The following is a 143,353-nucleotide window of genomic DNA, read 5'->3' on the forward strand; positions in this document are numbered from 1 at the left end:
GGCTCTACCAGTTACCAGCTTGGTGACCTTGGGTAGGCAACCAACCTTTCCCAGCCTCGGTTTCTTCCATCTGTAAAGCAGGGATATCGTCTGTCCCATAGGGAGTTTGGGAAGATGAAATTGGAGGATGCATGTGCAGTGCTTAGCAACTGACCTACAGCAAGGGCTCAATGTTTGGAAGTTGTCTTGCTTTGCCCTTCCCTCCAGGATGACAAAAGCCCCCTTATCTGATGTGCTTGTGGGGTCTGGAGGGCTGGGAGGTGGGTCTGAGCCAGGCTTACCCCTGACAGTAATCGCACCGATAACCACAAGAGGAGCAGGAGAGGGAAAGGGAGGGATGTGAGTTACTGTCTCATGATTCCTCTCTGGGGGGCGTAGGGAGGAAGGCAGCAGAAGTATCTGCAAGTGGTTTTAGAAAAGGAATTGAAAGCCTGCGTGGAGGGAGGGGGCGCTGCAGCAGAGGAAGGGCGAGGCCTGGCCCCTGTCCTTGGGGACTCAGGACCACACCCAGGTTCCGGAGGGGCTCTGAGCGCAGAGTGGCGAGGGTGGGCTGGTCAGAAGAGGTCTCTGGTAGGAGGAGGACGAGGCTGTGCCTTGAATGATGGGGAGTCTGTGGATGGAAAGATGTCCACCCTCTATGCCTTGTTGCCCAAGGCAGGGGTCCAAGGACAAGTCAGCCTGTTCTCAGGGGCCTCGGTTTAGACCCCCTCCACCTCCCAACCCACATAGCCACACGCAGCTGCCATTCGTTGGTGCTTTGCTCAGAACAAGTGGTCCTGTCTATAGTGCTGCCAGGTGCCCACCCTTGGAACCGCTAACAGCAATAAAAAACATAGTTCTCATGCCCTGCAGCTAGGGGCAGCCGTGTGCTGGTCAGAGGCCTGAGCACACGTACACCCTCCTCAGGGGCCCGGTCCCTCCCTAGGCTTCAGGGGCAGAGGGAGTACATGGGGTCATGGGCTATAGTAACAGTGGCAAATTGTCACAGTGGGGGACTCTAACCCACCCCGCCATTCGTTTGACGTTGTTTCTGTAAGTGCTGACCCTGACTAATACGTGGCTTATAGATAAACAGCATGTTTGTGTAAGAATCCTAGACACTAACTTCAAAAGATACAGGCTCCAACCTTCAGGCATCCCAGCTCCAGGAGGTTTGTTGATCTCCAAACATAAGGTCAGGGTGACATGAAGCCGGGATGACTAGCCCGGGATGGCACGCACCAGACCGTCACCCGTCTTACGAAATGGACTGTGCTCGTCTGCACACAGAGAACTTTTCAACCCTCTTCCTTCGTCACTTTGTTCTGCTCCCCTCTCCCTCCTTATAAAAACCTCTGCCTCCAACGACAGGGGGAGATGGGCTCTGAGACGTGAGTCTCCCACGTTCCCAGGAGATGGGCTTTGTGACATAAGTCCCCCACCTTCCAGGTGGCCAGCATCCGAATTAAGCCACTTTCCTTTACATCAGCACTTGCCTCTGGAATATTGGCCGTGGGAGCGGCAGGCAGCCGGGCCTGCTTTCCGTTACACTGTGACCAGGGTTGCACCCCAGGACACCCAGGACACCTTCCCAACCCTGGAACCTCACTGGGGTGGCCACACTCATCCTAATGGCCCTGCTTCTATGTCCCCCCAGGGGCAGGGTCTCAGCCACAGGCTTTCCTCCCGCCTTTGGGACCACATACATCTTGACCTGGCCAATGTAACAGATCCTCTCTCATCCCAGTGGCAATTTGACAACTTAGACATATTCATATCTATCTCTCTTCTTATTGAATCTTCACTTTAACTATGCATTTAAATATCAAATGACTTAAATATATTTGAATAAGCAATTACTTACATCTCCTTCCAGTCTTCATCGGGTACCCATTTTCCCACAGTTGTGATCAGGGTGCATAGGATTTCTCCAGGGCATTTCACATGGCTTTCAACTTGTCATATTGATCTTATTGGTTATCGACTGTCGCATCACTGACCCTCCGCAGTCTATAACCGGTTGATGGGCATTTTCATTTGGTTACAATTGTTTTTTGCTGTGTTTAAAGTTATACCCTAAACTGTTCATAAAACAATTTTTCTTTTGAAGACTCCTTTAGGGATGTCCCCAGGAGCACAAAGATCCTCTGTGTGCTGATTACCCATCGTGGGCCCGAGGTGTTAGCGATGGTGTTCCACTCATCCGTGTGCCAGCCCAGCATGTTCATTCCAATGATTCCCATTTTACAGATGAGAAAATGGAGGTGGGTGCGGTGGGATGGACATTCTCTCAGAGCCGCCTGCGCCCTGTAGATCCGTTTCTCAGCATGTCCCCTCCCTCCAGGTCCACCATGGATGCAGCAGCAGCCCGGAGAGTCTTTACTCAGGGCAGTGAATGACAGATGGTCGAAATGCCCGATGGCGGCACGGAGATACTGTGGGGTGAGGAAAGCTGCTGCTTTAGCCTCTGAAACAAGCCCCGCAAATGGCCATCTCAGACCAAGCGCGAGGCTGCCCTCCCCGACCCCTCCAGGGGCCCTTTAAGCCAGGGAGGGCCTGCTTTTTGGGTGTCTAAGCCCCTTCGAAGATGTGAAAATGGGGGCAGGTCAGCCACATGAAGTGTCGGCTGCAACGTGTAAACACCACCTCAGGGCGCGGCTAATCTCCCAGGTCAGGCCCCGGCGCCGCCGGCTGCCCACTGCAGGTACTGAGACCCGGGCTCGCGCCGAGGGGCCGGCACGGCCTGTGTCAGTGGCAGGCTGTCCCTGGGCTCCCGGGGCCCAGCAGGGGGTCATTTGTCGGCACCCCTGTCCGCCCTGCGGTGGCCTGATTGTCCTGCCCGGCATCCTCTAGATGCAAAGCCGCGGCAGCTGCTGGGCCAGAGAGGCCCCGAGCTCACACAGGCATCCCCGGCCCCCAGTCGCGCCCCTGGGCGAGGTGCACGGGGCTAACCAGAAACACCTGTGTACATGGAATTTCCTGCCCTGGTTCAGCCTTCATTTCCTCCTCCAGTAAAAACCCAAGGCGTGTGAAGGTGAAAGAAACCAGCCAGTCAATCACCCAGACGACGGCCACCAGGGCCGCAGAGACAGGACTTTCTAAATTAAATTTTAATTCCCACCCGATGGCCTGGCCCGGACAGCCATGATTCAAACCGTGCCACCGGCCGCCTTGGCCAGGCCGATCCCTGGCCCCGTCCTTGCAGGAATTAACCTCTCCACTGGCCCAGCGGACGGTGGTGTCTGCCCTGCCCATCGGGCTGTGGAATGAGACCCTCAGAACAAGAGGGATCCCCTTTCCTCCCAATCTCGCCATGCAGCTGCGAGGGCTGCCCAGCTGATTAGCTGCTCACTACCCCCAGGCTGTTTGAATTATTAGGTGCTGGAGAGATCAGAGCCCACCAGTGACTCGGGGACATTTACCAACACAACATCAAAGCCGGGGGCGCCCAGGGCCAAAGTGTAGGATAATGGTCAGAGCTCTAGGGTCTGCACTCTGTCCTGGCCCAGCAGGTTCAGGTGAGGAGAGAGTCGTAAAAATGCCTCCGTTTTTCCAGATCATTTTTCCAGAGATTCCTGCTGGTTCGAGGAGGCGAGGCTTAGATCAAAAAGAAGAGAGATACTGAATTACCCACTTTCTGGTCAAACCAACTGAGGCATCGCCTGAGATAACGCTTGCTTGACCGCATAGCTGGCTGGAACTGGGTCAGCAGACTGAGCGCCTCTCTGGAGAGGGAGTCGTGACCCCAGCCTCTTCATCCCAGCCAGCGACGGGCGGGGCAGGGAGGTGGCCCTGAGAGGTGAGCCCGGGGTCACAGAGATCAGGGCTCCAAGCCCCGCTCGCGCCCTCCTGCAAGTTCACGCTCCCTCTCGTGGTGCCTAAAATGGGAAACAACGGAAGCCCCCCATCTCAGAAGGTTGTTACGAGAGTCTGTGGGGTGCGTTACACTGAGGAACGTGGCGACCAGGGCTCCTGAGGAGGCAGCCTCTGCAAGGACACTTCTATTTCTCTGTCCACCAGGGCACATCAGCGACAGTAGCCAGGGAACAACCCCCCTTCAAGAGAATCAAGAGGTGCGGCCCCTTGCCTCACGGGGGCCTGGCCCCACCTTGGACACCCACAGCCCCACTCCCTGTTCAGCAAGACGCACATGCTGCGTCCCCCCATCCTGCCTATGGGTGTCTTCGTTGACGGGCTCGAACACAAAGCCGCACCATGGGTGACCGCGGCGGGGGGCCAGGGAATGGTGGAATCAGCCCAAAGCCTTCCTAGTCCCCGAGAGGCACCTGAAAGAGGCCAAGCAACCTGGCTGGAGGCCAGGACCCGCTCCCCAGCCAGCGGGACTGCCGCACTCCCATCGGGAAATGGAAAGCGTCCGGGTTTTAACAGCTGCCATCTGCCGTCTTTTAAAAATAGCTTTATGATTTTAAAAATAATATATGCTCATTATAACATACTACAACTCCACACCATAACATGGATGAATCACACCAACAATGCTGAGGGGAAAAAAAGACAGAAAAGAGTTCACACGGCATGATTCTGTTTGTACCAAGTTTTAAAATAGGCAAATGGAATCCATGGTGTTTAAATCAGGAAGTGGAACATCCTTGGTGGGGGGTAATTGTAAAGGGGGGTGTAACATCACCAGGGAAACTTCCAGGAGGCCTGATGATGGTCTGTTTCTTGATCCGGGTGCTGGTTACCCAGGTATGTCTACGTGGTAAAAATCCTCTGATCGGTACACTTAAAATATCCGCTTTTCTGTATATAATGTTATGTTCAATAATACATTTTTTAAAGTAAATTTACACAACAATGCTGCACGTAAAAACAAATAAATATAAAACATTCATGGCCAGTGTAGAAAAATGTGTGTTTTAAAAAGAAAAGGTAGAAAATGGGAAACACGTCACTCATTTCACCATCCTGAGTTAATTCCTTTTATGTTTTAGCCTTTTTCCTCTCCACCTCTTTCCATGTGTGATACGTGTGGTTTTGATACACTTAGAATCATTCTTGTATGTAAAACTGCATGCGCAACTTATTTTCCTTAATATTATATTGTGAGGATTTGTGCACACATCCTTAATGACTCCAGAAAACTATCCTATGACTCTGTAATCTGACACCATATGGATATAAAATGCTTTAATCTAGTTCTTCTCAACCAGAGCCAGTTTTGCCCCTCCCTCGGGGCATTTTGCAATGTCTGGAGACACTTTTGGTTGTCACAATTTGCAGGGAGTGGTGACTACTGGCATCTGGTGGGTAGAGGCCAGGGATGCTGCTAAACACCCTGCCATGTCCGGGGCAGCCTCCACAACAAAGAAATCTCCTACCCCAAATGTCAGCAGTGCTGAGGCTGAGAATCCGTGTATAATCATATCCTTATTGCTCTGCCTGCAAGCTACTTCCAGCTTTTCCTATTAGTAATAAGGCACCAACAAGCCTCCTAGATAAAGCATTCTGCGCATCCCGATTCTCTCCTTAGCCTCAGTTTCTGCCAGCGAGCTCAATGTAAGGCCACTTTAAAGCTTTTTATTTATGGCTAGACTGTCTTCCAAAAAGTGGTCTGGGTGTCCCCTCACCATCTCTGGGCCTTCCCCCTCCTTCTCTAGTGACAGGCTCCGGCCCCTCAGTCTCTAGCGGCTCAAGGACCTCCATCTCCTGCAGAGAGCCCTCCTGGCCCGGCCTCCCCGCTCACTCCCACCTTCTCACATCCTGCTCCCCTCAGCCTCCTCCCGCCCATTGCTCCATTGCTTGGGGCACCACAGAAGGACCCCCGACGGCTCCAGTCCCCCTGCCCTCACCACAGACCCCAGAGCAAAACTTCAAGGCTGTTTTTCAATGCTCCATCTGCCCCCAGCCTCGTCTGCCGCAGGCAAGCTTCCCAACTCTCCTAGAAGGTTGCCGAAGTCCCCCGTGCCGCCACCTCTTGGGGATCGTCGCCGGAGGGTTGGACCCTACCCTTTTCTCACCCAGGAAAACGGAGATGATTTGAGCTCAGCCCACTTTTCTGAACTCCAGACTTGAGGGTCCGACTAAAACAATGCAACTTGGCCTCTCTCCCAAGCCAGGAGACTCGGGTCTTTGAAATTTCACCTTCTCTGGGTGCTCTTCCTGAAACAGAAGTCACAAATGCAACACCCAGGCTTGATTGAAATCCCAATTCATACAAATCGACCTTGAAGCAAATGCACTGGGGGATGACCAGGGAAATTTGAATATGAACGTGGTGTTAGAAGTTAAGAAATTACTGTTAATTATGTGAGGTGTGATAGCTAACGGTAGTATAGTTGTGTAAAAAACAGAATCCTTGTTTGTAAAGGACGGATCCTGAAGTTTTTAGAGGGGAATGATTAGGATGTCTAGATTTGCCTTAAAATGTTTTAGAGAAGCCTAAAAAATATATCAAACAAACCTGAAAAAACATTAATAATCATTTAATTGAATCACAGGGTCACAGCGGTTCACTTTTTAAAAAATTTTTAGGCATTCAAAACCCCCAACAAATGTGACTGTATCGCTCTTCTGCTGGGTCTCCTGCGGTATCCCCTACTGCCCAGACGATCCCGTCCGGACGTGTACACGTGTCCTACCCGCCCGAGGGCCTCCCAGGGCCAGGCACCAGCCACTCCCCAGCCTCCCCTCCCCCCACCTCCTCCCCGCCTCCTTCCACCATAGACCATCATCATAGCTCTGCCTGAGAAGCCAGGGAGCCTAACCCATCTTCTCTGCCTGCAAAAACCTTTCAAGAGTCTCTTCAAAGTTACCCTCATTTCTAGACTCTCCTCTGAGTTCTCCCATCTCTGAACCCTCAGACCAAGCCACCGACCCTCTCCCCACACCCCCGCCCTGCCCACTGTCAATGATTTTACTGTTGCCAGTTTTCATTTGTTCTGCACTCTCACCTCCCAGCCCACCCCTGACATACCCCACCCTGGACTGAGCTCCTGGCGGGCACAAGCTGTGTCCTGTTCCCTACTGCTTCCCAAGGGACTGGTGCAGATGTGGCACCTGGTTGAGATTCAGCAAAAACCAGTGAGATGAAAGAGCGAGGCTCCTTCCTTCCTTCCTCATCTTTCCCTTCTGAAGATGCGCAGTCCTCACATGCGGGTTTCCAGGCTGGGCTTTTTCCTACGCTTTACTCTGGATGGGGCCTATTTGAACAGGGTCTGAAAACGAGTCTTAAGGCATCAGGGTGGAGGTGTAAACCAAGCTCAAAAAATACCCGAGTTGCTAGGAAACAAAAGAACACGAGTGCAAATTCTCCAATATCAGTCCAGAGATGTTTTGTAATTGCACAGGGTCATTCTTCTGACTAGTAATTTGCTTACTTACCTACAAGGAAAGATGTATTCAAAAAAACACATGGCAGATTGTGTCAATCGTTGGAAGGATACCAGAAGTGAGATCAGGCGCCGCTGATGGAAGTGTGCAAACCTGACCCTGGCTCTGGGAATATTAGGGAGAAAGGAGACAGCGTGACCGACTCCAAGAAGTGGTCAGGACCCAAAGTCACCTCCTGCCTTCCGCGTTTGCTGGTCCCAGCCAAAGAGCCTGTCTGGGGAAGCGCAGGCTGGAGGAGAATGCAAGGCTGTGCTGATAGAGAGGGGGGTTGATGCCCCGCAAAAGCGCTGGATCTCAGGGCCGCAGGTTTGGTTGCGGTGTCCCTGCGAGTCCTCTGCTCCCCAGAGGCAGCCTGGGTAGACCAGCTATCCCGGCGCATGAAGCCGCGGAGCAGCCTACCTTACCTTGCCCCAAACTGCAAAGTGTGAGTGTCCTTTTAGGATAACCTCTGAAAAGCAGCAAGCATGCCTCTTTTTTGTTTTGTTTTGTTGTTTTTCACAGGAAGGCAGTTAGTATAGCTTATGCATGCCTGCAATTCTAAACTAGGCCTCTGGATTACCCACGTAAGAGACACTGGGGGAGCTGGTCAAAAAAAGCACTTCCGGGGCCCGCCCTGGGCTTATTGACTCAAGTCTGGGAGCAGATCCCAGGAACCTGCACCTCTGCAAGATCTTCAGGTAATTTTTAAAATTATGGCAAAATATATATAACATGAAATGTGCCATCTTAACTGTTTCAAAACTTACAATTCAGTGGCAAGCATGAATCACATCAACACTATTGTGCAAACCTCACCACAGTCTATTTTCAAAACTTCCCATCATCCCAAACAGTTAAGCAATAACCCCTGTTTCCCTCAGCCTCTGGGATCCTGTAATCTTCTTGCTGTCCCACAAAATTACCTATTCTAGCTACTCCGCATAAGTGGAATTCTACAATATATGCTCTTTTATGCCTGACTTCTTTCACTTAGCATAAATGTTTTCAGGGTTTGTCCATGTTGTATCATGTGTTAGAACTTTGTTCCTTTTCAAGGCTGAATGAGTTTGATCCCATTGCATGCGTGGCCGCACTTGGATAACCCATCCCTCTGTCGATGGGCACGGGCTTGATTCTATACCTTTGGCTGTTGTGAATGTGTTGCTGTGAACATGGGGGTATGAATATCTGCTCCAGTCCCTGTTTTCAGATTTTTGCTGTTTACACCTGGGAATGGGATTGCTGGGTCATGTGATACTTCTATGTTTTAACTTTTGAGGAGCACCAAAGTGTTTTCCGCCGGCTGCACCATTTTCTGTCCCCATGCACAAGGGCTCCATCCCCATCTTGCCAAGGCTTGTTTTTCCTATGTTTTCAATTATAACCAGCCTAATAGGGGTGAAGTGGGGACCCACTGTTGTTTCTTCAGGTAATTCTCATGCACACTAAAGTTGGAGACCTCTGCTATATGCAAAGGAGACAGAACATTCAACACAGAGAGATCGGGACTTGGGGTAAAGGGAAAGAGTTGTCACCGTTTTTCAAAGAATAAATTATTCTCCTCTTCCTCCTCCTTCTTCTCTTCCTCATCCTTCTCCTCCTAATAAGCACTGGTTCTTAGTGCTGAGTTCAGCAGTCCATCAAGAGCACCTCATAGTCCAAAGTGAATTTGACGAGTTTGGGAGCTGCAAGGGCCAGGTCGAGATCTGAGAATACTAGGCACATGAGTGTGACTGAACTGGGAACAGAGGCCCAGGGTTGGTGACAGTGAGGCATGGGAGCCTACAAGCAGGCAATCCATTCTCAGGAAGCTTTTGCCAGTGGAAGGATCACGTCCAAGCCTCTCCCCAGGGTCTAATGATTTTATGAGTTGGCTTCATAAGAAAACTTTGCCTTTCAGGAAGAGCTGTGATGAGAATGCACAGTAGGAAAACTTCCACCCAGCTTTTTAATAAAAATAATAACAATTTAAAAAACAAAAAACATACCAGCCAAGGGAGGAGGGAGTAACTTCTCTGCCTTCCCACCAGTAGGGTCTGCGGAACAGCCCTCAGTGGGCAAGGTCTCCGGCTCTGCACCCATCTTGACAGACATCCAGCCAGCGGGGTTTTCCTGCATTCCTGGACCTCAGCACAGGCTGCGCAAAACTCTCTGGAGGCAGGGGATGCCCCTCGTGACCCTCTTCCCCATGATTAAGAAGCAGCTCCCCCCTAGCTCTTGGGGTTCTGAGTGTCTGCAAAGGGTTGGGTGGGACCCAGAGCTGACCCTTGAGCCCTTGTAGAGGCTTCCCTCTCCCAAATGCCGAACTCCGCCCAAAGTAATACTCACTGCTTTAGGTGGAATTTCGCTTCTCCGGCTACACTGAGCCAATTAGCCAAGCAGAGCTCTGTGGGTAAGCACACTCTCAGTGGGACTTGTAGGAGCCACAGTCAAGAGATCAAATAACCTCCTTGCTCTCTATGCAACAGGCCTGGACTCCATCAGAGGGACATGCCCAGCCAGCCAAGACGTAACTTCGGTGCAGACAGCAGGGCAATGAGGCAAGCAATAAAAAGGCCTAATCTCTTAAGGCAACATGAATCGTTGGCGAGAACATAAGGGGAAAGCAACATGCGCCAAGGATCATTTTCCTCTTGTTATGGATGCCTGCTGACTGCTTGGAAAAAAACAAAGTGGGAAAAAAATCCTGCTAACACCGGTGGGCAGCAAGATGTAATTTACAGAACAGGTTTTCCCCCAAAGTTTAACAGCTAGCAGTTAGTCTTATGGTGACCATCAGTGACTACCATTGACTGAGTGCTTCTTCTATGACAGGAATCACAGCTTGCCTAATCCTCTGATCCTAAAAAATTAACAATATCGTCAGCCTGCATCCGTTAGGTTCAGCACAAGAAACAGAAGTCACTCTAGGTATTTCGAGCAAAAGGGGATTTTTGTATAGGGAATCAAATGCTTATAAGACTATGGTAGGGGCCGGAGGAGCATACACAAGGAGTGACAATGAGCTGTCGAATATAAGGACCCCATTACATAGCTGAGACATCAGGAAACCGCTGTCGCTGCCACCATAGCTACTGTCACAACCCCCTCTCCCACTGTGAAGCTGGTGACCATCTTTCTTGCCTGCCTCTTAACTCTTAACCAAAACCAAGCTTGCCTCTGCAGGAGGCAGGGGGCTCCCTCAGCTGCACCTTCCAAACATCCCATGAGCACCGTGGAGTAGTGGGAGTTTCTTCCCATCCAAAATTCTAGCTGCAGAAGAGTCTGCGGAGCTTTTCAGGATCCCCAAGGAAAGAGGGTGAAATTGACAATAAGAGTGCCCCACATCCCTATTTTTAAGTTGTGTCCAGAGAGGTTACATCGCTTGTACAAGGGCACACAGCTAGTGGGTTGGAGCCATTACTTGAGCCCAAGTTTGCAGGACTCTGAAGCCTGTCCCTACCTCCTGCTTTCAGAGGAATAAAGGAGAAAAAGCACTCTGCATATTCTAAGCATTCCTATTAATTATAATTACATTGGTGGTTATTATTAGATCTTTTACATTTAAAGGAGAAGATGTCATAGCCTAAACGATGTGTAGCAATTCAGTGCCCCTAGCGCGCCCTTCCTCATCGCCAAGGACCCCCAACTTGCCCTTGCTCATCGGCTTCTGAGAGAGTGGTAATGTTTTGTTTCTTGATCTGGGTAGTAGTCACATAGCTACACTGACCTTGTGAAAACTCCTTATGCTGATTCTTATGGGATCTTTTTTTTTTTATTTCTTTACATTATGTCAAACGTCAATATAATGCGTATTAACAATAATGTTGGCTAATTAGACTTCCCCCAGGACCAGAAAACTATTCCATCTTTTAACTGAAAGGTATTTTCCTTCTAGTCTTCAGAGGCTGAAAACACCATATCCAGCGATGCTGTCAACTCAGGGTTTGAGAAAACTAAGGAATAAAAGAGCCAAGAGGGTTTGGGGGCAACAGCCAAGTCATCTCTTTACTTCCTCTTCAGAAGGTAGAAACACACACACAAACACGAGACGCATGGCAGAGACGTGTAGCTGTTCACAAACTATTCGCCTTACATCTTCCTCCTAGGCAACCACTAGGCTACTCTCCCAGCCTCCCCTGCAGGTAGGCACAGCCGCGTGACCGGATTCTGGCCTGTGGAATGCCCAAAGTGGGTGGAAGAGATGGCTACAGTTTCCATGTCTGGCCCATAAACCTTCTCAGGTACAGCCTTTGATTACCGTTTGCCACCTACTGGCTAACGGGAGAGTTCCCTGAGAGCCTGGAATGGGGAGGAGCCGCAAGAAAGAAGGATCCTGGGTACCCTGACGTCCTGTGCAGGAGAGCCAGCAGGAGAGTTACCTGAGGAGGAAAACCTATGCGGGGACTTTGCACAAGAAAGAAAGAAACATCGTTGTGGAAAGCGTATCTGTTCCAGAAGTTAGCCTACCCTGGGTAGAGCCATTTTGAAATTAAGCAAATCCTGTTCTCTAAATCACTGCTACCTCCTCAACCTAGAGCCAGCCCCAAAGCATTTTTAAAAATCTGAAAAGCCAAAGTCACCCCTTGCCTGTTACCTACTGATTCTTACTTACGTTGTAACAGGTACACATCACCAGTTTCCTTGGTGAGTTAGGGCAAGAGATCTGGGGGAAACACTCATTGTTATAGGATGCGTGAGTTGTCGGTCTTTTTTTTTTTTAATTTTTTAAATTGTTTTTTCTCTTCCTTTGCTGACAAAGAGCTCAGAGCAGCTGTATCCTGGGCCCATTTAACACAGGGGCTAACTGTTCCATACCACCAGAGGGCAATACTATATAATAGCTGATGCACATAATACCTGAATCCTTGGGAAAGGGAGATATGGAGTCGGCATTTATGGAAAGGAGCAGGAGGCAGACACCGGAAGGATGGATAGGATGGAGGACAATGGGCAACGCATCTTTGAGATGCATGCCCCCGCCTCCCTCTCCCTTGCAATCGTTTCAATGGCTAAGTTGGCCTGTATTTTCCTTACCTATATAAAAATTCTCCAGCTGCATGAGGCAAGGAACAATTGTGCTGAAGCTACCTTCCACAAAAACATCCAAACATGTAGAGCTGTTAGAAAATGAGGACAATGGGAGAAAAAGAAAACAGAAAAAGAGAAGCGGTGCGAGGACAGAGCCCATTTTGTTCTCTGTAGTGCTGGGGGCCTACAGCTTCTCTAGCCATGCCCTGCGGTTTCCTATGAAAACCCAGGGTAGTAAGTTCTGCTTCCTGGAATGGGGAGCTAGTTTTTTTTTTCTACACCCAGGTTAGCTGAAAATAACTAAAATGGAAGACAAATGTGTCTTTATACTGTTTGATGGCATTAAAGAGCAACCACCCTTATGTGTATTATAGTAAAAAGATGATTTTGAGAGTTAACAAAATAAATAAATAAAGAGCAACCAAGAATTTCTAGAAGCAAGATCTCAGAGGGAAGGAGAACCCAGGAATCTGGGCCCAATCTTTGGCATTCCTTTTCTCCTTGAGATACTTGCCAGTTCAGACTTTTTAGTGGAATAGCTCATCAGAAAGTGTCAGCTGAGAAGCTGAGCAGAGCTTTTGACAACCTCTCACCAGGCTGCAGGAAAAGAAATTGGAGAATGAGGCCTACCAATCAGGAAAGGTTCTGATGAGCAGCTCAGGTTTCCAGTTCGAGTCTCAAGATCTATAACCTAGAATAAGAGAGCCTTAGCCCAGCCCTGGCAGGTAGCTCAGTTGGTTGAAGTGCTGTCTCTCATACCAAAAGGTTGAGGGTTCCATCCTGGCCGGGCGCATGTGAGAGGCAGATGATCAATGTTTACCTCTCACGTCAATGTTTCTCTCTCTCTCCCACCCCCCATTAATAAACATATCTCTGGATGAGAATTTTAAAAAAGAGAGGCTTAGTCCAGATTTCCTAGAAGCCAGATCCAGAGGCAAAAGCTTAGCGAGGCAGAACAGAAGGGAACACGTATGTGAGGGAGGGTCTGCTGAGCTCTGCAAAACATCGGTACTCCTCACGGCATTCCAGCTCATCAAAAACGAGGGAAATTTGTTGCTGCCACAGACCAGAGGAGGATGAGGCACAATGACTAAATACGAAGTGTTATCCTGGAACAGAAAAAGAACATTGGGGAAAAACTAATGAGCTCCAAATAGAGTATGGAGTTTAGTTTAGTTATGAAGCAAGTTGCTTCCTTAGTTGTTACAGATGTGCCATAGTGATGTAAGTGGTTACCAACAGGGGAAGTGGGTACCAGGTATAGAACTCTCTGCATACCTTTGCAACTTCTCTGCAAGCCTAAAACTATTCTAAAATAAAACATTTATTTTTAAAAAAGAATAAACAAGTAGTTAGAGCAAATGAATTTTCATCATTGTAAACAATAATAATGTATAGGGGGATCATAAATATCTATTTAGCATTACTTGCAATTAAAATTATATACATATTAAGCATTAATAATATAGACACAAATATAATTGTATTATGTACATAACTAAAAGGTACAATATCAATAGCACAAAAGGCAGGAAGAGGGGGTTAACCTGGGTTAAAAGTGTCCTAAAATCCTTATACTGCCCTGACCAGTGTGGCTCAGTGGATTGAGTATTGTCCCACAAAGCCAAAGGCTGCTGGTTCAATTCCCAGTCAGGACTCATGCCTGGGTTGCATGGCTGCTTCTCAGTTGGGGTACGTGTGAGAGGCAACCAATCGATGCTTCCCTCACATGTTGATGTTTCCCTCCCTATCTTTTTCCCTCCCTTCCCCTCTCTAAAATAAATAAATAAAATCTTTATTACAAAATCCTTATGTTGTCTGGGAATTTATAAAAATATTCATTTATATTAGATTTTAATAAACCAAAAATACACGTTTTAATCTCTAGGTTTATCTCTGGTAGCGTAGTAGCTGATTGGGTGATTAACCACTAAAAGAGAAGAAAAATAGAATACTAAAATACTTACTACAAAAGAGAGTAAGAAAGGAAATGGAACGTAAAAGAGGTGGGACATACATAAAATAAAGAGTAAGTTACAATGCTTAAAGCCAAATATTAGTTATAACATTAAAAATAAAGAAAATACTGCAGTTAAAAGTTTAAGTTAGAGTAGATTTAGAAACAACAGTGACAACATCAACCACCTCATCTTTAGATATATACTTTGACTATAAGGACACAAAATTATTTTTTAAATAATGGGATGAAAAAAGATACTCAATTCAGACAGTAACTAAAAGAAAGCCAGTGTGATAAGTAGACTTCAAGGCAAAGCATTAATACAGATAAAGGGACATAAGGCATATTGAAAAAGTCAATCCACCAGAAATATAACAATTCCAAATTTGTATGTACTTCATAACAGAGTATCAAATTATAACTAGTAAAATTTGACAGAACTAAAAGGGAAAATGACAAATCTATGACAATAGTAGGAGACTTTAATACATTTCTCTCATAACTAAAGAACAAGCAGCAAAAATCCATAAGAATGTAAAAGAACGGAACTATACAATTAAAAAGGTTGATGTAAATAACACCCATAGACCACCACCTTTCAAAAGTGAGAGAAAAAATATACTTTCTTTACAAGTACACGTGAACATTTGCCAAAATCGAACATATGTTGATCCATAAAGCAAATTTCAACGAGTTTCAAAGAAGTGAAATCTTACAGAAGATACTCTGATCACAGCTTAACTGGAATTAAGCTAGAAATCAGTGAACAATAAAATTACTAGAAAGCACTCAAATGTTTGGGAATTAAGCAATATGTTTCTAAATAAATCATAGGTCAAAGCAGAACTCACAATGGAGAGGAGAAACTAACGGAACAGTAATGAGCATGCAGCATGCTAAAACCGCATGCCATGGAACGGGTGCTCACGTCTCCCCAAAATTCATACACTGAAGCTCTAATACTTAGTGCAATGGATTTGGAGCTGGCGTCTTTGGGAGGTCCTTAGGGTTAGGTTAGGTAACGCAGGTGAGGCCCCCATGATGGGATTAGTGCCCTTATAGAAAGAAGGGAAAAGAGCCCCAGACCTAGAATCGGCCATTTCTCTGAGAAGTCCTTTGAGTAGGAAATGGGATTAAAAAACAAGATCTGGGTGCTAGATGTGCTTATTGCCACAGTGAGAACACTGGCTCCCAATAACATCAGCACATTGACTTACTTGCTAAAACCTACAATAAATCCAAAACTGTTTTAGAATTGATTTTCCCGTATCACTACAAAAAAAAAAAAAAAGGCTCAGAATTTGTTTGTAATTCTTCCCTGCCTTTCTCAGCATATGAAATTCTGTGTTCATATATAAAGGGATTACTTCTTTTTTTCCCCTTTACTAAGATTATGGTGTTTGTTTGAAATACAATTGGGTTCATTGGTTTCAGTTCGAGTTCAATTTTCTTCCTGCCCCTTCTTACAGACGCAACTTCAGCTTTTGAGAAACGCCACTATCTGCCTTTCTTTCTTTGCCCACTTTCTGCCTAGCTCCTAGGTAACTATCTTCATTGTTTTCTAGCTTATCTCGCCTGTGTTTCTATTTGTAGTGGTGTATGTATGTTATTTTTCCTTCTCTCTTGCACAAAATGTAGCCCACTATGCTCATTTGCACTTTGTCTTTTTCAGTTGACAATATCTCCTGGAAGTCACTCCATAATCGACTCATGAGATCATCATTCATTTTTTACAGCATAAAGTACTTATTGTGCATATGTATCATAGTTTATTCAACCAACCTCTTACGCTTAAATATTTAAGCATTTGCCAATATATTGCAATTGCAAAAAAAATGAAGCAATGAATAACCTTGTGGGCATGTATTTTCACATCACTGCAGGGTATTTTCAGGGTAAATTCTAAAAGCAGAATTGCTTGGTTATGGGTAAATGCAGAGAGAGTTTTGGTGAATATTGTGAAATTCCTCCCCACAGAGCTGCACCGGTGTGTGTGCCCCTACCAGAAACATGAGAGCCTGTTTCCTACAGCTTTGCCAGTGGAGTATTGTTTCCAGCTCCTGAGTTTTTGCCAGTCTGATAAGTTAGAAATGATATCCAGGTATGGTTTTATTTGTACTTTTCTTATGAGTGAAGTAGAACATCTGTTCATGTTTTAAGCACCATTTTTTAGATCCTTTTGTTGATCATATCTTTTGAGGTCTTTAAAAATAGGATTTTCAATCTATTCCCCTCAATTTTCAGGGCTATATATGTTCAATTTTCAGCACATATGTCCAGAAACAGAATATTTTGAAAATATACATACCCACTATGGACTGAATTGTGTCCCCCAAAATTCATGTTGAAGCCCTAACAACCAATGAGGTCCTAAGGATGGGGCCCAACCCAAGAAGATTAGTGTCCTTACAAGAAGAGACACCAGATAATGGTCTCTCTCCCTCTTTATCTTTCTCTCTCTCTACACACACACACACACACACACACACACAGGAAAGGTCACATGAGGACAACCGGTCACGTGCTCTGGAAGTGAGCTTTCACCAGAGAGTGAACTGTACCAGGACCTTGATCTTCAACTACCCAGCCTCCAGTACTGTGACAAAATTTTATTATTTAAGCCTCCCAGTGTATGGTGTTTTGTTATGGCAGCCCCAGCAGATTAAGACAGGGACAATAGCTTCTATCTGTGTTATATTTTGCCAATATTTTCTTCCAGTCTGTCATTTGACTTTCTTACAGTGGCTTTTTCTCATGCAAAAGTTTTGTTTTGTTTTAAGTGTAGTCAAGGTAGGAACATTACAACAACCTTTGCAGATAATTGTGGATATTGTTCTCCGATTCTACACAGTCCACGTAAGAAATATCCAAACAAATCGAGATTTTTTTTGTAAGAGTTTATTTAAGCCAAACTGATGACATTGCCAGGGAACAAGATCTCAAATGCTCTGAAGAACATTTTTGCGGCTTCTTCCCTGTGTTTGACATTAAGGAGGGAATGCAAGGAAGATTACGTGGAGGTGGGGGAAAGAAAGACGAGGATTGGATTACAGGATGGCTAACAAGACTGTGCTCTCCGCTCTCCGGAGGGTGGTTATTTCAAAGGTTTGTTAACCTAGATGCACAGAAACAATGGATGGGGCTTGCTGAAGGCAACGATAAACCTTTTACTAAAAAAGTTACGTGCTTGAGGTGTGACTTCTCACCATGACCTGTCCTGCTAGGAATTTATGATCAGCTCATCCTGCGAGGCTCCTTTCCAAAGAACCCTTTTGTTCGTCCACAGCACTGAAACTTGACAAGAGTTAATTTCTTAAATATTAGTAGTTATGCAGAATATTAAAATATATCTCTGAGCTTTTCACATTCTGTGGCATTAAATCCATTGGTTTATCTTGCACTTTGAATGGATTTTTTAAACCTATGCATGACACTGTAGCATCATACATTAGTCATTTGGAAAACACTGGTTCAAAAAGTAATACTATCATGTGTATAACTTTGACATGTAATATCTTTCCAAATGTTGACAGATTTTATTACACAACATCAAAAAATCACAGGAGTTAAAACTACCACCAAATGTCATCAAGAAAGTTTTCTTTTGTTTGTTTGTTTTGGTTTTAAGTATCAGGAAGTTGTCGAGCTCACGGTGGCAGATCTAACCTTTCAAAAATTTAAAAATCTGCCCTGGCCAGTGTGGCTCAGTTGGTTGGAGTGTTGTCCCCTAGACCCAAAGGTCGTGGGTTCGATTCCCGGTAGAGGCACAAGCCCAGGTTGAGGGGTCCACACCCCTCCCCCATCGGGACGCAAATGAGATAGCAACTGATCATGTCTCTATCTCTCACATCAATGTTCCTCTCCTTCTGTCTCTCACTCTTCCTCTCTCCCTAAAAGCAATGGAAAAAAATCCTCAGGTGAGGATTTAAAAAACTTAAATTAAAACATTTAAAAATCTGCTTCATTAAGGACAGTTTTAAAATTCTTATGTGTGTGTGCACGTGTATGTGCATGTGTGTTTTACCATTTTATCCTCCAGGGCAAATGTCAACACAGTGAAAAAGGGAAATAGGTGTTCATATTATGATGATGATGATGATGATGAAAGTGGTTTAGACCCACAAGCCCCATGAAAGGATCTTGACGGTGTCACAGTGGCACGCAGAGTTCCACTGCTCTGCAGACAGCCTCAGTCCCCCAACTGCCTTTTCCTCTCCGCTCTAACTTGAGGCGGAAAAATACTGAAATCTAGAGATGCCTCGAGGACTGAAGATCGTAAAACAGCCCTCCTTCTTCCTACAGGCACCCCGGGATGGTTTTCCTTGGCTCCTTTGTTATTCCTAATTAAGGGTAAATAATCACCCGTACTTCTCAGAGAAGGGCATTAACTGCTTAACAAAGACGGATGGGGTTGAGGGGTGGTGTTGAATGAGGGAAAGTGTCGGGTGTCAGAGGTTGTGGCCAATTGGAGATCAAAGAGAGAGAACTTATCTCTGAAGTAATCAAGTCTGGAAGAGAGGCCGCACCTTCAGAGAAGGCCAAGCATCTGTCCCATGCAAAAGAGCACATCTGTTGGTTTGTGGGGGCAGAGGATGGTAGGGAGAGCTTTGCCAGGGGCTTCCTTCCTGGGCTCCCGCGCTCCCTCGCACACACTCGCTCCTCTTGGTTTGATGTGTATTGATCAAAATCTTAGGAACTAAGTGGAGACCCGCTCCCTGCCCTTCCACAAACAAGGTCAGGCTAAACCGGGGGGCATGGTGACAGCCCACTGTCTGACTCTCAGATCATCAAGGTCTTGGAAACACTTAGGGTGGACAAAGAGGTGCTGGGAGGACGCAGGGCTACGGGCCTGCCCCGCCCGCTGGCCTCGTGCTGCCCGGGCTTCTCCGGGGGCCACTGGACTGCCCGTGTTAAAGCCACAGCAGCTCCACTGCTAGGCACTTATCCTCAACATTCAGATGTGCACAGATGTGCAACTCTAAGGATATTCACCAGGTCTTTATAATAGAATTGGAAACAGCCTGAACACAGACAAACAAACAAGGAGCTGGATAAGTAAATAATGGTAGAGTCCCAGGTGTTTGAAACAATAGTTCCCAAAAATGGGATCTGCGGACCCTCTAAGGTCACTGAGTCCCTTTCTGGGGACCCACATGGCTCAAAATTTTCATACTAATGCCAACACATGACTTAGCTTTTTCACTGTCTTGCTCTTTGCACCAATGGTGCAAAAGCAAAAGTGGGCAAAACTGCTGGTGAATTGACACAGATCGTCACTGGCACCAAACTGCACTAATAATGATCTTATTCTTTACTGCCAAACACTCGCAGAATACGTTTCTTCGCAGAAGAAAACCCCTAACAGTTTCACTTAAGAATGTCTTTGATGAGGCAATAGAAAGTATTAACTTTATGGAATCTTGACCCTTCAGGACACATTTTTAAATATTCTATGTGACCACATGGGAAGTGAGCAGGAAGACCTTCTGTTATGTAAGAGACTAGGATGGCTGCCTTGAGGAAGGGCATTTGTTGTAATTGCATTGTGGGGCTCAAGGTTCAGCTTTTTACACAGAACATCATTTTTACTTGAACCAGCAAGGCTACATTAACACTTTCATGGGCTCTAGACACTTTTACCTTTGTGGACCCTTCCTCTCTAACAAGATATAAAAATTACATTTTATCCCTAGCCAGGAGGCTCCGTTGGTTGGAGCATTGTTCTGTACACCAGAAGATTGTGAGTTCAACTCCTGCCCAGGGCACATACCTAGGTTGCGGGTTCCATCCCCAGGCGGGTGTGCACAGAAAGCAATCGATCAGTGTTTCCTTCTCTCTCTCTCTCTCTCTCCTGCCCCCACCTTTAAAATCAATGAAACATATCTTCAGGTGAGAATTTTTTTTAAAGATGATATTAAAGAAACTTACATTTTATGACTGAGTTGGTACAAAGACAAATATATTCATTAAATTATCTTGATCTGAAAGAATGAACCTTCATTTCTTCTTCTGATCTTAAAAAAAGTTATGACGTTTCTGTGGGCCCCTAAAGCCATGTAGGCCGCTGCACTGTTCCTGGCGGGGAGGCTGGGAAGTGGGGCCTGGCAGACGTTCTGTGCTTGCTCAGATTTGGGTGTGGGCAGGGCCGCGTTCTCCAGGAAACACAATTTTAATATATCATGTTAACATGTTTGTCTTTGTATCAATGCAGAGGTTTTTTTGTTTCTTTGTTTTTGTTTTTTTAACAGAGGAAGGGACCCATGAAGGCAAAAACGCCCAAGGCCCAGGTGTGGCTAGAGGTAGGGGTTGGGGATGGGAGGATGGAGCCTTCTGGAGAGAGGTGGACACAGGGTCTCTGCACTGACCGGCTCTGGAGGACAACATTCCCGGTGAGTTCTATGAGGACTGCACGCTGGGGAGGGGCAGGAGGGGTGGGGATGGCATCCAGGTCGGCTCTTGGAGGAGAGTGACGCGTGACTGAGTGGGGACACAGAGACCCACTTTGAACTGGGGGGTGTGGGGAGGATGGGTGCTGGGTGCACAGGCAGCTGAGCTCCTGGGAGTGCTCTCTCCAGGCCTGAGCCATGAGAGCTCTGGACCCAGACGATCCCGGTCTCAAGCCCAGCGCCAGCCGGCTCTCTCTGTGATCTCAGGGATATTTCTTAGCTTCCTGAATCTGTAGTGTCTGTGAAAGGAGCATAGACATGTCTCAGAAGCAGCCTGTGCCTGCCGAGGCTGTTGCGAGGGTGCAGTGACGGGATGTGTGTGCGCTGGCACACGACAAAAGTGCGCAATAAGATGGAGAGCAAAGCCGGCCTTTTGAACATTACCCACTTCCAAGTCACCAGGGAAATCAGCTCCATCAGAAGCCAATGCTGGGGGGCGGTGAGTGAGTTCTCGGCTCCCTTGCGCTGCAGATTGACAATCATCCTCTGGGCCTGGCCTTGGCCCTCACTGAGGACCTGGAGAAGAAGCGGCCTCGGGTCTGTCCACCACCAGGGAACGGGCAGGCTGCAGGCCCCTCCCTCTCTCCATACAGGCCCGGCCTGGAAACACACCTAGAACATTGGTCTCCCTGGGAAGGAGCCTGGCACGGGCCTGGCACAGCCCTGTAGGTGCTCAGTGAGTGTCAGCTGAACGAATAAATGAAGTCTGCCATCTTCCTGACTTGCTGCACCCCACAGAAGCCTCACCCTGTGGCTCACCCCTATGGAACCGAGGGCCCTGCGCAAGGACCCAGGGAAGGACAGAGCAATAAGGCAGGTGGTCTGTTCACCTTCCCTGACACGTCTCTGCAGCTTCCCTGGGCAGTGGGGGGCGGGGGAGGGTCCTCACACATCCTTAATGCTTTATTCTGGGACACCGAGGATCATCCTGTCTCCAGTTTCATCTCCTATAACTCTCCTTTACTCATTCCTCTCCAAAAAGAAATCAAAATATTACTGCCAAAATACTGACATGTAACATAAGTTTAAAGTGGACAACAAGTTGACTTGATACATTTATATATTGCAATATGATTATCACTTTAGCTTTAGTTAACATTGCTATCATATCACATAATTACGTGTGTGTGTGTGTGTGTGTGGTAAGAACACACTCACTATTCCTTGAGAATTTCAGAGACATTTCTGCCTCAAGACCTTTGCCCTTGCTGCTGCCCCTCCTGCCTGGAACGCTCCTCCCCCAGATGGCCGCATGGCTGGCTCCCTCAGTTCCCTCAAGTCTTTGCTTAAATGTCACCTTCTCAGGGAGGTCTTCTCTAACGTTTGAAACTCCTCCCCACTTCACACTCCCTATCCTTCTTCCCTGCCTTTTCTCCACAGCATTTATGCCATCGACCGCATCGTTTCTTTTGTTGATTGTTTCTTTCCCTCCCAGACTGCAGCCTCCAAGAGGGCAGGGGATTTTTGTCCTGTTCACTGCTTTATCTTAATTACTCAAATTGGTGCATGGTCCAAAGTATGACTTCGGTACTTAATTGAATCAATAAATGCATGAGTGGCATGCATTGTACACTGCTTTGCAAAGGCCAGTGTGAAACACCATGGTGAAGGGAGCAGGTAAGCACAGCTGCTTTGGGAGGCAGCCTGCAGGCTGGGAGGGGCAGCGGCACAGCAAACCGAACTTCAACCCTGCTGGGCGTGTATTGTCATCTAAATTTGGTCCACAGCTAGGTGCTCAGGTGGCTTCCCCCTCCCCACTTCCGCAGGTGAAAAGGAGGGGAGTAGAGGGAGGGCCCTATTTAAGTACCGGCGACAGGGCACTAACTCCTTGGGGTGAGAAACCTAATTTAGGGATTCACAGGTGGGCTACAGAGGCCCCTCCTCTTTTTGCTTGTTTGCAGTTTAAAAACACGTGTGTAGTGTTAATCACTGTTTACATTAATGAATCCCAACTGGTTCAATGGTGAACGTTCGCTCGATCGAAGTAGCTAACGGCTTCCATGTACAAAGCAGGTCCAGACTTCTGGGGTCATGATGAAGAACCCTAGGGCAGCCGGATGTGCAGTGGTTGGTCGCAGGACAGAACAGGTTTGCTGGGGGCTTTTACCTAAAGGCAGCATTGGAGGGGTGACGCGAAGGTGCGCGGGAGGCTTGCATTGGTTGGGGAGGGGAAAGTGATAACAATAATTGTGCCTCCCTCCTTGGGTTAATAATAAGGATGCCAATAGACGCTCAATAAGTGCCCCTTGAGACACACAGGCTGGGATGCGCGCTAGAGGAGCAGCTCTGCCTGGGCACCTCTGCTCTGCGGACTCTGCGTCCGGCGTCCAGCGTCATGGCGAGGTGCCTCAGGGCAGAGGGCCGGACGCCAGGGCCTCGGGGCAGCCGGGGACAGACCGACCGACGTCCAGGAGGCAGAGCGAGGAGAGCCCCCACGCGCGGCGGTTGGGGATGGGGTCAAGGCCGGGGCGGCGCGGGAGGGGTGGCCGGACGCGCAGGGACGGGATGGGATGTGACGAGCGGCGCGCTGTGCATTGTGGGAATCCCGGGGCCGCGGCGACTGGTTCCAGTTCACTCGGCAAAGGAGCCGGGCGGAGGGGGCGAGCGCGGGGCGTGCGGGCGGGAAGCGAGGAGGGGGGCGGGCGGGCCAGCGAGGAGCGCGAAGAGAAAAGGCGCGAGCGGCCCAGAGGGCACAGGCCGAACACCTTGCTGCTGCCGCCGCCGCCGAGCCGCCCGTAAGTGCCGCGCGGGCCCCCTCTCCACGCGTCCCGTCCCGGCCGCGAGGGTCCGGCCGCCGCGCTTTTCCGGCCGCGGGTGCCTGGGAGCGGCCCGGCCTGGTGCGCCCCGGGCGCGGGGGTCTGGCGCGGGCCACGGGCTTGGCGCGGCCCACGCCGGGGCCTCGCACTCGCGGCTCCTTCCCAGGCCATGCCGGGGCCGCGTGGGATTCCCTTTGGTTTTGTTCAGAAAGCAAACCCGGAAGCCAACTTCTCACAACCGCAACCTCCTGCCTGCGCCCGGGAGCTTTTGTGGGAAGGAGACAGTTGGGACCCCTTTCGCGGGGACCCATCCCTAGGTGGTCGGGCAGACGGCTCGGCCTGAGGCGGGAGGAGGCCCGGCGGCGCTGGCTGGCGGGCCTGGGCCTGGGCACCTGGGAGCGGCTCTGCACGGAGTTGGACTTGGTGAGGCCCCACCCGCCAGTGAGTTGCCAGCCCCGGCACAATAACTCAGGCCCGAGACCCCAGTGGCCGCTGTGCAGGCGCCTGGCTGTGTCTGCTGGGAGGGCAGGGTTGCGAGGTGGGGAGGGTTGGTTGGGGAACACTCTCCGGACTGGAGCCAGGCCAGGCGGGGAAGGGGTTATCCAGAGACTGGTGGGAGAGGGGCCACGGGAAGCCCCGCTGCTCTCGCTGTGCTCCTGATGGGCCTTTTGTTTGCTTTTCGGTTGGGAGTTTTTTAAAGGTAACTCCGAAGGCTGCAGGCTCCCGGGGTGGAGGAGGCCAGGAGAAAAAGAGACTCGCTGGGGGTGGGGTGGGGTGGGGTGGTGAGCTGTGGCGTGGTGAGGTGAGTGCGCAGGATGCTGCTGAAAGGCTCATCTGACAACAGGTGTGTGGATGGCGTGCCCCACCTCCAGTCCTGCAGGGACCACAGGTCACTCAAGGATCTTGTTAGTAGATTGCTTGGAAGGTTCTTTTAGATAAGATGTTAGGGAAAATATTCAGTGAGAGGCTTCTGTAAACAGCTGAGAAGAACCTTAAATTAGATAATTACAATGACCATGAAGTCCTTGTGAGATTTTAATGGTTTCATAAACAGCCTATAAGAATTGACAATTAGAGGGGCACTCCTGCTAGCTTCTCCTTTCTTCCACCTTTGTGGTTTGAGGTTTCACCGCTATGGGGTGGGAGTAGTGCTTTGTTCCAAGGCTCCCTGCTCCAGGGCCCAGGGGGAATTTTGAACAGCTTTAGATTTGATTGGGAGGTTCCCATTGTAAATTTGGGGGAATCCAGCTGCCCTTGGGGTACTCTCTGCTGTCAGAGGAGCTATTAGCTCTGAAGGGGACACCTCATGCCTGCAACTGGAATTAACACCCCCTGTACACCACTCACCAAACTTGGGTGGTGGCATCACGAGCTTGCACAAGAGGCTGTCTGATATAGATATGTTTGTAAACCTGTTTTTTCCTTTAAAAACAAAAACCCTCAAGGCTTTACATCTTTTCCAAAAAAAGTTTTAGGAGGAGAGTGGGGAATCTCTCCAGTCTGTCATTTTGTTTTAATCTGTCCCTACTGTAATTGTGATAAAGGTATTAAGGAGGAGGGAAAGAGTTTAAGTGAAAATTGTTTGAGGCAGGGCCTTGAGGGTGGGGAAGGGATAGCTCACATTTTGTTAAACTTTGAGAATTGTCTAGATCATCACTAGCACAACCCCAAGTCACTGGCTCGGTCTGTACTAAGTAGGCCAGGAATGGTGCATCTCTGGTCCTGGAGATGCAGAACTCAGGGAGAGCTCTCCTTCCTTCCCCAGAGATAGACTTGGCATACATCTATTCTGAGACCTGCCTCTAATACTTGTAGACCTACTGCTGCCCTAAGTCATTCATGGGAGGTTTATTTAAATAACAAACACACTGAAAACCCTAAGCTGACAAAACCCAGGAGTCCGTGGTGTTCATCACAGTGGTGGCAGCAGCCTCTAGCTCTCCTTGGAGTGTGCTTTAGGATTTGTGTTGGGTTGTGTTAGGATTTGGGCTGGGAGGAGGCAGGGGTAAGTGGGGTGTATACTGGTCCTGTGGGTTCTCCCCGCTTTCTGTAGCTTTAGAAGTATGTTAGGCCCCACCTCAGTTCTTAAGAGTGAGTCTGAGTGGGCCAGCTCTTCAGATCAGAGTTGTATAGATTGCTTGTTTGGATCAAGCCTGCCAGATCAGTGTCTTTCAATAAGTATTTATTGAGGATTAATTCTGGGTCAGGCACTGGGGACAAGTACCATGATAAAGAAATGCCCAGTCCTTTTCCTCAGGGAGCTGACATGCTGAAAAGATAGGCAAGCGCCCACTGTAAGGCCAGTGCAGAAGACCACAGTTGCTCCCACAGTGGGCCCCAGGATGGTAACCTTACCAGGAGCATGCGCTTACCAGGCACGGAAAGGCCAGGCAGTAGTTGGCTGGGCAAAGGAGGGCAGGTCGGGGTAAGTGTTTGAGGCCTGGGAACCACATGTGCAGAGGCTTCTTCGAACAATGAGAAAAGAGGTCATGTGGGGGAGCTGCCAGAGGCTCAGGATGGCTGGATCCAGGAGGAGAGTCAGGTGAGGCTAGAGGGCCGAGAGGCCAAATCAGAGAGGATCCCGGTTAGAAACCCTGAAGGATTTAGGCTTCATCCTAACAGCAGTAAGAAGCTATGGAAGGCTCTGAGCAGGAGAGAGACATGGTCAGTTCTTCATTCTTATTGAGAACTCTTCCTCTATCTAGCAAATAGTGAATGGCTTCTAGATGTCAAACCCAACCAGGGTCCTGTCCTACTGAAAGTCACATTTTAACTTGGCCATTGATGGTCTTCCACTGGAGTGGTTATCTTAGTTTTCACAGCCTTTAAAAGGGGCAGGAGGCGTGAAGGAAAGTTTCCTGGTGAGGTTAGCCAGCAGTGCCATACTGTTGAAATATAGGGTGAGGCAGAAGTAGGTTTGCAGTTGTGAGTATGCAAAACAATTTATTTTTGTATCATTATTTATTATTGTGTTATTTTTCCATACAAACAACTATAGACCAACTTTTGCCCCACCCTGTCCCACCCTGTATGGTGGTTCCTTTAGTGCAGCTGGGGAAGCAGACCACAGGGGGCGTTGGCAGAGGTGAAATCTTAATCCCAGACTAGCTTCCTGCAAACTGTTTCCTGCTTGTGGTGAATGACACTTGTTTCTGGGTTTTGTTTTTTCCCGCCACTAAAAATCTAATACGTGAGGGAGATACATCTGCTGGAACAAAATGTGTGGTTTAGGATTTATTTACTGTCTCAATTTCTGCTTCACTCCCTGTTTTCAGTCCCTTGGTTCCCCCAGGGTAGACTGTAAGTTCTTTAATCATCCAGCTCACTTTATGATGTAGTGTTTTATGAATGGAGAGAGATGTTTTTTTCTGATTGGCTAGAGTACCAGAGCACTTCTCTGTTCTGAACCAATCAGAGCATAGCTTGAGAACCCCAGCTCTGTGAGTGATAGTTGTGTAGTTTATCCACATGCCTCTGGGGACATGACAGCAGAGACACCGTTAATCATTTGGTTTGATGGGAGTAAAAGGAAGTGAATGCTGTAAATAGGATTAATGTCCTTCGCTTCAGAATTAAGTGTCTCAGGTTCGCCTTCGTGATTGGAGTTGATGGGAAGGTGACAAATGCCCGTGGACATTTGGGCATTTATCCAGCTGCAGGGAAAGGGTGGGGGAAATTCTCCCTCAGCCACAGTGACTTGAGCACTGACAGTTCCAATGCCTTCATCCTCGGGAGCTGGAGATAGGGTTGTCTGACTAGCAGCTCCCAGCGGTTCTGATCGATATTTGTTCTGGATCAATATGCAGGCATTTATTGCTTAGGTAATAAACGACTTTGCAATTGACTACTCCAGTGGTTTTGTGAGTGCCCTGTTTATTTAAGAGTTTTCTTCTGCTGCACCTTAATTAACAGAGGCCAGTCTCTTATAGGTGTGAGGAAGGTAAGTATTTTCCTCTGGTCTGTGTTACTGAGCCTGTCTAGTGGCAAGAAGGGAGGTCACTGGAGCCATAGAATTGTCAGGGAGCCGGAAGGCCTCTGCGTGGCTCCCACCTCAGGTATCAGAGCAGTTGCGGTGGTCATTCGTGGGACTCCCCAGAGTAGCTCCACAGGCTCCCTGCGTGTTGAGAGTCTGGGCTGCCACAGTGATGACCCAGGTGTGTGTACCTGACTGGCCCCAGAGAAGATCTCCAGGTGGCGTCCCACTTCCACATCTCTGAGTCCTGAGGCCTTTGGAAATGCTCCCCTCATCCTGGTCGGGGGAAGCCCGTCCACAGTAAATGCCAGCTCATCAGTCACCGTCCAGCCAGCGTTCGAGAGCCTCCCAGGGAGCAGACAGAGATGCAGGGGTGAGCAGAGCTGACTGGTCCATCCCATCGAGGCAGACAAGGAAGATGGGACTCAAGCCAAAAAAATAAGTAACGTTATACACGTGGGGTATTTCAACAACAACAACAAAGGCAAGGAAATGGGCAGTGATGCCGCAGGGTAACCGTGTCAAGGGTGGGGTAGTTGGCTTTAGAATGTTTCTATGAATTGGATCTAGGGGGCAATGAGGTTGGAAGGAAGGCCTGGAATCTGCATTTGCAGAGCACTTTACGAAAGACTGAGAAAAGCAGTTGAACATGTTAAAGAATGGTGGTAGGCCGAGGGGACGTCACAGGGGATTTTTAGCTGGGCCCAGGGGCCGCAGCAGGAATGTCCACTGAGGACACTGCGAGCAGTTCAGCCTGGTGGATTGCTGGTGCAGGACAGGGAGCCCTGGTTGCTGGGTAAAGGGGGAGAGGGACTGGCGGTCCTCAGGGCCTGTGTGCAGGGCTGGAGCTGAGCCTGGGCTGCCCCACACTAGATTGTGACAAGTGGCCACAAGGCAGGAATGCAGAGGAGAGAGCTCCTTGTTAGGTCTGCATCCCCAGAGAATGTTGTGGGACCACTATGTAGGATTGTTCCAGGCAGGAGGCTGGAGAGTGTTCCAGATTGAGCAAGTGGTACGTGCCCAAGACTGGAGGTGGGAACAAAGGTGGTTTGCAATGCAGTGAGGAGCCTGGTGGGGTGCCCTGGTGGGGAGGAGTGGGGTAGGAAAGTAGGTAGGAGGGCCCTTTGCCCTCCTCACCTCTATGGCCCCTCCTAGTAGTAGAGGGCTTGTGGTTTTCATGTCCATCTTATTCATGGGATCCTCACCGCCAGGCTTCTATGTTATGAGGACAGAAAATGGTGTCCAGGTCACATCTCATTTGCTGAGGGGCCTGTGGTCAGAGACTTGCATCTTACTCAAGCCTGACTCATCTCTTTGTATATCCCGTCTCCAACAGTGTGTCTCTGGGTAAGCTTCAGGTTTCTGCAAACAAGGTTCCTGTTTGTTGTGGCTGATTTATAGTTGGAGAAGTTGCAAAGATGAAGACCACAGAGATCCCTTCAGGATCAACCACAGAATCTTCATTTCCTGACCTGATAACAGTCAAAAAGGCAGCCAAGCTAATGTATATGAACATTGTGTGATGAACAGATGCCAAGGTTGCCTGAATGCCTGTCACTGTCTTTGAAGCATGTGGGGCCCTCTGCAGGGGCGGGGGCTTCTGGTTTATTGAAGCTCTTCTGGACCATGAGTCCAGGAAGGAAGGACACAGCTTTGTCTGCTTGACAAGAGAGTATTGCTGTTTCTCTTGTGAGCAATGTCTGTGCCCTGAAGAGAAGCTGAGTGGATCAGAAGCTACCTTTTCTATGAAGTAGAACTGTCCATCTCAGAAGAGGCTGGGTGCAGGGCGGGCGTGGGTCAGACAGGGCCCAGCATGCTTTGGCTGATCTTCCACACCCTGGCTTCAGGGTCAGCTTTCAAGCTGGCTTGTCATGTGACAGGGGCCAGCTGTTTCCTCTTTTCTTCTGAGCAAATAGGTAGGGGATATTTCTTAACTTCTCTTGCAATCAGGTGTGGCCACATGACCAAGTTCTGGTTGATGGATCATGGTCAGAAGTAGTATGCCTCATTTCTGGATCTGTGCCTCGAAAACCTCCATGTGTTTGCTTCCATGGTAACCCCGGGGCATTGTGCATGGAAGGATGGGAGTCTGGGTCCTGCAGTCATCCTGTGGAGAAGTGCTGGCCAGTCATGGAAGCCCATTTTGGACTTCATGAGTGAGACATAAGCTGTAGGTGCTTATTTGTTACAGCAGCTTGTGCTACCCTCATGAATACAAACATCCAATACCAGCTCTTCATGAAGGCAGCCTTTTTCATCTTGTGCACATTGTCATAATTTTTATTAACCTTACTGAGCACTCCCTGAGTGGGTGAGTGCCAGGCCCTTATGTGAATGCTTTTATTCAATTTTCTTACATTCTTATATGCATGCTTTTATTCAACTCTTTGAGGTCTATTCTCTCATCCACTTGACTGATGAGAAAATGGGCTCAGAGGGGCTATATCACATGTCCAAGGACACACAGGCTGTAAGTGGCAGAGCCATGACTTGGATCAGGTCAGTCTGACTTTGGAATTCAAGTTGTTAACACAGTGCTCCACAGCCAGTCTGTCCCACCTTGGTGCCTGGTCGACTGCCCTGATCTCCATGGCCGTCTGAAGAGCCGGGCGGAGCTGCACATTCATGGGTTTATCTGGGGACTGCAGGCTACAAGGTGATTGCCCCAATAATGTTTTTAAAATTGCCACACATTACTGGGTGTCACGAGGCTGCGTGGCTTATAATTCTTGTAGCTGTGGCTACAGCTTGGGGATCTACAGTTGGAACTGCAGAAAGAACATGGGAGTGCAAGCAACAGAATCTCTGCAGGGTGGTCCCCTTGGAGAAGGGATGAAGGCTTAGGGCTCCATCAGAGAGGAGCCACACTCAGAATGAGACAGGAAGATGTCTTCATTCAGCAGGGTGGCACTTGAAGGCCCATGATGCTTCAGATCTTCACCGGGACCAGGGAACCAGAGGCGAGTCAACAGTGGTGCCTGGCATCTATTCACTTGCGGTTCAGTCCAGTTGGGGAGGAAGGCACACAGATGTGTGCCAAGATATGTGCTGTGGGAACATGGAGCCGAAGCAATTCCAGTCCCTGGTCAGGGTCGAGAAGAGGGCTTGTGACACAGTTCAGGTTGGCAGGAGGACCAAGGGTGTTGCAGGCAGGAGAAACAGCATGTATAAAGGTATTCTGGCCCTGGCTGGTGTGGCTCAGTGGATTGAGTGCCGGCCTACAAACACAAAGGCCGCCAGTTCAATTCCCTGTCAGGGCACATGCCTCGGTTGTGGGCTGGGTCCCCAAATGGGGACAAACAAGAGGCAACCAATTGATGTTTCTCTCACACATCAATGTTTCTCTCCCTCTTTTTCTCCTTCCCCCTCTCTCTGAAAATGAAATCTTAAAAAAAAAAAAAAAGATTCTGGGCACAGCATCCCAGGTCAGGGGCGGCCGGGGGCATCTGATCCCAGGCAGGGAGGCAGGAAGCAGTGCTGCTTAGGTAGTCAATGGACGCTGTTTGTGGCTGGCCCAGGGTGACGGGGAACTAGCAAAGTAGGCAGAGATTCTCCAGTGTCCATGGAAAGAGACTGGTGCTGGGAAGGAGGTAAGAATTAGAGCAGACTGAAGGCCTAAATGATATGAAGAGAAGGGAAGAGGCTTGAGAAGTTACAGAGGTGGGTTCAACGGAGCTTGGCTAATGTTTGGGTGCTGTGCACATGGACAGAGAAGTAGGGGCCAGGCCGACTCTTGCTTGGTAGCTTAAAGCATGATGTTGCCATTGAGGGGGCTGAGAAATCCAGAGGAGTCCCAGGCGCCCATGGGACTTCCAAGTCGCCCCTTGCCTCAGGCAATCAGAACAGAGCTCTGGGGCTCAGCAGCCAGATGTGCACTGGGCTGGAGACCTGGGGGGGCACCAGCATGTGGATGACTCTTGGCTGAGTCAGAGGGGAGCACCAGGAGCATCGCTTTTAAGGACTAAGCGCGTTTAGGACCCATCGGGTTGCTGAGCACTAATGGCTCCTCTCTGGGGCAGGACGTCCGATTTCTGCAGGCGCAGCCCCAAACATACCCAGACAGGGCCACCGGGAGACAGAGCGAAGCCTGGGCCCCGGTAAGAATGGGCTGAGCTGCATTACTCATCACTGACCACGGGCCTCTCCTGCTGAAACGGGGGGAACGTTCAGATCTGAAAAGCTTAGTCCAAGGCACAGGGTCGATCTGTGACATGGTCTGGTAAACACATTTGTAGTAAAGCAAAAGACTGTTAGGAAACCCAGTGACAGCTTTCCCTGCAAACACATGTGCGCACATGTATTCACATGACATTTCCTGCTCAGAGTGAGCACAGGCATCTGTTTGCAGGGAATGTTTTAAAGGGAAGCCAACTAATTGTTATAGAAAGACTCACCCTTCTGGGACTCCTAAGCACTCTGATCAATTAAGACTTGGTGCCCCTCGACAGGGCGCAGTACAGGGTTCTTCTCCCAGGGGCGACTTCGGTGCCTTCCAGCATCTTCAAAAGCCAGGGCTTGAGCCCTCTCATTCTGCTGGGCCTGTCAGCACGGCTGCCCACAACGCCAGGCATGCTGCGCTCTGCAGCTTTGGCCACCTCTGCCTGGCAGCCAGTTTGAGATGATCTTGGGGTGGGTCACACTGATGTTAGATATGGATGATGGTATGTCCCCAGTGTAGGGCTGGGTGTCAGAGGAAGAAGGACTTCTCAGTGGCCTCCACAGTCACAGAGGCATGGACTGTTGGAGCTGGAGGAGTCTATACACCACGGAGCCTCACCTTAATTTACCAGTAAACGGGATGCCTGACCATTTGGTTCAGCGGTCAGAGAATAATTGTCCTCGCGGGAAGTCTTACCTGGTGCCCAAGAATGGGCAGAGGCCTCTTCACAGCCCTCTCCCAGCTCCCTGCATGGGCCTTCCGCCATCACCACTGGAAGGACCACAGGGTTCCTTCTCACCCGCTCTGCGAGAACAGGGGCCCCACAGCCGGTGCGCTGCCCTCTCCATTCCCCAGTCTGGCTCCTGAAGCGAATGCCTGGTGACTTGAATGCTCTCAGCAAACACTTGAGACCTTACTGTGTGGTGCTGCACTAGGAGCACAGCCGGCGCAGGACTTGGGAGCTTGCAGTCTGATGGGAGAGATGAGGGAATGTGCCTGAAGCCTGTTGTGTGAAGCACATGGGAGCCCAGAGGATGGAGCGCCTGGATCCGATCGCTCGGGGGCGGGTTGGCAGAGGGCAGAAAGCAAGCGTGAGGGGTGGAGGAGGTCCTAGTCAAAGCACAGCCACCACAGAGCAGGGCATTTGGGGGACCACGTGTGACCACAGGGAGCACGAAGTAATGCTGGATGGGTGTGCCAGGCCTAGATTTCTAGGGCTCTGCATGGCAGGCCATGGGTCCCGGTTTCATCTCGAGAGTCAGGGCAGCCGGGGAACACTGGAAGGCCATAGCCTGTTCAGATTTGTGTGTACAAGGGTAACCCTGCAGCAGAGGGCAGGTGGGGTAGAGGAGGCGGGGCCGGGGACGGAGACCTTTTCAGGAGACATTTGTGATCATTTAGTTTAAATAGCGATGGCTGGGTCGGTCACCGTGGGGGTGGAGAGGAAAGGACCCCTCAGAGGTGTTGAGCGGGAGCGTCCTCTGAACCGAGTGGCATTTTGGGTGGGGATTGGGAGGACGAGGAGCAGGGAGGGGAAAATGCTTCTCTAAGGGCAGGCTTGTCCAGCAGACTGGCCGTGTCCCCAGGGCCTCTCATTCTCATTCCAACCTGGTTACTCACTGAGCTGCTCCTGCCTCTTGCAGATGAAGGATCGCAAGGTAGAGATGCTGCTTTCGTCAAAGAACTTAGGTATCTGGCTGTAAAGCTTCATGCTAAGGTCAGGTGACATAGTTTCCTTTTCTTTTCTGTAGACTTCAGCAAATTTATCAGCCCTGGTCTTAGTGTATGAAAATGCAATTATTAAGCGTATAGAATGTAGCCAAGAAATACCATTTTCTTTTACATCATGTGGCATAAGACACTGAAGAACAGCCACCGTCAGAATGACCTTTAAATGGAAGTGGCTGATAAAATTGATGTCATGGTACAAAGTGTGAAAAGCTAAGCCGTCCTGTCTTTAGGGGCCATAGCACTTCAGTGGGATCTGCAGCTGGTGGGGTCTCGGGGGCCTTGGCGGGCTCACCATGACGTCTGCGGCAGCACCTGCTTCTTCCGGGGAGAGGGCAGGTGGCGCCGCCCTGGCGATCCTGATGGTGCCCCTCTTGCCTCCGCAGTGTGCTGACTGATCCAGCTCCAGGGCCGCCGCCATGTCGAGCCGGGGCGGGAAGAAGAAGTCCACCAAGACCTCCCGGTCCGCCAAGGCAGGAGTCATCTTCCCTGTGGGGCGGATGCTGCGGTACATCAAGAAGGGCCACCCCAAGTACAGGATTGGCGTGGGGGCGCCCGTGTACATGGCTGCCGTCTTGGAGTACCTGACAGGTGAGTGCCTGAGTCAGCTGTGATGCCGCTGGCAGTTCTGACAGCTTTTTGAGGATGAATAGGACTTTTTTGTTTCTTTTATTTTGAAACGTGAAACCTACAGAAAAGTTACAAGAATAGTACAGTGAACATTTTCATGTAGAGCCACCAGTTAACATTTTGTCGCCCCACCCCATGGGTGTGTATGTGTGCATATACATGTGTATGTTTATTTTTGGCTGTTACATATTATATAGTTTATTTTGAAATACCCTCAGTTGTCCTAATAACATCCTTATAGATTTATCTGGCTTTACCAATAAACCTGTTTTGTGCATCATTGCATTTGGCTCCCTGGTTTCTCCAGTTGCCCATAATCTTAAAACAGTTCCTCAGCTTTTAAGAGTCTCACGCTCTTACCGACTGAGCTAGCCAGGCGCGCCTCAGTTCCTCAGCTTTTAAATTTTTTTTTTTCATGGCATGGACCTTTTTTCTTTTTCTTTTTCTTTCTTTCTTTCTTTCTTTTTTTTTTTTTTTTGACATGGTCCTTTTTAAAGAGCCCAGGTCCTTTTGAAGAGTTCAACCTGGGGTGGTCTCATGCTTGCATTCAGGTTAAACATTACAGGAGGAGAATTGTATCAGTGACATCGAGTCTTTCTCTGGTCAGGAAGCACCTGGTGTAGCTCTGTCCAATCATTGGTGATGCTCAGCTTGGTATCTGCAGGTTTCTGCACATCCTGAGCCACAGTCATTTACCTGGTGGCTTTAGCATTCCCTAACGATCTTACCTGAATCTGTTATTTCTGCAGTGGTTGAAAAAGTGGTGAATTTTCTGTTTCTGTCATTTCATCTGCATTTATTAATTGGCATTCTTCTGTAAAGAAGAGCTTTCCTTCTGCCCTTCTCTTTTTATTTTTTTTTTACTATCAATGTTCCCTGATGTTTTACAATTCAGTGGGTTATGCACTGTCATGTCATTACTCATGATCATGCTCAAATTGTCTCAAATTTCACCCTCAAGCTGGTTCTTGTGGCCTTTTGCCATGTCGCCATCAGTTTCTGTACGTTTCCTTGCTTTCCGACCTCATGAGATACTCAGGTCTCACCCCAGACTTTCCCTGTCCCTGTCTTGGAATCTACCATCTGTCCAGGGAGTCCTTGGACCATTCACAGATTAAATCTTATTGGCCTTATTGGTGGTGGCTCCATAGAAATTTTGGGAGGCCAGCTGGACAGGGATACCACCCCCTTTTTAGTGATGAGAGAACCAGCCTCAAAGCATGAAAGGACTTGCGTGGGTTGCCTGTAACCAGTAAGGACTTGAGGAGAGACCCATGTCCTACTTTCCTGTTGTCACGCTCTTACCACTTATTGCTCCATACACCATCAGCACAGGCGGCAGGAGGGGGCACCCTTGATTCCTAGCAAGACAAGGTGCCTCTTCCAAAGCTTGCAGTCAGGGAGCAGGAGAGCTAGGTCACTTCTCACTCTTCTGGGCCTCTCAGTAAGGAAAGGCCAAAGGTTCTCCCGTGAAAAATGCAGTCCTAATTGGTCCGTTAAAGTTGCAAGGTATTTGCAAATATTCTGGAACTTCTGATCCTCTGCTCGTCAGAGACTGTAACAGGTGGCATGCCTGGTAGCATGAGCTGGGCCTGATTCTTCTCACTATATAGATAAAAAAACAGAAGCCCAGAATGTATGTGACGCACTTTGGCAGTCATCCAGGGAGACCAGGGATGAAGCCACTAGATAGAAATCAGAGGACATTTTCTAGTTCTGGCGTGGCAGTTTACATGCCGTGTGATCCAGAGTGAGTCACTTAACCTCTCTGGACCCCAGTTTTTTACAACTCAAATGGACACAAGAGTCCTGCTCCACCAACCCCAGGCTGCTGGGAGAGCCACGGGGGCTTTGACTGTTACTGGGAAGCTGACACGATGTGCAAACCCAGCCAGCCTATGCTTCCTGGTCCCCAAATACCATGGTGTCCCTCGCTGGAGTTTTCGTAGACACTGTCATTAGGTCAAGTACAGCATCAGTTTCATTTCTTCTATCAAGATCTCCCATTTTTGCCCGCAGGGCATGGGATGGGGGTGCCACTGTTCCCTCATATCTCAGGCAAACAAGGGTCTGTGCCCTGCAGCAAACCTGCACGTTTTCCTTGTCTTGTGCTCAGCTCGCTCTGAAACAGCACAGTGTTCATGAGGTCGTGGTCGGCGGTCCATCCTCATGGCAGCCAGAGACCACGACCCTGTTTGCACCTGCAGCCGTCACAGCTCTCGCAGGTGTGTGGTGGTGGTCACAGAGGGAAGTGGGGATGGTCAGGGTGGCCCATGACCAGAGCAGGAAGAGTGGCTTTTTGGCACATCCTTCCTCTGGGATTAGCGACGTTAACCCCTGTTGTACATATTTTTAAGTTTTACCAAGACCTTCCACAAAGCCACAGGTAGCTGAATCTGAACCGTTTTCTCTGGCTGCACGCAGTGCTGAGTCACTGGCCTGGCTATTGCCTAATGCTAGGCCCCAGCATGGTGCCTGGGCCATGTGACGGCGCCTCTGCAGACATTAGTGCTGTGCGCAGTCCCTGCCGTGGTCACTGTGTCCTACTGCCTGGTGATGGGATAGGAGCTGAGCTGTGGGGCCGCATCTGGTAAAAGCACCGCTGCATCCCGCCCCTTAGAACTGTGCTGCACACCTGTGCTGTCGGCTCCCCAGAGGTGACCAGCCCTGAGCCCCTTAGGCTGGGACAGGAGAGCATGTGGGCGTTTGGACGTCCCAGGCATCTGCCCACTCAGAACTTTGGTTTGGTCCTTGAGTGAAGAGGAAAGGCGGATGAGCTCTCTTTCTATTCTGCTCTTTGCTTTTATTTCACTGAAGACCCTTCCGCCTTCATTCCACACACTTGCTGAGCACTTACTGTGTGCCAGGCAGCACACTGGACTCCGTGTGGGAGCACAGGAATGATGGGGCGGAAGGCACCACCCAGCCCGGATGGCTGCCGAGTTGAAGAAGTGCCGAGGACGACATCAACCGGCCGGGGGGCCTGGGCGACGGAGGCCTGAAGATGAACCGACCCAGGACGGCTTCTTGGAGGAGGAGGCATCCGCTCAGACCTGGAGAAGGGAATGGTGCCCACCAGCCCTGTGAGGGCTGGGAGAGGTACTCTGCCCTCCCCTCGCCTGTGCTCGATGTACCTGCTGGGTGCCCGCCAGCCTCTTCCGGGAACTTGGGGAAGATGTGTGAATGGGTACCAGTCCTTAAGCTGCTCAGGGCCTGGTAAAAAATGTGGACCAAACTACATGCTCTCATGTGAAGGAAGTACCACCCATTTAGCAGGTCCTCACTGAGAGCTGCGACTGGGGTATCGGTCAGAACAGGACTTATCCCCACCCCAAAGAGCTTTCCGTCCAGGGACAGGTACAGGCGAGAGAAAGAAGGTGACGGTGCAGGACCACATGTGCTGTGAGTAGGTGCTGGAAAGCGTTTCCTGGGGGACGCTTGTTAACCAGTTCACCAGAGTGCCCTGCTTGTCTAGTTGTCTCCCGAAGGGCACCGTGGAGGGCTTGTTTTCCTGTCTGTGAGGCCCACACCCTTCCAGGTGGGGTAGACAACAGCAGGCGCGGCGATGGGGCATCCGGCACAAGGCCATTTTGGAATGACTGGGCCAGGCCTCCTGCCTTCAGAAGGACCCCGTGGAGAGACGGGGTGGGGTGGGGTCTGGATGCTCAGGTGTTACTAACAGGACTGCTGAGCGGCAGGGCCCCCCTGTAGGCCAGGTGGCTCTGGAGCGGGGAGCTCACATCGCCCTGGTGGCCAGCCCTGGGGGACACTTGGTGTGCCGTGATGTCCTGTGGAAATCAGGTAGAGGCAGTGGAGCTTGGTGTCAGCTGCCATTTCTTGATTGTGACTTTAGACCAGTCACTTACACCTCCGAACTGTGGGTTTATCGTCTGTAAAATGGGGATAACAGTCGCTGTCTCAAAGGGCTGTTAGGAGGCTGGCATGAGAGGACGCACGTTTGCGAAGGGCCTTTCCGTGCCGGCACAGTGTATGTGCCGACGTGCCGTTACCTTAGGGTTAAAACGGGGACAGGGAGGAGTCCCTCGTCATCCTGCCGTGGTTGCCCGCTTCCCTCGGGGGCGGGGATGGGAGCCGCGCCGGGGTCCTGCAGAGTGTCTTGGCAGCTTCTGGCCTACTTCTGGTGTGTCTCAAGCTGCTGCGTGACTCCTCTTCCTAAAACCTGTATCACACTCACTGGCAGGTGCCCTGTTACCTGACTCTTCCGTCAAAAGCCACTTTTGTCCTGAGCTCCTGGCACACTCATGGAAGCCTTGAAGGACTTTCCAGTTAGCCGGGAGCTGAGCACACGCAGCCCTGGGCCTGTGTGAGGGCAGAGCCGAGGGCAGACTAGCCCGGGAGTGTCTGACGAGGCCGCAGCTCTGCAGGCGGCGCCACCAGTTACACGCTGTCTGTGAAGAGCACGTTGTCAGGGGCAAGGGCCCAAGCAGGCGCTCCTGGTGTGGTGTGGGGAGGACGTCAGGGGCTTGCGTCTGGCTCTGAAACTTGAAGCTGCTTTCTGTTTCTTCTCTTGGGTCCAGGGCCCAATCATCTGCTGAACTTAAAAGGAAGAGTCAACATCTGGAATAGGCTTGGGTCTGGAGAGCAGACAGCTCCTTCCCCAAATCTCTGCGCCTGGCCTTGCAGCCTTTCTGGGCTTCCCCCGGAGCTCTTCAAGAATGTGATGTTGTCTGCTGTGTGCTCAGCGCCCACAACTGTCTAGGCTTCATGTCATTCTCTGCCCCCTTGGCCCTTGACCTTACAGCCTAGGGGAGCTGACACCTTTTGGGGTTGCTGTGCAGATTAATATTGCATCACGTGAATTTAGCCTCAATAAATGATAGATAAAACTAAGCAGCATGGGGAAACTGAGGCAGTTTCTTTGAGTCATTGTCTTTGTCCCCATCGTACTGTGGTATGTTTTTCTTAATGGATATTTAAAGGGAACTCAACTTTAGTTCAGCCTCTGGAGCCCCTCCCCTGTGCTAGCACGGCACTGCGCAGTGCTGGGAGGGCTAGGAGAACTGACCTAAGAACGTGTGGCACGGCTTTTGCCCCGACGTAGTTTCCATTGACGACAGGACACACAAACCCACAGACTGGCAAGGGAATAGGCAGATCTAGGGAGGAGTTAACAGTACTGGAGTCCAACAGTGGGGCGGTGGGGTGGGAGGGGAGATGAGAAGAGTGTGGAAGAGGAGAGAACACGCACATTTGTGATCCGATGCCCTCAAACCACGGGCCCAAGGCCCTCTGCGTGAGCATCGCCCAGTGTGCTCAGCAGGACTGCAGTGTCTGGTGACATCGAGGGGAGAGTCCCCCGAAAATAGGACTCTGTGGCTGAAGTGAGGAGACAGCGAGACTCACGTTGCCTCTTGGGAGATGGCTATAGGAAGGCTTTGATGAGTCCTCAGTAAGGGAACTTGCTTTAGTTTGGGAACCACCGAGAGACAGTGTTCTTTGTGGCAGGACTTTTCAGAGCCTTTAACTGGCTGGTGTCACCTTGAATCTTCCAAGGAAGGAACTGTGATCTGATGTGGTTCCCCAGCTGATGTCACAAAAGCCTTTCAAGGAACACCTTTAAACCCCACGCACAGTACAGCGGAGGGGACCCTGTGGTGGGGTAAGCCCACGAGGAATAGCTCTGTGAGCAGTGCTAGTGAAGAAATAAAGTCGAGAGGCACCGTACAGAATGGGCACCGGCCTGGCTTGCTGTGGCATGGAGGCACGAAGCTCAACTCAGACAAGGAAGCTGGGTCTTCCTCCTCTGTCCAGGGCCCAGCACATGGAGGTGCTTCAGTGTTTGCTTAGTGGCAGGGGGGTGACTTGGGGAAGCTGTGTGTTTATTTTGCCAAGCTGAGTCGCTCAGGCACTGACTCAGGGAGGGCCTTCCACTGTCCCGGTCTGTGCTAGACACTGAGATGCATGACCAAATTCCCTACCCAAGGAACTCACCTTGGGAGCAAGTGCCTTTAGAGCCATTTTACTCAGCCCCTGAGAGACAAGCCTGGCTCCTATTCATCAGATCTAAAAAGATGTGTGATGACATCTTATTCTTTGTTTTTGGTCCAAAAACCCTGTTACATAGCCTGATCACACACTTTACTCTACCAGCTTACCTCCTAGGACTTAAGCCTGTTTGCAAAAACCAAATCCACTCTCAAAGGATGTCTCAACATTCGGAGAAGGCGCTGGTTACCAGCTTTCCATGCTGAATGTCTGACATCTTGTAATAAACACAGGCCCTCTAATGGTGACGTTGTGAAAGGTCTGCTGACTTGGACACCTAAGTTGTGGTCTGTGTAAAAACCTAGTGTCACAGTAGTTCGTGAATTTCCACCTCTCACAGGACAAGGCTGTCCTCTTTGGATCTAATCCACAGATGATGACGACATTGGGATTTGCATATTCTTAACCCCCTTACTCCTTTCCCGTTTCCAGGCCCCTCCCCCTCGTTCCAGACCTTGGTCTTCCCTCTCCTGTCTCTTGCCAGTGACCGGAACCTCTGCAGTCTTCTGGCGGGTCCCTGGCGTCCTGTCGTAGCCTGCAGTCCTGTCTGAAGCTGCCTGTGTGTACTTCACTAAATGGTGAAATTTACAGGGCCGGCTCCTGACCTGGGGAACAGGCTGGGTCCCCTCGGTGACCTCGTGGCTCCTATACAGACTGGATGAGGCCCAGCCCTTGCACCTGACTGGTTCCAGCAATAAAACCCCAAGGAAAAGGGCGGTTGTTAAAAATACACCCAGTTTGGCTAATAAAAGGATCATCTTCATCCCAAGTTTCAGCTTATTTGATTTCTGATCTGTAACTCGGGTCAGTTGTTGCATGTCCCTTTGGTGTTAGTCTGTGGGCCCCAAGCCATCCCGCCCCCAGCTGTAAGTGCGGCAGAGCCTGCAGCTGGCTCTGTCACTTACCTGGCCTCTTTACCACCTTCCTATCCAGGACACCCAAGTGTGTCCTGTACTCACACAGCTAAAAATAGGGCAGGAAGAAAGAGGAAGACAGTCAGGCTGGCTCCTTGATGCTCCAAGGCCCTCTGAATTCCTTTGTCTCGTCCTGGTTTGTGTGACCACCTCTATGTCAGACTGACGAGCCCGTCAGGTCAGAACCCAGCTGACTTGTCTGCACCTTCTTGAGCATTCATGCTCCCCTGGGGCTCTCAGCGCCCATGGTGCTCATTGCACTGCAAAGCCCTAAACCGTCTTCATTTTCTTTTAAAAATGAAACCACAGGAAAGGGGAGGCTAAGGGTTTTAATGAGCCAGAGGGTTGCAACTACAAAAGAAGTTGGAAACACTGAAGTTAAAGTTGGGACATGTTTCTCCAGTGTGCTGGGCACCGAGTGTGTGCACACTGTATTTAAATGCACATTCCCTTTTGTGGTTCTTTGAGTAATTTGTGTTTGAAAATTTAAGAAGCTAAAACTCCCTATAATCCCACTGCCCAGAGATACAACAACTGGCACTGAATGCCTTTTGTGTGTATGTTTACCTGCATGAAAGAGAGTTAGATTTTAATGTAATTATTTGTTTTATTGATATCTGCTATTGATGATCTTCACCGATATCTGATCACAGAAAGTCATCACTGTCAAAGTAAATAATGAAATAATGATGGAGGTGCTCTCTACATACACTACATTGTTCATCCTCCAGTTTCCTGGGGCAGTAGATGACTCCAAGGTGATGGACATTCAAGGAGTGCTTGACAAAGAAGCAGTTTGGCCCTAGGTGCTTTGACCTCTTGACCCTTTAACATTTCATGCAATAGTGGTTTGAGGGTAGTGAACTCCTTTAGCTTTTTTCCTTGTGTGGGAAGCTCTTTGAATGTCCTTCAATTCTAAATGATAGCTTTTCTGGGTAGAGTAATCTTCATTATAGGTCTTTGCTTTTCACCATTGAATATTTCTTGCCAATCCCCTTTAACCTGCAAAGGTTCTTTTGAGAAATCAGCTGATAGTCTTATGGGGGCTCACTTGTAGGTAACTAACTGCTTTTCTGTTCCTGCTTTTAAGATTCTCTCTTTGTCTTTTACTTTTGGCATTTTAATTATGATGTGTCTTGCGTGGGCCACTTTGGGTTCATCCTGTTTGGAACTCTCTGTGTTTCCTGGACTCGTGTGTCTATTTGCTTCACCAGATTTGATAAGTTTTCTGTCATTAGTTTTTTAAGTAGATTTTCAATTTCTTGCTTTCTTTTTTCTACTTCCAGCACCCCATTATGCAAGTGTTGGTACACTTGAAGTTGTCACAGAGGCTTCTTACACTGTCTTCATTTGGGGGTGAGGGGGATCTTTTTGCTTTTTTTGCTGTTCCGATGGGATGTTTTTTGCTTCCTTATATTCCAAATGGTTGTTTTGATTCTCAACTTCATCTCCTACTGTGGATTCCCTGTAAATTATTCATTTCAGCTAGTGTATTCTTCATTTCTGACTGGTTCTTTTTTTTATGGTTTCCATGTCCTTTTTTATGCTGTTAAAGTTCTAAGTTCCTCTACTCTTCACTTAAGGTCATTGAGCATCCTTAAAACCAATGTTGAATTCTGCATCTAGTAGATTGCCTATCTCCATTTTGTTTAGTTCTTTTTCAGGAGTTTTGTCCTGTTCTTTCATTTGGGACATGTTTCTTTGTCTGCTCATTTTGGCTGCCTCCCTGTGTTTGTTTCTGCATATTAGGTAGAGCTGCTATATCTCCCAGGCTTGGTCGAGGGGCCTAATGTAATAGATGTCCTGTAGGGTCCAGTAGTACAGCCTCACCGTTCACCCAAGCTGTGCATTCCAGGTATGTCCCTCATGTGGGCTGTGTATACCCTCCTGTTATAGTTGAACCTTGATTGCGGTTGGCATCTCAGTGGAGGGGGGCATTTACTCCCCAGGCTGATTGGCTGCAAGGACTAGCTTTGACCACAGTGGAGGATCATCTGTGCATGGGCTCACCCCACTGAGCAGGACCTACTTCAGAGGAGCCCTGGTGCCTGCTGAGTTTGCCCCTTGATTGTGTCACTTGTGGAGGTGATTGGGTGGTACTTCAGTGTGGTCTGGAGCTATCTATTGGGTACACTGGCTCTGGGGCCTCCCAGAATGTGCGGGCCAACGTCAGCCACCACCTGTGTTCTGCCCAGGGCCCCCCACATGAGCCACAAAGCAATCTGCAATGGCTGCTATTTGTGCTGGGCTTGGAGGTGCCCAGAAAAGGACAAGCTGTGAACCAAGGTTGGCTGCTGCTAGTGCTGGGCCTGGGACCACTTAGTGAGAGGTACAGGACACACTGAGGCCAGATGCTGCTTATTTGAGGGACTTGAGGAAAGCCTGAGGCATGAGCCAAGACAGGCAATTCATATGGAAAAGCCACTGGAAACAGCTTGGGTGGGCCCGAAAGTTGGTGGCGCGGGGTCTCAAGGAATCACCAGGGTGGGGCAAACAGTGTGAGCCAGGTTGATGGAGTCTCAAACATGGCACCTGCCTGCCAGGTCTGTGGGGGAGGTTTCAGAAAAGGAAGAATGGCCTCTGCCAGCACTCCTGTGCAGGAGAAAGCAGCCTCTCCAGCTCGTCTTGACACCAGACACTTCATTTTCTCACTGTATGGCCCTGTTGCCCTCCAGCTGCTGCCCAGCACTGGAACTCAGAACTCAGAGGGAGTAAGTCCAAGTAAGTCTGTGCCCGGGCACTTTTAAGAGGAAGAGCCTAAGACTGCAGAAGCCCATTGTCTCACTCAGCCACAGTCCCTGCTGGTTTTCACAGCAGAGGCTATGAGGACTTTTCTTCCTGGCATTAGAACCCCGGGGTGGGGCCTGGTGAGGGGCTGGGTCCCCTTGCTCCTCGGTAGGGGGGACCGCTGCAGTCTAGATACACTTCCTGATTTTTATCTACCACATGTGGTTGTGAGACCAGCCTGTCCTGTGTCTCCACCCCTTCTACCAATCTCGATGTGGCTTCTTTAAATCCTTAGTTGTGGGACTTCCATTCAGCTAGATTTCAGGCTATTCTGAATGATGGTTGTTCTGTAGTTTAATTGTATTTTTGATGTGGTTGTGGGAGGATGTGAGTACCTCATTTACCTACACCAGCATATTGACCAGAAGCCTGGATAATTACTTCTGATCTGTCTTTTAGAACTATCTCCCAGTTTTATTCTCTCTTCAGCTGTATCTTGTCTACTATTCAGTCACTGAATTTTTAATTCAGTGTTAGTAGTTTTCATTTCTAGAAGTGTTTTTGGTTCTTTTTAGAATCTGCTCGATTATTCTTTATAATCTCTTGTTTTCTCCTCATTTTCAAAGTTTTACTTAAACATATAGTTCTGTATTTATCTGAATAATTTTTTCAACTAACTAAGGGATAATTAACAAATATAATTGTATATCCTTAAAATGTACAATGTGATGATTTGATGTACCTATACAGGAGTGGGTAAAAGTAGCTTTATAGTTGTTTGTATGGAAAATAATGCAATAATTAATAAATAATAATATAAGAATAAACTATTTCACATACTCACAACTGTAAACCCAATTTTGCCCACCCCTGTACATTGAGAAATGGTTACCAAATTTATCTGAGTAATCCTAATATCTAAAGTTCTTATAAGCCTATTTCTATTGGATTTTGAATCATTGTTCAGAAAGCCTATTACAAAGGAATTCCTTCATGCTTTTGTGTAGTATTTCTATGGTTTGATTCTTTTTACACTTTTACTTTGACTCATTTAGAATTTAACTTGATATGTAGTATGAGATAGGGATCAACTTAGTTTTGTTCACTTCGTTACCCACTTAACACAATTAATTGAATAATCCATCTTTTTCCTGGTGATCTGAAATGCTACCTTTGCCATACATGAAATTTGTATGTAATTAAGGCTGTTTTGGGTCTGTCTTTTCTGTTTCATTGGCCTGTATTGTTATATACCTAATAATATGTTTCTCATATCTGGTAGGTCTTTCATTGTCTTTCTACTTTGGTGGAAAGTAATTATTTTCTTTAATAAGTACCAATGGAACTTACTTAATAAAACCAATGGTAAGATTCACATGCTCCCAAAGGACATACAGTGAGACACACACCTCCCTCCCTGCTCTTTTGCATACCCATCCCCTTCTCAGGAGACAGTCACAGTTATTAGTTTCTTATATGTTATATATCTTTCTAAAGATAGTCTTCTTTTCCCTTTTCATTTCAAAATAGACCTAGAAAATGAAATCTAAAAAAATAGTGAATCAGGATAATGGATATATGTGGTATGTGGAGACTGACATTTATATTTGAGCCAGAATCTTGGTTGGGAGACTCTAAAGGTCACTGACCTGCCCCTAACCTCCCCTCAGCACCCCGGTCTCCTTGACCAGCCCTGAGTCCTGACGAGACTGTGAGGGGAGGCTTGCCTGCATCCTGGGCCCTCGAGGGGCTGCTTTCGCCTGGGATGACACTGTCTGCCATGGGCCCTGGGTGCTCTAACACATGAAACCAGGCCAGTGCCTTGGAGAATGTTCCCGCACTTCCTCTTCATCACTGCCTCAGTGCTGCAGTGTCTGGTTCACTTGTTTAGAGATTCATCTGTAACGACCTATTTGTGAAAGATTTACCAAGCTCTGACCATGCACAAGGTGTCGAACGGATGCTGGAGGTCGAAGGAATCACTGTTGATTTCAGCAGATTGGTACTGAGTGTCCGTGAGGGCCAGATGTAGCAGAGGTCATAGGAGTGCCCCCAGGGCTGGGGCTCTGCCGTCTCCACCCTCCCTCGCCTCTGTGCACTCAGCTCCCCACATGAGGCCTGACCCTCCACAGCTGCGCAGTAAACATGGGGTTGGCCAAAAAGTCCTGTACATTTTTCCCATGAAATAAAAGACACGTTTTTCATTTTCACTGATAACTTTATTGATTTGGATATTTTGAGTATGTTGGGCATCTCCTGCTATTGGCTTCCCATAGGTAGCAGCCAGGGCTGCTGCTAAACATCTTCCAGTGCATAAGACAACCCCACGGCCAAGAATTTTTTGACCAAAATGTCAATAGTACTGAGAAACTTTGCAAACCACTTTTGACATGTTTGATCAGCCAATAGCACCTTCTCCATACACTGCACAAGTCTTTTTTTGCATTTCAGCTGTGTTTTTACCTTTCTTGAAATAGTAAAGCATAATATGCTGAAAATGTTGTGTATTTCCTTCCACCTTCAGTATTAAAATGGCTGCACAAAATTCACTTTCGTAAAGTTTTTTTTAATGAAAGCTGATATGACAGCTGTCACAATATAATGTAACAAAATTGTTTCAAATGAAGTTAAAGACAGCTACTAGCACTACTAGAGCCATTGTAGGGAAAAAACATAATAGACTTTTTGGCCAACTCAATAGTTTTTTTTACTGAAGGATAAGATCAGTTAGAGGAGGATGAGTTTCAGGAGGAGGGAATGTTGCTAATGTCAGGTGACCAAGGAAATTGATGAGGATGAGAGCTGAGCAGGACCGCGGGCTTGAATCATCTAGTGATGCTTCATTCATCACTAGCATTAACACGAGGGCGTCGTGTGCCGGACCTGCCTGCGGAGAGGCAAGTGGAAGGGCAGCGGCTGGAGGAAAACAGGCGTTGGAAGTGTTTCAAGTGCTGATCTCTCACTTCTGCCTCAAGAGCCACGGAGCATGTCTCAGCTCTACCTTGAAAAGCAGAGGTGGCCAGGTGCTGCCCAGTTGGTTAAAATAACAGTATCCCAGGGTCCCCTATGTGACCATCAAGAATGGCTTTAAAAGAACTACTTACTTACTGAGAGAAGAAGAAATGGGTAAGAAGTCTACAAATATCTTCTCTCCCAATATTTTCCTGTTAAAATATCAGCAACTAATAAAACATATATATAGTCTTCTAGCTTTTTTTTTTTTCCCTGTCCAAAAAGGCTTCTATGTCTAGTCAACCCAGAATAAAATATGACAGTGAAAAGCCACCCCTCAGAGCTCTGTATAAGGTCTGGCAAGAACACAAACCCAAAGGATGTTAATGACAGCCAGCCTCCCTGCATCTCCCTGTCGCCTCCCACCGCCCCCTCTGGTACTTGTTGCCAAGAAGACGACAAAAACTCTACGCAGATCTGGCTGGCTTCTCAGCCAGCCTCCAGCTCTGACCCTTGCTCCCACCTTTCCTCCCTCCCTCCCACTTTCCCTCCCTCCCTCCCTTTCTGCCTTCGTTTCCCACCCACCTTCCTACTTCTTAGGAAAGTGCCTTCCATGTCGTGGCCAGAATGCACGTGTTTCCTGGTACTTCAGAGGCTGGTGACGATGCCTGACACTGAGGTGTCCTTTCGCAGGATTGAAAACACCCCCATTTGTCTGGAGGGGGACATTTGTCAAGTGGCCTTTATAGAAGACATTTATGAATGTCCTCTTTCTAGAAGGAGACCCATGCGCTGCCAGAGCTTACATTTCTTGCCTCGAGGAAGCATTTGGAAATCCAGGGCCTCTGGAAAAGGCTCGGCGCCAGCTTCCCTGACCGGTGCTCCCTGCAGCAGCCGGTCGCTGAGGTAGCCTCTGGTGGCCATTGAACTATTGCCTCTGTAAATCTGGATTTTGGCAGTCGAAAGTCAGTGTCTGCTGTTCATTCACAAGATGAGGGCACCCTAACTTGAGCAGCATTCTTTTTTGTTTGTATCTTGGACTCCCACCTCCACCCCAGGCCCTCGCGGTCTCTGTTCCAGGCTCAGATTGTGGCTTGTAATTGTGCTGGTGCTTTGAGTACTGGGCAAAGGCAGAGCAGTCTAATAAGACACCTGCCGTCTGTTGGGCACTAACTGTGTGCCAGGCACTGGGCAAGTCTTCCCATTTGGTAACTCACTGAATCTTCAAACCACCTATTTTGCTTAGGAGGAAACAGGCTCCAAGAGTTTAACTTCTCCAGGGTCGTTCTGCAGCACAGTATCCCAGCTCTAGAAGAGCATTCCCCACTGGCTTTCTGCTGGCGCTGAAGCCTCAGGAGTCAGAAGGAGAGAACTGGGACTCAGGGTCACTCAGGCCCCGTTGCATCTCCTTCGTCTTCAGTGGACATCTCAGGAGGACGGTCTACGCCCAGGTTCCAGGGCTGGCTGCTGTCTTTGATGGAGCTGCAGCCTGGCCAAGGAGCCCTGGAGTCCTGAGAGGGCAGGCCCTGAGAGTCCCAGGTGACCGCCGAAGGGCACATGGCCTGGCTCTGTAAAGGCCGCAGACTGTCCCGTGGCCAGGCACGGGCCAAGAGGACGGGGCTCCTGCAGGGACGGGCCTGGAAAGACAAGTGATCACTGCCAGGGGGGAGGAGTGTCGAGGGCTGGCAGCCGTGAGATGCTGTGAGCACGAGAGGGGTGATGGCCAGCGGAGTGACGGGCTGGCTGAAGGGAAGGGGCGGTCCGGTCAGTGCCAGAGGAGCTGGCCATAGCAGCAGCAGAACGGGCGAGGTCCCAGGGGGAGCACTCATGGCCAGAGCAGCCACAGAGTCTCAGAGAGGGGAAGGCAGTGCCAGGCAGGATGTTGGGGGTTGTATGGCTCAGGGATACTGACGGTGGGCCAGAGGAGCAGAAGCTTTTTTGCCCAGTGTCCCTTCATTGTCCCCGTTGTGAAGGGGAGGTGAAATCCTGGGTGACAGAGCTTAGGCAAATCCTTAGACAAGCGGCCCTCAGCATCAGGAATACACTTGGGCTGACAGGGCCTGGGGCGGGCCGGGCCGGTACAGATGACCCCAGGAGCGGCGGTCCCTCTTGGGGGCTCCTCTGGCTATGACGCACTCAGATTGTTCTAAAAACCATCAGTCTTGGAAGGAGCCGGAGCCCTGGCCAGTGGGTCAGTTGGTTGGAGTGTCGTCCTATACACCGGAAGGTCATGGGTTCGATTCCTGGTCAGAGCGCATACCTGGGTTGCAGGTTTGATCCCCAGTCGGGGCGCATTTGAGAGGCAGCTGATCGATGTTTCTCTTTCTCTCCCTCCCTTCCCCTCTTTATAAAATCAATAAGCACGTCCTTGAGTGAGAATTTTTAAAAACTATAAAAGAACTTGAAAAGTCTTCACATGCTTAGGGCTTTTTTTTAAAGAAGCAGGATTAAGCAGGCTGGGGCAGAAGTCAGGGCAGGAGGGTGTTTTTGACCTGTAGCTGAGCAGGCCGATGGGATGGCATGTAGCATGGTTGCCTCCTTTCGTGTACAGTCTTCATTTTACATTTGGAAAAGATAGACTGTGCACAAGAGAAACCCAAACAGCACGTAAGAGGCAGAGCAAAATGCCCCCTCTGACCTAGTCCCCGGCCCACTTCCAGGAGGCGAAGCCATGCCACATCCCGATAGCTGGCTGTGTGAGCGCCGATGACAGGCAGCGCTGCTGCTGCCCGCACGATGGCCGCCCAACGGCGCGCACTGCTCTGCACCGCGTTCCCCCTTAAATGTCCATCAGGGAAATGGCACCGTGTCAGGGCTCTTTAAGTGAGCTTCCTCTTTACATTACACTCTTCAAATCGCTTCATTCCAGCAGACATCTCTGATTGCTCACCCCTTCCTGAGATGAATTAAGAACAAATGGCTGTGATTTTCCATGTCAAAACAAACATACATATTAACCATTTCCTTGTATTTTAATTTAGAGTCCTTGAAAGCAAGTGACTGGTGAGCCAGAGGGCCCTGGGTAGAGCGGTTTCTCTGGGCTTTCCCCAGCCACCTCCGCCTCCCACCTTCCTTCCTGGGGCCTTGACCTGCGCTGCCTCAGCAGCCGCGTGGGCCCTGCCCCGCCCCAGCACCCCCTGCTGGGGTCAGACACACGCCCCGGACCCCATCCCACAGCGGAGACTGCCTGTGGGGCCACCCCGGGTGCTGCGTTCTGTCAAGGCAAGTCTGGCAGCACCGAGGTTAATCAGGTTCAAGTGCGTTTTTCAAACACATGTAAACTGTTAAGTGTAACAGCAAAGAGTAAACTATTTGGGGGAGAAAACACCAGGTTTTCTAAATATATTGCTGCTCTCCTCTGCTTGGCTCTCACGCACATCCATCTATCCAGCCAGCCAATTACTCTGTTAAAGGAAGGAAACTGAGGAAAAGAAAATCTAGTGTTCGTCCCCTAGAAATCAAGCCTGCTATACTTTTTTTAAAAGATCAGGCCTGTAGTTGCAGCCTCAATCATAGTAGCTTAGAAGCACCTGGCCGTTCTCAACTTGAAACTTGGTAACTTTTTAAGCCTCGCAAGCCTAGAGGTGACCTCAGTTATCATCCCCCTTCTGTAGGGTGGGAACCCGAGGCTCAGGTGTGTCTGGCCGAGTCGCAGCTCAGTGCAGGAGCCGGGACATATGCCCAGGCTGTGTGACCCCAACTCAAAGCTCAGTGTGTGGGTGGCACCTGCCCTCCACCAAAGACAGACTGAGGTGGCCACTTGCACAGGTGCCTCTGAGACCTGAGGAAGGGAGAGGAAGGCTCTCAGGAAGAGACGGTGCCCATGCACGGGGCTGTGTTGGTGGGTTGGATGAAGGTAATGTTTGCTGAGAATGTTACCATCTCCTGTTAATCTGTATAATATATTTTTTTTATTTTGAAATATGAAAGCCAATTAGCTGACTTTAGCAACTCCCCGTTGAAGCTGTGTTTCTACCCGATTGGGAGAGTTTGTGGGGAAGGTGAGTCCCTGGACCATATGCTGCCCCTTGGACCCCTGGCCCTTAGGAGGGGTCTGTAATGTGGGTTTAACAGCAGTGGACAAGTTTGTGTCAGATTTGGAACATCTGCAGAAAATCAACAGAATGACTCATTCTTATAAAATACCTTACTCTCTGCACAGAAAACATCACCTTCAGTTACTGCCGTAGGTTTTATTTCCTCTGTGGAATCCCCGGTTCCCTTGAGGCCCCAGGGACAGGCAAAGCTGGAGAGCTTCGCTCCAGCCCTCGAGCGAGGCCCTGGAGCTCCAGCCTGATGGCTCATCAGGCTTCAGACCCTGCCACTCATCTGACAAGGTGGGATGTGAGCCAGTGGACTCGGAGTCGCGGAGGGAATTGGAGGAAACTGGTGCAGTCAGGACGCAGGAAGCTCTGAGCCGCGCTCTCCGATTGGGGTTGATTGGGTTAAGGCCTTCGGGGACGGTGTAAAACAGCTCTGAACTCGGTGAACTGCTGATGGAAGCCTGGTGACTGGAAAGAAATTACAATAAACAGATTCCTTGTCATGTTGTTGGCTTTGTAGCAAATATCTGTTTTCTCCTTGGGATTACGTGAACATTTGCTTTTCTTTGATTCCTGGTTGTTATTCTCAATATTCCTTTTGTTAGAGGAGACGCTTCAAACAGCGCTATAGAAGCCCCCGGCCCTCTCCTGTGCAAGGTTTGTGTTTAGAATTTGGCGCGGCCTCCACACGTCACCTGTTAGCTGTTAGGAGTCTAATTCTGCAAACCATGACTTCATCTCCCTAAAGAAAGATAGACAGAATGCTTCAATGCAGCAGATACGGTTCAGTTCAAGATGTTTGGAGGGGGGAAAAGAAAGCTCTAAGCCTTTGGTCTCAGGGTGAACTTGGAAAGTAGACCTGTCAAAGGTATTCACGTTCAGACAGCTGGTCCATAGGTGGAAGGGCTGCCAAATACTGCTGTTACTCAAGGCTGTGAGAATTTTGTCAAGTGGCCTTAAAACGATCATGTTCAACGAGGCCAGGGTGCCTCTGCAAGGCATGCTGCGCTGAGCAGAGAAGGTCGCATGGCTGGTCCTGGCCAGCACAAAGGATGGAGCCAGCGGCTCACTACTTGCCAGAGACTGGAGTGGAAGCCAGAGATGCTGCGTTGTCTTGCAAATTAGATCCTCAAACAAGCAAAAAGATCTTGAAAAAAATAGTGCATGAGCTGGCCACTGTTGTTCAGCATGCCCCCTTCACAGTGGTTATAATTAGGGAACTGTACCACGCTTAGGGTTTTCCCCAGAGCTGACCCCAAGTACTCTGGGCCCCAAACTAGCCTAGTGTTGGTCATTGGTAACAAAATGAGACCGTCACTGGCCTGGAAGACTTGGCTTGAGGGGTGGAGAACCTGGTAAGGGGTATGTTTCTGCTTCTAACTGTTCTTTTCAGTTTCTTCTGTGGTGTCTTATGGATTCCATTTGTTTTGGTTACAGTCCCCAGGGCTGTGGCTCCTGAAAACTCCCTCCAGGTGAGGCGAGCACTGAGCTCTGGAAACCGTGGAGAACAGGATTTGCGTCTGTAGATCTGGTGCTTTACTGATTCTTTCTCAGAATTTCTTTTCTCTTGAACCAGCGAGAGGTTTCAAAAAAAATTTAAAGATGCACAAAACTTTCCAAAGCACGAGCTGCAACAAAGGCGGGACCCCCGCCCCCGTGGGCAGGCATGGCGTCCCTTCAGCTGAGGTTGGCCCTGGCCCACCCCGCGGGCTCGGGGTACAGTGGCAGGAACGTGAGTCTAGCCCTGAGCCTGGGCTTTTATGACTGAGCCCTTGCTATCATTTGCAAAGCCCCGATCACTTACTGGGAAGGAAACTCGATCAGGAAGTCTCCTCTGGTGCTGTCCCACCCCTCAGCAGCGGGCACCCTCTCTCCTGGAAGGCAGACGGCACCGTTCCACCTTGTCCAGTTTGCTGTCATTTTGTACCTCCCCTCTCCCCTGCAGCAGGCAGCCCTCTCTCGGCCAGGAAAACCCTTTAGCACTGGGCTTCTAAAATCAGACTGAGGCTGAAAAGATGGGTTTCACTGAGCACTTAGCCAGGGGTGAGTACGTGCCCTGGATTCCTGCTATTGCTACCAGTCTGATTCCTGGTCCGTCTTCCTCGGCTGTTGTAAATGCCTGGCCCTCCTCCTGCTGCAGTGCGGCGTGGGACACACGCTTCTCACCAAGGTGCGTCTCTGAGGTGCTCTGTCTTGCATCCCTTGATGAAGGGGTTACTATAGTAACTGTTCCTCTGGCAAACATGCAGGAGGAAGTGGAAGATGAGGTTTTTGCTCAGCTGTAGGTGGAGTGTGGCTCTCTGCCCCTCTTTGTTATCCTCAGTTGACACAGCTTCCCTCCCACCCCGCTGGGCTGAGTTCAGAGGTGAGCTGGAGTTTTGCAAAAAGGATGGAGTCCTGGATTTTCTGGCTTCTTGGTGAATAAGGCAGCAGAATGACAGCCCTGCCCAGCTCCTTACAGGGGGCTGAGACCCTCCTAACCCTGCCACACACACGTCCCCCAGCCCCTCCATGCCACCTCATTGTCACTCCCAGGTGGGTCTGGTCCGGCATCCCCAAACCCACTGTGTGGTTAGCAGTAAGTGAGCCCAGTCCTTAGAATTTCCCAAGTGTGAAGTTCAGGCCATTGGAGTGTCAGCCACAAAGCGGGAGTTCAAGATGGGTTGGGGGAAGCATGTGGAAGTCTGGGCGAATTCCTGGAAAATTGATCTTCAGATTTTGCAGCCCTAGGTGCTTCTTAAGGTCACTCCATTGCTTTATTTCCCTGTATTGTCTACTTCCCACCCCCTACCCAAATCAGGGGGCCAAGCGCGCTCAGAGTTCTGGTGACTCCTCATACCCTCTAGGCCTTTGTGGTCGTCATCACCACCTCCCCTGCACAAATAGAGCAACGCTGTCAAAGATAAAAAGACCGTGTCCCTCCTCTCCTCCCCCTACCAACGGCCACTGTGCCTTCTCTTGGGGAGAGCCTTCCACTAACACTACAGGCAGGAAGAGGAAACAGGCCTCTCCGCTTTCCTGAGAAACCGTAATTTCAAACGATCTTCTTGCCCAAGGGGTGGGCTTGGGGCACCACTGTGAGCGTTCCTGTACCTCCTTCGGAGGTCAGGTAGAGCATTCTCAGCACACCGCAGACGCTGATCGGGGGCCGGGAAGCCAGCCCAGGGGCTGCCGCTCCGCTCTGCAGCCACCCCTCTCCGGCCCTCCTGCCACACAGGCTCCGGCCCCACAGCAGCTGTGACTGGCCCTCTTTCCTGTGCCCTTACCCTCAGCCGCACTTCGTCTCCTCCCTCCCCCGCCACCCCCAGGCTGTGGTCACGACTGTAGCACTGTAGATGTGCCACCTCCTCCAGCAACAGGGGAGAATGAAGGGCAAGTTGGGCTGGCCAGGCATGCATTTCCACATTCACAGCTCCTGAGGCCCAGGGTCATTTAGCACCCCAGGCACCCTCTCTGCTCGGCTAAGGTAGGTCCGTCTGCACTGGGCGTTGGCGCGTGCTGCCAGGAGCCTTGGGGGGCAGCATCAGTGGAACTGCTGGGTGGGCCATGCCGCCGCGCCCCCGGACAAGGGCGCTGCCCGGGAGCGGCTTTGCTGAGACTAATGGGTGGGAGAGCGTGGGAGGCATCCAGAAGCTCCCCTCCTTTCCCCGGGCCTCTCTCTAGTCACTGTCACATGTGACATCCAAGGTGAGGGGCTCTCACCAGGGAGCATCAAGCAGGCAAGTGCCTCTGGTGTCCTGTGCTGTCAGCGCTGTGACTGCAGAGGGAATGAATGCCTGCTGTTGCAGGTGCAACTGGTTTGTTTTTTTTCCCACACCCCCCCCCCCCATAGGAGAGTTTACAGGGGTAGCCAAGCAGCTTTTCAGCTTCACACACAGAGCAGTTTTTGCATTGGGTTCAGCTGTTAGTACCTCTTCACAATGAATACCATGGAATATCATAAATTTTAAATACACGGTTTTCATGTAGCTAGGATTTTCTCCCTAGTTATTTTACAATGCTTCCGAGTTGTGACGTTGCCTGAGACAACGAGTTCAACACAGCCTAGGATGCTAGAAATTCTTTAGTACCAGGAAGAGGTCAGGCGAGCCCAGAAGTGTGGGCTGGAAGGACGCCGTGACAGGGCCGTGGCGTGGGCAGAATTGAGAAGTGGGGATGTCCGGTGCACTTTGAGAGAGTCTTTGTTTCTCATGGAGAAACGAGGCGATGAGGCTGACAGTTACCAAAACTGCCACCAAGGAGGAGACCACGGGCTCTCCCGCCCTTCCCCATCTTTGGTGCTGTGGTGTCTCGTCTGGTGAGAGAGAGCCTGCCCCGAAAGACAGGTAAATAAACCCTAACCTGGCCAGCCATGGGTCAGGCTCCTATCCCCCTAGTTTTTTTTCTTTATTTTGAGAAATCAAATTTAGGGAATGCTGAAAGAGGAACACTCTTACATCCTCGCCTGGATTTAACAACTGTTAAAATTCCACCACAATTACTTTACAGACTTTTTCCAGAATTATTTGAGAGTAAATTACAGACATCAGGACACTTCACCCCGAAATACTTTAGCACGAATCTCCTAAGAACAAGATGTTCCCTGCAGAGTGGCGATACCATAGTCACTCTGACCAGGGAGCATCAAGCAGACAAGTGCTTCTGGTGTCCCCAAGGAAACTAATAATTCCCTAGTGTCCAGTAGCCAGTCTACATTCTGATCTCCTCAACTATTTCCAAAATGGGTTTTCTAGCTTTTTTTGTAGTCAGGATCCCATGCAAGATTTACAAATTGTGTTTGGTTAGTATGTCTCTTTAGCCTCTTTTTAATCCACTGCACACCCCACCGCTCTCTTTTTATACATATCTTCATGACGTTGGCTTTGTAGGGTTCAGTCACCTCCTTCGAGCTGTGAGCCCAAGTGTGCAGGCGGCCAGCATGGATGCCATGGACAGAGGCTTGCTAGGTGCCTGTGACATGCCCCCGCCCCTGAAGCCCCGTAAGCCCACACGTGACCCATTGCTCAGTTCCACGCGTGCACGGGTCACTCTTGGGACCACACCGTTGGCTCCGCAGGGCTGGTCCTGGTGACATCCAGGTGCTGACTGCAGGCAGCCCTGTTCTGGCAAATAGGCTCAGATCTCAGCTCGACTGCTTCCTTTTTTTTTTTTTTTTTTAAAATCAGCTCGACCACTTCTTACTGAGGGACGTTTGGCTGGTCTTTCTGCCTCTGTGAGCTTCGGTGTCTTTGTCTCCAAAAAGGGGGTGGACCAGGGGTTTGATGCAACTCCTCCGTGAGCCAGCGCAGAGTGTGCCAGGCAGACCGCCCGCGTCTTCCCCCTGAGGGCAGCAGCTTTGGGAACCGATGCCTGCGCCCATTCCCAGCACCGTGACCGGGGGCCGGGAAGCTGCAGGTGTCCTCTGATGCTCTGACACGACCGTGTGCTCTTCCCCTCTGTTCCCCACAGCGGAGATTCTGGAGCTGGCTGGCAATGCGGCGAGAGACAACAAGAAGGGCCGGGTCACACCCCGGCACATCCTGCTGGCCGTGGCCAACGATGAAGAGCTGAATCAGGTAAGGGGCTCTCGTAGCCACCCACCCGGGACCTTGAACAGCCAGTCATGCTGCGTGAGACACAGAGCTCTCTGTGCAGGGGCACATTGGTGTTTGGCTGGCTTTCAAAGGTGTGGACTGCATTTTGAACTGTTAGCAGCCCCCTTGCATCCCCCAACCCAGCAGTTTTTCCTGAAGGCTGTATTGGAGGTCAGGGGCAGGGATGAAACAAGGTATTTGGTTCTCCTTAGAGGAAAAACCTGCAGTAAGGGACTCTGAGGACTTGTTCCCATTAGCATCCTTGTAGATGTCAGGGAGGAGCTCTAGCAACTCAAATGCAAAGCCTGGGTGGGTGGGGCTGATGCCTTGAAGCTCAGGGGCAGGGTGGTCTGGCTCATCATTTGCTACTTTGGTTTTCCTGCAAGCTGCTAAAAGGAGTCACCATAGCCAGTGGCGGGGTGTTACCAAACATCCACCCGGAGTTGCTAGCGAAGAAACGAGGATCCAAAGGGAAGTTGGAAGCCATCATCACGCCGCCCCCCGCCAAAAAGGCCAAGTCTCCATCCCAGAAGAAGCCCGCATCTAAGAAGACAGGAGGCAAGAAGGGGGCCCGGAAATCCAAGGTATGTGATTCAGCAGGGGCGCATGGGTGGGGTCGGGCAGAGCAGGGCAGCGGGTGGGGTCAGCAGGGGCCCCCCCCTCCTGCTGAGCGCTCATCTCACCGATGGGGTGCAGCACTATGGAGGGGCGTGTGGGAGCAGGTGACAGTGGGTCTAGTCCTGCTCAGGTAGCCAGAGTGTGGACACAGTTTGGGGACTGGATTCCTGCAGGCAAAAGGGATGGAGGGAGGGGGCTGGCCGGATCGGGATCGAAGGGCCTCATGCCCGGCTTTCTGAGGCGCTGCCCACGCCTGTGGGGGGTGAGTTGTGTGTACAGGAGCTTCCCCGTGCTGTGCACAACCACCATCAAGTCCTGCCCAGAGGTGCTAGTGGCCCACTTGCCCCGACGCTCTCAGAACTGACCTTGCATTGCCGTGGCTACATGTCCTCTGAGCATGTTCCAGCAGGAACAGTCCAAGACAGTGTAATTTTTAGGGTGATTGCCTCGTGAAGGAGCAGAACAGATACATTATTCAGGCCCTCCCTGCAGGACCCAACTTCGACTGAGACTAGGTCATGGGTGCTGATCTCTTTATGGTGAGAGAAACTGTCTTGTTAGTGTGTCCCTTAGTCACTGGCTCCGCCTCTCACCAGTTGTCCAGTGGGCTCCAGGGCCCACAACGGAGGTACAGTGCAGTTAAAGCTCTGTCTGTAAGGAATGGAATTGTCTGGCCCTGTGGCGTCCCCTCCGGCGTCATCCTGCTGGCCTCCAGCTGGACTGGGAGAAAGTCACCCCTGGCAGAAGGTGACCTCACTATTTTGTAAGCCCCTCGATAAGAACTCCTTGGAGAGATGACTCTTCGGGTCTAATGATGCTGGTCAGGACATTCTTCCTACTGGAGCCCAAAGCCTCTCACTAGAGTGAAATGGCGAGGACGCCTCCCAGGACGGGCCCTGACCCAGGGCCACACACCTGCCGCCCTCCCGGCATGTCCCCTCATCTGAGTCTGCCCAAAGCTCAGGTCTCTGGTGTGTCTGTGCCTCAGCCAGACTGGCTTTCACCACATGGGGGCACCTTCTCTGACCTCTCACCTCCCAGCCATTCTCTCTGCAGGCCTTCTGTAGTCGAGGTGGAAGAGGCTGTACTTTTTTGTACATCCTGCGTGCAAACAGATGCCTCCGCAAAAACATCAGAATCTGAATTCCTTTTTCCAACAGACCCCCCACCTCACGGCCCCCATCTCACCCCCCCAGACGCTGAATTGCTCCCAGCTCTTTGAGAGAGAAACCCGATATCGAAGAGCATCCTGTAAATTTATTTCAGACGCTGCACTCCACCGAGCTCCCAAGTCCTGGAGGAGGCTTGGAGCCAGGCGGGGAATTCACAGAATGTTCTGTCCTCGTTCCTTCTAACTATAAAATCAGCAGATTGAACAGTTTCTTTTCCCTCTTTCAATATTTGCAGTTGGGAGGAGGAGAAGGATGGGGAAGGCAGGGGAAAGTGCCTGTGCAACCCCTTTTAAATTAGAAGGAGAAGGTATGAAGCCCATCATCTCTTGATAATAGGCGCCAGGGAGCTGGCTGCCCACAGAGCAGGGCCCTTGGTGCTGGGCGCTGGGGATCCACAGGACAGAGCCTCGTCCCTCTGCCCAGCTGTCCTCCGGCCGTGGCCCTTGTTCCTGCAAGCACGCTGCTCGCTGGTGTTGGAGCAGCCTTCCCGCTCCAAGGGGTCCAGTCACTCCACTTCCTGGTAGTTTTGCCCGTGACTTTCTGAACTTTCCAATTGACCGAACACTAGGAGCTTTTTCCTCTCTTTTTGGACTTGAAATATAGAGGGGGGGGTGTGTGTCTTTCACTCCTAGTAGCTATATTTGGAACAGTGTTTCTAATAACCATATGTCAATAATCACTCAAACACTCCACTTTTCCCTTGATTACAAAAGCAGGAAGTCTGTTATGGTGGTCTGTTTTTCTTCCACACAATAAAACACATTGTCTGCTTACTGTACAAGTATTTGGCTAACATTAAACCCTGGGGGAAGCTGAAATTGGAACCGTGAACAGCTAATTTTCAAAACATTTGTTTAATGTAAATTGTGGTGTCAGCTCCCAGAAAGAGCGGAGAACCCTGCATCTCCAGGTTTAAGTGGAATGTTCTGAAAATAACCTTTCCAGAGACAGCCAGAGAGAGCCTTAGTAACATGCTAAAGTACTTGCAGTGAAAGGGAGTTGGTATTTTTCAAGTGTCAACACTTGAATTCCAAATCATAATTTCCCCCCCAATTCTATGTTATTGGAAGTTTTTGAAAGTCTCCAGTTGTGACAGCTGAGTCAGCGGTAGTGGAAATGGTGAGAGAAAAGAGAAGGCACCAGAGCCCACTGGGAGCTAGGAGCCTGGAGCCCTGGCAGTGACTCAGGGCCCCTCCTTCCTCCTTGGGTGGCCTCAGGCAGGTCTGTGCCTCAGTTTATATCCCCTCCAATAAAAGGATGGGGTCCGCCCCAGACTTAAAATTCAGTGACTCAATGAATATTTGCATAATGTGTTTTTGACTAGGTAATAGGCGTAAGAATTTGGGTGGTGCAAGAGTATGCAGTAATAAAATCTTACTCCCACCAGTCCACCCCACTTCCTCCCAGACAGGTTTCTGTAATCCATTTTTATGTATCCTTTCAGAAAGGCTATGCATGGGAAAGCATGTAGATGTGTAAAGCCTTCCTCATCCTACCGACATGTTGCCCGCTGTCTCGGCAGTGTTGCACGGCAGGGAACGATGCCAGCTCACCTGGCTTTGTATTCCGCTTCTGCCACTTCCTGGCTGTGTGGCCATGGGAAGAGACTTGGGAAGTGACTTGATCTCTCTGGTATCTCAGTTTCCTCATCTGTAAAGTGGGTGGTCGGGAGGCCTAAAAGAGAATTCATGTAAAGTCCTCGTAACAGTGTGGCCCAGGTGTTAGCTGCTGCAGTCATTGACTTGGCGGGGCTTCCTTGTCTGCACGCAGATGTGCAGTGCGTCCTGTGTGACTCTTGTTACTTACATAGTATGCAAGACCAGTGCCCCCAGACCTGTACGAATGGACTTCGGCTGTTTCTATCATTCATTCTGACACACAGTAACCTCAGCGACCCTCACTGTGTGTGGGTCTCTGTGCACACGGGCAAGAGTGTCCATAGGATGAAGTCCCCAAAGTGAGCTTGCTGAGGCAGACAGCATATTTTTTTAACTTCGATGGCTCTTGCTCACATATAGAGCATTTTATCCCAGTAAGAAATTTCAAAAGCCCTCTCATTCTTTTAACTTTTAACACTGGTTGGTTAAAGAAGATGCATTCGTGTGATCAGTGTTGATGAAGTCTACACGTGCCTGTCACTGTTCTCGATAGTGGGGTACAGCAGCGAACAGGAGGCCCTGGCTCTCCCCCCTTGCTCAGTGCGCTTGGTCTCGTGAGGGGCAGAGTCATTAGAGCAGGTTGCGGGAGGAGAGCAGGTGCAAGGACAAAAATAAAGTGGAGCGATGGCACAGGCAGCGTAATTGTACATAGATGGTCAGGTGAGCCTTGTCCGGTAAGGTGACACTTGAATGGAGACCTGATGGAATAAGGTGTCAGGCATTCAGGTGACCGAGAGGAGACAGCCCCCAGAAGAGGAACAGCAAGGGCCCCGAGGTGGGAACACACGCAGCTCCTTGCAGGGAGAACGTGACAGAATTTGCATGTGGGGTCCCTAACATGTCTCTAATGGATGCCATTTGCAGTCAGAGAAACCCAGGATCCTTCTCAAGATAAGGTTTCAATGCATCAAATACCAAAGATTCAGAGGAAACCATTTAAAAAACAGGAAAAAGAAGAAAAAATGTGGTTTTCATTGTGATGAGAACTCTTAGGATCTACCCTGTTACCTTTCACGTATGTCATATAGCAGTGTTAGCTATAGTCATCCTGTTCTACGTTACATATTTATTGCCCACTTTTTATTTTCGTTCTTGTACAGCATTAGGAGAGAAGAGATTCATGGGGGTGTGAGGCTTAAACAATTTTGAGAACCCCATTTAAATAAAATACAAAATTACGAATATAAAATTAGATATAGGGCCTTAGTTGGAATCTGTACATCTTAAGGGACCTTTATTATTTTCACAGTAAATTCAATTCTGCAAGGGTATATATTTTTCTTTTTTTGTTTTGCTCTATCACTTAACACTGTGTTTGAGAGATTCATCTAGGTTGCTGTTTAAGTAGCGGGCAGCACCAAGTCTGTACAGTTCATTGGTTCAGTTTACCACAGTGTGCTTATTCTGTGGTTGAAAGATATTTGTTTCCAATTCGAGGCTCCTACAAATATTCCTGCTGCAAAAGTAATGCCCTTCCGTGCACATATGTGGTATTGTGTTGGGAGTATAATTATGAGCGGAATTGTGATATCTTGGGGACTCATATGTCCAGCTTTAATAGGTAGTGCCAAATAGTTCCCCAAGTGGTGGTAGAAGTATACAGTCCCAATGCAGTGCATGGGCGTTCCAGTTCTGCACTGTTGCCAAGCAGGGTGCTCAGAGGCTTAAATTTTAGCCATTCTGGTGGGTGTGTATTGTCCTGATGACCAAGTAGCTTTAGCATATTTTCAGGTAAATTTTGGTTCTTTGGATATTTTATTTTTTACAAGTGTTTTATGCATTTTTAAGAAATTGGGTTATCTGTCCATTTTAATGATTTACAGTTCTTTTTATAGTATCGATGAGTTCTTTTTCATTGTGATATAATTCACACATAAGATTATAATATTTGTTTTAGGTGTAAAACATAATGACTTGATATTTGTATACACAGCAGGTATTTGAATAATGTTTTGTAACACTGAGAGATGCCTTAGGAACTTAACTCTTGATTATGTATAGATTAGCCTATGGTAAAATTTTCCTCATGTTATTTCGCTGCTTTCCAAGAACCTATTGGTGGTGGTAAGAGAGGGCTTACTCTATTGTGAAGTGATCACTGGAAGTCTAGGTAACATCCATCACCATTCATAGTGATACATTTTTTTCTTGTGATGAGAACTTTTAAGATCTGATCCCTTAGCAACTTTCAAATGTGCAATTCATTGTGAGTAACTATAGTCACTGTGTTGTACATTACATCCCGATGACTGACTGACTTATAACTGGAAGTTTGTACCTTTGGACCTGCTTCAGCCAATTCACCTCCCCTCCCCCCCGCCCCTTGGCAACCACCAATCTGTTCTCTGAACCTGTTAGCTTAGTTTTTGTTTTGGGTTTGTTTGTTCTTTTTTAGATTTCACATATAAGTGAGATCATCTGGTATTTGTATTTCTTCATATGACTTATTTCACTTAGCATAATGCCCATCTATGCTGTCACAAATAGCAGGATTTTCTTTTTTATCTGCTGAATAATATCCTATTATATATATATATACACACACACACACACACAAAATTCTTGTATTATTTATTATTATTGTATTATTTTCCATACAAACACCTGTAAACATACTTTTGCCCCACCCTGTAGTTGTAATACATATCCTGTGTAACATACATGAGACATTTTTTCACTCATCCATCAGCAGACACCTAGGTTGTTTCCATATCTTGCCTATTATAACATGCGGGTGCATATATCCTTTTGGGTTAGTGTTTTTGTTTTCTTCTAATAAATACCCAGAGGTGGAATTGTTGGATCATGTAGTAGTTCTATTTTTAATTTCTTGAGGAAACTTAATATTGTTTTTCATGAAAGTTGTACCAATTTATAGTCCCACCAACAGGGCACAAATGTCCCTTTTCTCCATATTCTCACCAACACTTGTCATCTCTTGTCTTGTGATATCTCACTACGGTTTTCACTTATATTTTCCTGGGTACTTACTGGCGTTGAGCACTTTTTCATGTACTTGGTCATAGGTATGTATTCTTTGGAGAAAATATCTATTCAGGTCTTTTGTTCATTTTTTAAATTAGGTTTTTTTTGTTTTTTGCTATTTTTATGAGTTCTTTGTATAAATTGGATATTAATCCCTTATCAGGTACGTGATTTGCAAATATCTCTGTTTCCATAGGTTGCCTTTTTACTTTGTTTATGGATTCCTTTGCTGAGCAGAAGCTTTTAAGTTTGATGAGTCCCACACGTTTACTTTTCCATTTGTTGCTTTTGCTTTTGGTGTCAAATCCAAAAAAAGCCACTGCGAAGACCAAAGGCTAGAAGCTTACCTATTGTGTTTTCTCCTAAAGTCTTAGGATTGCAGGTCTTAGTTCAAGTCTTTAATCCATTTTGAGTTGATTATCGTATATCTTGTAAGACAGGGATACAGTTTCATTCTTTTGCATATGGATATCTAGTTTCCCCAACAGCATTTATTGCAGAGATTATTCTTTCCCCATTGTATATTGTTGGTGCCTTTGTCAAAAATTAAGTGACCACATATATTCATGGATTTATTTCTGGGCTCTTTATTTTATTCCATTGATCTTTGTGTCTGTTTTGATACTAATACCATACCATTTAAATTACTACAGCTTTGTAATATAGTTTGATACCAGGAAGCATGATTTCTCCCCGTTTTGGTCTTATTTCTCAAGATTGCTTTGGCTATTTAGGGTCTTTGTGGTTGCATACAAATTTTAGAATTGATTGTTTGGTTTCTGTGAAAAATGCCATTGGAAGTTTATTAGGAATTGCTTTGGATAGTATGGGTTTTAACAATACTAATTATGTCAGTTCATGAGCATGGAATATATTTCCATTTATTTGTATCTTCAATTTCTTTCACTAATGTCTTACACTTTCCAATGTACAGGTCTTTCACCTCCTTGGTTAAATTTGTTTCTAGATATTTTATTCTTTTAATGTAAGTATAAATGTAATAGTTTTCGTAATTTTTCTGATAGTTCATTGTTAATTTACAGAAACAAAAATTGATTTTTGTATACTGATTTTTATATCTTACAACTTTACTGAATTTGTTGATTAGTTTCAACAGTGTTTTTGGTGAAATCTTTAGGGTTTTCTACGTACATTGTCATGTCATCTGAAAATATCCACAGTTTTATTTCTTTCTTTCTGACTTAGATGTCTTTTATTTCTTTTTCTTGCCTAATTGCTGTGGCTAGGACTTCCAATACTATGTTGGATAAAAGTAGCCAGAATAGGCATTCTTGTCTTTTTCTTGATCTGAGAGGAAAAACTTTCCACTTCCTGTCATTGAGTATAATGTTAATTGTGAAATTGTCAAATGTGGCCTTTATTATGTTGAGGCATGTTCCCTTTGTACCCACTTTGGTGAGAGTTTTTTTCATAAATGAATGCTGAATTTTGTCAAATAATTTTCTTCCTTCTATTGAGATGATCGTATGATTTTTATCCTTCATTTATGAATATGGAATATCACATTGATTTGTGAATGTTGAACCATACTTGCTTCCCTGAAATAAATTCCATTTGATCATGATATATGATCCTTTTAATGTGTTCTTGAATTTGATTTGCTAATATTTTGTTAAAGATTTTTGCATCAGGGATATTAGCCTGCAATTTTCTTTTTCTATAGCATCTTTTGCCTGGTTTTGACATCAGGGTATTGCTGGTCTCGTAAAATGAGTTTGGAAGTATTCCCTCCTCTTCTATATTTTGGAAGCATTTCAGAAGGATTTGTATTAATTCTTCTTTAAATGTTTGGTAGAAATCACCAGTGAAGTCACGTGGTCCTGGACTTTTGTTTGGAGGTTTTTGATTATTGACTCAGTCTTTTTACCAATAATTAGTCTATTCGGATGTTCTATTTCTTCATGATTCAGTCTTGGTAGATTGTATGTTTCCTAGGGATTTATCCATTTCTTCTAGATGTCTGATTTTTTGGCGCATAATTGTTTTTTTAGTCTCATGATTCTTTGTATTTCTGTGCTATCAGGTGTAACGTTTCCTTTTTCATTTCTGATATTACTTGATTCCTCTCTCTTTATTTCTTGGTGAATTTAGCCAAAAGTTTATCCACTTTATTTTTTCAAATATCAGCTCTTAGTTTCATTTATCTTTTCTGTTGTTTTTAGTGTCTTTCATTTATTTCTGCTCTGATCTTTATTTCCTCCCTTCTGCTAACTTTGGGCTCTGTTATTCTAGTTCCTTGAGGTGTTGTGAAATTGGGTTGTTTGAGATTTTTCTTGTTTTTTTTTGTTTTTTTTTAATTTAGGGTTTACAATTAAAACATCCCTTTTAGACCTACTTTTGCTTTATAAGTTTTGGTATGTTGTATTTCCATTTTCATTTTTCAAGGTATTTTTTATGTCCCTTTTGATTTATTCTTTGACTCATGAGTTTACTAACATGTTGTTTAATCTCCATATGTTTGTGTATTTAACAATACTCTTGTAAATGATTTCAGTCTTCTTAGATTTATTAAGATTTGTTTGGTGGCTTAACACATGGTCTGTCCTGGAGAATGTTTCATGTGTTCCTTTCACTTGAGAGGAATGTGTATTCTGTTGCTTTTGGATGGAACATTCTGTACATATCTGTTAGTTCCACCCGGTATTACGTGTTATTTAAGGCTGATGTTTCCTAATTAATTTCCTGTCTGGATGATCTATTCATTGATGAAAATGGGGTTATAATGTCTCTTATTGTTTTACTTTTTTTTAGATTACCTCCCTTTAGATCTGTTAATATTTGCTTTATATCTTTATGTGTTCTTGTGTTGGCTGCATAAATATTTACAAATGTTATATCCTCTTGTGGAATCAACCCTTTTATCATTATATAATGCTCTTCATTGTCTGTTATTGCAGTCTTTGTTTTAAAGTCCGTTTTATCTGATGCAAGTATAGCTATCCCAGCTTTCTTTGGGTTTCCATTTGCATGGAAAATCTTTTTCTATCCCTTCACTTTCAACCTATGTGTGTCCATGAATCACAAGTTTCTTGTAGACGGCATATAGATAGGTCTTGTGTTTTTTCTCATGTAGCCTCTCTCTGTCTTTTGTCTGGAAAATTTAGTTCGTTTACATTTAAAGTAGTTATTGACAGGTATGTACTTACTGCCATCTTGTTGTTTTTTGGCTCTTTGTATTTCCTCTGTTTCTTTCTTACTCTCTTGCTGTCTTTGTCATTCGATATTTTCAGCGGTATGATTAAGTGCTTTTCCCTTTCTCCTGTGTGTATATCTGCAATGGGCTTTTGCTTTATGAGTAATTAATCCACCACTTTTACTATATATTTATCTTCACTAGTGAGATTTATACTTTCATATCTTTTTCTGTTACTAATTAGCACCCTTTCTTTTCAGCTTAAAGAAGTTCTATTAACACTTTTTTTGTAAGGTTGGTTTAGTGGTTAACTCCTCTATCTCCCCTTCAATTTTGAAGGACAACTTTGCGGGGTAATAGAGTATTCTTGGTTAGAAGGGTGGGTTTTGTTGTTGTTGTTTTGGTTTTTTTTACTTTAGCACTTGGAATATATTGTGCCACTCCCTTCAGGCCTGCAGTTCCTGTTTACAAATCTGCTTATACTCTTTTGGGGACTCCTTTGCATGTAGCAAGTTGTTTTTCTCTTGCTCTTTTTAAGATTCTGTCCTTGTATTTCACTTTCACCATTCTAATTATAATGTGCGTCTATGTGGGTTTCTTTGGCTTTATCTTATTTGCAATTCTCTGGGCTTCCTGGCAGGATTTTCTTCTTCTTTATGGATGAATAATAGTCCATTGTGCATGTGTGTTACACATATACACACATACATAGGGTGGGCAAAAGTAGGGGTTTTTGTGTGTGTGGGGGGGATTTCTGCCATTGTGACATTCTTTTGAGTCACTAAAGCTTCTGTAATAACCATGACCTGCGTGTCTTTTTTCCTGTATTGCCCACCCCTGTGTACACTGCCGCAGATCATCAGTGTTCATGACCACAGGTCAAGCCTTGTCGTCTGCCTGCACAGCAGCTGCTGAGTAGCTCTGTGAGAACACAGGGAGGCTCTCAGGCTCGCCTCCTCCCCGTACAACCAACTCGAATCCCAGATGCCTGAAACTCGGTCAGTTAGGGCTTCTTCACCTCCTTAGATAGTTTTGAAAATCTTTGTATCTCACACGTTCAAAATTTACAATTAAACATTTCATAATAAATTTAAATATCTACGAGTGGCATATTTTTGGTATATAATAAAATTGACACTTAAAAAGAAAATTTTCATTACCCATTTAAATGCATTCAAAGAAATCTAAATACTGTGGTGATTTGATACACCATCATCATTTTAAAAAATACACAGATTGTTTCATATTTGGGAATTTGACATTACTTTTCTCTTTGAGCCCTTCTTTCCCTTTTCTTGCCCCACGAATTTTATCCTAACATAACACATTTTGATGCTTCTACTATTTTATTGATCTTTACAACAAAAATTATGTAAGTTCAAATTTATTATTTTAATATTTCTTAAAAACTAAAGGTTATGGATTTTACAGGTTTGGAGAATTATCACATTTATTAATAATACACCATTGATCAAACTGACAAATCCATTACAAATTTTAATAGCTTCAGGAAAAAATAAAATAGTCTTGGAACTGTATGGCATAGGTGGAGACAGTTTTTCAGTTAACTCAAGTATTGTACAATGACTGTTAGTTACTGCTGAAATGAAATAGGGTTCAGCATCCTATATTTTTATATTTATAGGTATGAGTCCCTGGAAAATCTTGTTCAGGAAAATAATTAAACAGAAATGGAGAAGATTTTGTAATAACAACATTACTCAATCCTCTGAACTCTTTGAGTTATATGCCAACAATCACATAGTGATCTGTCAACAATTTGGTTTAATAAATGTTTTATTTTAGAATCCTTTTAAAGTACAGAAAAGTTACAAAGACAGTACAGAGAGTTTCTGAATGTCCCTCACCCAATTTCCTTGTTAACATCTTACATAAAACCAGTACATTAGTCACAACCAAGAAACCAGCCTTGGTGCATTACTATTAACTACATCAATCTGGTCTTTAATGATCTATCAGCTGTTAACTCAATTTGGTATTTCTTCAGTTTTGTTGAAAGCACGGAATTAGAACCATCTGACTTGCAAAAGGATTTGTCATCCTGCCTTTCCCTTTCTAGTTTCCTGGGAAGTAGATCAAAACAGCTTTACCAAGATTTACCACATAATTGTTGATTACACCTGTTTTTCTTTCATGTGTCAAATCTGATACACTAAAAGTGTGAAGAAAACCAAAATAGTAATAATTTTAATACATCTTTGCCACTATCATATTTCTTGATAAAAGGCTTTTTGTCTTATCATTTATATGAAAACTTTGGAGCTTCAGATTTAGCTCATTTAATTTATGGAAAAATGTTCCAGGCTTGCCATATAACCTACATGCCAAAGCAGTCCTTATTGTTAGAGAATTCAGCAAAATTAGACCTATTTTTCACTGTTAGTAAAAATGTTAATGTGTTAATGAATTTGAATCCTAAATGGGCAAATGGACAGGGCACAGGCCTGGCCCTGCGTTTACTGTCCAGATTCATCCTGCGGGAACAAACGGCCACCTGAAATATTTCTCACCCCCTACATTTTTTTAAAAAAATTTTCAATTGCAGTTGACATACAATATTACATTACTTTCAGGTGTACAATATAGTGATTAGGCATTTCTATAACCTATGAAATGGTCACCTCAATAAGCCTAGTACCCATCACAGTTATTGCAATATTATTGGCCATATTCCCTGTGCTAAACTTTATATCCCTATGACTGTTTTTGTAACTGGCAACTTGCACTTCTTAATCCCTTCCCCTTTTTCACTCATCCCTTCCCTTCTCCCTCAGTCTGACAACCATCAATTTGTTCTCTGTATCTATAAGTTTGTTTCTGTTTTGTTTATTTATTTATTAGATTCCACATAAAGTGAAACCGTATGGTGTTGTCTTTCTGTGTCTGACATATTTCACTTAGCATAATATTCTTTAGGCTCATCCATGTTGTTGCAGATGTCAAGATTTCATTCTTTTTTATGGCTGAGCACTATTCCTTGGCATATGTGTACCACATCTTCTTTATTCAATCATCTGTTGATGGGCACTTGGGCTGCTTCCATATCTTGGCTGTTACAAACAATGCTGCAATGAACATAGGGAGGCATATTTCTTTTTAAGTTAATGTTTTCAATTTCTTCCCAGAAGTGAAATTGCTGGGTCATATGGTAGTTCTAGTTTTACTTTTTTGAAGAATTCTCATACTGTTTTCCTTAGTGGCTAACCAATTTACAATCCAACCAACAGTGCACAAGGGTTCCCTTTTCTCCACATCCTCGCCAGCACTTGTTGTTTGTGGATTTATTGATGGTAGCCATCCTGACAGGTATGAGGTGATATTTCATTGTGGTTTTAATTTGCAGTTCCCTGATGATTAGTGACATTGAGCATCTGTTCATGTCTGTTGGCCAGCTGTATGTCCTTTTTGGAGGAATGTCTACTCAGGTCCTCTGTCAGTTTTTTTAATTGGATTGTTTGTGGATTATTGGGGGGTTTTTTTGGTGGTGTATGAGTTCCTTATATCATTGGCAGATATCTTCTCCCATTCAGTAGGTCATCTTTTCATTTTGTTGATGGTTGCCTTTAGTATGCAAAATTCTTTAGTTTGATGCAGTCCCATTTATTTATTTTTTTCACTTTGTTTCCCTTGCCTGAAGAGACATCCAAAAAATATATTACAAGAACAGTGTCACCCTGGCTGATGTGGTTCAGTGAATTGAGTGCTGGCCTGCAAACTAAAGGGTTACTGGTTTGATTCCCAGTCAGAGTACGTGCCTGGGTTGTGGGCCAGGTCCCCAGTAGGGGGCACTTGAGAGGCAACCACACATTTCTTTCTCTCTCTTTATCCCTCCTCTCTCCTCTCTCTAAAAATAAATAAGTAAAATCTTAAAAAAGAGAACCAGTTAGTTCCATTGATCTTTTCTATTATTTTTTAAGACTCTATTTTATTTATTTTTGTTCTGATCTTCATTGTTTCCTTCCTTCTGCTCACATTGGGCTTTGTTTTTGTTCTTTTTCTAGTTCCTTTACGCGGAAAGTTAATTTGTTAATTTAAGATTTTTTTCTTAATTCTTGAGGTAGGCCTGTATTGCTACAAATTTCCCTGTTAGAACTTCTCTGGTTGTGTCCCATAGATTTTTGGGCCATTCTGTTTTCATTTTCATTTGTTTCAAGGTACCTTTTGATTTCTTCTTTCATCTCATTGTTAACCTCTTCATTGTTAGTAGCATATTAGTTAACCTCCATGTGTTTTTGTGTTTTTGTTTTCTTGTAATTGATTTCTAGTTTTATACCCTTGTGATTGGAGAAGATGCCTTATATGATTTCAGTCTTCTTAAAGTTATGGAGGCTTGTTTTGTGCCCTAACATGTAGTCTCTTCTGGAAAATGTTCTATGTACAGTTAAGAAAAATGTATATTCTGCTGCTTTTGGGTGAAATGTCCTAAGGAATATCAATTAAGTCCATCTGGTCTAATGAGTCTTTTAAGACGACTGTTTCCTTGTTGATTTTCTGTCTGGACGACTTACCCATTGATGTCAATAGGGTTCCCTCCCAAGACTGTCTTACTGTTGATCTCTCCTTTTATGTTTATTCATATTTGCTCTCTCTATATAGTTGCTCCTAGATTGGGTGCATAGATGTTGAGTCATCTCTTTTTAGAATCATTCCTTTATCACTATGAAATGCCCTTCCTTGTCTCTTGTTACAGCCCCTGTTTTAAAGTCTATTTTGTCTGATATAAGTATGGCTACACCAGCTTTTCCTTTTTTTCATTTTCATTTGCTTGAAATACCTTTTTTCATCTCTTTACTTTCAGTTTATGTGTGTTTTGATCTGAAGTGGTTCTCTTGTAGACAGCATATACATGTGTCTCATCTTTTTATTTATTCAGCCACTCTGCATCTTTTGATTAGAGCATTTAGTCCATTTATGTTTAAAGTAATTATTGATCGGTATATAGTTATTGCCATTTTATTGGAGTTTTTTCATTGTTTTTGTAGTTCTTCTCTGTCCCTTTTTTATTCCCTTGCTCTATTCTGTTATATGTTGATAGCTTTCTATAGTGTTGTTTGTGGATTCCTTTATCCCTTTTTCAAATGGTCTCTTGTAGATTTTTAGTTTGTGGACATTACCATATACTTCCTATATACAAAGCTATGCTTATAGCATTCTGTTTTAAGTTGTTGGTTGCTTAAGTTGAAACACAGTATAAGCACCACAACTTTTACTCAACTGCTTAATGATTATGTTTTTTGTGATTATTTTTTACTTTGTGTGTATATCAGTTTATTGGTGTAATTGCACATGATCTTCCTACTTTTGCCTTTTAATCTTTGTACTAGCTTTATAGTAGGTTGATCCACTTCTTTTATTATGTGTTTGCCTTTGTGAGAATTTTTCTCTTTCCTATATTTTCTTATATTTTTGATCTTATTAAGTAAGTCCCTTTAACATATATTATAATATTCATTTAGAGGTGATGAACTCTTAGTTTTTTTATTGTCTGGGAATCTCTTTACTCTCTCTTTTGATTCTAAACGGATACAGTGATCTTGTTGTTGTCCTTGCTTTTTATCACTTTGAATATTTCATGCTAATCCTTTCTGGCCTGCAAAATTTCTGTTGAGAAATAAGTGACAGTCTTTGGGAGCTCCCTAGTATGTCTCTAACTGCTTTTCTCTCACTACTTTTATGATTCTCTATATTTTACCTTTGGCATTTTAATTATGATGTGTCTTGATGTGGGCCTCTTAAGGTGAATAAGATGTAGGTTCATCTTATTTAGGACTTTCTGTGATTCCTGAACTTGTATGTCTGTTTCTATCAGTCATTATTTTTTCACATAAAATTGTAATTCCTTGCTCTCTTCTTGTTTGTGTACCCCTGTGATGCAAATGTTGGTATACTTGATGTTGTCTAAGAGGTCCCTTAAACCAGGGATCCCCAACCCCTAGGCTGTAAGCCGGTACTGGTTCCTGGCCTCTTAGGAACCAGGTCGTACTGCAGGAGGTGACTGGCAGGTGGGTAAGCGAAGCTTTGCTCACATTACCTCCTGAGCTCTGCCTCCTGTTCCCCCACCCCCCAGCCCAGTCCATGGAAAAGTTGTCTTCTACAAAATTGGTCCCTGGTGCCAAAAAGATTGGGGGCTGCTGCCTTAAACTATCCTAATTTAAAAAAATTTTTTTTTTCCTCTTCCGATTGGTTGTTTTCTGCTACTCTGTCTTCCAGATTGCTGATTTGATCCTCTGCTTCATCTAAAACGCTGTTGAGTCCATCTAATGAATTCTTTATTTCAGTTATTATACTCTTCAGTTTTAACTTGTTCTTTTTTATGGTTTTTATCTCTTTGTGTAAGTTCTCACTGAGGTCATCTATTTTTTCCTAAGTTCATTGAACATCCTTATAACCAGTGTTTTGTACTCTGTATTTGGTAGATTACTTGCCTCTATTTCATTTAGCACTTTTTCTGGAGTATTCTCCTATTTTTTCATTTGGGACATGTTTGTTTCCTCATATTGGCTGCCTTCCTGTGTTCGTTTCTATGTAGTAAGTGGATCTGCTATACCTCCCAGTCTTGGCAGAGTGGCCTTCGGGTGGTCGTTGTCCTGTGGGCCCAGTGGCACCATCTCCCTGGTCACCTGAGCCAGGTGTCTCTTTTGTGGGTATTGTGTGCTGTGCTCTTGTAGGTGAGCCTTGATTACTGTTGGCATATCAGTCGGTGGGACTGAACCTCAGACTGACCCATCTGTGAGGACTGGATGTGACTCCAACAGAGAAGTTCTACTTTCTTGACTTGTTCCCACTGGACCCTCCCTCAGGCGTGAGGTGCTTCTTGGCAATAATTGGGGAAGGAAAAGGTTTAGTGTCTAAACAGAAGTTGCTGTTGTTCCCACTATCATCATTCTACAATATATGTGGAAGAAGAAAATCCCCAAATGACTCAAAATACCCATTTTAATACAAGACTTATCCTTAGCCGGAATAAGGAAAAGACTAGGAAAGGCCTGCATTCCTTCTCCCAGGTGTGCCATGCTAATATTTAGTCTGGGAAGTGGGAGAAGGGTGTTTTTGCAAGGAGACCCAGCATGACACCTTGGCCACAGGTGCAGGTCACTCTTAGGGTAGATCAGTTTTAGGAAAAGTACATTAAAAGGTTGAGGATCTGGAAACTGATTAAGCTTCTCCGTGCAGCATAACCCTTGAAAGGCTCTTGGGAACCCCAGGGTACACATACTTCAGACTAAATGATGCTGAGCATGCCGGGGCCCGTGCCCACGACGGGCTGGGGGTCCCCAGGCAGACTGGGGCTCACCAAGAGCCGCAGCATGGATCCTCCTCCAGGGCTGGTTTTACTGCAGGAGAGTGGGAGAGCCTGACCTCCTGCGCTGGGGAGGGTCGGGGGACTGTGGGCCCTGGTCTGCTTTTTGGCTCTTTGAGAACTGATGACCTGGAGCGATTTGTTTTTTTCTCTTCAAACTTGAATAGCACGCAGCCACCTGGAAAGGGAAGACCCTTAATTAAGAGACATTTACTTGGTCTAAATCTATGAAAATAATTGTTCTACATTATCACTGTACAGTTTTGCCTTTGATAGCTAATTTTTTTAGACTATAAAGTGTTGAAAGTGGTTTAACATTTTTCATAGAATTCTGTCACTTTAAAGTAAGCCTGCAGCCTCTACTTTGAGAAAAGCCGAGAAGTGCCGGTGATTTCGTTTCCTGTTTTCTCTTGGTGCTATGGGCAGGGCCTTGTTAGAAAAGCCCAGGTTCGCGCGGCTCCGCCGGTGTGGTCACACACTGACTCTTCTGTTTGTGCAAGAAGAAGCAGGGAGAAGTCAGCAAGGCGGCCAGTGCGGACAGCACGACCGAGGGCACGCCCGCCGACGGCTTCACCGTTCTCTCCACCAAGAGCCTCTTCCTCGGCCAGAAGGTAGGCGAACGTGTGGCCTCCGTCTGCTCTCGGGCCCTGGGGAAGAGGGGTGCAGGCCACCTCCACCGACAGGAAGGCCTGGGGGTGGCAGAGGCCACTGCCGGCCTCGTGGGTGTGGGCGGAGAGGGCGAGGGGTGTTGGGAGTGGCCTCCAGGAGTGCAGGGAGGAGGCTGGCGGGCGGGAAAAGGAGGTGGTGGCTAGGAAGCGGGAAAGGCTCCTGGGGGCGGGAGGGACACCCCGGTTAGCCTTGGGAAGGAGCTGCTTGTGTGGTATCACCTGGTCATCATATTGTGCTGGCCAGAGAAACAGCCAGAAGTTAAAAATGGGTCCTGGAAAAGGAAAGGTCTAGCAGGCAGCCCACGCATTCTGCGGGGCTCTCAAGGTAGAGCCCCTGACCTAGGGGGCGGGACTGTTTCTCGAGGTACAGAAGGGGCGCTGAGCCACCTGACGACTCCTCGAGCCAACTGTGCGGTTTTGTTAACTGAGGGCAGTGTGTTTTCAGCTGCCCCAGGGATGCGACTTTGCCAGGACGTCATGGTTTTATAAAGATGGTTCACTTCTGTTGAAAATAAAAATGATGCAGAGACTTTTAAGACCTGGGAATGAGAACAAATTAATTTTTCTCTAATGACACTAAAAAAGGGGATGGAGGGAGCAAATCTAACTTTTCTTAATTTTTTTAATCCTCCATATTAAACAGTTAAAGGCGTGTATTTGGCCTTTCATGTAAATTGTATTTAGTTTGAGTGTGGTTGACAACTTGGTTCTGAAGCTGCATCATTTTTAAAACCTCACTACCGATTTTCTTTTGCACCTCAGTGACAGTCCTCCTGCACACGTCATTCATTGCAAGTGCTCCTTGTCCCCACCCCCTCCTGTCGCTAATGGCACTTGGGCTTCATGATGCAGTTCCAGTGGTGGACCCTGTGTTCCGGCAAATAACCATTACAGTTTACATTTTATAACCATCATCTGTATTTTGTATGCATTTCTCAAAGGAAAAATTAAGCAGCACCGGTTGTCATCTTAAGGTCTGGGGCCTTGAAAGTTTTTGTTTAAAATATTTTTTATTTATTTCAACAATATCAACTCAGCAGTGAAGGCAACCGCCTGGGTCTCCTTGCACATCCTTTAACATGTCCTTTGGGTAATATCTTGAAAGTCAATGTGAACTGTCATCCAAATTGCTTTGGTTTGAATGAAAGAGTGAAAACCTCTGTTAGCTAGGACTAGCTCCTGTGTGCCGCAGACCCTAATGCACGGGACTAGCCAGAACTTGGGGGCCTGTCGAGCAGGTAGGACAGTTCAGCCCTGGAGTCACTCCCTCCCTCACTCCTCCTGCAGCCCTGCGGTGGGCGCCCTGACCCTGGCCTCCCCACTTCTGGCGATCTTCTTGCTTGTGCCCATGGGCCACCCCAAAGCCAACCTCAGATCAGAGCTCCTCGCGCCCTTTGCTGGATGAGCGCAGACATGTCCAGAACTGTAGCACTCAGCCCTACAAATAGAGATGCCCTTCTTGGTCTTGGGATCAGGGTCTTGTCTGGGCTCGGCCACACGTGAGCCCCGGAAGGGAGGCAGCAAAGGCTATAGACAGGCACCTCGCTAGCTCTTCTGCAGCCAGGCAGCACCGTCTCCATCTGGGCACACCTGGTCTCGGGCCTTAGGGCCAGGAGCCTCAGGCACAAAAGTCCCAGAAGGTACGCTTCCAGCCAGCACTGACTGCGCCCACTCAGGGTTGGGGAGGGAAGAGTCCAATAGCTGTAGAGAAGTACCTGTACTCTCTAAGCACTTATGGACATGTCAACTAAAGCTATTTAAGATACAGAGGAAAATGGGAGGAGTAGGTTAGCAAATGAAACTAATGTCCCTGTTGGATGTCTTAACTTTTGGAGGGAGACTTGGAAAGGATTGGTTGAGCTGGAACCCAGTGTAGAATAGTCAACTGTAAGAGAAGGAGCCGAATGCAGGACGGACAACCTCGCCCTCCTCCTCTCTCATAGCATGTAGCTAAGTGTTAATGGTGAGAGCAAACCACCACGCTACCATGAGACTGTCCTTTGCATTAAGTGTGCTTAATGACTCAAGACTCCCACATCCATGGGGGACCCCAAACTCTAGCGCTGCAGGTCCCCTTTAGCACAGTAAACTTTGCCCCCTGCCCCCGCCAAATGTGGTATCACCAAATAAAGCAGCACTTTACGTCAGCCTGAGTACCAGGGTCAGAAACCAGCGCACTAGCCACTCTTCCTGGAGCCCCGTCCTCTCCCTGCAGCAGGGGTGGAGATCTATAGTTCGGAGCATGATTTTTAAGCAGTACTTTGGGCCCTGTGTTGGCTATGACTGTCAAAGTGAAAGTCATGGCATATGGTGCAAAAGGGGCAGGAGTTACAAAGTTGACACAGAGTTTTATACAAAGCAGCATAGCCTTTAAAAATATTATTACACACATTAATTTTGGACTTGGATTTTAGGAAATGTTCCAAAAAGGGTCCTGGAGAACGATGCCTGGCTGGTAAGGCCATACAGTCCTACAAGTCCTATTTTCCCACTTGTGATAATGAGACCAAGGCTTGAATACTGCAGGCAGGCGGGGTGGAGAGAGGCAGCGCTGCTCCCCGCAGCTGCCTGAGGCCTGGCTGCTACGCTGTGCTCAGGGGGCTGGGATCTAGTCGTTGCTGATGAGGAATTTCACGTGCTGAAGTCTCAGAAGTCATCACCCTTACTACACTACGATTCTACCCAGTGTTCACACACATTGTTGAACTGTGCTCAGAATCTGAGTCAGCTAAGAGTTTTTCTTTTGCAGTTCAATGGAGATGTGCAGCCCCTTGTTAAGATATAAAAAACTGATGATTCTATTTCCCAAAAATACTTCCAGTGTGTATTTCCATAAGTCTTTGTCAGTGGCAGTAAATGACTTAGGCTTCCTGGTAGGGTCCGTGTTATTGAATCAGCCGGGAAGGCAGCATCCGGAGGTGCGAGCAAGTCTTCATGCCTCTTGGGCTATCAGGACGGCAGCCGCAGCTCCTTGGCTGCTACAGGCGAGGGGGTTCCATGGGTTTTCTCCTGCGATCCTACCCCCTGCCCCTGGGCCTGGGCCGCTGCAGGGAGAGAGGGAGCTCCCGCAGCAGCAATGAGGAGGAAGGGCCCTGACCCCGTCCCACCCGTGGCTGCGGCCGGCTTCTGAGAGCCGTGACTCAACTCGTAGGCCTCCAGCAGCGCCCGCCTGTGTCCTTATATTGGTGTGACACGTTCTAGCCTGAAACACACCAGATGCCACCGCAAGACCTGAGGCTTCTGGAGAAATCCAGGCCAGGCTGTGTACAAGGTAGATGGCATACTGCAGATGAAGGAGCCCTTTCATCTGGGGGCAAGGGCAGGAGGGTGGGCCCTCAAGTGGACCACAGAGAACAGGGCTCTCTGTGAGGAATTTAGAATCAGTTCCATGGGAGACATTGCCCTTTCCGTCCTCCTTCGTGTAAGTAGACTTTGGGGACAGAAGCTGGGTTGCATTTCCTGTGACTCCACAGGGAAATAAGACCGGCCAGTCTTCTCCGTCCTTGTCCATCATGAGGGAATGAGAGACACCAAAAATGGACAGTGACAGACTAGACTAAACATGCTACTCATGTAATCTTCAACAATTACTTTTCTAAAATTGAATTTCTGATCATGTTAATGTAAAAAAGCAGGATTGTACCATTTCCTGTAGCCAGGTAGGCCCGTAAAGGCATGCTGCTGTCCACCCGGGGCTCCAAGCCAGCAGCCCCTCCCTAGCAAAGGCAGGCCGCCTCCTGACAGTCCCTGAAGAGTGGGTGCCAACCTCCCTCCCAGGGCTCTGGCCACCTCAGGTCCAAGGCAGGCCAGCGGCCTGGTTCCTGAGCTGCCCTTTCCATTAGCCCTGCTTGAAGGGAAGGAGGATGTTCCTTTCATTTCAGAGTAAAGTCTTGGTGTCGGATGTTCAGTTCCAGCTGTCAGTGCGCCCCCAGAAAGCCGGGCGCTGAGACATTGTGTGGCACTCGGGTCAGGAGGCACCCCGCCCCCGTCTTCAAGGAGCTTGTGCCCTAACAAGGTCATGAATAGAGGACAGGGGTTAGTGCAGGCACAATGACTTAGAGGGAAGACCCAGGTGCTGTGATCTCAGAGGTGGCTGCCGCAGAGCCAGCGGAGGTCAGGACAACCAGGTCCCAGTGGCGGAAGGGATCTCGAGGGACACTTGGCCAACTCCCTCCTCGCAGCTCTGCAGCTAAGTGGGACCCCCTTCTGCCCTATAACTGCCCATACCCTTTGGGCACTCTCTCCAGGGGCCAGCAGTCTTCACAGGTATTTTAAATTCCCCACGCTATGGTTTAAAACAGTTTTCTATCTTTCCCAATGCTGAGACAAAGGAGGAGTCTCTTTATTCAAATTCTAAAATCTTAATGATCCTCTTCTCTCACAGAAACTTGACTAAACTTGGGGATTCTCAGACTTCTCCAGAGCTCTGATCTCCCAGTCCTTAAGCACCCTTGCTCTGTCATGTGCTTCAGACAGCCATCTGCCCCTTGGGCTGAGAGGCCAGTCGGATTTGCCCCTCGATGGTTGTGGCAGAGGCCCTGGGACCCCCCAGGACTGGGTGTCCCTCTTGCCCCTACCAGGCCGGTGTGTCCACGGGACTGCACGTACTTTTCGGACATGCATACATCGCCCATTTGCATCTTCGCTCATGGGTTTTCTTCCACCGTTCATGGGCCCTCCCGATCTGTTCATGCTCATCTCACTGTGGCTTCTGCCCGCTGGCCCAGCCCGCCCACGCCAAGTTGATCCCCCCGTAGCCTTCCACAGCGCCTGAAGTGCTTTGCCCCTCCCCACCCCTCTCCCAAGCCAACGCCCACACACAGGCCCCGCCCCTAAGCACGTGCTTCATAGATGAGAGGATTTTTTAGAAATATGTATTTGTACATATGTAATGGTAGCAAAATTGTCTTGTGGCTTAGCCACTCATGCTGAGGACTTTGCTGAGCCTAGCACATGGCAGAGCGTAGCTGGAAAAGCAGGGTGTGGGTGAGTGAACCAGCGCCCGATTAGCTGGGCGTTCTCCACGCTGAAGGCTGTGGCTCCCTGAGGTGCTGCGCTCTGCTTCCAAGCACGGGGCTGCTTCTGGTCTGGAGGGAGTCCCCCGAGGAACGAGGAACACGAGTCCTGCTTGCTACTCCCGCGCTTCCGCAAAGCCGTGCAGTCCTCAGTCTCCCCCGCGGTCCCCCCTCCCCCGCAGGCAGAGGCTGAGGCTGAGGCTGAGGCTGGCTGCCGGGGTCTTCCCGGCCAGTCGAATCGGAGCCCATGGAAAGAGCTGATTTTCCAGTGAGGCGTTTCTGAATACAAACCCAGAAGCATCTATACACTTAGAAAAAAATAGTGTGGATTTTAAGGATTTGCACTTGTACAGTTTTTCAGCAGAGGGAATCTCATAGATGTATACTCATCTCATCCGCAGCACACCAAGTGAAGTGGTGGTTTTTTCTCCTCCTCCTTCCCCCAAAAGCTTCCTATCACTTGCACACCATGTAGAGTTTGTTTTGTTCAGTACGAGGACAGAGTGTTGGCTTAATTTGAGTTTTTATAAACAGCATTTGCTTAAAGTCAAATGAAATACTGACATGATATCATAATCAAACCTCTGACCTTGTCCTGAATCCCGAATGTCCTCTCGCCTTGCCCTGAGGCCCCCGCCCCCACCTGTGTCACCGCACCCCTCTCACACCCGGGCCTGATGCATGTCTCTCTGCTGGGCCTCTGCCCTGGCGCAGGGCCCCGTGCTTCTGAGAGCTTAGCTCCAGGGATGTGGGTGCTCCCTAAGTCACCCTGCGGCCCTGGGTACCGTTCGTGGAAAGTCTGAGTGGAGAAAACTTGTCCCTCTTTTCCCTTTGAGTCCACACCAAAAATCCAGACCATTGCCTTGTACCAGGGCCTGTCCAGAGCCCTTCCCCGGCCGTGTGACCAAATTTGCCTCCGTAGCTGCTTTCTCACAAAAGATGATGACTTTTAGTCTAAGCTGGTCCCTTTCTTGAGAATCCACTCTCTGCTTCTGGGAATCAGAAATGTGGGTTTATATTTCCAAGGTTTACAGAATGTTTGGTTTTTTGTTTGGTTTTGTTTTCAACAAAATGTTTGGCCCCAGAAATTCAGTGACTTGGAGCTCAGCAGCCAAGAGCCTCCCAGCCAAGTGTCCTAGAGTGAGGGCCTGGACCAAGGCGCCTGCCACACTGGGCGCCGCGGGCTGCCATCAGCTCTGCCAGCCTGGCTCAGTCCATCTGGGGCACCGGCCACTCGGGGGCTCACAGGCATTGCTCTTTGCTGAAGCTGTTAGGAATTTATGTCACTGCAGAATGAGCTTCTTGAGAAAAAGGGAGAGCGAGCGAGCTTTGCTGCAGGCATTTGTACCCAAGAATAGGAAAGGAAGAGTATATGCAGGGTAGGAGTTCTGAGCGAGCTAATTGTAATTCCCTTTGTCCCTCTCATGGCTGAATCTAGAACTTGGGATTCCTCGCATACTGAGAGTTGCTATGGCAACAGAATAACAGTGGGGTGGGCGCATTTAGTGACTATTTTAAAAAAGAGCCAGTTCGTTGGGTACTCATAAAACTCAAAGAAAATGCTCGACCTACTGGGCCTCACAGTAACTTTACCAATAATGTGAAAACTGTTTAAAAGTCGGCGTCTCACTAGAGACCCGCGGCTTTCTTCCTGGGTTCCAGCAGACCACCAGCCTCGTCAGCATCCCCTGACTAAGGGACACATCAAACTAGATGCTACTGAGCAACAGACCATTCTCCTCCTTGCCACCTCTGAGCAGGGCAGGCAACCCAGCCAGCCAGTAGTCATGGTGACGGGGACAGCCTGAAGACCCATGGCCACTGGGAGAAGAATGGCAGAGCTACCAGGGGTTTGCCCAAACCAGCTGGACTTCTGCGCCATCCAGTGCTCAAAGGAGAGGGCCGTCACACAGGGCACCCCAACCCCGCAGTGAGGCTCTGATCCCAGGGCCTGGCAGCGGCCTCTCTTTAGCCCCCAAATCATAGGTTCTTATAAAGGGATGTGGACCCACCAGTCCCATACGGCTTATGCCTCCCTCTCGCCCTAAGCATCACCCAGCAGGTTCTGGCTCAGTCTAGTTTGCTTCCTTTCAGCATCCTGAGTGACACTGGAATCTTTTGTTAGAAACAGATTCGTTTCAGCCAGTAACTCCCCGTTCCCCTTTGTGCCCAGTGCACTTGAAGTGCTCGCTGCCCTTCGTCTGTGTCCCAAGGCTCACTTCTCTGTGACTTCCCGGCTGTCCTGTTATTTCCCACCTCATGCTTTTCTTTTCAGCTGAACCTTATTCACAGTGAAATCAGTAATTTAGCCGGCTTTGAGGTGGAGGCCATAATCAATCCTACCAATGCTGACATTGACCTTAAAGATGACCTAGGTAATTGGGAATGGGGTTTGGCGCCACCAGCTGTCAGATGAAAAGTTATGGAACCCAGAATTTAGGCACTGTGTCTTCTCAAACTCCAGATGGTCAGGCCAAATTCCCAAATCCAAGACGAACATTTGAGTGTAGACATTGAATGTCTGCTTACTCCAAGCCATTCCAAATGGAAATGATCTAATGGTGTTTCATTAAGTGCAATTGGCTGCTTTGTTCCCCTTGATTGTAAATCTACCACCATCTAAATTCTCTTCCATAATGATCACACTGACTGCTGGTTACTTGGGGGGGATATTTAAAAAATGTGTTCATTTTTTTAAGAACGGAAAAAAAATCTCAGGTAACTCCAAAATGATAGTTTCTCCATTTAAGCCTTAATTAGAAATGATGCTCAAACAAAGCTTGAAAGTGCCTGAAAAGGGAGACAAGCTGCGTCCGTATACAATTAAGCTGATTTTAATCCACCTGCAAATTGGTTTCCCCAAATTTACCACCTGTTGTCACTTCAACTTTTTTTTTTTGCAACTGAAAGTAGTAGGTGACTGAGTGCCACCATCCTGAATGACTTGGCTAGAGGAGGATATTAAAGAGAAGAGCGATATTTCCAAGAAAGTTCCTACAAAGGAAAGCTCTGACCCACGAGCCATAGGGTCTCCCTGCTCAGGAGTGTCCCACTCCATGGCTTCATCCTTGCGCAGAGGAGCTGTTGGCTCAGGGGCCCCAGAAAGGCTCCTGTCCTCTCAGCCGTGAGCCTTGCGGGGCAGCAGGTCGGCACATGTCTGCATTGAGGCCGCCTCATGCATGTGCTGGCCTTGGCGCATTCTGTGTGCCCTCAGCTCCCGCCGAGGGCCGCCCTCGGAAGACAGCAGAGTTCTGACTGCGAGAGAGGCTTGTTCCAGAGCCAGGCCAACCCGCCCCACAAACTGGGCACAGGAGTCGCTGGAGGGCCAGGGACTGGGACTCAGCGGGGCCCCGCTCAAACTTGTTTTCCAGCTGCCTTTATCAGATACCCTCTTTCTTTCTTTTTTTTTTTTTAAAGCCAGCAGCTGGAAAAAGCAAAGATTCTATCCTACTTAAAAATAAGATTACCTGGAATGCGGTAGGCCTGGAAGAATATTTATACTCACTTGAGAGGGAAAGACAAAGGCAACCCTCTCTGCTGCATACCTTTCCTGTTCCCTCGGTGTTCAAGAGATGTCCCTTGAAGGCAGACAGACTGAATATTGAACCCAGAAGGTTGCTGCTGACAAAATGGAGAAACTTATTGTTTTGGTTGGCCTGATAGTCCACTTTTTTTTTTTTTAAACAGATGCCATGTTTTAGTAGCCTTTTCAGTGGGGAGCCAGTTTTACAGGCTTTTGCGAAGTGAAATGGGGCATTCGTTGTTTTGTTATTTCTTTTAACCTTTGAAATGATCTCATGTGTGTGTTTCTCTTTTTTTGGGACTTGTCATTCAAATGTTTAATTTCAACATGTCACATTTGATATTCCTCCTCCTCACCCCCATCCACATGTGCGCACACTTCGTGGACTGTGCCCCTTGGGCTCCTATGTTGGAATCGACCAGGTAGGCCAGCCCCTCCATGGGGCGTTAGTGAATGTGCCTGTGCGTGGGTCTCGGTCCAACACAGTTGATATACATTTGTTTACCTGTTATAGTTGCAAGTTGTACAGGCTGACATTGCCTCGATCGACAGTGATGCTGTCGTTCACCCGACAAACACTGACTTCTACATCGGTGGTGAAGTAGGTAATGCCTAGCTGGGTGCTGCCGAGTGTGTGTGTGCATGGTCAGTCGGCCGCCGCAGACAGCTTGATCCTTGACAGCTATGCAGGCTGCATTCATTTCACACTTCCAGCTGTCCTGACCTTCCCAAGGTCTCCTGTCCCCGGGTTGTAACCATGAGAAGTACAGCTAGCCGTCAGCCAGGCGCATCATGCAGCTTGCAAACGGGCACGCTTCCGGTTTGGAAGTTGGTTCGGCAACCTCATTTCTGCGTTTGCTTCACGAGGTGTGGCTTTCATGGAGACTGGGTTCACACAGGACCTCATCGGCAAGGGCAGCGCACCCAGATCACCCGAGTGGCATCCCAGGCCACGTCCGTGCCCGCTGTGGACCAGACACACACAGGGATGGCTGTGCACAGGCCTCCATGTCCCCACCCCTGCCTTTCTCGCTGCGTCAGAGCAAACTCACTCCTGAAAGTGCCCCACTGGTCTCCTGGGCCTTGAGGCCGCTTTCAGTGAAAGCGGCCTCAAGGCCCAGGAGACCAGTGGGGCACTTTCAGAGCACTCGCCCGTACCCAGGGCTCTCAGACCCTCTGGGAACAAAAATCACCTCATTCTGATGTGGTGTCCTTAGATCCCTCTTGAGAAACACTCTCCCAGACGCAGAGATCCCCTTCCTCTCCCCAGTAGCTGACATGCATCGTCTGGCCTTTGGTGCTGAAGAACTGAGGACGGCGCGGCTGAGCGCGCTCAGGCCGCCAGGAGGCCGGGCTGTGGCTGCCGGGGCCGCGGCCGCAGCAGGTCAGGTAGTGCCCTGCTTTCAAATCAGGCTGGGGTGCTTATGTAGTGAGGCATCGGTATGATGGCAAAAAAGAAAAAAACTGTTGGAGTTTGGTACGAAGGGCTTGCAGCCTAACCTCAGCATGCCCTGGTTATGGGGCCTGGGCAAGTCACTTAACTCCCCGATGCCTCGGTTTTTCTGTCTTAAAACTAGTCATAACAATGACAATTATTTTAAATAACAAAATAAGCAAAGCACCTCGTTTTGTGCCTGGCTCATGATTGGTGCTGACCTGGAGATGTTTCTCTTGAGGGCAAAGGCAAGGTCACCAGGAAGGACGAGGCTCTTGGGGTTTTCATGAGTGTCCCGGGCACAGGAGACGCGGCCGTCAAGCGGCCTGGCTGCCCGGCTCTGTCTCGTGTCACTGGCGAAGCCTGCTGCTCCCAGTCTGCTCCAGCCACTGTGGTTTGGGCTAACTGCCGCCCGGGGCATTCTGAACTTTGGGCATGGATGGAAAGATAAACTGGACGGAAAGTCAGGATTCACCAGATCTGCCAGGCCAAAGTGAAACCAGGCTGTAGGCAATTAAAATTAACTCTCCTTTGACAAGATTTGGGGGGAGTTTAAGAGTGCCTAAGTCAGACAGGTTAAGAGAGAGAGACTCCCCTTCCTAATCAAAGGAAAACTCGGTGGGAGAGAAATACTTATTTGGAGGAAGATAAACGAACAGCCAAGGATTTATCTTTCAGCCAGGAGTGACTGAGGCCCGGGTTCATCCTGCCATCCAGGGCTTTGGATGAAATGGAAATTATGAAACTTCCCGGGTGAAAGTATCTCGCCTGGGCTCAGGCGGCCTGTTCAGCAGGGTGAGCCCTGCTACAGGCTGGAGCTGGAGGCTTTGTGAAGGCCACAGGCCGTCCGCTGTGCCACCCCCATCCCCAAGAGCCCAGTCCCTCCTGAATGACGATGCTGATGCTTTTCCCTCTGGCCTGCTTGTCCCCAACCCACTGCTTTGCACAGGGTAAGCACATGCTAGCCTTGGTGACATGTAAGTAACTTGTGTCCAAGAGCTTGCCCAAGATCACATCACACACTGACACTATCACAGCTGGGAAAAAACTCAGCAGGTCCGGACAGCCTGCGTGGCTGAGGAGGAAAGGCTGCCAGGATCAGAACCCAGGTCTCCCAAGCCCACCTCAGTGCTTTTTCTCAGTGAACCAGTCCAGGCGAGTACTGAACCCAGACTCGCTTTACGGTGCCAAACCAATGACCAGCCAGATTCATACGTGCTCTCAATTGGTTCCAGCTCCCACTTGGATGTGTGAGAGGGGAAGCAAGGAAGCTAGGACATAATCACTCCATTTCTCACATTTGGTGTGAATTCCCGAGTCCCGAGACCGCTGGAAGAAGGAATGCGAGTGCAGGAATGCTTAGCCCCAGTGATTAACTTTACCCATCAAAAGTTCTTTCTAACAGTGAAATAGACCACAGGCTTAGCCTGACATTTGTCCAAGCCTAAATTTTCGCTTAGGCTGTTGTGAACACTGATACTTGTGCCTGCTTTCTAAGCATGAAATAATGTTCTTGTTCTCGTGGGAGTAACACACATTTATGCTTGGGGGCAGACGAGCCGATTGCTTTACGATTAACCCTGAAGTTAAGCCTAAAAAGCAAGAGCCTTACATTAAGAGTGTTGACAATACTGTTGAAATGGGCCTGTTTCTTGTTAAAAAGTACACGTGTGTCTACATGAACATGTGCATACATATGTGTGTGTAGGAGTCAAGTCCTGACTGGGTGGATTGCCTGCAATCTAGGGTTTAGTTTTTAAGTTGGGGAAATGCATTAAGTGTATTTTAACTTGCAAATCTCACTTCTAATTAAAGCAAGATTTAATTATAAGTAAAAATTTTAAAGTAAACAGCTCTTCCTAAGATAAAACACCTTTAGTTGTAAATTAGCCCATTTTCTTAAAGGTTTTGTGTTTTAGAAAGGAGTTGGTAGCATTAATTAATACAGGACTGATTTTATTTTCTCTTCCAAATTTCCCAGCTCTCCCCAAAGAGTAGCCAGGACGGAGGGCAAGGGTCCACGGCGGTCCTACTGGAGCGCACGTGGTCCTTCCCTCGAGCCGGGTGAGGCGGGACGGCTAGACCAGCGCAGCTGGGCAGCCGCACCTGGGATCCAGCAGGTTCATTTTTCTCAGTTGCAAGGATATTACAGGTGCAACCATAAGCGGCCCTCGCCCCCCTCAGTTGTATCCTCAAAGCCTCCACGTGCTGGTGGGTAGGGTCTCTGAGCCACGAGACCTGAACCTGTTCTCTCAAGCCCATTCAGCCACTGTCTCTGGTGCTGAACTTTGTCAGAAAAACACAGCAGTTGCCACCTCTGCCACTTAAATGCCTACTTCACTCCTTTCCAAGACGGAAAGGCAGGGGGGCAGTCTGGGCAAATGAGGAGGGAAGCTGGATCCCACCTCAAGGCTCCCCAGTGAATCTCTGAGAGCCAGGCCTCCTCCTAGAGAGCTGAGAGCTCCCGAGAGGGGTGGCCTGCCGGCCATGTGCATGCACGCAGCCCAGGCTTCCTGCAGCCGGGGGCGCCCGGGTCAGTGCCCGCCACTAGCCCTGGGCTGTCTTACTGGTAGCAGTGCCCAGGCATCTGATTTTCCTTCTAGACACTTCCTGGGGTTAGTGCACCCCTCTGGAACATGCATGCAAATGAGGCAGGTTTCTCTAAGAAAATCAGCCCTAGTCATTACGGGGTGAATCCAGAGAGAATTTGGGCTGGTGCGCTCCCATGCATCCTGACTGACCCATTCCAGAATTTGCCAGGTGCACCTTGAATTTTCCAAGATACACAGTGAATCTTAAGGGGAGTATTTTTGTCCTCTCGTGAGGAAAAGTACTTTAAAATGTGCCAAACTGAGGAATCAGAGCTTAAGGAAGACCGAGACCCCATTCTGGCCAGACTTTGAAGGGTGATGTTCTCTCTCATTTTGGTTGCTGCTTGCTGTCCCACGAGACATGTAACCCACAGCCCTTGTCGGTGCTGGGATCTTATTGGAGAGCTTGGCTTTCATAGCAGAAACCAATTAATTACCAAGCACCCTAATGCACAAGAAAAAGTGCCTCCCACCTCCATTGGATTAAAAGAAAAAAATCTGATTCTAAACAGTGAAGTCATCCTTCTTTCCAAGCTTTTCTATAATGTGAGTTCATCTTTAAGCTCTGCTTCTGAGGTTGTTCTTTATCTAAAATGACTCTAAATCATAAGTGTGATTAAGGAAATTCTGTCTGAGGCCATTATTTTTTTTTTGTATTCGCATATATCAAAGCTGCAAAATAGGAACTAAGCACAATAGTAACGCTGGTCCAGTGACCAGATCCTGGCGCTTTCCCTGGACCTGTGGCCAGGGGGTGCTGGCCGCCGGTGGCGACATGGTATGGCTTTCCTAAAACCTCCTTATTTGGGGGCTCTCCCAGAGACAGAAGAAAAGCCTGGGGCAGTGTCAGCCTTGGAAGCCAGCACCATCTGGTTTCTCACGCTGATGCAGAGCACGCGGCCCAGCACTTGCCCAGAACAGGCATCTGCCGCCTGCCTCGCATCTGTGGCCCCTCCAGGATCACCCTGAGGCAGCCCTGAATAAGGGCCTGCAGTGCCAGAGCGGCAACTGGTCGGTGGTGAATCCCTTCTAAATCTCACTCTTGTGACTCAGCCGAGGCTTAGCTCCTGTTCTGCAGCCCTTCGGAAGTTTAGCTGGTCAGAGCACATAGAGTACGTAATCACCTGACATGCTCAGTGTGTGTGTGCCCTGAGACGCCGGGGGGCAGCCTGACCTCACCCTGTCCTTGTCTAGGAAACACGCTGGAGAAGAAAGGCGGCAAGGAGTTTGTGGAAGCCGTTCTGGAGCTCCGGAAAAAGAACGGGCCCTTGGAAGTAGCTGGAGGTAAGGTCAGGAAGCGCGGGGCGGATCGGGGTGCGGCCCATGCAGAACCAGGGAAACCATTTTATGGGACAGTTTGGAATTCAGATGGGGCGATGCCAACGTGTCCCTGAACTGGAGGCAGGACCTGCCGGCCTTAAAATTTAGGCTTTTGTCTGGGGAGCGTCAGGGTGGTGAAAATAGCCTTTCCAGTTTTTTTTCTTTATGACTGAAAATAGCTTCTAAATGTTTGACGTCTAGACCCCGAATTTTAAGGAATTATGGAAGCTGGGTTTGGCAAAGGTAGGATCCGAGAATTAGAGATAGTGATAGTGAGCCGTCTGCAGAACTGCTGGTGAGAGATGCACATGAGTCATTTGTATTCAGCCATCTGTGTTTTCAATGGGGAAAACATAAACACACATTTCTCGCTTGCTGAAGACGCCCTCCCTGATACCGGGGAACTCTGAGGTGGGGGGACGGTGCTGAGACCTGTGGAGGCAGAGGGTTTCGGAATTTCAGGCAGACGGAAAGACTCCGAGGGCCTGGGAGTCCAGCCAGGGGGTGATGCCGGGCTCAGCCCACAGCTGGGCAGGGACAGGCCCTTCCCTTTCTTTCTGGGGGCTCTGGTTTCCCTTCTTACTAGATGGTTCCCAGTGCCCATTCTGTCTTCAACTCCTGTTGTTAACGGCTCTTAATGAAATACGGCATCAACGATTACTATGTGCTGTCCACACAAGCCCTCTTCCCCCATGGCCTACGACCTGCAGCCTGGGCTCGTCATTGGGCTGGTGGGGAGCAGAGGGTGTCATCCCCTCTGCTGCTCTGTGCCTTTGACCTCTGCCCTGCCGGTCGTTCTGCCTACAAGGGACATAGCCTTGCGTGGGGCACAGTTTTCCAGTGCCGCCAGCCAGTGCCACCTGGAACAAGGGTGGACACACACAGCATAACCTGCCCAGCCAAGGGCTCCGGGCCTTTCCTCGGCCCGTTCCCGGCCCTTCTGGGCCAGCCCCGGGCCCTTCGCAGCAGTGCTCCGGCGTGGGCCTCTTTGGTGGCCCTGCTGCTGCCATGCACTAGATTTGTCAGGGCGAAAGGTACATTTGCTTGTTCTAACAACAAAAACACACATCGGGCTTGAGTTTAAGATTTATTTTGGAAAAGATTTTAAGATATAAAGCACACCCTGCTCCACGGCCCGAAGATCACCACTGTTAACACGTTCCTTTGTGACCCTTGTCCATGAGCTGTTCAGCAGTGATGTCCCATGGGGGCGGGCCAATGAGTTAGACCCTCAGTCTTAGGTTTCTGTAGGTCAGCACTTCAGCCCAGACTTCCAGAACCATCAGTGAGCAGCACGAACTCAGACCCATGACTTTTGGTTCAGAGCTGCCGTTTGTTTCTACTGTACCGTGAGACACTGCCCACAGATCACTGTTTGCAGGCTCTGCTAGCGACACCGCCGTAACGCGCTACACCTCTTGGGTATTGCTGACTGGTGTTCCTCACGAAATGGGGTCAAACCATGAAGTTTGGGTGTCTTTTTGTGGAGGCGGGGTGGGGACGGTGGTGCGCAGCCCTTTGACCCAAGAACCACTTGCCTTGTGTTGCATCTCCGGGGGCCCGGGCTGGCCCGCTCCATCTCCCGGAGGCTAGCAGGCCCACGGCCAGTGTCCTGGGGCCTGACAAGGGGTAGAGAGGGAGCATGGGTCTGGCTCTGGCAGTGTATCACTGGAACAAGCCTCCTCTTCTAGGAAAAGGACATAGTTCCATCCTAGAAACGGTCTATTTCTGTCAAAACTAAGCAGTTGGGGAGAAGAACAGGGCAGCAAACACACTAGTGGGATTGCTTTCCTGATAAGTTTGTCTCAAGCTGTGTCTGGGAGATTTACAGATACATAATAATTATATAGGCACATGAATGCACTTGAGGAAAGGGGGGTTAGAGACCCCAAAAGGCAGTTAATTTGAGACTGCAAACATTCTGACACAGTCAAGTCAGTCGCTTAAGGCCCTGCCTTCCGGGGGCGGGGGGAGGGCTCACCACAATCTTGGCTGAAGGTTCTGGTGGTCACGCAGCCCCTGCCAGCTTCCCAAGGCTGGGTCTTGGTGTGGGCTCCCCGGGGGGAGGAGGGAGGCTAATTGGTGACCGGCTTCCAGCTCGTGCTCACGCTGGGACCCCGCCTCGGCCCGCCCCGGGCACTGGCCACCGGGGCTCCGGGCGGTGCGCGGCCGCTGCGGAGCGGGCCTGGGTTTGGCGTCTAGTGCCGTGTGCTTTCCAGAGGGACAAACTCACCGCCCCACTCGTCCCCTCCAGCTGCTGTCAGTGCCGGGCATGGCCTGCCCGCCAAGTTTGTGATCCACTGTAACAGTCCAGTCTGGGGTGCAGACAAGTGCGAGGAGCTTCTGGAAAAGACAGTGAAGAACTGCTTGGCCCTGGCAGATGATAAGAAGCTGAAGTCCATCGCGTTTCCATCCATTGGCAGTGGCAGGTAAGGGCACCGGCTTGTGGCCGCGGTACTTGGCACTCGGATGTCTTTCCCTACACGTTGAGCCTGTAATTGTGGAGCTGTGACTCTGTCCAAGGTCCCCTGAGGCTGCTCTCAAGCACCGGCCTTAATCTAGGAGAAAGCAAGAAATGGGGAAGAAAGCAAATGTTGAGCAATGGCGAGGGACAGGTGAAGAGCTGGAGGGGGCAGGAGGCCTGAGCTGTGACCTCAGAGGCCGCCGCAGAAGGTAACCTGGGACTGTCCAGGCGGGTGGGGAGGTCAGACGAGCAGGGAGGCAGGGATATAAGGAGCAGCCCTCCCGGGCCCAGGCTGTGTCCCAATTCTGGCCCCAAACCACAGCCTAAGTTGGACGAAGCCTGTGCCTCCCACCTTTGTGTTCCCAAGTGTCCTGCCCCCTGCAGACCTACTTACTCTCCTCTGTCTCGTCACCCAGTTAATGAGGCCACGGGATCTGATGGAACCGAGTGGGCGGTTCTGTGAGTGAAACGGGGCCAGGCCCACGCCGCCTCCCAGCCCCACATCACCCCCAGAGGGGCTTGGACGCCCCTCAGACACACACAAGCCAGAGAGCCCACCCCGGAAGACTGTCATCTTTGAACAGCTGACGGGGCAGGCAAGGCGGCAGCCACCCCACCCACGCCACCTCCCAGGCCACACACCCCAGGCGCCACCTAGCAGAGCAGTGCAGTCACTTCTCTGGCGTGGGGTCAGCCTGGACTTCAGGCTTGGCTGGTCACCAACCAGCCCGGTGATACCCAACCCCCGCTCTGTGAACAGGCGCAGCGATCCCTCAGGCCGCGCCCTGCGCCAGGCCCTGCCTGCGGGGCGCTGAGCCACAGGCCACTGCACCAGGAGCCGAGCACAGAGAAACTGGCCTTCAGAGCTGCCGCTGTGGGCGTCCTGGGCCCACGGGGGGTCAGAGCCCAGGGCTGTGCATCGACAGGTGGCTGCTCCTGGGCTTCCCCTCATGAGCCGGCTGGGTTTCTGCCACCAGCCCCTCCAGCACCCAGGGAAGTCAGGGCTCCGCAGAGGCAGCCCGGGCTCCATAAGGAGGTGCCAACGTCAGTCCCAGAGTCGATTCAAGACCTTTTTTTTTTTTAAATACCAAATGCTTTTTAGTACCAGAGCATAAATAGCCAGCTTCTCCACCCTCCCCACCTTGCACAGAAGGTCTGTCCTTTGACACTGCACTGCTGTGTGACCTTCGGTGCATGAATCGCCCTCTCTGTCCTGGGCCTGCCTTATCAGCAAGGCCACGGGGGCTGCCCTCCTCACGGCGGTTCTGAGGTTCGGTTAATTAGTGCTTCAGAGGCACTTTGATCTGCTCTGATGAAAGGTGCTTCCAAAGAGAGCGGCAATAGGAGCTGTTATTGGAGGTAATAATTTCACGCTCTTTCATATGGCTATTGGGAAATTTCTAATTGAAGCATAAAAGTAATTCTCATAAAAGAGCATCTGTTATTACAAACTTATTTACATTTTTCATGGAGTAAAAAGTTTTAAGAAATAATCAATTGAAGGCTTTTAAGAGGGCGGAATTCCTAAGGTGAGCACATGTGCACAGCCGCCCAGCCCCACATCTGCCAGGCAGACCTTGCCCCGCAGCGCCGAGCCGACAGCTGCCCTCCTTTCATGAGTAAAGAACGGGATTACCCCAGAGCCGGCCCGTAAATCACAGTGGGTTTTAGGAGGGGAAATAAAACGGCTTGTTTGTGGCATCCAGTGTCTCTGGCATAAAAGTCATGTTGGAAGTAAAACAGTATAAATGCAAACATGTTGGTAACGCGGGCTCACTTTCTCTCAGCCTAGCTCCGCGTGCCGGGCATCTGAGGGGGTGGCCGTCTTGGCCCTGGACCCCCTCCCTCCAGCCCCTCGGCCCCCAGGCCGGTCTCGAAGCCCACTGGGTGGAAACGAGACCTGGGGGTGCAGCCTTGGGAAGCCACCTCTGGCATCTGGACATCCTGTCCTTGGGCATTCTGGTCACAATATTTATGGACACCCCCACTCCCTCAGCTGTTTGACATTAGGGAGCGACCCCTCTCCGGAGGGGCAGTCTGTAGGGAATAGCTTAGTCTGGGGCTTTGATTAAATTCTCCTTAGGTTTATGAGCTTAAAAGGAAAGCCAGTTTGTCTTTTTCAAGCTACCATTTATGGTCTTTATGGAGCCCCAGGCAGCGTGCTGAGCCCTTAGCTGCATCCTCTCACAACAGCCCTGCGAGGTGCGCGCTGTTATTAATTCCACTCAAAGGCGCGGAGGCGGAAGCGCAGAGGGGCTAAGGCACTCACCTGCGGTCACACAGCTCGCACCTGGTCGGGCCAAATCTGGTTGTAGGCCGCTGGTTTCAGTGCCGGTGCCGTCAGGCACGTGGAACCCCTGCCTCCTGTCCCCGGCAGTCACAGGCCCCTGCCTGCACACTCTGTGAGTGGGTTTGGGGGAACCTTGGAACCACCACTTGGGAGCCCCTCACCTGCCCAGGCACAGCCATCTGCCCCCCTACCCTTTGGCGGGAGCCTGAGAAGAGACATGTAAAGGACAGAAACCAACCGAATGAGAGGGAATCACTTAGTAACCCAAACACTGAGAGCCCTGGGGTGAGAGAAGGTAAGCGGCCTCTTTTGAGGCTGTGCTGCTCGGGCCCCTCTCTGGCCTTGGGGAGAGGGCCCCCCCGTCATCCCTTTCTGAATTTTGCCCCCTCCCCCGCGGGTGGTCCCCTGCTCTCAGCACAGGACCCTGACGGCCTGGTCTTTACCTGGGATGGAGAGGCCTCCGGCCGAGGCAGCTTCAGACAGGCTCAGAGGCAGGCAGAGCGTGGAAGAATGGAGGGGCCCAGGGTCTCAGTGTGGGAGACCTAATCCCAGAAGAAGTGTCCATGAAGGGTGACGTTTTCTCCACGTCACCCCAGCTTCCGAGATAGCAAGTCCTCCCCACCTCCCACACAGCCAAGACACTGGGCAGCTAGACTGGCCCAGCAGGGAAACCAGATTCCAATCAAAATCCACGTACGCCTCCGCAGCCTTCAAGGGCGTGGTCCCAATCTGTCTCCTCCAGAAAACCCGCTGGACTCTCCCAGCCCTGGGCACAGCCGTTCCCCACAGGCCCCTGCTGGGCCTGCTCAACACAGCGGGGGCCAGGGTTCCTCTGTGCCACCTTGCCGGCCGTAGAGGGCAGGCTCACCAGGGGCGGGGTGCCTGCGATGCCCCGCACCAAGAGCAGGCTCAGCGGGGCTGGGAGAACTGAAGCTGCCTATGCGAAGTTTGGACCCTATGAACCCAGATTTCCGCCATCCAATGGCATGGTGGGACAGGCAGCCAATGTGTGCGGTCCCCAGCCACCACTGAGCAGGCTGACCCAAGAGGGCACCAGATAGCGATAGCCCATGCGGTCCCCTTGCCCCAGTCTAGGGAAACTGAGGCCCAGGACATTTAGGAAAGGCTGTCCCAGGCATAACCGGGGTGACTTCAGGGGAAGCTCAGGCATCTGTGGTCCTCAGTCTGTGCAAGGCAAGGTTGAGGGGGAAAAAAAGGTCAAAGTCTAAGATAAACTCTCTGCAGGGGGTGAGGGACTTAGGACATACACCTCCCTAGCCACCGCTGCAGCATCAGGCCGAGGGGGCGGGTGCCGGGTGGGCGCAGCAATGCCCGCATCACAGCCATGGTGGGCATCACCGTGTGCGCCCCTGCAGTGCCCATTTCCCGGTACAGGAAGCAAATGCTGAGAGGCCAACATGCCTGTGCAGGCCGGATTCAGACCTGACTCTGGCCCTGGAGTGTAAGCCCTCGCTCCCACTTGCTCTGTTGTGTTTCAGAGGCGGCGGCAGCTGGCCTCAACCAGAAGGCGGGCACGGCGCAGCATAGGACAGAGTGACTGTCGCAGAGGCAGTAGGCCTGAGATGGGGGAGGAAGGCACAAAGGCATGGCCAAGCAGAGGCAGCATTCAGACGGGCTGTGCCTGTGCTCCCAACAAGGGGACCCGACCTGCCGAGACACCGAGGGATGCGGAGACGCCACAGGCCAGCAGCCCTCTGGAAGCTGGGCAGCGCCGCGCCTCAGCATGCCCCCCCGTCACGGCCGACGGTCCTCAAAGAGGACTGGGCCTCGCAGAGCCTAGCAGGAGCCCTCTGGGGGACTGATGGCACGTTGTTAGCACAGGGTGACTACAGTGACAGCAGCTGTCACCCAGTCACAGCTGTCACGGACTCCAGGGTGGGAGGCAGGTTTCCATAGCAGGAGCCTTTAGAAAGACCTTCAAGACCACCCACTCTTCAGCAACACTGATGACCGAGGCCGTGGCGCTCAAAGCCTCCTTAGGGGACAGGCGCTTTGATTCCTAACCCCACTGCACGAGGCAGAGAACCAAGGCACAGAGAGAGGGCCCGGCCTCAAATCCTGGGTGGCTCCAGCTGCTGTGTGTGCCACCGCTGCCCCGTCCCGAGGGCCCAGGCCTCGGTGTGCGCAGCGCTCCCATGAGAACATCTCTCGTACAGCGCTCCGCTCTGTCACACGCACTCTAACGTGGCTGCCAGAAAACAAGGTCGGGCCCACCGGGAAGCGTTAGGGACGCTGTTACCTTCGTGCCTTCCTGGCGCCTGTGTGTCCAGTGCGTCCACTCCCACGGCGGGGTGTCTGGCACAGAGGGTGGGTCACCAGCAAGACGTTCTCCTGGAAACAAACCACAGTCGCATTCGCCCAACAGTCACCCTGAATGATAAAGCCAGACCAGCCCGCACTCCATTAATAGTAGGACCAGCAGGTGTGTGCGCGGCAGCTCTAACGCGCGTTGGAAGCCGCTGATGTCGGGACAGGGAAGGACATCCTGTTGCTGAGAGTCGTATCGCTCTCGTCAAGGGCCCCAGGCAGAGGAATGGGGTGCTGTGGGAGAAAGTCTGTGCCAGAAAGTGCCGGGCACAGGCAGGAACAACTGGCGCGTGTGGAGGGCCCATCAGCAAGGGCAGAAGGGACTAGGGCCACGCGCCATGTTGGAAGCCTTGGCAGAGACAGGCTGTGACCATCAGGCCCACAGCAGACTGGTCCTCAAGGAAGTCCCAGAGGCCCTCAGCTCCGCTCCGCTCACCTGTGCAGGTGTGAGGCAGGGGTGCGCACCCTCACGGGGGGCTTAGAGCTGGTAGGGCACGATCTTGGCCTTTCGGTGTCGGGGGCCACTCTCACAGCCCCGCTCAGCTCACCCTCACCCCCTCGCCCCAGCCAGGTCACGTCCACAGACAGAGCTCTGCCTGGTCTGGAAGCCCTCAGCTCCCGTGGCCCAGGCCAGGCCTCTTCCAATGCCGGGCTGGCCCCCTGGGCCACTGCAGCCTTGGGACGCCCCTTGCCCTCCTGCCCGGCCCCCAGCTGCCTCCCCCTTGGGCTTTCCTCTCCAGGATGAAACTAATGGGGTCGGTCATCCCACTGGCCCTTTGGGCAGCACCTGCACTGCAGCAGGAAAAGGAACGTTCGCTGTTTGTAAGACCCTGAAATGGGCCCTCATTCCAGCGACACTGATGCTGTGCCTGCCCACTGCTCCCCAAAAGCTGACCTGGTCCCTCCCTCAGGAGTGGGGCTGGCGGCAGGAAGGGCGGCCCCTAACCCCCATGCTCCCCATGACACATTTCCACATGTCCCCGGGAACATGCACACCACAGAGAGGTGGCCCCCAAAACAGGTCGAGTTTATTTTAGCACTTCCCAGCATGTGTTCTGGTCCAGATAACCTGTCCTCTGTCTCTGCTCCGATGAGAGCGGTCAGAGCGCCTGTGCCAGGTGCAGCACGGGTGGCTGCTTCTCAGACCGAGCTCGCCGACCCACAGTGGGGAAGGGTGCGGGCGGATGGCCTGCCGCATGGGGCCCACCTGTCCTGGCCCACCTGTTGGTCACCCTGACTCTGGAGGTAGATGGAGTCCCCAGTGTCTCCCCAGGAGGAAGCCGTGCCTGTCTGACACACTGTCCTGGCTGAACGCTGTCTCTCCAAGCAGTCCCTGACCCACTGTCCTCCCGTGGTCCTGTGTGCGCCAGCTGCCCGGCTGGTGTGCCCTGTGGCTGAGGAGGAGCCACCTGGGTGTGAAGGCGCACGGGCTCTGGGTTGCACCACAGTTACCCATGGGCTCCCCTGTACAGGCTGGGAACATACTCTGGGTGATGCCCCCGTCTTCTAAGAATAAGGCATCATTTCTAAAGCTCCCAGATGTTACAAGGGGTCCGCTGTCCAGCTGCATGAAGCCCTGGTTGATCGGAAGCAAGTCGCAGGAAGGGCTTTCCCCTGTGTGCGCGAAATGCTCTGAGTACTGACAGCAGAATGAGTGAGGCTCTCCAAGGGAAGCAGCTGAGGCGGTTGGAGCTCCCGGCGCCCAGTGCGTGAGGCCGGGGGTGCTCTGAGGAACCAACCGCTCACCTGGCGGCAGGTCCCGTCTGACGGGAGCGCAGCTGAGACTGGAAAGCTGGTCCGGCACTTTGGGTCCCGACGGATCCACAGGCTCAGAGCAGATGGAAGACTGTAGGTCTGCAGATGAACACAGAAATCCTCATGAAAACGGCCCCAAAACTCTTTCGTATTCTTAAATACAAGCTGAGGCAAGGGACTTGAATCTAGGACCATTGGCTCCAATGCCCATGTGATTTCCACCAGACTAGGCAAATTGCTACCTAACTGCCACTGTCCCCAGGGGCCACCGGGGTCCTGCATCTGCAGTGTTGACTAGGAACGGACTCGGGCTCCCATGAAACAAGGAGTCCTGCTTTCAGATTCTTGCTGAAGTTCTGAGGCCTTACCCCCAAAGTTGCTACATGACATTTACTTTAAATGGAGATGCACGTGAATTCAGTCCAGCTTGGAAACTTGGATGCTAGCCCTTGAGATGAAGAGCCCACTTGGCCCGGAGCTGTTCTGCACCCACAGCTCTCTGACGCCCTGGCCCTTGGGGTGGTACCGGCTGCTGTGTGCCGGGGGTCGGTTCCTGCCCAGCAGCCTCACACCCATGAACCCGAGGGCCAGTGTGAAGGGCATGACCCCTCTACTAGTGTGGATGGAGGTGAGGGCTTCCTGGAGCAGCTGCAGCCTCCAGCCACCCCTGGCGCTGAGATCCACGGGGAGCCTTTGGGAGCCAGGACTGCATCCCAGGCCCCACACTAGTCAGAGTGATGCTGGGAGCTCGTGCTGCCTCAGGGGCTAAACACACACCCCAGGCCACAGAACACATTCTGCGGGCTGCAGTGCCCTGCCCACATATCCTTCCCTTGTCTGCTGGGCACTGGACTTTCTCATGCCTGCGTCTGGGCAGCCACCTGACCCGACACGGGGCAAACTGCCACCCATGTGGCCTTGTGAGCGTCCTGGAGGGAGGGGGCGGGTGGGCAGGGGCGGTCCTGTGGCTGCCATGGCCCCCTTGCTGAGCCCTTGTCCTCTGTCTTGCAGGAACGGTTTTCCGAAGCAGACGGCAGCTCAGCTGATCCTGAAGGCCATCTCCAGTTATTTCGTGTCAACAATGTCCTCTTCCATCAAAACAGTGTACTTCGTGCTTTTCGACAGCGAGAGTATAGGCATCTACGTGCAGGAAATGGCCAAGCTGGATGCCAACTAGGCTGAGGGACAACAGGGCCAGCCCCCACCGTGCCCCTAGCCTCCGATGTGAAAGAAAGAAAAGAAAAAAAAGTCCCTTCACTCCAACTAGGAGGCGGGAACCCTTTCATTTTCAGTTTTGCTCATCTAGGGAAAATAAGGTTTTGGTTTCCAGTTTAATTGTTTTCGACTTTCTAAAATGTTTTTACGTTAGCACTGATAGTTGGCATTACTGTTGTTAAGCACTGTGTTCCAGACTGTGTCTGACTTTAGCGTAACCTAGGAGATTTTATAGTTTTATTTTAATGAAATCCTGCTTGACGCAGAGCAGCGGGGAGAGCAGTGTCTACTACGGGTGGCGGAATCCAGGAAGCCCGTTTTGTAGCCGTGTGTCGTGGTGCTTTATTGTACACCCAGTGGCGTTCTTTTTACTATAATGTTCCTTTTTTTTTTTTTTTTTGGTCCCTCCAGGAGAATCATGAATACATGCAGACTTAATTTTTGTTTACTTTTTGTCTTAACTATGGATTTGAAAATGAAAGATTTAAAAGGCAGAACAGAATCTGTTGTCCTTAATTATATTTGCAATTTGGAATTTGTGTGAATTGATTTAGTAAAATGTTAAACTGTTGTTTGGCGAGTTTCAAGTTATTGCGCCCATGAGCCCTAAGTCGGCTCCTCTCTCCACAGGATGGGGGGCCTTGGGTGGGGCAGCCGCCCCCTGGAGGGTCACAGAGGCCACTGCAGTGGGCAGCAGTGGGCGCATCTGCAGGTCCTAATGTCAGAGAGGGAGCTGATGGGAAGTCCTCTCATCCTTGTGACACTGGGGCAAGGGTGGCATCCTCATTTCCGGGATGAGGATGCAGATACACTGACAGCGGGGTGGGGAGGAAGGGGCAGGCTGGGCCCAGGGCCCAGCTCCCTCCTGCCGCCCACCCCCACCTGCCAGTCTCTGGCTCGCGGCTGGGCCTAGTGCCCCTGGGCCGCTTGCCGGATGGAGCAGCAGGAGCCTCAATACGTCCACCCAGGCTGTGTTGGACCTACAGGATGGGGACCCTGCTACCAGGAGCTTTCCAAGGGTCCAAGGTGCCACCACCATGGTCCCCAAGGCACACCACCAGCTTTTGCATGCCTCCCCCAGCTGTGGGAGTACAGGGGTGTGGATTATTTAGAAGGATCCCAGCTGGACCAGAGGCGCTAAACTCATTCCCTACACTCAGCAACACACAGACGCTATTTGTTTCAAAATGTACTTTTACCTTAGTTTAAACTTGCCTGAGATGCACAGAAGACTGCTCCTGTCTGTTCAGAAAGGAACGTGCGTGCTGCTAAAGCGGCCTTGAACCAGGAGGAACCAAGCACCATGCTGGACATCATGGATGAATGTAACGGATCGTTTTTCCTTTCTGAACTGTGCCTACGGAAACCAAAACAGAAGTTGCAAGCCATCACACAAGCAGCTCTCCAATGAGAAAGCAGCTAGTTCCAACTCAGACTGAAGGATCCTTTCAAGTCTCTCCTAAATGTGTTACTAAGACTTTAATTTTTTTCCAAGATATTTACTGGGTCTAGATGACATATTTTTACTTCCCGATTAGAAGTCTGATACTGTACTGCCTGCCAGGCACTGTGTTGAGCGTCTTATGAACATCATTTCGTTTTGTCCTCGTGGCGACCCCACCAGACAGGTCCTGTCATTAGAGCCACTTTATAGCTGAGGATGCCAAGGCTGGGGGAGGTGTGTCAGTAGTGACACTGCGAAAAAGAGGCCACCAGATTCGAATGCAGAGATGCTGACCACTGTGATACAGGCCTCCTGGGGCAGGCGAACCGCAACCAGAGAGAGTCCATTTGGCCTCCATGCGACTTCTACCTTGGAGGCAGAAACTCAGATGGCACCGAGGCTTAACTGGCTTTTGGGTGCATGAGTGCCATTTCCCTAGCTCCGCAGAAGGATGACCACCAGGGAAGCGAATCCTGTGCCGAGCACATATCACCACTAGATGGCGCTGAGAGGATTGGGAAGTCAAAAAAAAAAAAAAAAAAAAAAGGCTGGTTTCTGCTCTCCTTGTGCTTGCACAAAAGAATCAATTGCATTGGTCAGGATTTGCGTGAATTATTTACCATAATCACCTAAATATTTCTAAACTTTCAATAATCCAAAGTGCATCGTGCCCCTGAGCTGCGGGCTCCTTGAAGAAATTGTTTTCAATGAAACCGAGGGAAAGAGCCAACCAGCTGCCTGGGATTCCCATCATCTTCAAACCACCCAGTTCGTTTTAAAACTGGGATCAAAAACTGTTCTCTGATGTCAGCCTCATGTTTATGGAAAAAAAGAAAACAGCTCATTACTTTAAAAACTGGTGTAGCTGCAAGGAACCACTTGAAATGCACACATGCCTCTCTCTATTCAAAAGACAAGTTTGCAGTTAGTAGAATTTATCAAAAATGAAATGATTCTTCGGGCGGCGGTGGGGGGGAGCCTGCAGGTTGCCCGCGCCCTCCCTTTGCTGTAGGCTGTCAGAGGCGCCTTGCAGTGAGTGCTCTGCAGCAGGGGTACTCACCCTACTGTCGCACTGGCAGCGTGCCCAAGGCCCCCAGCCCCGATGCTGGGTCACGCACCCCCACGGTTTTACTGTAGCACAAAGCAGACAACGTCCTCCACCCCCATCCCCACCTCGCACTTGTTTCTAAAAATCAGCCCTTGCCCTCAGCAGCTGGGCTCTGTCCTGAGTAGTCCCGGCGACCTCTGCCCTGCTCTTCCAGGAGCCCCTGTAAACGACATCCAAGGTGTAGCAAGGTGCCGTGGCTCTAACTACGGCTAAACTGACCATAAGTACCGCTGTGCACGCATGTGCACACACCACCCCGCCACACCTTGCATTTCCTCTACTCACGGCAGCCCTAACAGGTTGGTCACATGATCCGTTTTACAGATAGAAAACTACAACAGAGAGGTAAGGCGAAGTCTTCAGGGTCACACAGCTGTCGGTGGTGGAGCTGGAATCTGAACCCAGCTGTCAGACGACGCGCAGCTCTCCCACCCCCCGGCCCCCGGCCCCCGGCCCCGGGGGCTGGCTCCTCTTCCGTACGCACCCTACGCTTTGCTCTGGTTAGCCAGGGCCTCTTGTCTATTCACTGACAGCTGTCCTGTGTGGTCAGCCCTGGCAACATAAACAGAACCGGCTGGACGAGGGGCAAACAGAAAGCGTATTTAAAGAAATCCAGTGGCCAACAAGGACTTATTGGGTTGTTGCTATGAATGCGGCCTCAGATCAGGGGCTCTTACCAAGGCAGGTGAGACACAGCCTCAGTCCAGCAGAGTGGGGCCCCGGGAAGTGCCTGCTGAACAGGCGCTCAGAGAAGGCGTGTGCTCGCCAGCTCAGTGCTCAGGGAGGGTTTCTTGGGGCAGATGACCTAGAGCTGGGCTTTGCAGGAAAGCTCGGAATGTTCTAGGCTAAGGGAGCAAGGTGATAGGGGATCAGTGGCGAGGAGCACCCAGGCATCTCAGCCCCAGCAGAGGCGGGGGTGCTTCCCCTGTCTGAGAACCCAGTTCGCACGGCCAATGGCCTCCCGGCCAGCCCCACGGCCCCGGCCTCTGCCCCCAGCCCTTCCCCAGGACTACATGTGTGTGGAGCAGTCCATCGCAGGCCAGTTTATCGGACAGAATTCCTTCCTCTCGTTCAGGGTCAGGTGGCTGTTTGGTCACAATTACAGTTAGCCCCAACAGAGAAAAGAAGGCCAAAAACAGGAAAAAGAGAAGAGAAGCCAGAGGTGGGCAGTCGTTTCCCTGTCTCATCCAGTCCCGCCCCTCCCAATGCCGGCCTGACCGCTCTGTGCTCAGAGGCCTTCCTGGGAGGGTGGAAGACTAGCTCGGCCAGTCAGTGCCAGTGGCAGGCTCTCCTCTCATTCCCTGATTTGTCACTCACGCTGCACGTCAGTCACCCTGGGCAGCCCTGCTCTCCCTCTCCTCAGAGGCAGCCGTGGCCGGGAGGTGGCCTGGCCGATTTATTCATTAGCAACTTCGATGTTGAATTTTCACCGCCAGGCGCCACAGGCCAGTGTTATCTGGGGAGCTAGCCTTGGTGCCGCCTCGGAGAGGAGGGTCCTGGGCCCACCCTGGGCTGAGAAGAAAGGGAAACGCTCAATGGCCAGGGGTGAGGCCCCCTTTTCTTCTGTTTATACCCTGGCCTGTTGTGTTTGCTTTTGGGGGCCCCCATATCAAAATAATATCACATGACCCTCCTGACAGGCGAGGCAATAAAACCGCTCCTTAACCCCAGCCCCCATCGCCGCCCCTCCGCGCTCCTCGGCAAAGGTGTGTGAATAGAGTGGCCTTTCCCTGACCCCTAAAAACCAGCCAGCCGCGGCTGCTTTGTCAACTCTGAGGAAGGGAGTCTCAGAAACTCTCTCTCCACAGAAGGCACTTTCCCCTCACCCCTCACCGACACCCAGCCATGCGTGCGCACGCCCCTCCCACGCCCGTGCACACCATGCTCACGTACACGGCACAGGCTCACACACATGCCTGCTCACATATATACTCTCCCATACCCAGGCACACCCGGGCACACCCATGCGCACACCTGTGCTCACTCATGTTCACGTGCACACACACATTCACTCACATACACCAAAAGAGACCCCAGAGCCCTCTGTCTGCAGAGTACAGAACTGAGGGGCGTGCCTTCCAACTCGGGCAGCATCAGCCCTAGCTCTGTCTCCTACCCAACAGCTGACGTTTCTCCTGGGAGATGCCCCCGTTGGCCTGTTTTGCCCTGTGAATGCAAGTCGGCTGAAAGCCTGCTTGAGGATGCTCAGAGGGGGCGCCCAGACCACCTTCCAGAGTCTGCGGGTGGCCCGCACTCGCAGCGGGGGACGGGAGCGCCGCAGATGTGCCAGGCGCACACACCACGGGTACGTGCTCCCTGGGGAAGAGGCCTCAGCCTGCCCTGCAGACGGTCCGCCTGTCCCAGGTCAAGGTCACTGCCTTGGCTGCAGGAGATGACCGCACCTTAGAGAGGGCAGAAAACTGAGTCCCAGAACAACACCCTCCAAATCTCCTTGTGTCCAAAGCCCGGAAACCAGGGCCACGACCACAGCACAGAATAACGTGGCCCTAGACACATGTAAGCAGGTCATATGTGCCTTGTGGCTAAAGTCCCTGCGGGTCCTGGGCCCTTGGGCAGATGACTTTGATCCCAACAACATGGGAAGTCACGCACCCCCCCCCCCATCCCACATATGACCCTCCCATCAAGGAGCCCAGCCTCCTGGGCGAGAACCTGGCCTCCTCTGAGCCAGGCCGATGACCCCTCCCTGCTGACCACCATGGCTCAGCCCCCTCAGTGTGTCCACCTGCGCATGCCCCGGCCAGGCTGGCTGGGAAACCTGGTGTTTCTGTACCTAAAAATTACGAGGCTTCCTATGCTTAAGAGAACAAATTAGAACAGAGTTCACACAGACACAGCTGCGGCAGATGGGCAAATTGATTTGCTTCCCATCTGGGAGATTAAATTCCGCCGCCCCAAAATGGCAGCGGAGTAATGAGCTGTCAGTCAACCGGTGCAGAGCCCGGGCCGGGCACGTAATTGAACGCCGGCAGCGCCTCATTAGGTCCTGTGTAGGTCCTGGCTACAGATTCCCACCTTGAGGCAGCCTCTGAACCCCAGCAGCGAGCGCCCTTGGCCCTGCAGCACAGCCTCTGAAGGGAAATGCCGCCTTGGGCCCAGGGCCGGGCCAGCCTTGAGAACGTCCACTTAACCAGACTGCTTATGGTCTACTTGTCAACAGCGACTGACAGCCCCTTCAGGTTTCATTGTGGGCAAATTGAAAGGAGGTCGACGACTTCCTTTAAGATGACACCCAAGGGCCCTCCCTTCCCAGGGAGTCCTTGCCTGAACCTTCCTGTGCCCCCTCATGGATCCTGAGTCACCCCAGGGCTTCTCAGGGGCAACACCCCCAAACCATCACAGTACCCCTCACCCTTTACAGTGTGTGAGACACATACACACACAGCGCCGGTTCAGCCCTCACGACGCACCAGGATGACGGCGTTGTGTCTCCATTTATAAAATGGGTAAGAAAACAGGGCCCATGAAGTGCAGAAGCTGCCTTCTGAGGTATTCATAGGCCTGGGCCTCCTGGAAGCTTGGCCGTCTTCTCCAGCCTCATCTCCCCCTCCGCCCGCCTTCCACGCGCCTGCCCATGTCTCTGCCTGGGGCCCCTGCTGTCTTGCTCTCAGGCCTTTACATGTGCAAGTTCCCCAGCCTGGAACATGATACCACCACCACTTACTTGCAATCCTGCCCAACCCCTCAGGTCTCCACTCGTAGGCCTCCCTTCTACTTCCTCCAGGAAGCCTTCCTTGACCACCCTGCTGTCCAGGCCACGCGCCCTCTCTTGGGGCCTGCTGCACATCCACCAGTCACGTGCTCTGCCTCCTAGACAGCTGTCGTGTGCTGGCACGGCTGTCTCCCCATCGGACTGTGTCATTCATTCGCACGAATTCCCTGAGCCTCCTGGGCCAGACCCTGTCCTCGGCTCTGGGCAGATAGCAGTGAGCAAGCAAAGAAGAGCCTGCCTGCCACCAGGCCAGGGACCACGACTCTTGTACTCTCTGGCACCCTCGGCGCCTCATGCAGGGGCCCCGGGCTGGAGGGGAGCACTGTCTCAGCGGCTGCGTGGATCTCCAGTCAAGCCGGGCCTGCCAGGACCTCGAAGCCCAGTCATCGGCAGAGTGCCTGACTCAGAGAAGGCAGCAGGAAGGGTAGGGAGAACGTGGCCATTCCTGACACTTCAGCCCTGCAGGAGTCAGCCAGGGGTAACTTCCCGCTGGATCGCTCGCCTCCTGTGGGCACATGGCGGCCTCAGAGTGAGGCCAGATGCTGGCACCAGGCCCCACTCGGCACCCTGTGCCACATTGCTGGCCACAGCCTGGATCTCGCGGCATCTGGTGCGCCTGCTTTCTCTGGCTCTTGATTTGAAAAGGCTGTGGATGTGGATCTTTCTGGCTATGGGCTAAATCCACAGTAACAGTGAACAAGGAACACAGTGGAAAACGTTTGCAGGAGGGACTAGGTTAGAGCAGCGGACGAGCTCTCGCCTCTGTGCCGGCGGCTTGGTGTGCAAGTTCTACAGGCACAGGCACTGGCCACAGGCAGGTGTCCTTGGGGGGTGACTAGAAGCAGGTAATGCCACACACACGCCCGAGTCAGAAAACTTCTCACAGTCCCACCCGGGCCAGGAGCACCAGGTTCTGCTGCCAGCGCAGTCCAAGGCCTGGGTCCTGGTCCCCTCCGGCTCCGACACCAGCAGAGGGAGGCCTGCGGTCACGAGGACAGGCAGGTGGCCCGTGGGAATTTCCGCCGTGCCCCTGATGAGGTGTATGTCCAACCCTCTGCTGACTAGACCACCACAGCACAGGGGCAGTCACAACTGTGCCAGGCCTCTGACACACCATCTGCCACCTCCACGCTGGGGTGGCAAATGACGGTAACAACCGAGCCAGAGACGTGACCGAGCACCGACAGCAGCAGCGCTGTGAGGAGTCTGCTCACACCCTCTCATCAAATCCTCCCAATGACCCTGCGACGTGAACGTTAGTGTCCCCACTCTCTTTGGAGGGGAGCTTGGAGCAGAGAGGGGAAGCGACCTACCCAGGCCACGCAGTAGGAACCTGGCAGAACCAGGATCCGAAGCCAGGAACGGGTACGCTGGCTCCCAGGGGCCCCCGGAGGTGCACCGGCCCATCCCACAGGTGAGGGAACGCCTCGTGCAGTGCCGCAGAGCTGGGCAGGCACGCTGGGCTCCCCGCGGCTCCCCGGGCGGAGACCAGGGACCCCAGCGAAGCCTGAACAGACGCGGGACCGGCCCGGCTCCACTCTCCACAGCCTGGGGACTGGCCTGGGCCTTCCAGTAATTAGTGGGCTCTTGTTAAGACCCAGTCGCGCCGCTCTTGGGCCAGGACTTGTTTGTGTTCCCGTGCGGAGGCCCTCGCAGGAAGGCCGGGCCCACGTGCGCAGCCCCATAAATCCAGCCGGCGTCGCTCATTACAACGTTCCGCTTCACGACTCCGCCAGGCCCGGCCGCCCGGGCCTCGCCGGCCGGCCGCCACCCCACAGCCAGGCCCGGCGCCCAGGGCCGCAGACATGAGCTCATCCAGCACACGGCACATGAGGAAGTGGCCGGGGGGCGCTCTCGGCAGCCAGGGGACAATGTGCCCATTAAGGCTGTCAGCTGTCAGCCCCCTGCCAGCACTCCCTGCCCCCAGAAAGCAGGGCCACCCCACTCTGGGCCCTGTCCACCTCCAGTCCACTCGGGTGTGCCCCGCAGCAGTGACGTGTCCGCTCAGAGTGGTCACAGGAAGTCCAAGTGGGTGGCCGGGGAAGTGGGCTTAGAGACAGCCGCCCCCTGAGCACTGTCCTGGCTCCCAGAGGACTGGCCAGGGCCCTGGAGGGTCTGGCAGGTCCCATGAGCCCCAGGAGCCACAGCTGTTACATGGGCAGCTACCCTCACCCTGGCCACCGACTGTTGGCAACAAATAGCAAGACAGAGGCAGGTGCCTCCTCATCGGGGAAGCACCACGGAGGGGCCGGACGGGAGGGCCCAGGACGAGAGAGCCCTGCTCCGCACCTGCGACGTCGACTCTGGCATTGTATCAGTATGGAACCCGGTGGGCCCTTTGTTTGGGGGTCTGAGGGACTGGCAGGAAATCAGGAGCCAGGCAAGTCACCCCACCTCTTGAGGGTGTCTGTCTCCTGGTCTATAAAATAGAGTTGGCAGCACAGTGTTGGGGAGACATACTTAACGACCATGAGCTAGCCCTTTCTAGCGCCCTGGTTCCCACCAAGGTTAGAAGCCAGGGACCTGTCATAATGAAAACCAGGCGATGGTCAGTGTGTGAGTAGCCAGCTCTTCTCCACCCAGGTCGGGTTCGAGGAAACCCGGCCAGATGGCCCTCAGGACCGTGAGTCATTCCAGCGCAAGCTTTGTTGTGTGTGGCGGAGGGTGCTGGAGTCACGAGCGGCCTTCTCCTTCCGGTGCTCCCACAGCTCAAAGAGGAGCGGGCCATATGAGTTGGGAGGAAAGCTTCTAGAACTCTGCTGTCCACTATGACAGCTATTAGCCACACGTAGCTTTTTAAATTAAAATCCAATACAATTAAAAATTCAGTTTCTCATTTTCACTAGTTCCATCTTAAGGACTCAGTAGCCACATGTGGCTAAAGGTTGGTCAGCTTTGTTCTAGAACATCAGTCCACGGGGTCCTTCAGAGAGACACCCCAAGCTTTCTATACCATTTAATTTAGTGTGTGGAGCAAAAGCCATGGGCAGGGCATTTCCGCCAGCAAGTGATTCTCTGCTACCAATAGTGACAATGACGGTGACTTATTAGCATAATGGTAGCAAGAGTAATCCGTGCAGCAAACATGCCTGTGATCCGGGCACTGTGCTGGGTGCCTCCCATTTGTTAGTATATTTAATTCCGCCCCCCCACCCCTCCAATTTTCTGTAACTTGTGACAATGTGGACTCAGGGAGACTAGGGAACTCCAGCAAAGTCAAGGGACAAAGCCAGCTCCGACTTCAAAGCCAGCCTGCCGCTCAGGTGCCGAGCGCGGCCTGACCTTGTCCTGCGCTCTGACTGATGTGCACGCGGGCCGGGGCGGGGGAGCAGGGTGAGTGTATTCTCCGAAAGGTGTCTGTCTCCCGTCCTGCCTTTCACTTGGCTGTAAACATGTCCCCTCAGACACGACCGAGCCCGGGCTGGGCTCCCTCAGCCCTCAAACCCATGATGCTGTGTGGGACCCCACGCCGCGGCCCCACCCCTCGCGCCCAGAGGGGCCTGCTCACGGGGCCGCCCGGGGTCAGGGGCCATAGGGGAGGCCATGAATGGAGGTCACAGCTGTGCTGCCAACCCCTTCGGAAGGAGCGCGGCCTCCACAGGGGTCAGGTCGGCACAGGACACCCAGTGTCATGCGGATGCCCCAGTGTGCGCCCGGGAGCAGGAGCAGCCCTCGCGTTCCTGCTCAAAGCCATGCCGGTGGCACAAAGCAGGGCTTAGCAAGCAGGGCAGCGTGCACGTGCGGGGCCCTCCGAGAGCCCCCGCCCCTCGTTCGCTCATCCACCCACCAGCCGTTCGCTGAGCCAGTGAGCACCGGGTCCCGGACTCGGTGCCAGGTCACCTACTGAACAGGTCACTCTGCACCACAAAAATACCCCTCCCACCATCCTCCACACCTTCTCCCTCAACATACCCTGTGACGACCCCAGGAGCCTGGCAGGCGGGGCAGGGACAGCCCCACCACCGAACAGATGGGGAAACCAAGGCTGGCAAAACAAATGCCATTTCCCAAAGCCCCTGCACTGCCTCCGGGGGCCTGCCCGCGGGGCGCGGCACCTGCTCGCGAGTCACTCTTCAAAGGGAGCATTTTTTCTGGACAAGGCCCACGTGGGCTCTGGGGCACCAAGGCCGACCTCAGGCGCCCGCCTCTCCAGCCGGGTCTCCCATCCTCGTCCCTCCCTCGCAGGCCACCGCAGGACCCACGTCGCCAGAGAGGATTGCTGAGCTCCCCTGGCCCCGCACTGGGGGCCCAGACACTTCCTCTCACCGGTACCGCTTGTTTAGAGACCACAGGCCCAGGGAATTATTTCCAGGTGAGGGGAACTCTTGGCCTCACAGCCCCGGGGGCCATGCAGGCCAGCGGCCTCCACCAGGGACTCACCGAAGCAGCCTGCAGGCCTCGGAGGCCCGCGTCCGGAAGCCTCCGCCCGCTGGCGCGAGTCCACTGCGGTCGTGCCGGCCAAGCCGGAGTGCCAGGCTCCAAGCTGAAGCCACATCCTAAATGGGGTCACACCTCCGTGCTGACGGCGAAGGGACAGACTGCACCCTCCCCCAGGCCCAATTCTACATTTGTCTCGCTGAAGCCCTAGGACTCCAGTTTAAGAGCCTTTTTATAGACTCCTATAAAGGAGAAAGTGAACTTTTAACATGTTTATACTCCACTAAGTCAATATGCATAAAAGGGACAACGGCTGAGCGTCCTCGGCCCCGATGTGGTCCGGCAGGGCCGGAGGGCGGCGCAGTGCCAGCCCAGCTCTCGCGGGCACCTGTGGCCGCTTCTAGTCGCCTATGGGCCTGGGGCAGGACCGCCAGTGAGCAGGTGCAAGTCTACCAGGGCCATGGGTAGGCACCAGCGAAGCCAGAAAGCCCTCGCCTGGCTGAGCTAATGGGTGGCTCCTGTCCTCACTCAGCCGAGACGGCCCCCTGGCCACACGGTTTTCACGGGAAGATTTAGAGGAGGGAAAAAGCGGAAGCTGTAAAGTTTTACTAGGAATTCCCAACCATCCTCCTTTGGCCCCAACACTCAGGCTGCCCTTCACTTTTAAGAGCGCTTCCTTTCTGCTCTGAACTTACCCCATAATTCTGAGCAACCCGGTGTCCACCTCCAGGATCCAGATCCGGGCCCCAGCTGCAGAGAGGTCTGCCCACCCAGGAGGAGGAGGGCCCCGTGCAGGCACCCTGCAGGGGGCCCTCCTGCCCAGCCTCACCCTGGAACAAGCCCCAAGGACACCATCTGCCCGGCTGCGCCCTGCCAAGGCCGCGGAGCCGAGCTTCACGCCTGAGCCCTGACACGCTCGCTCCCCAGGGTCAGGTTTGCAGATATCGCACACAGCCCTCTTGTCACTCCTTAATTTGTACTGAGCACCTACTGTGTGCACAGCTCAGATGAGTGATGCTCACATCAGTCACTGCTGACTGGATGCTTGGAGGGCCTTATCTCACTGGTTAAGAAAGCAGACAAGTCAATCAGTATCCAGGTTCAAGATCCAGCTGTGCCACTTACTAGCCGTGATCTCGAGTGAGTCACTTAGCTTCTCTGAGTCTGTAACTTATCTATAAAATAGAGACAGTAAAATCCCACCGCCGCGCCCCCCACCCCAAACACACACCATGAGGTTGCTGCGAAGTTAAATCGCACGGGACACGTGCCTACCATACAGTGAGTACGCAGTAAATGGCAGCCTAGAGCCCTGGCAACTCTGAGAAAGATATCATCCTCCCTTTTTTGAAAACAAGAACACTGAGAAGGTTAAGTGATTTATCAAAGTCACATGGAAGAAACAGAACTGGCTTCAGATCCCAGTTCTTTCAGACTCCCAAGCCCACAGCCATAAAGGCAATTATGCAAAACACCCAAGCTTGGAGCAAGGCAGACCCCTAAATTAGTGAGAAAAGCTCAACGTCCAGAAATTTATCTGCCCTGGCAGGTGTGGTTCAGTAGACTGAGCACCGGCCTGCAAACTAAAGGATTGCCCGTTGGATTCCCAGTCAGGGCACAAGCCTGGGGTGCGGGCCAGGTCCCCCGTGGGGGGCGTGTGAGAGGCAACCACATATTGATGTTTGTCTCCCTCTCTCTCTCCCTCCCTTCCCCTCTGTCTAAAAATAAATTAAATCTTTAAAAAAAAAACTCATCTAAAATTGTGCAATAAGCAAATCTCCAAAGGAATTATTCTAATTTCAGCATCATGGTTTTGGGTTGTTTCTTGGTTTAAGTTGGTGATAGCAGAGAGGGGGTAGTATTATAATGTTTTCAGGGCTTTGGGGAGTCAGTCTAGGGCACATGGCCAACTTATTATCTGCAGGTACCTAGTCGTGGCTCCTGAGTGCCAGGCCCTGCGGCACCGTGGCCCACAGAGGGCCTGGCTGTGCACCCGGGCAGGGGTAGGGCAGGGAGGGCGTGCAGGTAGGAGCAGAGGCCACCTGGTCTCCCCTTCGAAGAGCGAGCACTTCTCAGCCACGTCCTGGTCTGCAACGATCTGGAAAATGGCTATCTCTTTGCAAATTCGGAAGGCCTATCTGCTAACCACCTTTGTGGAGTTCTTACTTTCTAGGAGGATTTTTTTGAGTCATTCCGGAAATAGCTTCTCCTTGTTTCTGAAGGCATCAGGAACGCTGCTGTGTGAAGTCCTGTGAGGCACAGGCCTGGAGCGTTGTTCAAGCTCAGAACCAACCAGCGGTCCACGTCAGAAATGGACAGACCGTGAGGACCACGTGGGTGGCAGGTGGGGAAACCAAGGCCCAGATGCAGAGGGACTGCTTAAGGGCTAGTGACCGGCCCCGGGTCACTGCTGGGAAGGCACGCGTCCTCAGCTCGGCCTGCCCGCTTTTCTGTCTTGGCCTCATTCTCCTTCATAACAGCCTGGAAACGCCCAAACCCCATGGTGACTGTCTGTGCTGAATTCCTCTTTGGATAAAGAGCTGATTTGTTTTTCTAGTTAAAAGGTCTGGGGATATGCGGATCAATCGGGCTCTGGGAGGAGGCCCACCACAGGCAAAGGCTGGCCTGTTCACGGAAGATTCCTGAGTCCTTAAAACAAGCAAAACACACGAGGGCGGACTGCCCCCTGGTCCCGCCCTCATCCATCACCCCGGCCTGACAGTTCTTCTCAACAAAGCTGGTTGCCAGTTGCACGTTCTCTTCTTGCAGACGCGGTGACGATGTTAGTTTAGCGCTTGCTCTCTACACCAAAGCCAAAGGTATTTCTGAAGAAAGCTCACAGGTCCTACCGCCGTTTGGGCTTTCTATACAGGCCAGGCTCGCACCCTCCACCCTCAACCACCTGCTTCCCCCACCCCGCCCCTGCCACCCAGGCGCCCTCCTCCCAGGGCCGGGGGTGGGGGCCGTCACCTTGCCAATCCTGGCATCTCGGTTTCTACGCTGACACCTGGGTTATCAGGCGCTTTTGACTGGGCTTTCCTCTCACCAATCACAGCAGAGCCGAAGCACCCAGCACCGTGGACTCCGGGGGCCCTTCAGCAACCAGAACGACAACAGCCAGGTGGTGGGAAGACTGAAGTCCAGACCCGTGTGTTAAAGCTGCTGTGACCCTCGGGAATGAATGCTGACTTTAAAAACATACCTGAGGACCCTGAGCCAGGTGAATCCTGGCTGGTGAGCATCTGGGAGTCACTCAGCAACAGGGCAGCTCATCCATCTGCTGGGGTCGGAGCGCAGCCTAACAGCTGAGGCCCTGCCCACACACACACCTGTTTCGCAGCCCCAAATGTCGCACTTGAGTCTCCAGAAGACGGCGCAGCGGCAGCCCCTCCAGCCCCAACCACACCACAGCCCTGGGCCCTTGCACAGCGCCCACTGAAAAGGTTCCCTTGTCTGCTCTGTTTGAAGTTCTGCGACCATCATGGAAAGGGGAACGGGGAGGCCCCAGGAAGCCCTCGCTCGCCGATGCCCAGAATTGGGTCACGCGTGTGCGCTCAGACATGGCTGTGCAGAGGGTACAGGCAGCCTGGCCTATTCGCAGGCCTACCTGCTTTCTGAAGACACAGGGAGAAAGAAGGCAGAACCCCAAAAAACAGAAACTTTTAAAAAAGTAGCCTGTGACCACCAGGAGCAGGGACCAACAGCGCCAAGTATCTGAGGAGCTTCAAACTATAGCTCACAGCAAGCAAGGCCGGCACATCACCTCATGCAAATATATTTTTTTTAACTTAAAAAATTTCTTAAATTTTTTCATGGTGCTTCATCTTGAAGGCTAGTTTCTGTTCTTAAAGAGCAGCATTTAAGACCAGTCTTTGCAGATGACGCTTATCATGGCTCACGGCACAAATCGATACTCATCGGGCCTGGTTGCAGAGGGTAACGCAGAAAGGATGTGCAGGTAGTATCGGCAGATGTTTCGCGGCTATTTGTGGTACGACAGTTTTCATCGTTTGTGAGCTGATGGCCATTTATGAAAGACACTGGGAGTCAGGCAAATTCACCATGACCCAACTAGAAGAATTATCGGTGTGTTTCATTAACAAGGATCAAATTAATACCTCGGTAATGGAGAAACCGAAAGATACCACCTCAACATGATCTTATATTACACTTAGACATCTTTGGGCCTTTTTAAATTCTCTTGAACATCTTTAAATAGAAATAAATTCTGGCTTAATTTTTTTTTCAATTACTTTTTTTTTTTTTTTTTTTACTTTTTAATGTGAAAAATTTTAATTCGTTAGCTTGGCCTGAATTAATTATTATAATGACTGCCAAATGCCAAATGGAAATTTTTTTCTTGCCTATTACTCCTGATCAGATGACATTCTGCTATAATGAGGTGCTTTCTCCTCTTCTGCATTCACTTATTTAAACCAGCGTGGATCATGAGTCTCTGTTTAGCGGGTTTTAACCCATTACTATCAATATATATTTTGATTCTCAAATATCCCAGATTGTGCCAGGGGGAGCCCCTTCAAGCTGGCCTGGGTCCCCTTTAACAGAAAATAGTATTAGAAACCACCGCCAGAGCCACCAGTTGTGCTGTTCGCTGCGCAGGTGCCCCTGCTTCCTGACCCCCCCTAATGAAAAGGGCTCAGCAGTATTTGTATCACATTTACATATATGCTCATTTCTATAGTTACCTATATTGAAAACTATGAGTTTACACTAATATCCCCAATTCCGGCCCAACAAAACTGAGTTCATTTGACCTTTCCCCCTTCCTTATCTGTGGCCCCTCCTCTAAAAAATGAGGACGTCAGCCTCCTTTATCCTCAGTATATGTGCTTACCGGCTCAGCCCCCGCTGTAGAAGCATGCTCTCCAGTCCCCAAGGCTGCCACCACGCTCAGCCGCCTTTCCCACTTGGCCTTTGACCTCGCCCAGGGAACATTCCAGATTGGATCTGTGTAAACGCTTTTTTCCCCCCTCAAATGGCTTTGGTGAATTATAAGTAACTCACATAAGATTAACACACCTTAAGTGTACATTTCAATGATTTTTTAGTAAGTTTATAGACTTGTGTGACCGTCACCACCTCCAGTTTTAAGACACGCCCGTTGCCCCCAAGCAACGGCCCAGGGTCCGCCTGTAGCCAATCCCCGCTCTCCTGTCTCCGTAGAGTGGCCTTGTTCGGAAATTTCACATGAAGGGAATTATATAACCTATATTTTGCACCTGACATATCACTTACCATGTTTTAGGAGCTCACCCGTGTTGTGACATGTGGCAGTAGTTCCTTCCTTTTTGTCACTGCACAGCATCCCATTGAAGGACACAGCACACTCTGGGTACCCACTAACCAGCGGACGGACGTCTGCATTGCTGCAGGCTGGGGACCGTTACGTGTAATGCTGGTATGAACGTTCACGGGCAAGTCCCGGCATGGACACATTTTAATTCTGGGTAGTGTGGCAGGCAGAATAAAGGTTCCCAAACATGTCTGACTTGCTAATCAGCTGACTTTAAGAAAGCAAGATTAGCCTGGATTATTTGACATGACGTCCATACCCTAATCCCCAGACCCTATGAATGCGCTACGCTATGTGGCAGTTCAGAATGAAGGCGTCCGATGGAATCAAGGTTGCCGACCAGCTGACGTTAAGCATGCGACATTATCCGGGATGATCTGAGGACGCCCAGCATTCTCACGAGGATCCTTAAAAGTGGAAGGGGCAGAAGAGGGGCCAAACTGATGTGATGTGAGAAGGATCAGACTCTGTTGCCGGCTTTGAAGATGGAGAAAAAAGCACAGGAACCAAGGAATCGTGGGCGGCCTCTGGAAGTTGGAAGTTTCTCCTCCAAAGCCCCCAGGAAGGAACGCACCTGCTGACACCTGGACGTTAGCCCGGGGAGACCCTGCCGGACCTCTCACTTCCCCAACCGTAAGAGAGTACATTTGTGTTGTTTTCAGCCACTAAGTTCGCGATGATTCACTCAGGCAGATACCGAAGAGTGGCTGTTGGGCTGAAGAGTAAGTTTATATTTAACTTCGTAAGAAACTGCCAAACTCCTTTCCAAAGTGGCTGCACCATGTTACGTTCTTATCAGAAATGTATGAGTTTGGTCGGTTTTCAGAGCCCTGACGTGGCTGTTTATGACAAGTGTGTTTTACTGAAGGAGAGAGTTTGCCAGGCCTCTCGCTCCCCCTCACCAGCCGCAGCGGCTCTCGACTGAGTTCCTCCCTCCAAGAGGAAGGAGGGAGGGGAAGAGGGAAGGAGGAATGAAAGTCAAATAATTTTAACTGACTGGCTGGCAATAGTAGAAGACAATGGATTCCAGAGGCTCAGACCTCTACCACGATTTGGATCAACTGTGTGGCTTGGAGCCTATTGTGTCTCTCTCCTGAGCTTTCGTCTCCTTACTATACAACAGGGTCCATCTCTGTCCCTGGGTCAGTAATGAGGATTACATAAGATAATACAGGTAAAGCACACATCCGGCGCTTGGCCTCTAACAGCTATCCTTGTTGATAATGTCCATAACGGCCAAGTCAACAAGAAAAGGTTAAATGTTGTCTGCTCTGCTTATTTAAGAAGATAGAAGGATGTGTAATTAATTGCAAAAAACACCGAAGGTGGGTTCCTCGAAAAGTAAACACTTGTTTTGGTTGGGATACTTTACAAGTCACTCACAGATCTCAGAAACCTAGTTTAGCTGCAGTCCTGGCTGGTGTGGCTCAGTTGGTTGGAGCATTGTCCCATACACCAAAAGGTCACGGGTTCTATTCCCGGTCAGGGCACATGCCTAGGTTGCAGGTTCGTTCTCTGGTTGGGGAGCCCATGAGAGACACCCGGCCAATGCTTTCCTCTCACATCAATGTTTCTCTTTCTCTCTCCTCCCCTGCTTCCTCTCTCTCCAAAAGGAATGAAAAAATGTCCTCAGGTGAGGATTAAAACAATTAAAATTCAGCTACAAAAATTTACAAATCATCTGTTGCCAGTGATTACTCATATGACACCATGTTCTCCCATCAATAAGAATTCTATACATTTGTACAAGATTCTATATATTTAAACATCTTTTCAGTATACATTTTCATGTGGTCTTCAAAACAGCCCAATGAGTAGACAGAAGAGGAATCATCACATTTGACGGACTAAGGAAACTGAGGCACGAGCTGCCAAGGGATTCACTCAACACTCTACAGAGTGGCGGCGGTGGCGAGCTGCTGCCGCTTCCTCTTCTATGATGCACGCCTGGGCCTCCCGCCATGGGCGCGTTCCTGCCACTCCTTCACGGACATCCTTCGCTCATGGACCGTGGAAGAGATTAGGGTTTATCACATCCAGAGATGCTAGTAACACAGTCAACCTCCACGAACACATGCTGATTTCATTATGATCCTGCTCATCTTGCTGGGAGCCGCCATGCATGGCTTGGTGGAGACTCCAAGCTCCATTACAGAGTTAAATTGGCATTTGTTCTGAGCCCGGTGGCATTTTTAATGCATTGGTGAGAATGGAAATGAGTTGAGGCACTCAAGGCCGATTACACAGGGCACGTCGAACACCCCCAGAGCCCAGAGCGAAGGCCTTGCCGGAGCCCTGCCAACAACCCCCCATCCCCCAAGGCGAACCCCGCTGAAGGCCTGTTTTCCTCCTCACACACCCTTTCATGCCTGGCATCTCCGACAAACCTTCAAAGCCTCACAACACAAGCCCTGTCATTCCTCCATTTCACAGATGAGAGAACAGAGGCTCAGAGAGGCTGGCTGACTTGCCCAAGTCACACAGCTGGCAGGCGGTGGGGCCAGGCTCAGACTCCGGTCGCTGGGGCTCGGGGCTCCATGGCCCCCTGCGTCTCCCCCGCACCCCTGGCCACGGGGACCCCTATCCCCACCCCCGACACTCCCTTGGTCACCACGCACTCCAGCCTTAGGAACGCGGCAATGGCAGGGGAAGGGCGTGTGTGTCAGCCCGCCCCAGGCCGCTCCTGTGCGGCCTGTGTCCTCCAGGCTCATGGACATCGTCAACTTCTGATGAGGCCTGAAAGCAAAGAACACTTGGAGGAGGAGCCATTTGCACAGAGGAGCAAGGTCTGCGGGCCTCGTTGAACTGGGAGGTTTTGCTGTTGTTATTACCGTTTTTTATTCCTTTTTGGTTTTTGCTGCTCTGGGAAAAGCTAACCCACTAAGTGAGCAGTGCTTTGTTCTCCTGAGTTAAGCCTTTAGCTTTGTTGCAGGGCACAGGGGAAGATGTAGAAAACCAGAAAGTAATACGGAGCTTGTTTCAAACCTAATGTAGAAAATGAGCTGCACATGCCTTATCTGTCTGTCTGCTTCATCTTCCCCTCTCTCCCCCATGCACACAAGTACAGGGCCAAAGCGCACATTCCAGCCCCAAAGGACACTTCCTCACGGCTCAGTTCCAAAAGCCCAGAAGGACAGACACAGCAATATCTGAGTGGACGGGGTCACACCTGCATGTCCCCAAGACGCCAGTGATGGCAGGACATGTCTCCTGCCCATCTTCCAGGAAAGCTGGGAAGAGGGGCCGCACCCGCAGTTCCCTGCCCCTGTGGGCGCAGGCTGTTCCCCACATTTCCACTGAAAGCCCGGCCTCCAGGGCCGCTGCCCACATTCCCCGGGGGAGGAGGCGCCAGGAAGTTGGAGGAGGGGAGCGGATGAGACTCCCCCGTTCTCCCTCAGAAGTAGGGTCAGTCAGGCCCACCCATCCATTCAGCCCTCCACCCGCCCGTGGCCAGCTCTGTGGCAGGCGGCGCGCTGGGAGCCAGGGACCAGCCCCAGCGCAGCACTTCACCGTTTTCCGAACCGTTTCACACACTTTCCCTCAGGTGACTCGCACAGTACCCCTATTTGGCAGAGTAGATACCATATCCATTTTACAGATGAGAAAACTGATGTCCAAAATTGACTTGCTCAGGTCTCAGAGCAAGAAGCAGCCAGACCAGGCTGGGGACTCAGAAGTGGGGCACATAGGTAGACTTCCCTGCCCGTCCCCTCCGCACTGGGACAGCCCTCCCGACGTCCCCAGGGTAACCCCGACGACAGGCCTCAATTCACGCCCCAGGCCCACCATTTTCTAGCTGTGAGGCTTCACCTGTCCTGTGCCTGACTGAACAGGATGGGACAAAACGTGAGCTGCGCTCTTCATGGCACCTGCGGGGGCCTCGCCGACGTCAGGCGCGTCTCAGGAAGGGGCCCGTGCCCTGCCCAGGCTCACGGCAGGGGCTCAGGTCCCTCGCCTGGATGGGCCAGGGCCCTGGTCAGTGAGCTGATTTCTCACCACCCCCCACCGCCCCGACCCCCCAGGAAGAGAGCAGGGGCAGGGGGGAGGGGAGGGAGGGAGGGAGGGGCCGCCTCGTGGCCCTCGCCTTTGTCTGCACCCCTGTAACCGAGAGGCCTGTCTAGACTGAGCGGCTACTGGAAGTAATCCCGGGAAAATCTCCCTGAAACCTGATCCCCGCCCTTATCGAGGGGCAGGCAGATTAGCCTGATTGATTGAACAATGGACGCCTGCCCTTAACACAATCTCCCTGCTCCGCCGGCAGAGGGGCTTGTGGAGGAACCTGTCACGTGGGGTCAGCAGGCCAGCCGGCCTCCTCCCAACCTGCTGAGGAGGGGCTGGGACGACCTGCTTCTCTCGGGGCCAGAATAGTAACCCGCACACTTCCGGCACCTCGGGGCTGCTTTCTGTGACCCTGGGTCCCTGCTGGGGCTCGCGTGCCCCACAGTGTGAGCATCGATCATACTGTCGTCATCTTCCCTGTTTCACAGGTGACAGCACTAAGCCTAAGCCCCTCACGCGTGCTCACCCCAGGCACCGAGCACGGCCCTCAGCCCTGGCTGCGCGGCCCCGCGCTGCAGCCCCCGCTCCCCTGCCGCACTCGTACAGCTGTGGCCAGCAGGCCGCGGCCCCGGCCAGGGTCCCGGAGCGCCCCGGCGCCGCCCGTGAGGAAGCCTGGCTGGTGGGAGTGACCTTGGGTGTGGAGGGGCTCAGGAAGCGGCCGCCGACACTCACGAGCCAGTGTTACCGCCAAAGGGATCATCCTCTTCTGTTTTTACTGAACCGTCAAGTTTGGGAACGGACTATAAACTCAGCAGCGTTGCCCTGAGCTGGCTCCACCAAGGCCCTGCCGCAGCAGGTGTGACGCGCAGAGGGCAGGGCTGCCAGTCACGCTTGGGGCCGTCAGGCCACGAATAGAAGGCCCATCCCCACCGCCAACTACCAGTCTGCCCCAAGGGGCGGACGCAAAGAAACGTGGATGGTCCATTTTGTGATCCATGTGTGCAGGGAGGGGCGGGGACAGGGGACGGGTGGAGGAGCCCACTGTCCCGTGACGCACACCTGTACGACTGCTGGTTCTGTCCCGCGTGGTCAGAGCCAGTCCTGCTGGCAGAGCAGCCCAGGGCAGGAGTGCTCAAGTGAGCCAAGCCTGGTGTCCACCCGCCCCCTGCCACTCACCACCGTGGCCTTGGGACAGTCACCTGCTGTCTGAGCCGCATTAGCTCCAGTTTACAAATGCAAACACCCGCCCCCGCCCCGCTCGAGGGCTGCTGGCATTGACAGGAACCACCTGGGCCCTGCATGCGCGTCAGGCTTGGCAAGAGGCTTGCCCCCCCACCGCCCCCGCCCTCCCAGAAACTCTCATTAACGCGCAGAGCTGACGTAACCCGTAACGAAAGGCAACTGTCGGATGGCCGTGGCCACGCTGTCCGTAGCGTGACTGCTGAAGCCAAGGACCCAGGAGTGATGCGGACTCGGCAGCCCCTGCACCACTCCCCGGGACACCCCCACCCGTGTGGCAGGGAGGCTCCTCTGCCCGGGCCTCACGCCACAGGTGAGGAAACTGAGGCCCAGAGAGGCTCCCCTTAGGGCTCAGCGGAAGGTTCCCATGGAAGCACTATCAGCTTATTAACTAGAGTGGGTAACACTGATCCCCCAGTAATACCTCTTTGAGGGTTTTTGCAACCTGAATACCCAGCTGGGTCCTAATTCATTTTAGCAAATGGCATCCAAGGCAATTCTGTCTCTGTGATCTCCAATTGGATAATCCCTGCCCCTCCGGTTTCCTGTTGCCAGGTAACACCTGCGCTCCCAGAAGTCCCTCACCTGCCCCTGCTGTGCCCTGGGTCTATCGTCCATTCCTGGCCACCCCACATCTTTCCCCAGCACCTCCCACGTCTGTCCAGCGCCAGCCAGACCCTCAGCCCAGGACGGGGCCCTGTCCCCCTTCCAGAAGGTGGTCTTCAGGCCGTCTTTCCCTGTTCGGCCTCAGCCTGCCAGCCCACCTGCCCAGAGGCAGGGCCTTCGTCTCAAACCACCAGCCAGTTTCTTCCTGTGACTTTACTTCCAGGCAGGGAAAGGCCACCCAGCCCGACCCTCCCTTGGGGGCGGAGGCCCCTGCCAGCTGGGGGACGGTCTGGGGGAGTCCTGACACTGTGAAGCCCCTCGGGTACTGAGGGTAAAGGGGCAGAGGGGTAGGCTGTTCCGCACAAGCCACATAACAAGCATTAGCAGAACACCCACTACGTGCGAGTCCCTGTGCAGGCAGCAGCGTGGCAGGCAAGACACAGCCCCTGCCCTCGGAACCCGTCTGACCAAGGCTGACCATGCCAGGGGCCAGGGCTGGCAGGGGGCGCGGGGGGAGGGCTGAGAGCTGCTCTGAGAGTCAGGCAGGAGGCCTGGGCTCAGGGGTCTGGGGGCCGGCAAGGGGTGGGGGAGGGGAGCCCAGGAAGGACAAGTGAAGCTCAGACCACCACGCGAACTTTGCACTATGGGAAGGGAAGCTACTGCTCCCTGCAGAGCAGGGCTGGGTTCTAGAAGGACCCCTGCTGATGAATGGTGGCCCAGTAGCTGATGAATGAGAAGGGCACAGGCCAGAAAGAGGAGCAGTGAGGGGCGACTGCAGTCCCCCAGGTGTGAGAGGGCCGCAGGATCCATGTGTATCGCCATTTGTAAGCTGTGTGACCTTGGGCAGGTTTCTTAACCTTTCTGAGCCTCAGTCTCCTCCTCCTCGACCAAATGGCTGTCATGTGGATTCAACCCAATAATGCTTGTGAAGCACTGAGCACAATGCAAGGCACACAGTAAATGCTCAATAAATGTTTGCTTAGAAAAACAACAAGGCAAAGGCTGACTTCCAGAGCTCCCTCCCTCCCTCCGCCTCCCTGATCAATAGAAGCAGCCCTTTTATCTAAATCCCTGAGACAAAAGGGAAACCAAACACAGCAGCTGCAGCTCTGCCTCCCAAGCCCAGCCCGCCTGGGCTTCTCCCGCTGGGGCCCCCGCCGCCTCTGCCCCTGCGGCCCAGAGAAGAATGCCAGAGCGCTGACCTGGCCGTGAACCTTCCCCCAGCCTCATACACGCACGGAAGCGTTTCTCCTGCTCAGCCCCAGGCCCCGCCCAGCCAGCCCGCCCTGCCCACGGAGCCACGGGACCAAGGAGACCCGTGCAGAAGCGCACACCTGCCTCGTTTGGCCGCCTGTTGCCATCGCTGGGGCAGTGGGAAGAAGATGAAAGACAAACTTGCCCTTACTATTCACGGCCCGGGTGGCATTGTGGGGCACAGGGCTGAATTCCCGCGGAAAGGCGAGGAATTCAATCCAGTGTAAAATGCGCCTGACAGAGAAGGGGGTAACACGAGCTCCCCAAAGCCGGACAACTTGGGCTTGGTCTTTTCGTGAGAAACTTGTGGCATCTTCCAGGTGGGCTGGCACACATTTTGCAAAATTAGGGGGAACCAGATCAGACCGGACTCTCGGGGACCCCGGGGACGAGTCCTGCTGCCTGTGGTTGGATGGCGATGTGGCGGAGGCCTGTCCCCGGCTGTGGCCCTCCGCCACTCACATGCCGTGGAAAATGCAGGCCAGGTGGCATTTCAGATCTGATCAAAGTGGGGCTGTTTCCCTGGCCATTTTGGATCATAATTATTTTTTTCATGAGATGCAGAGAAAGATTATGGTTTCACCCCCAGGTTTGAATCCAGTTTCACAATTTCAAAGCCACGTTGCTCACCCAGGCTGGCTCTCAGCCGCAGGTGAGAGATGGAGGTTATGGGAGCTGGGCAAGAGGGCGCCCAAGACGCCCCGCACCCCGCACAGCCCCGGCTCTCCAGAAATATCTGTCCCTACCCTCAACAAGAGTGTCCACCTCAGAACATAGCACCTCTAGGCCACCACCCCCAGAGTGGGCCAGAGGATCAATTGCCTGGATGAAGCAAAACAAAATTTTTAAATGACTGTCACTAGTTCATTGAAATAACAAGGATTTTCTTCCCATGGAAATTATCTAAATGGCCTCAAGTTTCTGGTGTGTGCAACAGACAGGGGCTGATAAACAAGGGACTTAGTGGCCCTGGAAGAAGAGCTGACCCCCGGTCATGTTTCCAGGAGTTGGAAGGACGGCCTTGCCTCTGTAGAAAGCAGGACGAGTGCTTAACACTCAGTGCGGGATCCCCACCCCGGGAATCACGGCTCCGCACGAGGGCCCGGCCACGTGAAAGAGCATCCCCCGAGCCACAAAGTTCCTGTCAAAGCCGGTTGGTGAAAAGTCCTCCTGGGTGTGACTTCACCCTCCCACTATGCCTGTAAAAGAAAATAAAGGAGTTTTAAATTTATTTCTTCTGTCTTGAACCCAGAATGCCTAAAATCAGGTGGGAGGATCTTAATCAGAATATCTGAATTCGGTACTGATTTCAGGAACTTGGTAAAACTTCCCTGTTGACCGAAGGTCTTGGTTGGCATCTTGTTCTCAACTTTATTGAAGCACAATTTACGTAAATAAAATGCATCCATTCTGAGCGTACAATTTGCTGAATTTTGAAAAATATATATATACACATATGTACACACACGTGTTTCTTTTTTTTTTCTTTTAAAGATTTTATTTATTTATTTTAGACAGAGGAAGGGAGGGAGAAAGAGAGGGAGAGAAACATCAGTGTGTGGTTGCTTCTCGCACGCCCCCTACTGGGGACCTGATCTGGCCAGCAACCCAGGCATGTGCCCTGACTGGGAATCGAACCAGCAACCCTTTGGTTCATAGGCCAATGCTCAGTCCACTGAGCCACACCAGCCAGGGCGCACACACACACGTGTTTCTATACCTGTAATCACCACTGCAGCCAAGATCTCGAGCATCCCCATCGCCCCCCAAGCTCCCCCGGGCCCTTCCGCAGTCAGCTGCCCTCACCGCCCGCCAACGGGGAGCATGACTGCGGTCACCACCACTCTTGCTCTACTTGCTCCAAAACACATTAATGGGATGACGTCAGACACACCCTCTCGCACTCCACATGATGTTTTTAAGATTCGTCCATGACACTATGTCAGCAGCTTGTTGTCTTTTTATTGCTGAGTAGTATTTCATTGTATGAATATACCACAATTTGTATATGTGTTCACTTATTGATGAGCTTTTGGCTTGTTTCAGTTTGGGGCTCTTAACAAATGAAACTACTGTTAATATTTTATATAAAAATCTTTTGGGGGACATATGTTTCCATTTCTCTTGAGTAAATACTGGGTTGGCTAAAAAGTCCGTATGTCTTTTTTCCATAAAATAAGAGACAAATTTTTCATTTTCACCAATTACTTCATTGATTTAGATATTTTGAGTATACCAGCTATCTCTCCCATGTGGTATAATGTTCACTGTCCTCAATTAATGCCTCAATTTGATTGCTATCAACTTCAACTGGTCTACCCAACTGTGGAGCATCTTCCAATGAGAAACCTCCAGCATGAAACTTTGCAAACCACTTTTGACATGTTTGATCAGTCACAGGAGCTTCTCTGTACACGACACAAAACGTTTTTTGTGTTTCAGTTGCATTTTTACCTTTCTTGAAATAATACAGCATAATATGCTACAAATGTTGCATTATTTTCCTTCCATCTTTAATATTAAAATGGCTACACAAAAATTCACCAATTTTGATTTTTTTAATGCACACTGATATGACAGCTGCAACAATGCAATCTAAAAAATTATTCTGAATGAAGTTAAAGACAATTAAGCACTACTAGAGCCATCTTACAGGAAAAAAAAATCGTATGAAGCTTTTGACTGATCCAATACTTAGGAATGAAACATGGTTAATAGTGTGTTTAACTTTAAAAGAAACTGTTGGACATAGGTAAACACGGCTCACCTCCTCACACAACCACATGAAAATGACAACTAAAATACAGAACCACCATCACTCTGAACCACCAGAAATCGAACGAAGTCTGACAACTATGGAATTAAAGAAACCCAACTGGTAGGAGGGGTGGAGACATGGAATGAGCTGGTCCCATAGCTACGTGTGTGGATAAAAATCCAGGAGGGATACGGGGATATCTCAGGAGAGAGGAGTCCCGGGTCCCACAGCCATGGTTCAAGTGCCAGGAAGATAAGTCCCCATAACTTCTGGCTGCAAAAGACAGTGGGGACTGAGTCAATGGAAGAAACTTCTAGACTCACAAGCAGTTCCCCTTAAAGAACCCACACACAAATTTACTCAGACTCACTCCCTCTGAGCTCCAGCCTCGAGGTAGCAGCTTGAAAGGCACTGGTGGCGTACGGGGAGGAACTGAAGTGTCTGCATCAAGGCAGGAGCTGGGGGACAGCTTTCTCCCAGACAGAAAGGTGGGAAGAGGCCACTGTCCCTTTTCTGAGCTCTCCCCTCACAGAGCCAAAGAGCCAGCAGGCAGCAGGTGCCACGTCTAAGATCCTGTTAACCTGGCTAACACTGTCTGCCCTGCCCTGGAGCTGCCCTGGGACGCCATCCCCCACAGCTTATGGGACCACCCAAACAGTTAACCATGACTTTTCCATATGAATGGCTGGTCTTGGCTCATGCTTCACGACTTCCTAAATCTTATCAAACAAGCAACCACTAGCATCAGTAAGCCCCCAGCCTCTGTACCACTTGCTAAGTGGCCCCAGGCCTGGCACTAGCAGCAGGCAGCCTAGATTCACAGTTTGGCTTTGCCTGGGAATCTCCAAGCCCAGCACAAGTCAGCCATCTCAGGTTGCTCATGCAGGATGGCCCTGGGCAGAACCCATGGAGGTGTGGGGGCTGACCTTGGCCTGCACCACCTGGGAAACCCCAGAGCCTGTGCACCCTGTGGACAACTACAGACCACTTCGGAGCACCAGCACCCTGCCCTGCACAGCTGATCCTCCACAGAGGGCGGATGTTGGTGGTCAGTGGTCACTGCCAGTCCTTGAGGCTGTCTGGCCTGTGTAAATCCCTCCCGTAGACCTGCCAACAGCAATCAAGGCTCAACTACAAGAGGAGGGTGTACTCAGCCCATATGACAGGCACACCTTGAGTAGTCAGCTTGGGTGACCAGGGAGGCTGTGCCACTGGACCCTACAGGACACCTGCTATATTAGTCCACTCTACCAAGACAGGGAATCATAGCAGCTCTACCTAATATAGAAACAAATACAGGGAGGCTGCCAAAATGAGGAGACATAGAAACATGGACCCAATGAAAGGAAAGATCAAAACTCCAGAAAAAGAACTAAACAAAATGGAGATAAGCAATCTATCATATGCAGAATTCAAAATACTGTTTATAAGGATGCTCAATGAACTCACTGGGTACTTCAACAGCATAAAAAAAGACCCAGGCAGAAATGAAGGTTACACTAAGATAAATAAAGAAAAATTTACAGGGAATCTACAGTGGAGTAGATGAAGCCGAGATCAAATCAATGATTTGGAACATAAGGAAGAAACAAACAATCAACATCAAGAAGAAAAAAGAATCCAACAAAACAAAGATAGGCTCAGGAGCCTCTGGGGCAACTTCAAACGTACCTACATTCCAGTCATGGGGTGGAGGAAGGAGAAGAGAAAGAGCAAGAAATTGAAAGATTATTTGAAAAAATAAAGAAAACTTTCCTAGTTTGGTGAAGGAAATAAACATGTAAATCCAGGAAGCACAGAGAATCCCAAACAAGATGGACGCAAAGAGGTGCATATCAGGACACATCATAATGAAAATGCCAAAGGTTAAAGATAAAGGGAGAATCTTAAAAGCAGCAAGAGAAAGTTAGTTCCCTACAGGGGAGTTCCCGTAAGACTGTCAGCTGATTTCTCAAAAGAAGCTATGCAGGTTAGAAGGGACTGGCAAAAAATATTCAAAGTCATGAAGGGCAGGGACCTACAGCCAAAACTGCTCCACCCAGCAAAGCCACCAGTTAGAATGGAAGGGCAGATAAAGAGCTTCCCAGACAAGAAAAAAACTAAAGGAGTGCATCATCACCATTATTATATGAAATGTTAGAGGGACTTACTTAAGAAAAAGAAGGTGATCAAAACTATGAACAATAAAATGGTAATAAAGACATATCTATTTACAGTGGAATCTGAAACACAAACTAAGCAAACAAGAAAAACAAACAGAAACATGGACACAGAGAGCATTTTGATGGTTGCCGGATGCGAGAGGGTGTGGGGGAAGGGGTGAGGAGGTGAGGGGATTAAGAGGTACAAATAGGTAGTTACAGAATAGCCAAGATAAAGTTCAGTACAGGAAACGGAGTAGCCGAAGACCTTAGATGCATGACCCAGGGGCATGGACAATAGGTCGTGGGACCGCCCGAGGGAGCGGGCGTGCTGGGTGCAGGGTGGGGAGGCGGGGCAACTGGGATGACTAAAATACCATCATCGGCAAAATATAATTTAAAAAAATAAAAAATAAAAGAAACTGCCAACCCATTTCCCAGGGAGGCTGTATAAGTTTATACCCCAACAACACAGAGCTACTCCACATCTCCGCTAGCGCTTAGAAATGGCAAATACCATGGGATTTCACTTGTATGTGGAATCTAATGAACCAAATAAACTAACAAAATAGAAACAGGCTCATAGGTACAGAGAACAGACTGGCAGCTGTCGGGGGGGAGGGGGCTGGGGGGCTGGGTGAAAAAGGTGAAGGCATTCAGGAAAATAACCCTCAGAGACATGGACAACAGAGTGGTCACTGGAGGGAAAGAGGGGTGGGGGGAAGGAGAAGAGGGAAAGGGGGGGATAATGGAGATGGAAGGAAGGCTTGCCTTGGGGTGGGGAACACAATACAATGTGCAGATAATGTATTAGAGAGCAGTACACCTGAAATCTATGTAATTTCATTACCCAATGCCAACCCAATAAATTCAATAAAAACAGAAATGTCAGGTTTTTTAATTTAAAATATTTTCTTATTCTGCAGATGTATTGAGGTATAAATTACAGTTAGTAATAGTCACCTAAGTTAAGAATACAGTTCGGTTAGCTTTGGTAATTACATACAGTCCTGTAACCACACCACAATCAATACACAGGGCATTTCTATCACTCAAACCAATTCCCGGGGCCCCGGTGCCATTGATCCCTCCCCTGCACCTTGGTCCTTAGCCACCACGGGTGTGCTTTTTGCAACTATAGTTTTGCCTTTCCCAGAACCACATGCAAATGGAATCACACAGTAGGCAGTCTTTTCACTTGGCTTCATGCTTTCTGAGATCATGCATTTTGATGTGTGTATGAATATTTCGTTCCTTTTTAGTAGCAAGTAATATTCCATAGTGTAGATAAACTACAGTTTGTTTACCCACATGGTCGTTAGTCTCCAGTTTGGGGCTATCATGGATAATGCTAAGAATGTTCATGCACAAGTTTTTTCCTGACCGCATTTTTTCATTATTCTTGGGTAAATAACACGGAGTTTCATTGCTGGGCTATACAGGTGAGCTCATGTTTAACTTTGTAAAATACAGCTCAACTTTTTCCCAAACTGGTTGTCTAAATCTGCATTCCCTTACAGAGCAATGTAGGGGCAGCTAGAATGCTCCATGTCTTTGCCTATACTTGGCATTTTCAATGATTAAATTTTTAGCCATTCTAATAGATGAGCCATCTCATTGCATTTCCCTGCTAAATAAAGATGTTGATCAGAGAATCATGTGCTTTTCATCCATTTATAAAGCGTAGTCACAGTATCTTGTGCGCGGATGGTGGCACTGTAAATTGATACAGCCACCGTGAAAAACAGCATGCAGTTTCCATGAAAAAATAAAATGAAACTACCACATGATTTAGCAATTTCACTTCTGGGAATACACCCAAAGGAAATGGAAACACTGACTCGAAAACATATGTGCACCCCATGTTCACAGCAGCTTTAAATACAATAGCTGAGATATGGAGACAACCTAAGTGTCCATTGACGGATGAATGGATAAAGAAGTTGCTTTATTTATTTACATATAAATAGACATAGATATATCTACAGGCAGATATATCGATAGAGGTAGGTAGGTAGGTAGGTAGGTAGATAATCATTCAGCCATAAAAAATGAGGAAATCACACCATTTGCAACAACAGAGATGGACCTAGAGGGCGCTGTGCTGAGTGAGGTCAGCCGGAGAAAGACAAACGCTGTAGGACGTCACTTGTATGTGGGATCCACAACAGACGCACACGCACAAAACTCATAGCACAAGAGATCGCATCTGTGGTCGCCAGCGGCGAGGGGTAGAGGGAGGGAGAACTGGGGGAAGGTGGTCACATGACACAAACTCTCAGTTATGAGACAAACCCGCACTGGGGAGGGCAGGTGCCGCAGGAGGGTGACGGCGAACACGCAGCACGGCACACGGGGAGGCTGCTGAGAGAGCAGATTCTGCGGGTTCTCAGCACAAGGAGAATTTTTTGTTTCTTTTTGTTTGTTTCCATGAGAGATCATGGGCGTTAACTAGATCCACTGTGGCAGTCATTGCACAACCCCTGGGAATCACACCGTCGTTTTGTACACCTTAAACTTACACAGTGACGTGTGTTACGGGGAAAAAGAGAGTATCTTCTCCCCCTTGCAATAAACTAATTTAAAAAGAATTATATTTTAAGATTTAAGTTTTGCCCCATTGAAGTAACATATTTGTGCAATGTTGGTCCTGGTGGAAACTCCTAAATTTAGCTTTTGAGAGACAAATTTTAATAATATTAAAATGTGGAGAAATGTTAAAGCTATAGAAATACAGTGACCACTAGGGTGACACACAGACAGAGTGAAAACATTAATGACTTGTTAAAAATAAAGCAGAACAGCCCTGGCCGATGTGGCTCAGTTGGTTGGAGCATCCTCCCATAAACCAAAAGGTTGTGAGTTTGATTCCTGGTCAGGGCACATGCCTGGGTTGCGGGATCAGTCCCCAGTCAAGGTGCATATGGGAGGCAACCAATCAATGTTTCTCTCTGACAACAATGTCTCTCTCTTTCTCTCCCTGTCCCCTCTCCCCTAAAATATATTAATGTATTCTTGGGCAACGATTAAAAATCAATAAATAAAGTGGAACAGACTTTGAAGAAAAAAAATTGGTAAAAGATCTGAACAAATACCTCACCCATGACGATATGCAGATGGCAAATAGGCACATAAAAAGATGCTGAACATCATATGTCATTAGAAATACATTTTACCACACATTTCAGTATACTATGCATTTTACATATAAACATATGAAACAAAACTTTCATAAAACCATACTTTTACTAATGTTATGCACTGTGAAGTATTATCTTCATGATACCACAGAGTGGGGCAAAAGTAGGTTTACAGATGTTCATACGGGAAAATGATGCAATAATTAATAAATAATACAAGAGTGAACTCTGTGTTTCATGTACTCACAACTGTAAACCTACTTGTGCCTCACTCTGTATTTAAGGAGGCAGGAAAGATGTGATATGCATTATTTGGTCTAGGCATGTATTTTGTTTTAGAGTTTGCTGCCTAAGAAAGTAAACTTGTATTATCTCAAGCATTCATTTCAGTGGAACATCCCTGTCCCTTGTTGTGTATAATTATCATAATGGTGATTGTTACGATATTAATGAAAAGGACCTAGTATATGCAGGCTACTAGTCACATACACAATTGATTCAAATTCTTTAAAATGTACAAGGTAGATCGTATAACCTCCACTTTACAGAGGAAGAAACCAAGCATCTTAGTCTGCTCAGGCTGTCCTAACAAAATACCATAGGCTGGCTGGCTTAAACAATACAAATGAATTTTCTCATCATTCTAGAGTCTGAAAGTCCAAGATCAGGGAGCCAGCATGGTTGGGCTCCGGTGAGGAAGCTCTCCCTGACTTGCAGGCGGCTGCCTCATCACTGGGGCTTGGGAGGGAGGTGGGAGAGGGAGAGGTAGGTGGGGAGAAAAAAGGAGAGAGAACGCTCTCTGGTGTCTCTTTTTATCAGGGCACTGATCCCATCATGAGGGCCCCACCCCCATGACCTGATCTAATTTCAATTATTTCCCAAAGGCCCCATCTGCAAACACCATCAGATCGGAGGTTAGGGCTTCAACATACAAACTTGGGATGGGGTGGGAGCACAATTCAGTTTGTAGCATAATGGTCCAGAGAAGTTAACCTGATCAATTAAGTAAGTGGTAGAGGCCATACTAAACCCTTGACCCCTGACCTGAGAGCCCACGTTCCCAGTGGACAGCATTCCCCACTCACACAGCTGGGATTTGACACAGATTTCAACAGGGACTCCCGCTGCTACTGACGCAGCTCACAGGCTGAGAAAGCCAAAGACGAGCATGCAAAACCCTGAGACACCACGGAATCAAGAAAGAGCACAGTGTCTGTGTCCACACCCCACTTGCAGGGGTTCTCACGGGAAAGCCCTGCGAGGAAGAAGCGGCAGAGATCGTGCAACGAGGGTGATGTGAACAGGACAGGTTAGGGCAAGAGGGATGAAGCAAGTGATCGTCTGGGGCCCTCCTTCCTGGTGAGTCAGGCAGCGCCCTGGCCTCGGCTCCGTCTGGTGCCCTGAACCCCGGGGCTGCCCTGTGGATGCCCAGCGAAAAGTGACCTCGCCTGAGAACTTGGGGCTTTGGGATGGGGCATCCAAAAAGAAAACAGCCAAGTCTTAATGTCTGCCTGCACCAAGAAGAAAATGCTTTTTTAAATTTTATTAAATGTGTTGGGGTTACATTGGTTAATAAGACTATATAAGTTTCAAGTGTACGATTCAGGAATACGTCATCTGCATATTGATTTATTCATATTCTCCTCGCTCCCACCCTAGCGCCAACCCGAGCCCCTCCACCTTGGAACCTCATGTTCAGGAGACGGGAGTGAAGTCAAGGACAGCAACTCTTCCCATCATTAGGTAAGGAAACAAACACTGTAAGCCGAAACTTTAACATATTTTAAAATGTCCTTCCTTTAGACCACGTTGAAATGTCCCAGTGTCAAAACAGCCAAGTGAACGTGTCATGCTTTTGAATGGCACCATTGAATCAGACATGTCAAAACACCTGGCTTAACACTTCGCTGGGTGTGAACCAGCCAGTGTGACAGACGCGCTGATCCACAGCCCATGCCCCCGCTCTGGGGGTGAGGGCGCCCCGGGGAACTAGGTGCGCCAGAGGGTCTTGCTGTGAACCTGTCTGTGCTCGAGGCGGCGGGAGGTGCAGAGGGGGTGGGAAGGACGAGGGCCTGGCAAGTCCTCGCTGGGGCTGCTCTGGGAGGCAGTTGGAGTCATGCCATGGACAGGACCCTGACTCTGCCAGTCCTCTGGGCAACCTCAGGGGACAGCGGAGCGGGCGCTGGACTGGGGGGACCGAGACCTATTCCGGCCACTGATGGCCTGCACCTCCATCTTCTCTGCAATAAAACAAAGGTGGTGGTCTTCTTGGTCGGCTCATCGGCTAAATGGGGCACATGCTTAGCCGATTTAGGCGCTGGACTGGGGGGACCGAGACTAACCTGACCTGAAAGCCCACGTTTAGTCACATACACAATTGTGTCTTGTCACACCTCCATCATCTTCTTCATCTCCCTCCTCCTCCTCTCCCTCCCCCCCGCCCCTCTCTCCCCTCTCTTCTCCTCCATTCAGGGATATTGTGAACACTGAGTGAGATCATGGATAAGAAAGTGCTTTCAAAATTGCTCTGCACATAGCGAACAACCAACTTCAGCTTCCGTGACGTTGCCACTCCTGGACATCAGTGAACACAGATTGTCTATTCTTTGCTACAGGAGTCACAACAGTGAACCTTTTAGTCTTGAGTTAAAAAAATTAAAATAAATAAAAAATAAATAACTCATTGTTGCCCGGGCCAGGTGGCTCAGTTGGTTAGAGCATCGTCTCATATTCCAAAAGGTTGTGGGTTCTATCCCCAGTCAGGGCATGTCCAGGATGCAACTAATCGATGTTTCTCTCTCTAACCCAAATCAATAAACATATCCTCTAGTGAGGATGAAAAAAATAAAAAGCTCATTGTCTCCAGTGATCTGTCTCTGATTTCATTCCAGGCCCCTCCTTCTAGGCCAAGCCCCATCTCTGCCACATAACCGCTGCCTCGAAGAGCACTGGAGTCCCCCCATTTCCCGACATACACAGGAGGTGCGCGCAGAACTAGACGGTTGGAGCAGTGAGGCTGAGACGCGTTTTAGGTCCAGTCTAACTGGAGCTCATTTTCATCCTTGCGACGGACCCTCGGGAACGTTGGCTGGCACCTGCCATTTCATGCTCCTCTTCTAGGTGAAGTGCGTATACAGACCGCTTACTAGCCTTGCTTTTAATAAATTGTATCTGATTACCACACTCCCATTTTTTATCGTTCACCACCCACCACTGGAATTTAAGACGCATGAAGGCAGGGATTGCTGCCTGCTTATCGTTCCATTACCATAGGCCCAGGGCCTAGGATAATGCTTGGCACATGGCAGATGCTACATAAATAATTCTTGAATGGATTAACAGCCTTCACGTCAGGTATTTTACCTAACATTTTATAGACGTGGAAATTCAGGCTCAGAAAAGTAAAAGCAGCTCTTCCAATGCCAAAGAAATACCAGCGACTAGACTTGTACTTAGTCTTTCTGGCTCTATCCGCCCCAATTAATTTCTAATGCCCCAACACAAACAGAGATCAAGCTACAGGCTGTTTATGAGACAGAGTGCCAACCTCCTGCGAACTGGACAGAAATGGAACCTCCCTTCCCGTCAGCCTGAGTTTTCCGGGTCCCGTCACGCAGGTGGGCGGGCCTGCCTGCGAGCTGTGAAATGCAGAAACCGCAGGGCATGTCCCTGAAGTTCCCACCAAACGGGGTCAGCCCCTTGCAGCCTATTCCCCTGCTCATGACTAACAGTGCGGGATGGAATCCAGAAGCTGCTGAGGAGCCTCACCAGTGAGGACCGGCAGGCGGACAGCGCAGGGACGTCACAGCTTCAAGTGCGGTCAGTAGGGTGGTAATGAGTTACGTGCTTTTCCTCTCTTCTCCCTTCATCTCTTGGCCTTTCCCCAGGGTGAGTCAAACTGGGGAACTTCAGAGTGGTTACAGGAAGCAAACACTCCAAGAAATGTCCTCTTGTAGGCTAATGTGGCCCCGAAAAACCTGAGATTGTGAAGACACACTCATTGCCCTGAATGTCCTTTTTTCTCCTGGCGCTGGCCCTGCCCCGAGGCCGGCTTCAGTCTGAGAAGGGCGGTCCCATGCCAACGGCGGCAACGCAGGCACCCAAACCCCCCAAAAGGAACCTGTCCCTCTGGGAAAGGGGGTTCCTGTGGTGCAAAGAGTCCTGCTTTTTCCCCTTTTCTATACCCACGACCCTATTGCCTATGAGCCCAATCATCCAAAACTACAACAGTGCCAGCGGCTGCAGAAAGCACTGACAGAACCCCACCTTTGTAGCCAGGAAAGGAGCTCCGGACGCTGGAGAGTGGGGGGAATCCTATGGAGGGGAGATCAGGGGAAGGTGACCCTAATTCCGCGTACAAACCAGTGCGAACCCCAAGTGCGCTCCCCCGAGCTGCACGCGTGCAGGACACTCACAGAGCACAGGGAAGACAGCCCCCAGGAAGCGAGCCAGGTCTTGCTGTCGGGCCCTGAGCGGCCGGCCGCCCGCTAAAGCGAGATCAGCACCCTCCGGAAGGTGGTGACGGGGCCCAGGGCCTCACAGCTTAATGTACAGGATGCCCCAGGTACAATAGGAAATTACGCAACATCCCAACAACCAAGAAAGCCTGACCAATTCTCAAGGGAAAGACAATGAGCCGATGTCAATCCCAAGACAGATCAGATGTTATTGCGCTGGCCAGAAAGTCCATTATGTTTTTTCTGTAAAATCGAATACACATTTTTCATTTTCACCAATAACTTTATTGATTTGGATATTTTGAGTGTGTCGGCGATCTCCCACTATTGGCTTCTTATGGGTAGAGGCCGGGGTGCTGTTAAACACCTTCCAGTGCGTAAGACACCCCTACAGCGAAGAATTATTTGGCCATATGTCAATAGTACCAGGAAACTTCACAAACCACCTTTGACACATTCAATCAGTCACAGCACTTTCTCCATATACTGCAAACACCTTTTTTCTTTGCATTTCAGTTACATTTTAAACTTTCCTGAAATAATAAAGCATAATATGCCAAAAATGTTGCACATGTTCTTTCATTTTCAATATGAAAATGGCTACACACAAATTCACCAATTTTGATAACTTTTTTTAAAAAATGCACACTGATGTGACAGCTGTCACAATACAATCTAACAAAGTTGTTTCAAATGCAGTTAAAGACAACTAAGCCCTGCTAGGGCCATTGGATGGAAAAAACCAAACGAACTTTCTGGCCAACCCAATAGAAATATCAGTCTTTAAAGCAGCTCAGTCATCATCCCCCATGAGGCAAAGATAAATATTCTTGAAATGAATGGAAAAATAGATATGCCCAGCAAACAAATGGAACCAAATGGAAATTTTAAAACTGATAAATACAACATCAGAACATTTCAAGAGTAAGATGAAGATGACAGGGAACCTGAACACACACCAACAGAAATGACCCAAACTAAAGAACAGAGGAAAAGTTACTGAGAAAAAAATGAACAGAGCTTCAGAGGCCTGCGTGCCAATTTCAGAGGGCCGTTCGTGCCATTGGGTCCCTAAGGAAGATTAGCACAGAAAAAAAAAAAGGAGTTGAAGACGTACCAAAAAGAGCAAATTTAGTAAAAAACATAAGTTTTCAAAATAAAGTTAAACAGACCTAAAACAAAGTAAATGCAAAGGATAGTAGTATGTGCAGACGTATCTATATCACACTGGCAGACACCAGAGATAAAGAAAAATAAGACTTAATGTCAACCCAGGTCTCTGTATCCGGTGAACATATCCTTCAGAAACGAAAGCGAAAGGACAGCATTCTCGAGTAAAGGTCCGAAGAGACTCTGTCACCAGCAGAATGGCTTAAAATAAACATTAAGAGACGTGTTCCCGGCAGAAGGAAAATGACCCCAGAGGGAACGTCGGATCTTCAGGAATAAAGGAAGAGAAACAAGAAGGGTAAATATATGAGGTATTTTAGTTTTTTCCTTTCAGATTTTAAAAATACACATGGCTATTGGAAGGCACTGGCGATGAGCCGCAGAGCCCTGGGAGAAGGGCTAACGCGTGTGTGTAGTCCCGACGGCGGCCACAGCGGCCACGGCGGCCACGGCGGCCACGGCGGGCGGGGGAGGCTAGTAAGTCTTCATGGCGGTAGCGCTTCTATGTTCCACCTGAAATACTGAAATATTAATTCTAAATAAACCAAATAGTTAGGTATGTGTAGTATAAACTCTGGAACAATGGTGAAAAAATATACAAAGGCATACTCAACAAAACCAACAGATAAAAGAAAGGGGAACACTAAAAAATAGTCAATGACTCCGAAAGGGACCCGAAATAAGGTACAGAGGAACCAAAGAGAGAAGACAAACAGAAAGACAATAAAATGGCCAGCCTAAATGTAAATATTAATAATTAAATATAATTGTCTAAATATATCAATTAGAAGGCAGAGATGGTCAGATCAAATCCGTGTCCGTGGGTCCTTCCTAAATGTTCTTTGACTAATCCCTTCACCTTCTTTCAACCAGTCCCCACCTCCCCCTCCCCTCCTACAGTGGTCAGATCAAATTTTTAAAAATAGTTCCATTCTATGCTGCTTTCAAGAAACCAGCTTTAAATATAAAGACATGTATAGTTTAAAAGTCAAAGAATGAGAAAAGATGCACCACACAAACACCAATCAAAAGAAAGCTGGAGTGGCTACAGTAAAGTGGAAATTAGGAGAGGAAAAGCTCATTGAATGAAGTAGGAGGCCAGAAGGGGCGCCCTCCCGGACTACCAGTCAAGGTCAATGACAGATCCCAGCAGGAAGAATGGTCAGTTATGAACCTCAACAGGAAGAGACACACCTTGCAAGTCAACACTCCTTTTTACTGCACCAGCAGGAGGAAGCGTCCCTCCCTTGCCCAGCAACTCAGCCAATGAGCGACTCTTACCACCCTGAACTCCTGCTTCCCTCCAATGGCCTTTGGCTCAAAACAACCACTCCCAAACTTCCTCATTTTTCTCTGTAAAATAATGTTCTTCTCCTTTGCTTATTTGTCTTGCCTATAGTTTTTGCTCCAGCATGCTTATCCCAAATTGCAATTCTCTGCTGTTCCCACATAAAGCCATTTTACTGGTAAAATAACAGGCTGTTTTAGTTTTTAGGATGACATTACTACCAGACAGTAGGCTCTACAACAAGGAAAATTACTAAGGATATTACAAAATGATGATCAAAGGGTCAATTCATCAGGAAAACATACATAGCTGACAGCAGAGCTCCAAAATGAAGTAAACCTAACGGAAGTGAAAAATAGAAGCAGAAGACAAATCCACAATCATAACTGAAGACTTTATACTTATATAGTTTAATGGGTTTATATCAGTCAGCACTTATTGAACAAGTAGAGAGAAAATCAGCAGGGATACAGCAACACCATGAAAAAATCTGACTTAATTAGCATTTATAGAACATGCCACTCAAAAACAGTAGAATAAACATTGTTTTCAAGAGCTCTACATAAATCCTCAAATATTTGGAAATGAAACAATGCAATTGTAAATAACCCATAGGCTACAGAGGATGTCTCAAGGAAAAATAGAAAATCATTTTGAATTGAATGAATATGAAAGTAAAATATAACAACGTATAGGTTCAGCGAAAAGAGTATCTAGAGGAAATTTACAGCATTAGATTCTTATTATTAGAAAAGAAGAAAATTCTCAAATCAATCATCTTAGCTTCTACTTTAAGAAACCAGAACAAGAGAGAAAATTAAATGCAAAGCAAACAGAAAAACAAAACTGTAAAGACCAAAAATCAGTGCAACTGAAAACAAACACAAAGGGAGGGAAAAAATCATTGAATTTAAAAGTCAGTTCCTTGAGAAAACAAATTTTATTTAGCCGCTTGACGGAAAAACAAAGAGAAGAGGCAAAATACCAACATCAAGAGAGAGTATCACTATTGAAACTTCAGACATTAATGGATAATAAGTAAATGCTACAAACAACTCTGTTTCTATAAGTTATATAACCTAGTTGAAATGAACCCACTCCTTAAAAGACACTCATCCAGGAAAAAGTAAAAAACCTAAATGGTCCTTTGTCTATGACAGAAATTGAATTAATGTTAATATTTTTCAAGCAAATAAAACTCCAGGCCATGCAGCTTCACTTCCTCCAATGTTTCATTTAAGGGAGAAATAGTACCAATTCCCCACAATCTCACCCAGAGAAACAGAAAAGAACGCAACACTTGGCAGCTTGTTTGATGAGGCTCCGCAGCCCTAATACCTAAGCCAGAGAAATATATTACACGGGAAAAACTACAGAAAAGGAACTGTTATGAACATGGATGCAAAAATCCCCGACAAAAATACTCACATATTCCAGCAATATATAAAAAGAATAATACATCACAGCACATCTCCAAGTTCTCTTGGGAATGCGAGGCTGGATTGGCCTTTGAAAATCAACCAACGCGCGGCCCTAGATGAGCAGACTGCAGAGGAGAGGCCACGAGAGCATCCCAATGCAGGCAGAAGAGCAGCCCACCTCAAACCCGGTCATGACAAAAACTCTCATCGGCTGTTATAATAGCAGCACATTTACTTAATAAAGGGCATCTATAAAAACTTCCCACTAGTAACATACCTGATAGTGAAAGATAGAGTGTTTTGCTCTTGAGACTGGAAAAAGGCAGTTTCTACTCAGTCTTACCACTTCTACTCAGCTTCTCACCGAAAGGGCTGGCCAGGGCAGTGGTGACGAAGAAGAGCTAAACGGCACGTAGAGCGGAAAGGAAGAAGTACAACTGTCCCCATTAGCAAATGGCATGATTGTCCACACAGAGGATTAAAACAAAAACCTACGAAAGGCTCCTACAACCAAGTAAGTTTAACAAAGTTGAAAGATACAAGGTCAATATAAAAAATCAACTGTATTGCTCTATAGTAGCAATGAACAATTGGACTTTAACATTAATAAATCAGTATCATTGACAATAGCACCAAAAATGAAATACTTAGGTGTCAATCTAACAAAATAGCTACAGAATCTATAGATGAAAAATCTGTAGGATCAAAATATCTACAGGATTTATAAATCACTGATGAAAGAAATGAAATACTTATATAAACAGAGAAATACACCATATTTATGGGTTGAAACACTCAATATTTTTCAAATATTAATTTTCCCCAGAATGTTCTAGCTACTCCAAAAGCAAGCCCCACAAAAACAAAAATTAATGAATTGGATTTTCCAAAGGTAAAAAGTCTTGCTCTATGAAGTACACTGCTCAAAGAATGAAAAGGCAAGCCATTGTCTGGGAGAAAATATTTGCAGATCACATGTCCAATAAAGAACTCGTTTCCAGGACACAGAAAGTACCCTCAAAACTCAACAATAAGAAAACAAACAACCCAATTAAAAATGAGCAAAAATCTGAACAGACACCTCACCAAAGATAGGCAGATGGCAAATAAGCAAATGACAAGATGCTCGACATCATTGGACAAATGCAAATTAAACCCAGGGGTGTGGAAGGTTTGAGCAAAGGGAATAAGGACTCGTGGACGTGGACAGCGGTGTGGCGACTGCTGGGGGGATGGGGGGGATGTCGGGGGGGGTAAACGGTAAAGGAAAAAAACACAATAAAGAGTAAATCAAAAATCAAAATAAAACCAGGAGGTCACTGCACACTTATGAGGATGCCTACAATTTTTAAATATGACAATACCAACTTTTGGCAACAGCGCAAAGCAACCGGAACTCATATGCATTGCAACGTGATAGAAACAGTGCAGAGAACAGTTGATCGCTTTTTGATGTTAAACATAGAGCTATCAGAAAGCCCAATAATCCCAGCCCTAGATACGTGCCCAAGAGGAATGAAAACGTATATTCACACAAACCCTGTACACTTACACAACATCTTTACGCATAAATACCCAGAGCTGAATGCATCCCAGGTGCCCCTTCACCAGTGAATGGAAACACCACTCCCCTGCCACAACCATCGAATAGAGCGCTGCTCACCAAGGACAAGGAACTAACGATTCACACAGCACGGATGACTCTTACATGCATTTGGCTATATAATGTATGATTCCATTTTCATAACATTTAGAAAAAGGCGAACAAATAAATTATCATTGGTTGCTAGGGACGGGGATGGGATGGGGGGTGGGGCGGAGGCTGTTACAAAGGGTCAGCCCGGGAGACTTTGGGGGTGATACAGCCATTCTGTGTCATGGCTGGTGGTGAAGACATGACTCTGTGCCTTTGCCAGAATTCCTAGAACTGAATACTATGAAGAGCAAAGTGTACCGGTCATTAATTTACATAAAATAGAATCAGCCGGGATGTGGTGAGAAGCCAAGACCGAATACAAATTGTAACAAATGAACCTAAGTGTAGTGCAAATGAACAGCAGACACATACTGAAGAGGAGGGGAAGGGAAAGCATGAATCTAAGGAACTTTCAAAAACCACATTTTGACTAGATACTATAAAGCTAAGATGAACTGTACTCAAATACTATACTGTAGTTAGTAAATTCACCTCTCACAGAGGAATGGGTTAGCAATTCTGAAGCTACTTTATATGTATGCTAAAGTTAAACAAATAAATAGATATATTGCAAATAATGAAAACTAGGTTTCTAACAAGCTGAAAAAGCAGTTCCATACAAGCAAATGTCGAGGGCCAGAATGAACACTGTGGTATTGGGATTGAATTAGCGGTATCAGTATGAGCTACAGTTTTTAAAATACATTAACTGACACAGATAAGTACAACCATAAATATAAATGAGGGTACATGTGGGTTGTCATGCACTCACCTAAGTTGCGTGCATTAATAGAACCTAGAAACAATGACATCCCAGGAGCAGCGAGGACTCTGTCTGCCCAGGTGGTATCTCCTGAGTGTTCTCGTCCAATCAGAAACCACCACCACTGCAACCAGGGGGCCTCAGATCAGTGGTTCATTCCAAAGGTGGGGAAGAGAAAGTACAAGATACACCTGGAACGTCTGGGGGGCCAGGGAGTAGAGTGGCGCTCAGAAAAGGGGGGGAAATGTGTGAAAAGGGCGCAGGAGCCACCCACGGGGCACCCAGTGGCCAAAGCTGGAACAATCTGAGCTGTAAAGTGCATGACAACACAATACCTACAGCATAAAATAAATATACCTGGGTCGGTACTGACTGGTCAGATGGATGGAGAGAGAGAGAGAGAGAAAGACAGAGATATGAGGGACAGCTCTTCTTTACAGCACAGTAATTGTTGCTGACGAAGATGAATCATTAATGGATGCTAATACCAGTGAAGTGAAGTTTGAGGAGAAATGGGATGTTTGCAGTCTCAAAGTATTTCTTCCAAGGTACTTACTAGGGACAAATAATAACTTTCAGTGGAGAATCCAGCAGACACTGCCCAAGCTAGGAGATCAACGTTAACTCCTCCAGGAGTAAGACTTACCGTCATACGTGCCCCTAATGGGATCGTTGAAAAGGGCACATTGCTTTGGGGATATCTCTGTCAAACGCGCACAAGCTCAATCTAATCATTGGGAAATATTAGGTCCAAATTGAGGGGCAGTGTACAAGATAACTAGCTCCTCAAATGCGTCAAGACCACGAAAGACAAGGAAAGATGTCGGAGACCGGTGGGAACTAAGGAGACGTGACAGTTAAGTGCCATGTGGGAAAGAGGACCGGCTCGTGCAGCAGAAAAAGGGCGTGAGGAGGAGGACTGGTGAATCCGAGTGAGGTCTGGCTTAGTTAACGGCATTGTATCAATGTTAATTTCTTAGTGTTAATAACTGTGCTTTGGTTATGCAAGACATTAATTATCATTAAGGGAGGCTAGGTGAAGGTATACAGGCTCCCTCTACTAATTTCACAATTTTTCTATAAGTCTCAGGATATTACAAAATAAGAAGTAAAAATTCCTTTAAGAGAAGTTTGACTGTTTAATGTGAAAAAAAGATATTTGGAAGTTAAGACATATGTAAAATTCGAGTGTAATTTTAAAATAGCACAGGGATAACAGAGTTAATGGAGCTATACTGCTGCAAAGTTCTTACATGGTAAATAAAGCGACATACAATTATTTAAAGATAGATTGCGACAAGTTTAAGATGCATATTTTAAAAATTAAATCAACCATTAAAAATGAGAACCACAGTAAAATAAAGGTATACTTAATAATCCATGAGTGGAAACAAAATTGAATCATTAAAAATTCACTCCAGAAAGGCAATAAACATGCTTCTAAAAAGACATAGAGACAGCAGAACAGCTAGAAGAAGAAAGAGCAAAACTGTACATTTAAACCCAACCCAGCCACTCCTACAATCACATTAAATTTAATTCCACATAGTCCAAAGAAGAGGTGAAGACTCTAAATCCAGATAAAATAACAAAGCACAACTACATAATCTATTAGGAAACCCACTTTAAAATTAGACACAGATATACTAATAGTATACAAAAAGATATATTAGACAAACTCATATCATGAGAAAGCTGTAGTTCTGTATTAACAGGAGACTAAGTAGACTTTGGGGTAAGGAATAATGTTGGGTAAAGGGGGGTATTTCATAATGATAAAGGGGTGAATTTCTTTAAAAAAGTAACACTAAAAACACATGCACTGAATAATAAAACCTCAAAATACATGGAACTTGAACATATTTTGAATTGAATGAAAATAAAAACACATCATATCTAAATTTCCATAATGGTGTTAAATTATGCTTAAAGGAAATTTTATAGCTTCAAATTCTTGTATAAGAAAAAAAGAATGGTCTAAAATAAAGGCCAAAGCTTCTATCTTTGGAAACTAATAAATAAATAAATAAAAGCAAAATCCAAAATAATTAAAAAGAATGGAGAGAATAAATATAAAATAACAGGTCAATGAAATAGAAAATGAATAAGCAAGGGAAGAAATAAATGGTATCCAAAGTGAATAAGCTAAAATAATCAAAGTTAAACTAGTTAGACTTTTAAAGAAAAGAGAAGAGACACAACTTATCAACAACCAATCATCACTACAGTTCTAAGAGACATTAAAATGAGACTAAGGAAATACTACAGACAACTATGGGCCAATTAACTTGTCAGTAAAAATAACAGACTAAAAAAGAAACAAAATAAAAAATCTGAAATGCCCTATATTTTAATTTTATTTTTAAATTAACATACAGTAAAATTGACTTTTTGATGTATATTTCCTTATAGCTTGTAAAAACACCAAATTCATTATTTAAAATAGTCCCAGCATCTGAGGCCCAGATGGCTTTACTTGCGAATTCTAACAAACACTTAAAGAAAAAAAATATCAATTCTATATTAATCTTCCAGAAAATCGTAAAGGAGGGAACAATTTCCAACTAATTTTTCGAAACCAGAACTGCTACCCTGACATAAAAAACAAAGTCAATATAAGAACACTACAAACTACAAAACGTTCTTGAAAGAACTTTAGAAAGCGCTAAATGAACGTAAAGACATCCCATGTTCATGAATCAGAAGACTTAATGTCATTAATACAACAATGACCCTAAGTTAATCTACAGTGTCGACATAGTCCCTATCAAAATTCCATCTGCATTTTTTGTGCAGAAATTAAACAAACTAGTCCTAAAACTCATGTGGAAATGCTAAGGACTGAGAATACCAAAACAGTCTTGAAAATGAATAACCAAGTTGGAAAATTTATACTTCCCAATTTCAAAACTTTCTACAAAGCTACAGTAAATCAAGAAAGCGTGGTCTGGCCTAAGGGCAGATACATAGACCAACGGAACAGAGTTCACAGTCCATTTAAAAAGCCCACATATCTATGGCCAACTGATCATTGACAAGGAGTGTCAAGACAATTCAATGGAAGAAAGAGTAGTTGTTTCAACAGATGACGCTAAGGCAACAGGATAGCGACAAGCCAAAGAACGAATTGGGATCCCAACTAAACACTCCTGATAAAAATTAACTTTAAATGGATCAAAACCTAAATGTAAGACCAAAAAGTGTAAAGTTCTTAGAAGAAAACTTAGGCATAAATCTTCATGACCTTGGATTGGCAATGGTTTCTTAGATAGGACTCCAACACAAACAAAAGAAAAAACAGATAACCTAGACATCTTGAAAATTAAAAATGTTTGTGCTTCAAAAGACACTGTCAGAAAGTGAAAAGATACCCCAAAGAATGAGAGGAAATTTTTACAAATAATAAATCTTCTAAAGGACTTTTATCCTTACAAGATAAAAACTATTACAACTCAATTGATTTTTGCATTTTGACTTTTATTCTGTGGCTTTGCAAAATTTCTCTACTAGTTTTAGTAGCGTGGGGTATTTTTTTTGGCGGGGGGACATATATATTTTAAAAACTATTACAGCTCAATAACAAAAAGACAAAAAAGCCAGTTGGGAAGGGGGGGAACTAGGCAATGGAGCTGAGTAGACAGTTCTCCAGAGAAGATATTCAAATAGCAATAAGCACATGAAAAGATGCTCAACATCATTATCCATCAGAGAAATGCAAATCAAAGCCACAATAAGGTGCTGCACT

At 49.2% G+C, this 143,353-nt stretch overlaps 1 protein-coding gene across 5 annotated transcripts; it reads left to right on the forward strand.

Annotated features, from left to right (window-relative positions):
* Positions 1-23,373: 23,373 nt before the first annotated feature.
* LOC129066670 (core histone macro-H2A.1) lies at positions 23,374-98,261 on the forward strand. Of its 5 annotated transcripts, none has more exons than XM_054568426.1 (9): positions 23,374-23,462; positions 33,730-33,934; positions 56,064-56,170; positions 56,575-56,772; positions 73,597-73,707; positions 81,055-81,154; positions 87,523-87,612; positions 89,903-90,077; positions 97,497-98,261. In XM_054568426.1, the coding sequence occupies exons 2-9, from the start codon at positions 33,763-33,765 to the stop codon at positions 97,660-97,662; spliced, it is 1,119 nt and encodes a 372-aa protein (XP_054424401.1). In that variant the 5' UTR covers positions 23,374-23,462; positions 33,730-33,762; the 3' UTR covers positions 97,663-98,261. The 5 variants fall into 5 exon arrangements, with proteins under 5 accessions (XP_054424401.1, XP_054424403.1, XP_054424402.1 ...); XM_054568428.1 differs by lacking the exon at positions 81,055-81,154 and adding an exon at positions 82,817-82,907; XM_054568427.1 differs by having other exon boundaries at positions 73,600-73,707.
* The last annotated feature ends 45,092 nt before the right edge of the window (positions 98,262-143,353 follow it).

This window comes from Pteronotus mesoamericanus, unplaced genomic scaffold, assembly GCF_021234165.1.
Source record: "Pteronotus mesoamericanus isolate MK-2021 breed Mesoamerican mustached bat unplaced genomic scaffold, CSHL_Meso_final contig_2, whole genome shotgun sequence".
NCBI lineage: Eukaryota > Metazoa > Chordata > Mammalia > Chiroptera > Mormoopidae > Pteronotus > Pteronotus mesoamericanus.

Coding starts and splice junctions, on each gene's coding strand:
- LOC129066670 (XM_054568426.1), top strand. CDS start 33,763: ATGTCGAGCCGGGGCGGGAAGAAGAAGTCCACCAAGACCTCCCGGTCC. Junction 56,171..56,574: donor ACGATGAAGAGCTGAATCAG/GTAAGGGGCTCT, acceptor TTTTCCTGCAAG/CTGCTAAAAGGAGTCACCAT. Junction 56,773..73,596: donor AGGGGGCCCGGAAATCCAAG/GTATGTGATTCA, acceptor TGTTTGTGCAAG/AAGAAGCAGGGAGAAGTCAG.